The sequence below is a fragment of the Cupressus sempervirens genome, chromosome 8 (genome assembly GCF_028749045.1).
Source record: "Cupressus sempervirens isolate cs-2001-9-10 chromosome 8, ASM2874904v1, whole genome shotgun sequence".
NCBI lineage: Eukaryota > Viridiplantae > Streptophyta > Pinopsida > Cupressales > Cupressaceae > Cupressus > Cupressus sempervirens.
Window position 1 is genome coordinate 796,911,877 of NC_143125.1, and position 144,179 is coordinate 797,056,055.

Sequence of the window (144,179 nt, forward strand, 5' to 3'; positions counted from 1 at the left end):
AATATAAAGACATTGACACCACCAAGTTATTTGCAAATGGAGACTCAAATGAATTCGATGTAGCAATTGCAAACCTAATGGATAAGACATAATAAAAGATGAGGAGATTACAAATCTCAAGATAGAGCAAGAATCCCAAGCCATGATGCTATGTGAGGTAACTGAATAGAAGAAGAAAGCTATAGAAGATAAGGCCAATATTGAAGAAGACAAGAGAACCCTAACAAACAGATTGGAAGAGAAGTCAACTAAGCTTACCAGAATCTCCAACATATAATTGGATACCCTAAGTCAGATGATGAATGCTCATTATGAGTTAAATGTCAAAGACATTGAGATAACTACATTAAAATTGCAAAATGAACAACTGCAAAATGATCTGAGAAGAGAAAGAGAATTTGTTGAAAGTTTCAATAAGCCAAATGAAGCCATGAAGTACTTTGAGCAATTACTAAAATCTCCTAGATCCAATAATGATACATCAGGATTAGGCTACACAAGAACTAAAGAAGGAGAATCATCCAAGACTATTGAAGAAAGGATTAGGCTACACAAGAGTTGAAGAAGGAGAATCATCCAAACCCACTTGTCATTATTGTGGTAAGAAAGGACATACCACTAATATGTGTAGGAACAAGAAAGAAAATTAGCATGAAAAACCTAAGAACATGGGTCACTATCATAAGTGCAATAAGCAAGGTTATCAAGCACATGAATGCAAAACCAAAACCATGCATGCACCAAGATTTGAAGGTTACTGCTACAATTGTCAAAAATATCGACATAGATCTTTTGAATGCAGATCTGATTCCATGAGGTCATCAAATAAGCTAGCAAAGGTAAGAAGCTACAAAAACTCTTATAATTGGGATTAAAATACAAGATATAGCTGTCACTACTGTCAAGAATATGGACATGTCCCTAATAATTGCATTAGAACACATTTCAATAGTAATTACAATGGATGGTTAAGTCAAACCACATGATTTAGCTGTTTAGAGATTGGTAACATTAGTAAACATTTTCCAATAAGGTCAAAGGCACCCAATTCTATATTTGACAAACGTAAAGGCAAGGTAGATGTTGAGCACATCAAGAATGAGATAAATAAGACATGGAAGAAGAAAGATGCTGACAATACATCAAATGGAGAAGGGATCACTTCAATCAATGGGCCAAGTGGTCACACTTCATCAAACTAAGCAAACAAGTGGTATGTGGGACTGATACTTAAAGTTATGGAAAATTCAAGGTTAAATCTTCAAGTTTTCATGGTGTTATCAAGCATGAAAAGTCTTATGTTTATGCTAAGTGAAATACTAGTGAGTTCCAAGCTACTAGCCAAAGTTAGTTGGAGCTTAGTTAGCAATAGCTACTGAGTGAAGGAAATTTCTATAGAAGCTGAGTGGAACAAAAATCACATAGATGTCGAGTTTTACAGTTGTACAAGCACCAAGCAATAAATGCGATGTTTTGAAGGGTATAAGGTTAATTTTCACCTATTTTTCATCATTATGAATTCAAAGTAAGAATGAGTAGAGTGAAGAAGTGATTCACAAACCAGTTCAAAGCACTTGCAAGGATCCTAGCAAAGATCAAAAACCAGTTCATCGAATTTTAAAGGTATTCTTCATACACTGAGTTGTGCAGTTTAAGTTTGTTAAATCCTAGCTTGGAAAAAAAGGCTTCTAGTTCAAAGAGTGTGAAAGAGAAAGAGGCTTTTGATGTTCAATTAGTCAGCAATGAGGTCAAACAACCAAATTTCAAGGCCATCCCAGACGTTGCCTACAAACAAGACTCGTCAAGCACATTATCCATGATCCCGCCTAAAGTCATAATGGTTCAAGATGTGAGAAAATGTTACAACTGCAAAGTAATAGGCATAGGTGACATGGAGATAAGACAATCATATGATAAATTGTGCAAAAATAGAGTCTTGAAAGAAGAATTTAAAATTGTAGAGAGAAAGGGTTTGACCCGTGCCCTAGATTACCCCATGGTGTTTAAAACTGAATGGATCAAGATAGTTTTGAGTAGAATTCACAATGGATATCTGTAGTTAGAGGGTGGACCTATCAAGATTTCAAAAAGAATTATTCATAGGGTAATAGGTTTTCCAACCCTAGATCGGCCAAAGACCCTATGTAGTGACTCCAAAGAGGTAATTGAGAAAAATACAGGTGCTAAATGGAACAAGCATAGAATGACCATTGATACCATAACATATCCACTTCTGGACTTTTCAATTAGAGTTATTTCCCACAAGTTCTATTAGTCAAGCAGGTTAAATAATGTACCCTACATAGCAGTTAATTTTGGTTACAAAATTGTCAAGAAAGAGCATACTTATGATCTTGCAAAGCTTCAACTACAACAAATTATGGAGAATCTTGGAGCAATTAGGAAAACAAAAAGTGTACAATGTAAATTTGGATCAATACTTGTGTGCATATTCTTCTATGTACAAAATTAATTGCCATCTTTTGGCAAAGTTGGATGGAAGACAAATAGATCAGTGGTTGTCCAAATTAATGAGTATATTGAGCAACTGGGAGAGAACTTTGAGTCAATTATGACAAGCTATTTTGAAGACTTTAAGAAGTCTATAAAGTAGAGATTGAGGATACATGTTTCCTTAGTAGAAAAACACTACAATGACATATGTTTTCTTGTTGATATTGATTACACATACATTCAGGTTGTTGTACCTAGGGTTAGATGGTTAAGACCCCTAGGCTATGAGATCAATGTTGATGAAGCCTCAGCTACCATTACTGCACTCCTAGTAGAGGATATTGATAAAGGTGCCAAGATATTTGGTAACTATGATGTAATGAAGTATAAAGGGGAAATAGAGTTGAAGACAACTTCTACATTGAAAAAGAAAGGGAAACTAATAAGGAAATTAAAGGAAAAATTTGGTAAGGGAGCAGTAGATGAGAAAAAAGAAGATGATAAAGAGAATAAAGAGGAGGAAGAGGTAAAAGCTCAAGAACCTCTAGCTTTAACCCAAGTCATGGGTGAGGACCAAGAAGAAGAAGGTGTTGAGGAAGAGGAAATAAAAGAGGCACCAATCCAATCAGCACCTAAGAAGAGAAAAGCCAAGGCACAACCTATGGCCAAACCAAAGGCAAAAAAAAACTATCAAGCCCAACCCAGCAAAGCCAATAGCACCAACAACTAGGGAAAGTACAAGGGCTACTACTAAAAAGGCCAAAGAGCAAGAAAAAGAGAAAACAAAGGCTACTGAACAGAAGGGCCCAATGCAAAAGAAACAAAGGAGGAAATACATTGCACAACCAAAAATAGATGATGAAAAGATAGAATCTGAAGATACAAGTCAATTTAGAGTGGTAAGTCATACACCTAAATCTAATCTTGAAAATATTTGTGATAATGTTAAGAATAATGTAGATATGACAAGCTTAAAGAATATTAATTTTGGAAAACTTGGTAGAATAAAGAAAAATCTGATTGAAGAATCAATTTATGCAATGATGTCTAAGTTCAAGAATACTCCACTTGACCTAGAAATACAATGCCAAAGGAGTTGTATACAATTGTTGAAAATAAGTGGCATTACTACTTAAACCTAGAGAAAAAAATAAGGGAATCATCATTAGCACAAGTAATGCCAGATTTGACAAAAGGTGAAATTGTCAAGGCAAATAAGTATGGTAGTAGCTTTGCACCTAAATATAGGGCATTCAACATACTTCAGAACAATATTGAAGATGTTGTAAAGAAATCCACTCAAATGTGGAAATTAATATATGGTCTGACAATAGTCAAAGAAGGAGAAGAGGATCCCTTTGAGGGAAGAAATAATGGAGATAAAGAGGAAGACAAGGAAGATAACATAGTAAAAGGAAAAGATGATACTATTGTGGAGGAGACACAAAAGAAGACAAATGAGACAGCTACAGTTGAAGAGCAACATGAAGAACAGAGTGTGCAAGATACACAAATACTAAGCATGAGCCCTCCACATAACACAAGCATGCCTACAAAAACTATAAATATTAAAGATGTTCCAGATAATTTAGCTCAGAACATCAACCCCTTAAATGCAGAAGACCTAAAAAAGATTCTTGACCAATCCACGCTACAAGCTAGATTGTGTGAGAACCCAGTATTGGTCAGTGTTGGTGAACTTTAGAAGGTAGGAGCTAACATTACAAGGGATAATGTGAACACGCAAGAATCACCTTCTACTATCCCTTCAACTACCAGTGCTCAACCTTTGGTGCAAACATCAGAAGAAACATCTACAAAGGATGACACTACAATTAGAGTTGAACAAATGCAGACTGCAATAGAGGAAAAAGAAGAAGAAAAACCAATCTTCAACTTGATGCACAAACACAAGATGTTGAGATCTGATTGAAAAAATCACTATTAAAGAAGAGATATTATTTGCAAAGAGGGAGATTGTTGATAATGAATTTTTTCAATCATTATTTTTTCACTGATGTCAAAACTGCTATTTGCTGGAATGACAATTGTTTATAAGATCCAAGTACTATCACTTAGTTGATTGATGAAGAGGATTTAATTAATAAGATGTAACAAACACACCTAAGGGAAAGGTTGAGTTATGGTTTTGTAGTGAAGTGCAAGGATAAGTTAAGACAATGGTAAAATGATGTATTGATAATATCCTTGAAGATATAGAGGTTGGCTACACTTAGAAACTCTAGAAGAATAAGTTGTAACAAAGCTATTTGCAAAGCTTGACTAAGTTCATTAGTGGTTGTCAAGAAAGCTAGTTCATGCCGAGTAGATTATTAGAAAGTGCAGAGCAAGTAATAGGTGTTGAGCATGAGTAAAAACTTAGTTGATGTCGACTGAATCCATAGTAGGTTCTTAGTATCAGTAAAACATATTAGGTGCCAAGTAACACAGTATGTGTCGAGCAACAAGATTTCAATAGTGCCAAGCTACTGCATTATTTGAAAAGTCAAAGATTCGCCACATCTGAGCCAACAAGTTTGTTACCTTAAATTTTATGAACCAAATGGAAGATAAGGATGATGAGCTGGTGGCACAAAATTTTAGGTAAACTATTTTTGGGAAAATTTAGGAGGATTCTTCATGATGTTTCTAGAAGGAACAAGATAAGGGGTAAATTCATTGAATCTTATCTAGTCCATTCGAAGTGAAATTAAAAGTGAGAAGATTCAAGTGGGAAAAGTATTCCAAACTTCTATTTAAGGAGTTACATGTCAAGAAGCAAGAGTTTTTGAGTTGCTAGGTTGATTGAAGTTGTTGGAAGGATGTCACGGTGAAGGCATCGAGAGAGAAGAAGGAATAGAGTGCACAGGCTCTACTTTGATAGGTGACCAAAGAGGAGATTACACTGGTACATCATGCATGGAGACTCAAGGAGAAAAAGCTTGAATGGAGGACTAACTGTCAGAGCTACAGAGACTAAAAGCCAAGAAAATTTGTGAGCTGAATTGAGATCTAAAATCTACAAGTTAAGTTGTGAGTTGTATCAGATCAAAAGCCCTTGTTGTTACTCTCTAACAATTGTATCAGTTAGGGTAAAGATCCTATGGTCTTAGGTTATCTTAATAGACATTTGTAAATCCTTTAACAAGGTGGCATTCCAAGTGAATGTTCTAAAGTCCTCTAAACAGGCCCACTTCTAACAGGGTGGTTAAAATCATTTAACCAAGTCACATTTAACAATGTGTTGTAGCCTTTAATAGGGCAAGCCTTTCACAGGGCATCACTTTAGAAAAGTGAGAATTGAGTAGCATGTTACTAGTGGTTTTTTCCAAATTGGGTTTCCGCGTAAGTCACTGTATTATGTGTTGATTCTTCATGTGTTATTCTTGCATATTGATTTTACAGTAACTTGCTAAGTAGGAAAGTTTAAGCTTGGATTCATGAATAGTTTAATGGGCTCAATTTACTTGGTGAAAAAAAATTATTAGGACATTTGGACCTTGAATAACTAATTCACCCCCCCTCTCAGTTATTCTAAAGCATTTCTAACAACTAGTATCAGAGCCATCTGTTGATTTAGTTTAAAGGTACAAGAAGTAGGAAGATCAAGATGTCCAAGCGAGAAGTTCCAAAGCTCAACAGAGATAACTTCACTGCATGGAAAAGGTTAATGAAGTTACACCTTGGATCAATAAGTGACCATGCACAAACCTCAATTAAAGTGGAACATGTTGATCCAGTTGTACCCATTGTAGAAGATATGAAGAAAAAGAAGGAATACAATCAGGAAATGTTCAAGATTGCATTTGCCCTTAACTATGCTGAATTTGATGACATCAAGGGATGTGTCTCTGCATTCAATATGGGGAAAGCCCTAATAGATATTTATGGAGGAGATTAGAATGTTCAACAAGCAAAATGAGAAAGCCTAAGAGGAAATTTTGATAATATGAAAATGGACGAAGGTGAGAACATTGCTCAATATGCTTCTAGAATGAAAGAAGTAGTAAGTGCAATAAGAATTTTGGGTGGTCATTTAGATCATGACACTATTAATAGAAAATTCTTAAGAACCTTGCTCTCCATATATGCTATTAGAGTTTTAGCTATACAAGAATTAAGATGTGTATCAAGAAACATGCTAACTCTTGAAGGTATATTAGTGGAAAGACTCACTACATTTAGTTATCCAACTTTGATAACTATAGACCTGAGAATCTTGAATCTACTCTCAAGGCCAAGCTATCAATGAAAGATACTAAGGAGGTGAAATCAAAGAAGAAGAAGAAAAAAGTAAAGTATGCATCCAGTAACAGCATCACAGATGAAGAAGATGTGGAACAATTGGAAGCACTACTGGCCAGAAGATTTCACAGAGGCAAAGGTAAATTCAAAGGTAAGCTGCCCATCATATGTTTTAATTGCAATGAAGTAGAACATATTGTTGTAAGCTGCACACAAAAGAAGAAGTATAGAGAAGGCAACAAGAACAAGAACAAAAGAGAAAATGATAGCAAAGATTACAAAGACAGAGGCAAAAAGTACTAAATTGTTGAAGAAGAGGATTCCAATAAAAATGATGATGAGGTAGTCTATGTAGCCATGAAGGATGAATTAGATGAAGATGAGACAACAACATTGGTAACCTGTGTGAACAAGACTGACAAGTGGATCATAGACAGAGGATGCTCACATCACATGATAGGAGACAAAAGTAAGTTTGTTACTCAATAAGATGGAAATAGTGTTAGATTTGGAAATGATGCTCCATGTCTAATTAAAGGAAAAGGTTCTATTAAGATTACATAGAAAATTTCATGTGATAATGCATATTATGTTGAAGGATTAAACTACAATTTGTTGAGCATGTCACAATTAGGCAATGTATGATGCAAAGTAGAATTTGGAAACAAAACTGTCAAAATCTATGACACTAATGGAAATCTGATAGGAAAAGGAGAACAAACTAGGAGTAATCTATTTTACCTAGATGTGGAAGACGCAACCTATTTTATTGTAAAACTTGATGATGTGTGGCTATGGCATAAAAGGCTATGTCATGTCAACTTTGATAATCTGATTAACATCAGTAAAATGAAGAAAGCCAGAGGTTTGCCTAAACTAAACAAGCCTGAAAATATAATGTGCTAATAATGTTAGCTAGGAAAGATGACCAAGTCAAGTTTCAAAAGCAAAACCTGCACTTTTAAAGAAGTACTAGAGTTAGTGCATACTAATTTATGTGGCCCAATAGAAGTGCAAAGCTACAAAGGAGATAGATATATAATGTTGTTTGTTGATGACTACCCTAGGATGATGACTGCCATGTTCTTAAAGAAAAAATTTGATGCATTTCAAATGTTTAAGTGGTATTTGGCCAAGGTTGAGAAGGAAACAGGAAAGAGTCTAAAATGCCTAAGATCATAAAGAGGAGGAGAATTCACATCAAAATAATTTGAGACATTTTGCAATGACAAAGGAATTAAAAGGAAAACATCAATACCAAGAACTCCAAAAAATGACATTGTAGAGAGGAGGAATAGATTAGTGATAGATTGTGCCAGAACATTAATGATGGAGAAAAATGTTGCTCTAAAGTATTGGAGAGAAGTTGTAAGTACAACTGTCTACACCTTGAATCGAGTACAAGTCAAGAAAGGTACAAATGCAACACCTTTTGAATTATGGTATGGTCACTCACCCAAGGTAAAACACTTCAAAGTATTTGATTATAGATGTGATATTCTTAAAGATACTAGAAATGGAAAGTTTGATGCAAAGAGTGATGAAGGCATATTCCTTGGATACTCCACTAGAAGTAAAGCATATAAGTGTTTGAATACTAACACTAACAAGATTGTGGAGAGTGAAAATGTAAATTTTGATGAGCATGCAGAAGTTCAAGCTAATGAAACCAAGAAACCAGAAGATTATGGATCCTTTGTATACTTCTATGAAAGAAAGTATGATGAAGAAGAGGTTGCCAATCAAGTTGGGAATCAGCAACAAGTTTTAGTGTCAATTGAGTCACAACCAGTGAATGTCGAGCTATATTTAGAAGCCGAGTTGTAGAAGAAAGATAATGCACATTTTGATTCTGAAATTAGTACACATGAAAGAGATGATGAGCTACCTAAAAGAGATGTGCACAGTGACTTTGAAACTAAAAGACCAAACTTGGAAATGAGGAAAGAACCAAGGTTATTCAAGTATGTGAGAAGACATCACCCTACAGAATAAATCATTGGTGACAAAGAAGCTAGACCAATGACAAATAATAGACTAAGGAATGAATCATGTCTACTAAGAAATATTGAGCCCAAAATAGTGAAGAATGCACTGCAAGCTGATAATTGGCATAAAGCTATGGAAGAAGAGATAGATCAGATAAAGAAGAACAAAACCTGGACTTTAATTTTAAGATTAGCTGATAAGAATGTGATTGGTACCAAATGGGTATTTAGGAGCAAGCTAGATGAGAATGGTGAGATCACAAGAAATAAGGCCAAACAGAATAGTCTACAAAGGATATGCACAAGAAGAAGGATTGTACTATGGGGAAACGTTCACCCCTATTGCAAGGATGGAAGGAGTAAGAACACTACTTGCATATGTTGCTTACAAAAGTTTTAAAGTCTACCAAATGGATGTAAAGTCTACTTTTCTGAATGGTGTATTGGAAGAGGAAGTCTAAATAGAACAACCAAAGGGATTTGTTGATGACAAACACAAGGATATGGTCTACAAATTGCATAAAGAACTCTATGGTTTGAAGCAAGCACCTAGAGCATGGTATGAGAGACTACACAAATATCTTGTGAAGATAGGATTTGAGAGAACAGATGATAATAGAAACTTGTATATCAAGGTAGAAAAGGTAAAGACATTTTGATATCTGAAATCTTTGTTGATGATATAATATTTGGAGGAAAAGATGCCCTATGCAAAGATTTTTTTGATCAAATGAAACATGAGTTTGAGATGTCAATATTTGGAGAAATAAAATTCTTTTTTGGGTTGCAAGTACATCAATTGAAACATGGCATATTTGTGACCCAATCAAAATATATCAAGGAGATACTCAAGACATTCGGCTTAGAAGATTCAAAACTAGTTAGTACAACAATGGTAACAAGACATAAGTTATCTAAGAATGATGAGTCAACTAAGGTAAACAGACAATGTATAGATCAATGATTGGAAAGTTACAGTATGTTGTGCATAGTAGACTAGACATTGCATTAGCTATTGGAATAGTGGCAAGATTTTTTGCAAACCCAAGAGAAAATCACCTTATGGTAGTAAAAAGAATATTGAGGTACCTAAAAGGAACAAATGAATTTGGCTTATACTACAAGAGGAGTGAAAATTTTGAGGTGAAAGCATAAACTGGTACAGATTGGGGAGGTAATATTGATGAGAGAAAAAGCACCAGTGGAGGAGCACTTTTCTTAGGTAAAAGATTAGTCACTTGGACTAGCAAAAAGCAAATTTGTACCTCACAGTCCATAGCAGAAGTTGAGTATGTTGCTGTTGCTATCAATTGCACCAATATTGTATGGATCAAGCACCTTTTGCAAGGTATGAAAGAAGAGGTAGCTAAACCTATGATACTCTATTGGGATAACACAAGTGCCATCAATATATCAAAGAATCCTGTGATGCATTCCAAAACAAAGCATATTGCAATTAAGTATCACTATGTAAGAGAATTGGTGGAAGATAAGCAAGTGAAGATGGAGTATGTTAGCTCAAAAGAACAAATTGTTGACATCTTCACAAAAGCATTACCTAAAGATGCATTTGAATATCTTAGAGGTAAGTTAGGGGTGATACCCCTATCCAAGGTTGTTTAAGAAACAACAAGACTACCCTGCATCAAATGAGTTGATTGTTGAAATTTTATAAGTTGATGCAAAGGATACTTACTTTAGGTTTTTGCCTGAAGTAATCAAAGTTCCAAACAAGTCACAAGCAAGGTGACAGAGGGAGAAATTCAATACAAATACTACACTTGCATGATAAGATGCTCAAATAGTATGTCTTTGGCATTTTTGTCAAAGAGGGAGAAGTAGCTAAACTGATCAAAAGAAAGAGATGATATCAAAATAGCAGAAATTGATCAATGCATGTAGAGGGAGAAATAATGTGTAGAGGGAAAAATAACAGTTAAGAGGAAGAGAAAAATTGATCAAAGTGGTATAGCAGAGAAAAAAAATAGTAGCTCATAGGGAGAAAATAGTGCAGACAAGAATTAATGAGAGAGAGAGAGAGCGTAACAAAAAGAAGAAGAAAATGTATCAACAAAAGAGATATCCCTAATACTTTGAAAGAGGGAGTTACTTACAAAATTTAGAGGGAGTCACAAGCTAGTTTATGTTGCTGATAGAATGTTCTTTTTGGCATTTGATTTACTGTTCTAACCTAGTTAGCATTTTGGTAACTTGGTTGATCAGTTTGGTTTGCCATCAATGCAAAAGAGGGAGATTGTTGAGATCTGATTGAAAAGATCACTATTAAAGAAGAGAGATTGTTTGCAAAGAGGGAGATTTTTGATAAAGAATGTTTTCAATCATCGTTTTGTCACTGATGTCAAACTTGCTATTTTTTGGAATGACAATTGCTTATAAGATCCAAGTACTGTCACTTAGTTGATTGATGAAGAGGATTTAATCAATAAGATGTAACAAAAGCACCTAAGGGAAAGGTTGAGTTATGGTTTTGTAATGAAGTGTAAGGATCAGTTAAGACAATGGTCAAATGATGTATTGATAATATGCTTGAAGATATAGAGGTTGGCTACACTTAGAAACTCTAGAAGAATAAGTTGTAACAAAACTATCTCCAAAGCTTGACTAAGTTCATTAGTGGGTGTCGAGCAAGCTAGTTCACTCCAAGTAGATTATCAAAAAGTCCTGAGAAAATGCATAACCTATGTGTACCAAGTGAAACAGAAGGAGCTGAGCAACCTCAAGTGCCAAGCAAGCAATAGGTGTTGAGCATCTGTAAAAACTTAGCTGATGCTGAGTGAATCCATAGTAGGTGTCAAGCATCAGTAAAACATAGTAGGTGTCGAGTAACATAGTATGTGACAAGCATCAGGATTTCAATAGTGCCAAGTTGCTGCATTATTTGAAAAGTCAAAAATTCACCATATCTGAGTTGACAAGTTTGTTACCTTGAATTTTGTGAACCAGATGGAAGATAAGGATGATGAGCTAGTGGCAAAGAATTTTAGGTAAACCATTTTTGGGTGAATTTGGGAGGATTCTTCATGATGTTTCTAGAAGGAACAAGATAAGGGGTAGATTCATTGAATCTTATCTAATCCATTTGAAGTGAAATTAAAACAAGAAGATTCGAGCAAGAAAATTATTCCAGAGTTCTATTTAAGGAGTTACATGTCAAGAAGTAAGAGTTGTTGAGTTGCTAGGTTGATTGAAGTGGTTGGAAGGATGTCAAAGTGAAAGCATCAAGAGAGAAAAAGGAACAGAATGCAGAGACTCTACTTCGATAGGTACATTGAGCATGGAGACCAAAGGAGACAGCTTGAGCATGGAGACTCAAGGAGACAAAGCTTGAAAGGAGGACTAGTTGTTAGAGCTATAGAGACTAAAAGGCACTCAAATTTGAGAGCTAAATTGAGATCTAAAATCTACAAGTTAAGTTTTGAGTTATATCAGGTCAAAAGCCCTTGTTGTTACTCTCTAACAATTGTATCAATTAGAGTAAAAATCATATGGACTTAGGTTGGTTTAATAGCCATTTTTAAATCCTTTAACAGGGTGGAATTCCAAGTGAATGTTCTAAAGTCCTCTAACCAAGCCCACTTCTAACAGGGTGGTTGAAATACTTTAACTAGGTCACATTTAAAAGTGTGTTGTAGCCTTTAACAAGGCAGGCCTTGCATAGGGCATCACTTCAGAAGAGTGAGAATTGAGTAGCATGTTACTGGTGGTTTTTCCCAAATTGGGTTTTCGCGTAAATCACTATGTTATGTGTTGATTCTTCATGTGTTATTCTTGCATATTGATTTTACAATAACTTGCTAAGTAGGAAAGTTTAAGCTTGGATGCATGAATAGTTTAATGGGCTCACTTTACTTGGTGAAAAAGTTTTATTAGGACATGTGGACCTTGAATAACTAATTCACCTCCCCTCTCAGTTATTCTAAAGCATTTCTAACACAAGATGCAAATCAGATAATGGTAATTGATTAAGGGAGATTTGAAGAAAAGGACATGCCAAAAGAAAGGAGCAAGTATTCATACAAGCATTGGTAAATCTACCAACATCTAGCTCTCCTACAAAAGTTCTTTAGGAGCTGAGCACTAAAGTTGTACCACTACAAATTTTAGCATGAGGCTCGAGTTAATCCAAGGTTGCAAAGGTAATCCACTATGGAGATGTAACTCTAGATGAAGAGATAGTGATACCTAAATATGATTATGCAACCATTACTTTGGAACAAAGAGGCTTAATGCAACAAGCCTTGGAAAAGAAGAAAAACTAAGAAATACTCAAAAAGGAGTATAAATAGAGGCAAGCATTGTAGGAAATATAAGACATTTTCTTAGATGCTTTCAGTTTGCCTACACTTGAAGAATCAAAGTTAATATTAGAGTAGCTATCAGATATTATGTAATAGGTGAATAATGAAGACCAAGATTCAAATGCTAAACTTATGGAATGGTTTGAAAGGAAATTTCAAGGAAAAGTCAATGAGAAGATATCTAGTGACATAGCACTAGCACAAGTTGAATTGGCTACAAAAATTGAGAAAGTGAAGAAGCTACTTGAGAACATATTCTCATTGTACACAAAATTGTGTGATCCCACACTCTTCACACAAGAAACAAGTCATAGAATTCTGAGTCTAGAAAGAAATCTAAAAGTTTTAGGTATGTAACTACCTCAAAACCTAGCTCAGAGTGAGAAGCATTTTACTCATGCGTCACTCACAAAGTCAGCTAGCTGTACTAACAACAGAAGAGGCTAATATAAGAGCCAAGTTGACTAACATTCAAGCCTTCGTAACACCTCATATGGAGATACTACATAAACAACTAGCATTTTCAAAAACTTTTTTGAAGAAAGATCCTAATCTTTCTACATTAGATGGACTAGTTCACCTTGCAACAGAGATAACCATCCATTTAAAGTCATTAGATGTTGCATGTGACAATTGGGATGTTACTCTGAAAATCATAATGGAAGTCCACAAAATTTTTTTTTGGACAAATACACCATCACTGCATAGACCCTTTGATATAAGTGTCCAAAAGGAGAAGAAAGAACAAGTATGCAAAGGCAAAGGGGTAGCAAAGGGGGAGAAAGAAAAAGGAAAAGGGGGAGATAGAAAGAAGAGGGAGATAAATCAAGAAAAGAGGGAGATATACCAAAGGGGGAGAAAATTGAGAAGAGCAGAAATAGATCATATCAGATAATGAGTATTAGCATATGTAAAGTCAAAGAGTATCAACAAAAGATAGAATTACTCAGAATGGAGAACAAATTTTTGGACATAATACAGGCACATTAACTCAGGGGGAGTTAGAAAATTTTGAGGTATATAGTCTATCACAAAATTTTGAAAAAATTTTAAGTTCTATATATGCTGAGTTGTAAATATTTATACTCGAGAAGAATATATTTGTTATGTATAGTTAAGTGTTTTTGACACTCATGTCAAAGGGGGAGATTGTTGATCTCATATTGGTTTTGACAATTGAGTGTCAAAACACTTAAGACATTCACTAAGTTCATACTGAACTAGTAATGCATGCTGAGTATAATATGTAAATATAGACTATGCCAAGTTGCAATGAGTGTTGAGTCACTCATGTGCCGAGTCACTCGAGTGCTGAGCAGATAGACCATGCTAAGTGATTCAAGTATCGAGTAGATAGTTGATGTCGAGAAATTTAGGTGTTGAGCAAGAAATATAATTACAGTATGTGCCGAGCATTAGTAACATTAAGTGCTGAGTAACACAGATTGGACATAGTTGTTTTTGATGGCACAAAAAATAATGTAAACCATTTTTATGCCACTTTATGGATAGATCTCGAAGCTTTGAAGATAAGGATGAATCTATTTGAATTCCCTATGCAATCACATGCAGCCAATTAGAAAATAGGAAGAGTTAATCGGTAAAAAGGATGAATCATAGCCATAGATTCATACCTAACCCTAAGTCACCAAAGTCTTTTTAAGGAATACAAAGCCCGAAACATTAAAAAATATACAAATGGTCGAGAGAGAGAGAGAAGTGATATCAAGGGGTGAATGAATTGTTTAGAGATCATTTAAGGTGACTTAGCAGATCAAACAAATTGTAGAATCAATTTATAAAACAGAGGATTGAAGACACAATAATGATTATCAAATTAGAGAGGATTAAGAAGGACAAAATTGTGATCAGAAATCAGCAAGTCAAAGTTGTAAGTTGTATCAAATCAAATACTCTATTGTGCTCTCTAACAATTGTATCAATTAGGGTAAAATCCTTTGGACTAAAGTTGATTTAATAATCATTAAAAAATCCTTTAACAGGGTGACATTCCAAGTGAATGTTCTAAAGTGCTTTAAATAGGCACACTTCTAACAAGTTGTTAAAATCCTCTAACAAGGTGGGACTCAACTATCTTTGTAAGCCTTTAACAAGGTAGACATTTCATAGGGTAGATCATGTATCATGATCAAAGTTATTGTAACCATAATTGGTGATACTTTATTGCTGCAGTAGTGAAGAATTGTTGGTGTCATCCCTACCTCAGTTTTACCTTCTCATTTGGAGGGTTTTTAGGTAATCATATCTAGTGTCAAGTGTGTATGTGCTTACATGTTTTGATTCATTTACTTTACAAGTTATTTTTAGTTCATATGTTACATGCATCTAATGAATGGTTAGAAGTTTCAGTAGTTGAAATTTGAAAATCTAATTCACTCCCCCCCCCCCCCACCAAGAAGTGTATGGTTCCCATTTGTAATTCCAACACTTATATCTCCTCTTTACTAGTTAACTCTTGATCCTCCTAATTAGATCTATCTTCTCTAACCTTTCACTACTTGCCTTTGTTCTTCTCAAACTAATTCTGCAATGTATATCTCTATCATTGCTATCTATTCCACCATGAATTCCGTCTATATATTTAGCATTCATCTCCTTCGCACATGGTTATTCTCCTTAGGGTTTACCTTCTTAAATAGGCATAGTGGAGATGGGATAGGTCATGATCAATGACCGTGGTTGATCCTTATTGCCGCCTAATTGCTTCCCTTTTTTGATTAGTTGCATGTAATACATAGGGATGCGTAATATGACTCAATCATTATCTCTTATGTTCAAAAATTAATGTTCATGTTAGCCAAAAACTATTTACATGGAAGTTTGTACCATAACAAATATTTATGTCAAATATTAGTTACTCAACATCAATAGACTCTGATGCTCGACCTTCATTGTGCTCTTTATGCTAATACTCAACTTCTGAATGGCTCGACACTTACTATTTCTTGGCACATGAATCACTCAACATGCACTATTTTCTCAACACCTTATGATTGCTTGGAACCTAAGTGACTTGGTACACACTAACTTCTCAAGACCTACTAGTACTCAACACTAACTATCATATTACTTGAGATGTATTGTTTGGACCCTTATGCTTAGAATATATTATGCACTCGGCTTGCACTGTATCTTTTCTAGATAATAACTAAGTGTTTTTTCATTGCCTTGTCAAAACCAAAATGAGATAAACACATCCATCATTACTACATACATATAATCATCTCATAAATGCATTGAACATTGAAATCCATCATCATAGACATCTCATAACATCATGTAAACACATAAGCATCTCATCATTGAAAGAAATGCATGTACATCCCATAAAATAAAATAAACATATGGGAATCACATAGAGATAAAAATACAATCATGCACATCACATTTTCTATCATATAGAGAAAATCATAGAATAAATATCACATCACATAGGTCTGCATATACATGTCACACACAAATGCATAAAGCACATAATTCAACCACACATTACACCCTGAAGTTATACAACAAAAACATGATACATCTCAAAAAATTTGGTTGTGATGTGGAGCCTAATAAGACTTAGAGGTTTATTCGGCATGGTTTCCCCCGCAGATTATTTCTACGAGGGTTTGGGGGTAGCACCCTAGGTGCGCTCCTTGTCAAAGTTTAGGTTGGGGTCGAGGGGCAACGCCCCCATAGGGATTTTTTGGGGGCAACTTCATCAAAGCCAAAAATGACCTTATAGTGTAGAAGGCATCAGCTACTATTTTTCTATTGGACCACTTAATGTAGCCCTAATTTTGCAAGCAATAAAAGCTTGTATAAAAAGGCTAACGGATAGGGATTTTAAAATATATGGTGATAGTGTATCTTCTTGTGGAGTTATTGAGCTATAAGGGATTGTGAATTGTAGTCACTATATAATAATAATATTGGACTTTTTGTTGGTATACGTAGCCTAGGGATTGGGTGAACCATGTTAAATCTTTGTAACTTGTGTTCTCTTATGTGCGATCTATTATTTTTTGATATTGGTTATATTTGCATGTAATTGTTATTTATTTTTGTGGTTAATTCTAACATATGGTATCAAAGCCAAACTATCATCATTTTTTTTTTGCCAGATCGTCATCATTTTTTTGGCTATCCTTTGTAGGAAGGTCTCACGGTTGAGTGGGAGTCTCCCAGTTGAGTGGGAGTGATGGAAAATGAGGGTAAGTTGAAGGTTAACAAGTTTAATGGACAAAACTTTCAGTAATGGAAAATACAAATGGAGGACTATCTTTATCAGAAGGATTTATGGAAGCCATTGGAAGGAAAGGCCAAGAAATAGGGAACTATGATAGAAGAGGAACGAGAGATTTTACACTAAAAGGAACTTGGAAGTATTTGATTATGCCTGGCACCATCAATGACATTTAACATTATAAAAGTGAAGATGACGGAAGAGTTGATGCAAACCCTAGCAACATTGTATGAAAAGCCCTCCACTTCAAATAAGGTATTTTTCATAAAGCATTTATTCAATATGAAGATGACTAAGGGTGGATCTATTGTAGATCATTTAAATGAGTTTAATATTATTACTAGTTAGTTATCTTTTATGAATATCAATTTTGATGAAGAAATTAGGGCTCTCTTGATTTTGTGTCCTTTTCCTAAAAGCTGGAATGGCTTGGTAATGGTTGTGAGTAATTTTTTTTTGGATCTAATACCCTAAAATATGATGTAATTGGTGCTATTTTGATTAAGGAAACTCATAGGAAAACCTTGGGTGGATCTACATCAGGAAGTGCTTTGAGAACACAAAGAAGAGGCAGAACGACCGAGAGAGGAAGTAATTCTAGAACTTGTGGGAAATCAAGAGAAAAATAAAAGCGAAAGAGATCTCAATCTAAGAAAGATTACTAGACTCGAGAGAAAAATGAAGCAGAAAAACCATAAGAGAAAAATGAGGCAAATGTGATAAGTAACAAATCCAAAGAGGATGCTTTGCTTCTTTCTTTAGAAAGTGTTGATGATTCTTGTGTTTTAGATCCTAGGGCTTCATTTCATGCTACACCCCATAGTGTATATTTTATTGATTATGTCCAAGGGGAGTTTGGGCTTGTTTATTTGGGGGATAATGAACCCTATTAGATTGTTGGTAAGGGAAAAGTTAATATTAAGTTGCAAAATGGGAATCATTGGCTACTACATGAGGTAAGACATGTTCCAAGGCTAAGTAGGAATTTAATTTTAGCAGGAAAACTCAGTTATGAGGGTTTTGTAGTTACTTTTAATGATAAAAATTAGAAAGTTTCAAAAGGTTCCCTTTTAGTAAAAAATGGTGTGAAAGTAGGCACATTATATCTTTGTATAGGTCATAATGTTTCTTCTACTTTAATTGTTTCAGAGAAAAATGAATGTCCAAGAATGGTTGTTGTAGTTGAGCAGGGAGAACAAACAATTGTTGTATATTCTAATACAATGCCAAACAATTGTTGTAGATTACAATTGTTGTAGATTATGGAACAATAAACTTGGGCACATGAATGAGAAAGGTATGGAGTTACTTCATTGGAAGAAAGTTTTACCAAGTCTAAAATGTGTCAATATAGATTTCTATGAAATTTGTGTGTATGAAAAAAAGAGAGTGAGTTTTGTGAAGATTGGGAAGGAAAAGAAAAATGAGAAATTAGAGCTTGTGCATATAGATGTATGGAGACCAACTCAGGTATCTTCCCTTTGTGGCTTTCATTATTATGTTACATTTATTGATGATGCAACTAAAAAAGTATGGGTTTATTTTCTTAGACAAAAATATGATGTACTTCAAACTTTTAAGAAATATAAATGCTTGGTTGAAAATGAGACTAGTAAAAGATTAAAATATCTTAGATTTGATAATGGTGGTGAGTATTACAATCATTTTCAAAGACAATTTTTTTTTTCCAAGGACTCCACAATAAAATGGAGTGGTTGAATGCATGAACAAGACAATAATGGAGCATACAAGGAGCATGAATTTGCATGTTGGGTTTCCCTTAAACAAGTGGGTGGAGGTTGTCAATTCTATTGTATATTTGATTAATAGAGGTCCTTCTACTGATTTGAGCTATGGTATTCCAAAGAAAATATGGATTGGTAAGAAGGTAAGTTATTCTTTTCTCAAAACTTTCGGTTGTGAAGTATTTGCACATATAGATTCTAAAAATAAAACTAAGCTAGAAGCTAAGTCCAAGAAATGTGTATTTTTTGGATATGGCATTGATGAATTTGGTTATAGGCTTTGGAATTTCAAAAATCATAAAATTGTAAGAAGCATGGATGCCATATTCAATGAGAAAGTGTTGTACTAAGATTTGTTGCAATAGTATGAGAAGAAAGAAAATGATTATGTAGTGCTAGATGATACTCCAAAAGATGATGTTTTAGTAGTTCCTCATGATCTACAACAATTGCAACAACAAATACCACACACCCTAGTGAAGGTTAGATGGCCAACAAGGCTAAGTAGACCTCCAAAAATATTTTCTCCTTCTTTGTATTCTATTTCACTTACTGATGTTGGTGAACCTAAATGTTATGATGAAGATGTGCAAGTGGATACAAAGATTTAGTGGGAGTTTGTAATGAAAGAAGAAATGGACTCTTTGCTGAAAAATAAGAAATGAGATTTATGCAAGTTGCCTACAGGTAAAAGAGATTTACAAAATAAATGGGTTTAAAGGTTGAAAGAAGAGGATGGAAGTAATAAAAGATTTAAATCCAAGTTAGTTGTAAAAGGATTTGTACAGAAAAAGGTGACTGATTTTGATGAGATATTCTCTCATGTTGTTAAAATGACTTGTATTCATAATATTTTAAGTATTCTGGCTATTGAAGATTTGATTTGGAGAAACTTGATGTTAAAACAACCTTTCTTCATGTTGATTTGGATGAAGAGATATATATGGAACAACTACAAGGATTTGACGTCAAAGGTAAGGAGAATCTAGTGTGCAGATTGAAGAAAAGTTTATATGCTTTGAAGCAAGCACCTTGGAAATGGTATCTGAAATTTGATAATTTTATGCATAAGCATGGATATAGTAGGTGTCATTCAGATCATTGTGCTTATTATAAGAGGTTAGGTAATGACAACTACATTATTTTATGTTTATACGTTGATGATATGCTTGTAGCTAGGTCTAACATGGATCACATTAAGGGGTTAAAAGAATAGTTAGCGCATTCATTTTCTATGAAGGATTTGGGGGCAAAAAAATAAATCCTTGTATGAAGATTTGCAGAGATAAGAAGAACACAAAATTGACATTATCTTAGGCTGATTATATTGAGAAAGTGTTGCAACGTTTCTCTATGGAGAATGCTAAAGTTTTCAGCACACCTTCACCTGGTCATTTGAAGTTGAATAAAGAAATGTGTCTAAAGACACAAGAAGAGGAAGATAAGATGCCTAAGGTAACTTATGTTTGAGTTGTAGGAAGCTTAATGTATTCTATGGTATGTACTAGGCCAAATATTTCACATGTTGTGGGAGTTGTTAGAAGGTTTATAAGTCATCTAGGGCTTGAGCATTGAAATGCAATTAAATGGATTCTTAGATATTTGAGAGGAACATCTAGTAAGTGTTTATATTTTGGGGGCTCTACTACTGATTTACAGGGCTACGTTGACTCATATTTGCCAAGGGATATCGGTACTAGGAAGAGTACTATAGGTTATGTATTTACTATTGGTGGGACAACAGTGAGTTATATTTCTTAGTTGAAAAAGGCTAATGATTTATCCACTATTGAGGCAAAGTATGTTGTTTCTATAGAAGCAACCAAGGAGATGATATGGCTTCAAGAACATCTAGTAAGTGTTTACATTTTGGGGGCTCTACTACTGATTTACAAGGCTACGTTGACTTAGATTTGGTAGGGGATGTTGATACCAAGCAGAGTACTATAGGTTATGTATTTACTATTGGTGGGACAACAATGAGTTGGATTTCTCAGTTGCAAAAGGCTAATTATTTATCCACTATAGAGGTAGAGTATGTTGTTGCCACAAAAGCAACCAAGGAGATGATATAGCTTCAATTCTTCGTGGAAGAATTGGGACACCCATAAAGGGATAATTATTTGTTTATAGATAACTAGAGTGTCATTTATCTTGCAAAGAGTTCTTCTCTACTTTCAAAGACAAAACACATATAGTTGTGGTACCATTTCATTCGATTAGTTTTGGCTGATGGAAAATTAAAGCTGGAGAAGATACATACAAATGATAATCCAACAGATATGTTTACCAAGGTAGTAACGAGGGAGTGTAGATGCTCAAAAATGGTTCACATCTACTATTTAATCACATTTTTATACTAACACATCTCATTTTCTCATTTTACTAGTTCCAATATTTTGGCCAACTTTATTACAATTCAAGAATATAGCAACAATATCCTTCATCACTTTCATCTCCTTTTAGATCATTTCAGAATCAGCTCCTATTTCATATAAACTTTTTGGAATTGACACTAAATCATTTTAACATAATCAAAATCTCATCCAATCAACTTGAAACTATTTCAATATCATCATAATCCTTTCTAATCATCCCAAAATCATCCCAAATACACTCAAAACCATTCTAGATCAATTGCAACTGACCCAAAATAGGTCAAATATCTCAAATCAATCATCATCTATCCAACCCCAGGAATTGTCATATCCCTCAAGGCCTTATAAATCTATCAAACCTATCAAATCTGACCTTAGCACTATCATATCCCTCAAAACTAGGTCAAACTGTCATTTTCATCACTCAATCTTTTTCATTATTGAGTCCCTTAATTTTGGATTCTGGCATTATACAATCAATTTAATAATATTGACAATGTCCCAGTATGTTATTATGATCAATCTTATCAATCAATTTTGATCCTGTGGCATTTACAATGTCTGTTAAATGTTACATGTTCTCAGTCCATATCATGTGTCCTTGGCATGTTATCAATTCTAACCAATAAATCAATTTGATCATGGCTTTGATCCACCCACCATCATCCTAGTTGATATGCATAATCATCACATTTCATCAGAAGGATAATCCTACATTTACCTAATCAAGTTGACCGATCATTTACTAATTTACCCTATAGGATTAAATAACCCATAATATATTCCTATGTCATTTCAATTATGTTCATTCCGCATCACTAATTATTCTTACTAATCAACATTCTCAATTAATTAATATTTATTAATTAATTGATTCATCTTTCCAAACTATTGGAATTCTCAATTTCCCAAGTCCTTTTTTCCACTTCTATTTTTCTAATTTGCTAATTTCCATTTGTGTGGAATTATGAATTTTTAATTCAAATATTACACCTAGTCTTGACACATGTACATCACAAGTCATAGATTATCTCCCTAAACTTGGCTAATATGTGCCATATTTGATATATATTATTCCTTATGCATGACTATTATAAGCCACCTTCGTCAAAAATTCTTGTCTACAATTGGCTTTGATGTGTCATATGCACATCATAGATTCTCCTCCACTTTTAGCCATGTTGACTTTCATGCATCATAGAATAATACATTTGACATATTGTGTCATGTTTTTCATAGATATTCTAAGGAATATGATGCCAAGTTGCACATTCAAATCAACAAGTGTCCATCCTCTCATTCATGTCTCACCTCTTGCACTTTGGGTATAAATCCTTAGAATCATTTTCAATCCTTAGAATCTCTATTCTCACATCACACCCAAGCCACACATCTAGTACTCTCAATAGAATTCATCTCGTCATAGTCTTTTGCTTTCAATTGTGTGCACTATAGGCAACTGGAGCTACATCAAAATGGAGAAGAAAGAAGGACATGGGAACTACAATTGAAGAGGGGTTTTTTATAATGTTTACTTCCTTTATTTTAATTGGTTTTCATGGTTGATTATAAGGGTTTGGTGTATTTTGATTGATTTTTGTGGTTTCTCATAGTATGCTAGGTTCTAACTCATTTTCTAGTCCTATAGGGAGAAGTTGAACTCCTCTTCAACTTCGGTTGGTCTTCTAAACTGAACAAAATAAAAGAACAATAGAGTCTAGTGTGGTTTGATATTCCAGTGGGAGCTATAGGTTTAGCAGTGTTATGACTAGTCTCTAAGTGGGAGGTTATTGTTTTGTATTTTGAATAGTCTCCAAGTGGGAGATTGTTGTGATGTAGAGTCTATTTAGACATAGAGGTTTATTCGGTAAAGTTCCCCCCTAGATTAATTTCTATGAGGGTTTTGGGGTAGCTCCCCCAAGATTGGGTCAAGGAGTAATGCCCCTGCGGGGTCCTGGGGTAGTAACCCATGTGTGCTCCCTATCGTAGTATAGGGTGGGGTCAAGGGGCAACACCCCTATGGGCGGTTTTCAGGGGTAGCGCCCCTAAAGCTAAAAATGACCTTATATTGTAAAAGGCATTGGCTTCTATTTTTCTATTGGATAACTTATTGTAGCCCTAATTTTGTAAGTGGTAAAATCTTGTATAAAAAGTCTTACAGTTAGGGATCTCAAAATGTATGGTGATATTGTAGCTTCTTGTGGTAGTATTGATCTGCAAGGGATTGCGGATTATAATCACTAGATAATAATAATATTGGACTTGTTGTTGGTGGATGTAGCCTAAGGATTGGGTGAACCACATTAAATCTTTGTGTCTTGTGTTCTCTTCTATGTTATTTGTTATTTTCTGATACTGGTTATATTTGCATGTAACTCTTATTTCGATATGTGGTTAATCCTAACAAAAACATATAGTAATCATCACATCTTGCAATCACACACATTAATATTACCATATAGACATCATATATAAGCATCTCATAAAAATCACAAGGGTGTATGATCTATAACACATACATTTCACCCAAAAAATGCTCATCATATATGTATCATCCATTTCACAATAAATAAAAGAATACATACCCACCCATGAAAAAATAAAAGTCCATTAGTGTCCAAAAGCCTATTATAAGTACAAATATTCATATAGTACATTGAGGTATGTGTCCTAAAAAATAAAGACATCATGACAATACATATTCAATAAAAGGTAGTATATCACTGCTCACCCATCTCCTCATCGGCACGATCATTGCTCAACATTATGAAAGGATCATAACTTGGGGTAATCTATGATGGCCTTGAAGGTTGTGGTGACATCATCTCCACTTTATATCTCACACCCTGACCACTCCCACTTCCCCCCCCCCCCCCCCGCGCTTGAGTTCTCTATACTCTAACACCATCACTCCCTAAGCTTTCCCCCTCACCCCCCTACACTGACCCTGATCTTTTCTTGTGCCTTTGACATGTTTGATGTGATCCACCTATCCTATGGGATCCTCTTGTCCTTTGTAGCTCTCTTTTGCTCCAACTTCTCTCCCCACCTACCTACAACCTAATATTTGTAGCTATTGTACCTAATAGTGTAGGTCATCTACAATGATCAATTTGATCCTACAACATTACAACATGGTACCTCCCTTAATAGAAATCAACTCTCTCTTGTAGATCCTCCAACTCCCCTTGCAATCTATAGAGCTCATCCATGTCTCTACAATCCACCACTTGGACCCTCAGTGTCACAACCTTCACCAACACCTTATTGGGCTCCCCTATAATGCATCCACCCTCCCTTGGAGCCTATCCCTCTCTCCCTATGTCACTTCTGATCTCTGTTGTAGCACAAGTCAATCTATTCGAAGCCCATCCCGCTTAATCTACAACCTTTCATATTGCCCCTATATTGTGTCTCACTCCACCCTGAACAAATCCCTCTCATTTTTAAACTAGCTCCCCTCCCACTGAGTATCTCAAAGTAGCTAACTCATGACATCATGTGACTACTGTAATAAAGTGTATCACTTTTCCAACCTATTATCCTTGCCACACACTAATGAACCTCTACCGTCTGATCCTCTCAAAAGCACCTATGTAGTTGGTGGCACTTGTGGACCCTATTCTCCATTCTTGTCCATCTATTGGGGCCCCTAATCCTCCTACCTCCCACCCTCATCCTAATCTCCCTCCTCTTGTTGTCTCCTTCTAGGTGGAACCTAGACCAACTCCACTTGCTCCCTCAACCCTCAATCCATGTATCTACCCTACCTGGAAACCCACACTACCTCCCTAGCTCTGACTAGTAACCTCAAAATATGAGCTCTCCCAGATGCTCTTGGCCTCCAAAATTAAACCCAATGCACCTAAATAGATCCTACATTCGTTGGCCCTCTATGCCAATCTCAATCAATTGGCTACAACTCCTATCATCTCGCTAACAATCCATCTCACCTCAACGACAACCCAAGTAGAGTGCTTGGCTTCCTAGTCACTAACTTATACCATACAAGATCCATTAATACACCTTGTATCCACCCAAATTGCCTCCACACCTTGTCTGATTAGTATTTCTTGACAATGTAGTTGCATCATTTGAATACAAACCAAGGGGCAATGATGTAAGATAGGTGCTCCCACTCTTGTAACTATGGACCTAGACCCATACAAGTTCTCTAGATCACTGCACTAACCTTGTCTTAATGTACCCTCTAGTAGTCCACATCCTTTGTATGGTAGTATGTCAATGGATCTCCCTAGCTATATACTGCATGTTTATGTGTGTGTCTATCATGATGACCAACTGATCAAAGCACTACAATGTGCTCCCACACCCAAACCCGTAGAAGGATTGCAGACCCTATACTCCTCCCCTACCAATCCCATCTATGGTACATGATTTGGTGAAGATCTTTGTATAGATCTGCTAACATTAGCGACTCCCGTGCTATTGGGACCCTTGTATCTATGATCCACACTATCATTGAAAGAAATGCCAATGTAACCCATGTACCGCTTGTGTTCGGGGCACTATAATCTAATACCAATCTATGCATGTGGAAATAAATGAGCATTTCCTATGTCATGTCATCCAAGTGATCATCTAGTGCAATCTGACCCAACCAGATCTTTAATGGAACTCCAGGACCTGCCAATGCCCACACAGCCTACTCTACAAAATAGCCTTTAGTCACAAACACCTCTACACTCCATACTTGCAATCTTAATATCTAATAGACATTCTCTAAAGTAACAATCATCTCCTCTATTGGGAGATGGAAAGCAACAGTCTCACTGTACCATCACTCACATAAAGATGTCACCATGGCCATGAATGTGTGTGTGTGGCAACCTTGCCCAAGTACTCTTATTCATCACCTTAACTTGGGCCTACTCTACAAGTCCAAACTTGTACCCCACCTATAGTACAATTGTGGGCATCTCCTGTAATACTCGTGCATCCACATACCACTACATACACCAACACTAACTAGCATCAATCCTTGATCCTAGACCACTAATTACCCCTAATAACTACCCCAACCCCTTGAATTTGAGCCTTTTACCCTTTGCTTGTGTCCCCTTATTCAACCCTTGACCTAAAATTCTTGCTTGTATGAATGTTAGAAGGAATTCTCCTTGCCTAATCCTAATCTATGATCAACATTGATCATGTTCCCCCATTGACTTCCCTACCATACCCTTTGAACCTACAGTATTACATTCCCACAGGAGGAAGCATGTCCTTGCATCCAAACCCATGAACCCACATAAAATACATGTAGGATCACTTCCCTGTAGTAGAGCCATCATAACCCCTTTCCACCCCTTCCAACTCACCCTTTTCATAGGCTCGTGATCTAGCTCATCTCGTAAGACCTGTGTATGTGAGAATGTGGTTTTGAATCACAATAAATGTAATAAATAAAAAATAACAAAATGAAAAGGCAAAATTTTAGACTTATCACTCTATCTAGAGCTCATCATACCCACACACACACCTCACCACGTCTGCTTGGTGCTCCATTTGCCCCTATCAAACCATTTGTGCAATCTCACACAAATCCCAAATCTAACAATATATTGACAATGAAATGAGAGAAATTGATCCTTTTTGAGCCCTCTTGACCCTTACATAGGACCCCTTCTACACCTATTTTCTTTGTTCCACCTAGGTGACCCCTTTTCCCTTTCCCCCTATTATTTTTACATCCTAATCACAAGTTTAACACTCTTTTAGCTAGTTTGAGTCTTCCTATTCACCTCAATTTTCTTACTTTTCAAGAAGTTGTCGAGCCTCGATTTCTCTCCCCATCACCTTCTTGAGGGGGTATCACATTGTCTAGTCTCTCCTCTCTCTACTTGATACTAGGGAAAGTTTGTGCTTTAAAAATCTTTTCTTTGTGTCGTCTATCTTCAAACTACTTTGAAATAGTATTGTCCCAATGCCATGTCAAAGAGGGAAACATTTAGATACCTAAATTTGATTTCATCATTAAGTAATCGAAGTTAGTCATCTTCTAGTACATCATTAATTAAGTATTTAATATTTAATAAATTTATGTCATCACCTACTAAGTTAATTCAAGAGATTGACATTAGTCCAATTAATACTCAAATGACAAACCTATAGTCTAATTTATTAATCAATCCCTTTTCCTCTATTAAATTAAATAATTGCACAAGCCTATTTTATTTAATTTTATTTTCCTCCTTTGATTAAATAAATCAATTGATCAAAATCCTCAAACCATGGCCTAAAACCCTAACCCAATTCTAACCCAAAATGTCAAACCAAACCTAACCCACTCACCCCTAATCCATCTCATTGGCTGATTAAATCCAATTACTTAACTCATCCACTTGCATTTCCCTAAAAATCTTACCTACCTCCTAATCCGTCTCCTAACCCAAGCCTAATCATCTCCTAAACATTTGCATGACTTTAAGTATGGATTGAAAAATCCTATCCCCAACCAAAGTCCACCCCCTTGTCACATCACTCACATCCCTAATCAATTGCATTAAAGTCCACCTAAAATTATCTTACACATCCCTTACACACTCCAACCCCCTAATATCTTCTTTTTCCTCCCAATTTCCCTCCAATTTTCTCATCCTCTCTCCTTGTGACACTTGTCAGAAGGCCACGGTTTGAGAAAGTAGAATCTGTATGCTTTCCTCTCCTTACATCCTAGCCCTCCCTCATCTTTCCTCCACTTTGCATCTTGACCCTCCATTCCACTACCCCTTTGCCTATAAATTAGACCCTTCCCGTCTCACAAATCATCCACCTTTTATGCAAAGTTATCTTACTCTTTTGACGAACAAAAACATCTAACATACCCTCATAATGAAAAATCCTTCCACACATCCATAGTTTGAAACCATCTCCATCCACCATTTTTGAATCTTTGGAGCTTGAGCATATTTGAGCACACATATAATCTAATTGGACACATATAAACATCAAGAAGGCATTTGGAGAGCTTACCATCTTGGCTTGCATTCTCTTGCACATTTCCTTTTGTTTTCTCATATATTTTATTTTGTCTTGTTTTGTTGAGTGCTCTTATTAGTTTAGTGTTCCATTGCATTACATTTCATAGCATACACCTACAACAAACTAAAGATGAAGAAGTTTGGTACTTTTAGGCCTATGAAGAAGAATGATTCAAGGAATTCATATAAGGAAAACTTGTTAGATGAAATCAATATTCCCCTTGCACTCAATATTGCATATTTTTAAATACACTGGGAAGGTGGAACTAAGGAGGAGCCAACATTGGAAGGAAGGAGTACTATAAACAAACAATATAAGGAATATATGGTGAAGTGGAAAGGAAGACCCATTGGAGACTCATCATAGTTATCCAAGGTAGAGTTAATGGTTTTATCTTTCCACAAATAGGAGAGACATGATGAGGTCACCTCACATAATACCCTTAGTATTTGATGTAGGAGAATCCAAGCGTGTAAGGGAAATCCTTCATCACCCACTAATATTTCTTTGCTACTAGTTTTATTTTTATTTTTTATTGAGATCTAATTGAAAACATCATTGATGAGAGAGATTGTTGAACTAGATTGAAAGAGGGAGATTGTTGAAGAAGACTATGTATTTCAATCATTGTTTTGTCACTAATGTCAAACCTACTATTTGCTGGTAAGATAACTACTTATAAGATTCAAGTACTATCACTTCGTTGATTGATGAAGAGGATTTGATCAAAAGATGTAATAGTAGCACCTAGAGGAAAGGTTGAGTTATGATTATATAATGAAATACAAGGATCAATTAAGATAGTGATGACATGATGTATTGATAATTTGCTTAAGGTTACAAAGGGTGGTTACACTTAGAAAGTTTAGAAGAACAAGTTACACAAAGTTTGTCTGCCAAGCTTAACCGAGTGGGTAGTAGATGCTGAGAAAATTCAATACAAGGCGAGTAGAAAAATTATTTGGAGCCAAGTAAAAGTTCATTCTAGTGTATGTCGAGTAGAATAGTTGATGCCGAGTAAAGTTTAGTTGACATCGAGCACCAATGGAGAATGAGCGGTAAAATATCTTAATTTCCTATTTATAGGAATGGCTGGTCATGAAGGAAGATTGTCATGTGCAAGAACCTAAGGGAGACAAGGAGTCAAGGGTCTTGCTTCATCAAGTGACCTAAGAGAAGAGTCTGTAATGGTATGCTAAGCAAGAAAGCTTAAGGAGATGAATTCTTAAAGGGTGAATAAGTTATCAGAGTTGCAAAGTATGAAGGCCAAGCAGAATTGAGGACTGAACAAAGATCTCTAATTTGCAAGTGAAGTTGCAAGTTGTATCAAATCAAAGCCTTACTGTTACTCTTAACAATTGTATCATTTTAGGGTAAATCTTTTGGATTAAGGTTGACCTAACAGTCATTTGTAAATCCTTTAAATGGGTGACATTCCAAGTGAATGGTCTAAAGTCCTCTAAAAAGGCTCACTCCTAACAGGGTGATTGAAATCCTTTAATAGGGTCACATTTAACAGTGTGTATTGTAACCTTTAATAGGGTTGGCTTTTCACAAGGCATCACTTCAGAAGAGTGAAAACAGTAGGATGTTACTAGTGTTTTTTCCCAAATTGGGTTTCCACTTAAATCATTGTGTCAAGTGTGTTGATGAATCTGTTATATTTCATGTTTTACATTTTTGCAAGTTGATTTGACCGTAACCTACAAGTTTTAGTAATTGCATAATCTTATGGATGCATGCATGGGTATAAATGTTCACTAAACTATGAAAATTTTTATTTAGACATCTAGACCTTGGATAATTGATTCACACCCCCCCCTCTCAATTATTCTAAAGTATTCCAACAATTGATATCTGAGCCATCTATTTAAGAGAACTAGTTTGAAAGTACTAGAAGCACAAAGATCAAGATGTCAAAAAGAGAAGTACTCAAGCTCAATAGAAATAACTTTCCTGCATGAAAAAGTTTGATGAAGCTACACCTTGGAGGACTTGGAGATCATGCACAATCTACTATTTTTGTGGAGCGTGTTTATCCTGTTAGTGCCCCAACTATTGAAGATATGAAGAAGAAGAAAGAACACAACTAGACAATGTTGGAGATTGCCTCTGCCCTAAGTTATGCCAAATTTGATGATATCAAAGTTATTGATAATTCCAAGAAAATGTGGGATGCCTGAACCACTATTTATGGAGGAGATGCAAATGTTCTTAGAGCCAAAGCTGAAAGTCTCAGAGGTAAGTTTGATAATATGAGAATGGAAGAAGGTGAGAATATTGCTCAATATGTTGAAAGTATAAAAGAAGTTGTCAATGCAATAAGAGGAGCTACTGGTAAGATAGATGATGATACTATACTAAGCAAAGTTTTGAGAACATTGCTACCTATATATGCTATCAAAGTTTCTGTAATTCAAGAACTAGGATGTATTCTAGGGAATAAACTATCACTTGAAGGTTTAGTAGGTAGACTCACTACTTTTGAGCTATCTAACTTTGATAATTACAAACCTAAAAAGATTGAATCTACTTTCAAAGCTAAGGTGTCATTAAAGTAACCTAATGAGAAGAAGAAGAAGAAGAAAAAGATGAAGTATGTGTCTAGTGACAATGATATAGATGAGGGGGATGTCAAATAGCTTGAAGCACTACTAGCAAGAAGATTCTACAAAGGTAAAGTAAAGTTCAAAGGTAAACCCATCATTTGTTTCAATTGCAATGAGGTTGATCATATTATTGCAAGATGTCTAGAAAAGAAGAACTACAAAGGTGGTGAAAAGTACAAGAGTAGAAGAGATGAAGACAAGAAAGATTACAAAGACAAAGGCAAGAAGTCTTGATAAATTGCTAAAGAGGAAAAAAAGGATGATTCTGATGAACATGATGATGAAGTGGTGTATGTTGCAATGAAGGAAAAATCTGATGAAGATGATGCAACTGCACTTATGACTTGTGTGGACAAGAATGATAGACGGATCATTGACAGTGCATGTTCACATCACATGACTAGAGACAAAAGTAAGTTCATTACCCTGAATTATTATGATGGAAATAGTGTAAGATTTGGTAATGATGCACCATGTTTGATAAAAGGAAAAGGTTCTATCAAACTCCCAAACAAGATTCTATGTGATAATGCTTACTATGTTGAAGGACTTAACTATTATTTGTTGAGTGTGTCACAACTAAATAATATGAGATGTAAGGTTGAATTTGAAAACAAGATTGCTAAGATATATGATGTAAGTGGGAAACTAATTGGAAAGGGTGATCAAACTAAAAGTAATATATTCTATCTTTATATAGAGGATGCTACCTACCCTATTGTAAAATTTGATGATGTATGGCTATGGCACGAGAGGCTATGTCATGTTAATTTTGACAAATTGGTTAGTATTAGTAACATGAAGAAAGTTAGAGGTTTACCTAAGTTGAAGAAGCCTAATAATGTAATTTGCAAACAATGTTAGTTAGGTAAAATGACAAAGTCAAGTTTTAAGAGTAAAACGTATACTTCTAAAGGAATACTAGAGATTATTCATACTGACTTGTGTGGACCAATTGATGTGCAAAGCTACAAGGGAGATACGTACATAATGTTATTTGTTTATGATTATTCTAGGATGATGATAGTTGTGTTTCTGAAATAGAAATCTGATGCTTTCTAAATATTTAAGTGGTACTTAGCAAGAGTTGAAAAGGAAATAGGTAAAAGTCTAAAGTTTTTGAGATCTGACAAAGGAGAATTCACATCAAATGATTTTAAGATGTTCTATAATGATAGAGGAATCAAAAGATACACATCTACCCCTAGAACCCCTTCACAAAATGGAATAGGTGAAAGGAGGAACATATCTACAATGGACTGTACTAGAACAATCATGATGGAGAAGAATGTTGCTTTGAAATACTAGAGAGAAGTTGTAAGTACAACTTTCTATACCTTGAAACATGTGCAAATCAAGAAAGGTACTCATTCAACATCTTTTGAACTATGGTATGGATACTCACCCAATGTAAAATGCTTTAAGGTACTTGGAAGCAGGTGTTACATTCTTAAAGATGTTAGGAATGACAAGCTTGATGCAAAAAGTGAAGAAGGTATATTCCTAGGATACTCCACAAGAAGTAAAGCTTATAAGTGTTTGATTACTAACACTAAAAAAATTGTAGAAAGTGCAAATATAAATTTTGATGAATATATAAAAGTGTATAAGGTTGAACCTATGAAAGAACCAAAAGAATACAAATCATTTGTATACTTTTAGGAAGGTATGCCTGTTGAAGAAGATGTTGTAAATCAAGTCACAATTCAACAACAAGTTATAGTGACTATCGAGTCACACCCTATGAATGTCAAGTTGCATTTAGGAACCGATCTACATTCAAATGTTGATTTACAAAGTGAAGTGGATGCACATTCTGATTCTAAGATTAGTATACATGAAAGAGAAGCTGAGATACCTGACAAAGATATGCATAGTTATTCTGAAGTTGAAAGACAAAATGAAGAAACAAGAGCTGAACCAAAATTGTCTAAGTATGTCAAAAGACATCATCCTGCTGATCAAATCATTCGAGATAAAGATGCTAGACCAATGAGAAGAAATAGATTGAGAAGTGAAACATGTTTGCTGAGTATGAAGGAGCCCAAATCAATAAGAGATGCATTAGAATATGTTGACTGGTACAAAGCCATGGAAGAAGAGATTGAAAAAATAAAGAAGAACAAAACATGGAGTTTAGTTCCTAGACCAGAAGACAAAAATGTGATTGGTACCAAGTGGATATTTAGAAATAAGTTAGATGAAAATGGTGAAGTCACAAGGAACAAAGCAAGATTAGTTTGCAAGGATTATGCACAAGAAAAAGGAATTGACTATGGAGAGACATTTGCCCCTATTGCTAGATTGGAAGGAGTAAGAACTCTACTTGCTTATTCTGCATACAAAGGTTTCAAAGTTTATCAGATCGATGTTAAATCTACATTTTTGAATGACATATTAGAAGAAGAAGTTTACATAAAACAACTAGAAGGTTTTGTTGATGTTAACAATAAGAAAATGGTATGTAAACTACACAAAGCTCTATATGGTTTGAAACAAGCACCAAGAGCATGGTATGAGAGACTTCATAATTATCTTGTGAAGATTGGATTTGAAAGGACTAATGATAACAACAATCTGTACATGAAGATAGAGAATGGAAAAGGTATTTTGTTGTCTAAAATATTTGTTGATGATATCATATTTGGAGGTCAAGATGCTTTATGTAAGGATTTTGCAAATTAGATGAAGCAAGACTTTGAAATGTCTATGTTTGGAGAGATCAATTTTTTTGTGGGTTTGCAAGTATATAAGATGAAATATGGTATGTCCATCACTCAGTCAAAGTATGTTAAGGAAATATTGAAAACATTTGGATTATAGGATTCCAAACTAGTAAGTGCACCTATGGTGACAGGACACAAGTTGTCAAAGAATGATGATTCAGCTGCACCTATGGTGACAGGGCAGAAGTTGTCAAAGAATGATGATTCAGCTGAGGTAAATCAAACATTGTACAGGTCTATGCTTGATAAATTGCAATATGTAGTACATAACAGACTTGATATTGCATTATCTATAGGGATAGTTGCAAGATTCTCTGCTAATTCCAAAGAGAATCATTTAATGGCTGTAAAGAGAATAATGAGATATCTAAAAGGAACATAAGAGTTTGGTCTATACTACAAGAAGAATGAAAAATTTGAATTGAGAGCCTATACTAATGCTAATTGGGCTAGAAATGTTGATGACAAAAAGAGCACCAGTAGAGGAGCATTTTTCTTAGGTAAGAGACTAGTTATATGGACTAGTAAGAAACAAAATTGTACTTCACAATTTACTACTGAAGTTGAATAAGTTGCTGCTATTATAAATTGCACAAACATTGTATGGATCAAACAGCTACTCAAAGGTATGAAGGAAGAAATCACATAACTAGTGATATTTTATTGTGATAATACAAGTGTTATCAATATATCAAAGAATCCAGTGATGCACACAAAGACTAAGCACATTCCAATCAAGTATCATTACCTAGGACAGTTAGTTCAAGATAAAGCGGTGAAGATGGAATATGTTAACACAAAGGAACAAATTGATGATATCTTCACAAAAGAATTAACTAAGGATGCTCATGAGTATCTAAGAGGTAATATCTGAGTAACGAGTGGAGTTCCCTACATCAAACAAGTTGATGTTCATATGTTACACATTGATGCAGAGGATCTTACTTTAGGAGCTGCTTAAAATAATCCCAGAGTTGAAACTTCAAATCAATCACAAGTAAGGTGACAGAGGGAGAAATTGAAGAAACTAAAAAAGCCTATATCTGCATATTTAAGAGAACAAGTTTTTGCATTATTGTCAACGAGGGAGATATTCTTCTCATCAAGCTAGTATGTATAATCACAGAGGGAGATATCAAGAGAACGTTGTCAAAAAGATGGAGAGTGTTACTGATCTTAGAAGAAGTTAATTGATGAAATTGTTGATCAGAAGAGAACACAAGTATGATGAGGGAGATAGAGAAGAATATAAGAAAGAGGGAGAAATCCTAATCTACCTAGTCAGAGGGAGATAGAATAAGATGGAGTTATAAGAAAGAATTTTTTAACCTAATTTGAAGATGGAAGTTGTTGATAGAGGGAGAGATATCAATATAAGTTTTCTTTTTGGCATTGTCTTACTATTTTAATCTAGTCTATTTGGTTGAACAAAGGTGTTTGCCATTTGGTTGATTTGGTTGATTAGTTTGGTTTTCCATCAATGCAAAAGAGGGAGATTGTTGAGATCTAATTGAAAAGATCATTGATGAGAGAGATTTTTGAACTAGATTGAAAGAGGAAGATTGTTGAAGAAGAGTATGTGTTTTAATCATTGTTTTGTCACTGATGTCAAACCTGCTATTTGCTAGTAAGACAATTGCTTATAAGATTCAAGTATTATCACTTAGTTGATTGATGAAGAAGATTTCATCAAAAGATGTAACAATAGCACCTAGAGGAAAGGTTGAGTTATGATTATATAATGAAGTACAAGGATCAATTAAGACAATGATGACATGATGCATTGATAATCTACTTAAGGTTACAAAGGCTAGTTACACTTAGAAATTTTAGAAGAACAAGTTACACAAAGTTTGTTTGCCAAGCTTGACCGAGTGGATAGTAGGTGCCGAGAAAAGTCAGTACAAGCCAAGCAAAAAAATTAGTTGGAGCCAAGTAAAAGTTCATTCTAGTGTATGTTGAGTAGAACAATTGATGTTGAGTAAAGTTTAGTTGATGCCAAGCACCAGTGGAGAATGAGTGGTAAAATATCTTAATTTCCTATTTATAGGAATGGCTGGTCATGAAGCAAGATTGTCATGTGTGAGAGCCTAAGGGAGACAAGGAGTCAAGGGTTTTGCTTCATCAAGTGACCTAAGAAAAGAGTTTGTAATTGCATGTTAAGAAAGAAGGCTTAAGGAGATGAATGCTTGAAGAGTGAACAAGCTATCAGAGTTACAAAGTATGAAGGCCAAGCAAAATTGAGGACTAATTAGAGATCTGTAATCTGCAAGTGAAGTTGTAAGTTGTATCAGATCAAAGCCTTACTATTACTCTCTAACAATTGTATCAGTTTAGTGTAAATTCTTTGGATTAAGGTTGACCTAACAGTCATTTGTAAATCATGTAACTAGGTGACATTCCAAGTGAATGGTCTAAAGTCCTCTAACAAGGGCCACTCCTAACAGGGTGATTGAAATCCTTTAACAGGGTCACATTTAATAGTGTGTATTGTAACCTTTAATAGGGATGTAGTGCCTCTCGTGTATGCAGTCTGTACCTTGTCTATTTTGAGTCGAGACATACTTGATACTCTTATTGATATTTGTACTTTGAGATGACCTAAGGATCAAATTTCATACTTTGATTTCCGTACCATAGATGCTTTGTTGCTATGTTGTTCAGTTTATCATATTTGCATGTTGATGCTATTTTGAGATGACAATAGATCTATGATATATGATTATCTGGTTATATGATGTATTGGACACATCTGTGGTTTTTGTGATGTGATGGATCTTATGCTTTGGTTATTTACTTCATTCTCGTCTTTTATGCTTAATGCGAATGTGAGTGGTGTAAATGGATTAATGAGTTATTTAATGCTTTAATTGCTTCGGCTATTATGTTATATGCAATTGCACTTGATCGGGTGTTTTAGTGTGCATGAATTATATCCCTGGCAGTAGCACATGGAGATAGTGATCTAGCTATTCATATTTTGCCAATGTCGCTCTTGTATGGTCAAAGTATCCTTATTTAGTTGTTTTAAATTAAAACCTTTCGGTGATTAGTAAATCTGAACTCATCTACATTATGTGATTAGACCAGTGAGCATGTCTGTGCATTTAGAAGTTCGCATTTGTCACGAAAGTGTTAAGTGATTTTTTGTGATTTTGGGTTTTCGGGTTTTAAATCTTTTCGGATTTAATTTCGAGCAACTTTTCCTTAGGTGAATTTCCATTACGGATAATAACATGTTTTTGTTTGGGTCAATTTGGAGTTTAACTATTCTAGCTAGCTATTTTCCATAATCAACTATTCACTCAAAATGAATAAGTATTGGAAAAGTGAATTCATTATTCACTTCTCACATTTTGGAAATTGAATTTAGAGAGAAAATTTGGGAATCCTCTTCTGAAGGATTATTGTTTTGTTCGTTGTGGGAGCTATGAGCGTGGGATCTATGCAAGGTTGGTCTCATTGGATTTGGCTTGAGGAGTTCTTGCTTTGCCGTGAGTTTTAGCAATTTTGGCGAATTGTTTATTTTATTTTGCGAGTTTTTGTTTCGGCCCCTTTTGCTGTCAAGTAGGGCCTTCCCGTTTTAATTTTTTTGCTTTGTTTCTACTTTCGTTTCTTGTAGAAATATGTTAGGAGGTTAAGAACTAGTGTTCTCCTCTATTTTTGTTTGCTAGTTCGACCAAGTTGGTCGAGTATGAATGTTTTCCCTATTTTTGAAATGGGGTTTTGGGGTTTCGAGCCGTTATGTTGTCATTTTTGCATACAGTGTCCAATTCCTTTTATTTTTGGATTTTTGGGGTTTTTGAACCCAAAGGCCAAATGGGTTTTAATTTTGGAATTTTTCCAAAATTTGGGGTTTTTACCTCATTTTGTGCGTCGCCCTATTTTCTCGACACATTGTGGTTCATGGATCTGGATGATCCGTTTGGATACCAATCGGGACACTTTTGCATCTTTTGTTGCATTGGGATGTGTGTAGCATCCATCATCCCGATTATGTTTCGGTTGATTGACTTCTATTTGCATTCTCATCCTGTCCTTGTGTATGATCTTTGTGATGGTGGTGTGCCACACACATGTACATCTGTCGGGTGACGACAGGGCCCAATCTTCCATGGTACTTCCAAAATTTGTGATCATTGGGGTTGGGTTGGGAGTTTGCATGCCTACGGGCACTCATCGCTAGATGAGCATGGGTAGGGTAGGGTAGCATATGGTGGGGGCTTCTATCTCGCAGCCTGGTGTCATGACACCATAGGGTTGGCAGAGGGAGCTTTATATAAGTGATAACTAAAATAAACATTGGGTGGTAATAACATTAAAGATAATAAAATGGTACTTTTGTGTATTGGCCTTTCGTTGAGGGAGTTGAGCTACACAGTGTATTGGCCTTTTGTTGAGGGAGTTGAGCTACACAGATCCGAGTTTGGGCTTTTAATGCCAAGCGACTCTCCATGATGTCAATCCCTACTTAGTAGCCCATTGAGATGTCTGACCAAGACCTGTAGTTTTGCATTGTCTATGTCTTGGGTTCAGTCATCATACTGCCTGGCGTGAGTGTTAGCCAGGGATGTTTGTTTTGTGTGTGTTTGTGGTTGGATCATTATCTCCATCAGCATGGCAGGTGTGGACCTACACGTGCCATGTGGTTGGAAGGCATAGCTACCTTCACCACTGCTAGGAATTGGTGTACAAAGACGGTCTTGAGCTTAGTATGACTGTTGCTGGATGTTTTCGCTTGGTACTTTAGTCTTCAGAGTATGATTCCTTATGATTTATGCTTTCATTGGGATGCTTGTTTATTATGTATAGATGATGTTAGTTTGATGCATTTCCTTATGATGACGATTAGCGTATGTTAGATGATGTTATCTCATGCTTTACTAATAGCATGTTATATTTCCTTATGATTGTTGTAGCATGTTTAGTAGTCACGTTCTTGTTATGATAGCATTGATGATTCGATCAATGGCTTGGGACGTTATGTGTGGGGGATGGCTGGGACCCACAATGGTCTTATGATGCCATTGATGGTTGGGAGGAACTACGTACTTAGTTGTTTCTTCAGTACTTTGTGATGTTATTTTTGTATATTGTGATGTTGCTTTCAGTACACTGTGATGTTCCTTTTGTTCTTTCCCTTTGATGTATGATTTAGATGGTTAGATTTTGGCTTTTTGTCTTTCAGTTTGTCGAGTGTTTTTGCCTCAAGATGTGGATCTGGTACTCCCCAATGTGGAGGTTTTTATCTATGTTTTAGCTGCTTGTTTGTCCTTAGAGTTTTTTTTTTCCTGGGCGACTATGTGTCAGCATGGTGTGATACAATATAGTGTCACATGCCCATTTGAGAAATGTCGTACGATACTTTAAAGTATCACACACCCTCAGAAGAAATGTCATATGATACACTTCCAATATCGCACACCCTTTGGAGAAGTATCGCTCAACCCCTGATTGTGTCGCCCTCCTGGAGAAATGTCGCGCGATACTAGTAAAGTATCGCACAGTGCTGATAAAGTGTCACACAATTTTTATGAAACCTGTGCGGGTGGGCAGCGGGCACTTTTCAGTCCGATTCAAACTTTTCAAGGATGGTTTGGGGTACCCTCTTAGGTGTTCTTCAATCCCTTGGTGGTGCAATTTGAAATTTAGTTGTGTCTTTTTCGTAGTTCGTTCTTCGAGGTTTAAAATATATCTTTTAAGTATAAGTTATTTTAATATATGCGACGATTCATTTGAGATGGGTTTCAGACCTCTTCGGGCTAAGATAAAGATTCTAGGAAATTTCAGGGCTTCAGAATTTAGACTTAGCCAATTTTTAGGAGTTTGTTTTGATCTTTAGCTTGTTTGATCTCTTATGTTTTCTTGTTTGTGTTTTGGTTAGTGGTGACGTTTAGAGATCTGTTGGGTGCCAGGATGGTCGTTAAGTCTTCTGTTGCGATTTGTGTGATCCGTGTATGTTGTTGTCATGTGCACTTACACTTGTTTTAAAAAAATAAAAAAAATTTGGCTTGTTTTTCATCCTTGTTCCAATGATCTCCGAGTGGGGCATTACATGGCTTTTCATAGGGCATCACTTCAGAAGAGTGAAAAGAGTAGCATGTTAGTGTGGTTTTTCCCAAATTGGGTTTTGATGTAAATCATTGTGTTAAGTGTGTTGATGAATCTATCATGTTTCATGCTTTACATTTCTGCAAGTTGATTTAACAATAACCTACAAGTTTTAGTGATTGCATAATCTTATGGATGCATGCATGGGTATAAATGTTTTATGGGTTCACTAAGCTGTGAAAAGTTTTATTTATACATTTTGACCTTGGATAACTGATTCACCCCCGCCCCCCCACTTCTTAGTTATTCTAAAGTATTCCAAAAAATTTAGATACCCCTTTATGAAAATAAGAAAATTTCAACTTGCAGAATTACCCTGCAACATTTTTTAGGTCAACCTATTATTCTCAATAAGTTTCAATTTGAAGGTAGATGAGGACAAAGATTTATAAGAAGCTTCCAAATGGAAAATTAAGCACTCTAGCAAAATAATATGGCAACAATTATTCACCATTTGAAATTTATAATTATTTTAGTTTCCCAAAAATCTTTTAAAATCTTTGAGCCAAGTTCAAGGTACTAAATGGCGAATGGGTGGAGCACATTTTAGGGGCACAACTCACTCAAAGATCTTTGCTTTCCTTTAAATTGGATAACTTTTCAAAAATGTCCCTATTTTTAGATTTGTCTCAATTTTAATTTCAAAATTTAATTTTTGGCACCCAAATGCCAAAATTTGAAAATTGTAATTGTAATTTTGGTTGTAAACCAAACTTATCTTCAAGTTTTGGAGCAGCGAGTTTTGGAGAAGAAAATTTGGATTGGGGAGAGTGTTGTTTGCATAACTCATGTAAGCTATAAACTATTACAACCTATGAGGAATGTATTTTATTTCTTGTTTATAATCTCATTGTAATATAATTTTCTTTTAGTTAGATAATAGACAACGTGGTTTTTGTCCCTTTACTATGTCCTTCCCAGTCTCAGTTTCCTTCCCTCATCAAGAGATGTGTCTCTCCAACATGGTTTCAACTTTTCCACCTCATCTATTTGGCGAAACACACATATTGTATATATAATGGATAAATTTTGCTTTGAATTTATCCAAGTTTTTATATTTTTATGTTTGTTGGTCAAAAAAGGCATCAACAAAGTGGGAGATCTATGAGGTTTCAAAACTCTTGATTGGCTACCATAGTATGATGTTAGACTCTAGTTTAATTTGAACAACAAGTACATGTATTTTTTGGTCTTTGGAATATCTTTAGTACCTTTGGAATTATCTATAAAGAGACCTAATTTAATGCAACTTCTTCGAAGAGTGGCTATGGTTTTCAACATATGCTTTCTTGTTTTCTCCATTGAAAAAGAGATACATGTATAGTATAGAAACTTGTTTAAACAATAAATGAAGTTATAAATCTAGTGATTTTTTTGGGACCAAACTCCTTTTTCAAATGTAGAAGTCAAGAATTAATCTAGAAGCCCAATTAATGGCTTGGAAGATACTAAATTACAAATTGTTGGTTGGTGGCAAGTTGAAGTGTATTATGATTCAACCCATCAATTGTCCTTTTTGCCAAAAAAATCTAAAGACATAGAACACAATTTTGGGGATGCCAATTTGAAAATAAATTCTACAACTCCATCTTTCACTTTTTTCCTAATATTTTTTTTATCATAACCTTAACTGGAAAGAGGTGTTTATTGGAATTGGGATTCAAAACAATGTTACTATAGGAGAAACTATTTTATTGCTCTTATGGTGAATACGATTTCAAGGATTCTACCAATTTCTATGATCATCAACAATTTGCATTTCTATTAAAATTTAACTGTGAACATATTTTATCGTCTTACTTGTCTCTTCTCTCATGTCCACATAGACTCAAGGAAGATCTTAAAGAAAAAATATCAAATTCAATATATCCAACATCATATTGATCCACTAATGAAAAATTAAAGGATTGGTGTGCCTCATAAACTTCGACCTTTTATCTAAAATTTGAATAAATTTTGTTCTTGATCATGCTTATATTTTCATCTTTATGTACAACTATTCTATGCATTTGAATAATTATTTTTTTATACTGATGGTTTTATTTCAATCAGTTATTTGTATTGCTAGAATAATTGTTTGTGCTTGTCTATTTTTTGTTATACCAATATATTTATAGCTTTATGCAACTTTGATATGTACAACTTATTATTTCTTGGAGGTATCCATGCTAGCATAACCTTTTGCACATGAATCTTCTTAACACACTATGTAGCTACATTACCTATATTATAACATCAATGACATTATATTGGTATATCTTCATAATCTATAATTTGATTCTAACATCCATATTTGATGTCTAGGGAGATCTCAACATAGAGATTCTTATATATGCATGTTGGAAATATGGAAGGAGTAATTGAGGGGGGGTGAATTAGTTACCACTAAAATAAATCCCAAATCCCTTGGATGTCAACAATAAAATTTAGAGTGAGAAAACTGATTGTTGTTGTTACTCGATAAACACACAAAAAATGTTGTAACTCGGTAAACACACAAAAAATGTTGTAACTCGGTAAACACACATAAAATGTTGTAACTCAGTATATGCAGAGTGTGAATTACTTTTAGTAGATCTCAAAACATTAACAGTAATTAATTTACAAGCATAAGAGAAATGACATGAACACATGAGACGCCAGGATTTAACGTGGAAACCCAAATTGGGAAAAACCACCAATATAATTAGTTACTATTTTTCACTCTTCTAGAAGTGAGCCCTGTTAGGAGTCAACCCTATTAAAGGTTACAAAACACATTGTTAGGTGTGACCTTGTTAGAGGATTTAATCACCCTACTAGAAGTGGCCTTGCAAGAGGTCTTAAAATAATTCAATGGAATTGCCACCTTGTTAGAGGATTTATAATTGGCTGTTAAACCAACTTTGTTAAGAGATTTTAGATCACTACTATAATGGTTAGAAAGTAACAATGAAATGACCTGATTGTGATGCAATTGAATCGTTGAATCTAGATCTCTTTTCTGCTTATACTTTGATCCTTCCTGATTGAATATTACTTTTCTACTCCATAAGGATACTTGCTTATCCTTCAAGTTTGCTCCCTCTCTTTCCTTTTTCAATTCAATCAACACACTTGCACACACACTTGAAAATCACAACTTGACCTTATATGTATATCATCCAGATTGTCAAGTCGGCTCATTACAAATTAGAGTGACCAATAATCATTACCATAGTTGGCTATAACCAATACTTGAAATAGTTAAGCTTCATATGCCAAATTAAAAAAATCCTTCATTAGCTAACTCTACATGGTAAACACTAGTTCTAAGACGATTTCTTGTGTTAACCAACATAAGCTCGATTAACATTGCAAACTTGCAAAAATTCTTTGGTAACCAAGTGAACTCGGTTAGCACTAACTTTCTCCAACTTTCCTTTGTTAACCATGTGAACTCGGTTAACATTATTTTTGTCATAGTTTCCTTTGATGTCTGAGTGAGTTCTGTAGACACTATCTTCGTAGAGTAAACTTCAAGAATGTTCAGTAGACAAGAAAAACTGTCTTACTAACCAAGTGAGCTCGGTAAGCACTAATTGAAAACGGATACGGTATTTGTGTGACATCAAAGACAACACACAATTAAACAATTGTATCCAACAATCTCCCTCTTTGGCATTGATGGCAACACAACATGTCATAGCACAATGAAATTTGACAACAAAATTCATTTGATAGAACATTTCTCCCTCTTTGATTTTACACAAGAACTTATTCTTTTATGCAATAATCTCCCTCTATGAAGGAATGACATAACTTATCCCTCTTGAAATGACAAAAACAAATTTAGAAAGATATGATAGTAATCTTCTCCCTCTTTGACAACACATGCCAAAGACAACACATACCAAATTAATATCAATGTACCTTGAGTACTGATTCATATGCAATATTCTCTTGACTATGATGCATCAATTGATTGATCTTCAACTTGATTCATGTTGATGCATCACTAAAACTTCACTTAATGAGCTTTAGATAGGGGAATGACCCCTAACTCACCTCTTAGATACATGAATGCATCCTTAGGTAATGGCTTGGTAAATATGTCTGCAATCTGTTCTTTTGTATGGACATATTCCAATCTGATTTCTTTATCCTACACCAATTCTTTGACAAAATGATATTTTATAGCAATGTTCTTAGTTTTGGAGTGCATCACTAGGTTCTTTGATATGCTAATTGCACTGGTATTATCACAAAACATGACTACTGGCTCTTTGATTTCAACCTTCATTCATTCTAGCAATTGTTTGAACCAAACAATGTTAGAACAATTTATTGCTTGCTGCTACATACTCTGCTTCTGCCTTGGATTGAGATGTGTAGTTTTGCTTCTTGCTTGTCCAAGATACCAACCTTTTTCCAAGAAAGAAAGCTCCACCACTTGTGCTTTTTCTATCATCAAGATTTCCTGCCCAATCAACATCAGTGAATACCTTTAGGTCTAGGTTTCCTCCAAGTTTGTACCATAAGTCATAGTCCTCAGTACCTTTTAGATATCTCAAAATTATTTTGATTGCCATCATATGATTTTCTTGGGGTTTAGCTGAGAATCTTGCCACTATCCCAACTGCTAAGGCTATATTAGGCCTTGTGTGAACTACATAATGTAATTTTCCAATCATTGATCTGTATAAGGTCTGATCTACTTCTTTGGAGTCATCATCTTTGGTAAGCTTGAGTCCAGTACACATAGGGGTACCAACTGGTTTATAATCTTCCATACCAAACTTCTTGAGTATTGCTTTTATATACTTGGATTGGGTGATATAGATACCATTCTTGTTTTGTTGTATCTACAATCCAACAAAGAATTTTATTTCACCAAACATAGACATCTCAAACTCTTTGTTCATTTGTTTTGAAAATGCTTTGCATAGATCATCATTTCCTGTAAATAGAGTATCTTCCACAAATATCTCTGCCAATAGAATTTTGTTATTTGGTCCTGCCTTGATGTACAGACTACTGTTATCATTTGTTCTCTGAAAACCAATCTGTATCAAGTAGTTATGTATTCTTTCATACCATGCTCCAAGAGCTTGTTTGAGACCATATAGTGCTTTGTGTAATTTACAGACCATGTCCCTTTCGTTAGGATCAACAAAACCTTCTGGTCGTTCAATGCAGACTTCATCAAGAATTCCATTCAGAAATGCAAATTTAACATCTATTTGATATACTTTGAATCCTATTTGACCACTTGTGCTTTTTCTATCATCAAGATTTCCTGCCCAATCAACATCAGTGAATACCTTTAGGTCTAGGTTTCCTCCAAGTTTGTACCATAAGTCATAGTCCTCAGTACCTTTTAGATATCTCAAAATTATTTTGATTGCCATCATATGATTTTCTTGGGGTTTAGCTGAGAATCTTGCCACTATCCCAACTGCTAAGGCTATATTAGGCCTTGTGTGAACTACATAATGTAATTTTCCAATCATTGATCTGTATAAGGTCTGATCTACTTCTTTGGAGTCATCATCTTTGGTAAGCTTGAGTCCAGTACACATAGGGGTACCAACTGGTTTAGAATCTTCCATACCAAACTTCTTGAGTATTGCTTTTATATACTTGGATTGGGTGATATAGATACCATTCTTGTTTTGTTGTATCTACAATCCAACAAAGAATTTTATTTCACCAAACATAGACATCTCAAACTCTTTGTTCATTTGTTTTGAAAATGCTTTGCATAGATCATCATTTCCTATAAATAGAGTATCTTCCACAAATATCTCTGCCAATAGAATTTTGTTATTTGGTCCTACCTTGATGTACAAACTACTGTTATCATTTGTTCTCTGAAAACCAATCTGTATCAAGTAGTTATGTATTCTTTCATACCATGCTCCAAGAGCTTGTTTGAGACCATATAGTGCTTTGTGTAATTTACAGACCATGTCCCTTTCGTTAGGATCAACAAAACCTTCTGGTCGTTCAATGTAGACTTCTTCATCAAGAATTCCATTCAGAAATGCAAATTTAACATCTATTTGATATACTTTGAATCCTATTTGACCACTTGTGCTTTTTCTATCATCAAGATTTCCTGCCCAATCAACATCAGTGAATACCTTTAGGTCTAGGTTTCCTCCAAGTTTGTACCATAAGTCATAGTCCTCAGTACCTTTTAGATATCTCAAAATTATTTTGATTGCCATCATATGATTTTCTTGGAGTTTAGCTGAGAATCTTGCCACTATCCCAACTGCTAAGGCTATATTAGGCCTTGTGTGAACTACATAATGTAATTTTCCAATCATTGATCTGTATAAGGTCTGATCTACTTCTTTGGAGTCATCATCTTTGGTAAGCTTGAGTCCAGTACACATAGGGGTACCAACTGGTTTAGAATCTTCCATACCAAACTTCTTGAGTATTGCTTTTATATACTTGGATTGGGTGATATAGATACCATTCTTGTTTTGTTGTATCTACAATCCAACAAAGAATTTTATTTCACCAAACATAGACATCTCAAACTCTTTGTTCATTTGTTTTGAAAATGCTTTGCATAGATCATCATTTCCTGTAAATAGAGTATCTTCCACAAATATCTCTGCCAATAGAATTTTGTTATTTGGTCCTGCCTTGATGTATAGACTACTGTTATCATTTGTTCTCTGAAAACCAATCTGTATCAAGTAGTTATGTATTCTTTCATACCATGCTCCAAGAGCTTGTTTGAGACCATATAGTGCTTTGTGTAATTTACAGACCATGTCCCTTTCGTTAGGATCAACAAAACCTTCTAGTCGTTCAATGTAGACTTCTTCATCAAGAATTCCATTCAAAAATGCAAATTTAACATCTATTTGATATACTTTGAATCCTCTATGATCTGCATATGCAAGTAGGGTCCTAACACCTTCTAATCTTGCAACAGGAGCAAAAGTCTCATCATAATCAATTCCTTCTTCTTGAGAATACCCTTTACACACTAATCTAGCTTTGTTTCTTGATACTTGTCCATCTTCATTCAGCTTATTTTTGAATACCCATTTTGTTCCAATCACATTTTTATCTTTAGGCCTCGAAACAAGAGTCCAAGTTTTGTTCTTTTCTATTTGTTCATTGCTTCAATCCAACTTTCATTTTCTATAGCATCCTTACCACTTCTAGGTTCAAAATCAGCAAGTAAACATGTACCTTTCAATATGCTTCGTGTCATAGTACCTTCTGATTTATCTCTAATAATCTAATCGGGTGCATGATGCCTTCTGACATATTTGGCCAATACAGGTTCTTTTCCTTTTGAATGAATTGTACAGTCTTCATTTTGAATTTCAACTTTAGGCTCAGGTCGTTTAGACTCGATAGGCATTGGCTCAGTAGCTTCAGAATGTGACTCAAGTTCTTGTGACTTGGTTTGTACTTCTTGCAACTTGGTAGCTATGGAGGACTCGGGAGGTGAAGTCACCTTATTGTTAGATGCGCCTGGCAATGTATCAGGTTTGAAGTAAACAAATATTTTGTAATCTTTTGGTTCCCTTTTGCTTTGTTCTTCAGTCTTTTCTGCAAACTCATCAATTCTCACATGTGCACTTTCTATGATTTTATGAGTAGACAAATTCAAGCATCTGTATGCCTTACTTCTGCAAGAATATCCTAAGAATATACAGGTTCATCACCTTTGACATCAAACTTGCCTTTTCTAGATTGTTTCAATATATAACATTTACTGCCAAACACTTTTAGGTAACTTACATTGGATTTGTAACCATACCATAACTCATAGGGAGTTTTATGTGAGTCCTTCTTCGACTGAACTTGGTTCAAAGTATGAATTGTAGTGTTGATGGCTTCCTTCCAGTATTTGATAGCAACATTCTTTTCAATCATTAGAGTTCTTGCACAATCCATGATGGATCTATTTCTTCTTTCAGCTATTCCATTTTGCTCAGGAATACTAGGGGTTGATACTTGCCTTTTGATTCCTCTTTCAATGCAAAAATTATTGAATTCATTAGAGATGAATTCACCACCTCGTGTCTAACCTTAAGCTTTTCAATCTTTTTCATGTTTATTTTTCTACTCTTGCTAGATACCATTTGAATTTCTCAAATGCTTCTGACTTTTCTCTAAGATACATAACAGTCATCATTCTAGAGTAGTCATCAACAAAAATAATAAAGAATTTTTCTCCACTATAACTTTCTATTCCAATGGGTCCACATAGGTTAGTATGCACAATTTCTAGGACATCTTCAAATTGATAGTTTTTCCTCTTAGAACTAGTCATTCCCATTTTGCCAATTTGAGAATTTTTGCATAGTCCGACATCTGGTTTCGTCAAACTAGGGATACCTCTTACTTTTCTAAATTTTCTTATCTTGACCATATTATCAAAGTTTACATGATACAGTCTTCTATGCCATAACCAAATTTCTTCCATTTGAGCAATAAAACATGAGCAATCACCAAGATCAAGATAAAATAGGTTACCTCTTGTTTGTTTGCCTAATCCAATCAGATTCCCTTTTTCATCCAACAGTCTTGCCTTGCCATGCATTAATTCTACCTTAAATCCAATGTTGATTAGTTGTGCTACACTTAGTAGGTTATGTTTTAGTCCTTCGACCCAATAGGCATTGTCACATACAAGTTCATTGGTTAATGATATGCGACCTTTCCCTTTTATGCAACAAGGTTCATTGTTTCCAAACCTTACACTACCTCCATCATAGTGTTCAAAGTGTTCAAATTTTGTTTTGTCCCCAGTCATATGATGTGAACATCCACTATCTATGATCCATGTGTCATTTTTACTAACATGAGAGATAAGTGTCATCTTATCTCCTTCATCATCAGATTCATCTTTTACAACAATGTATACTATCTCATCTTCACTGTTATCAGAATCTTTAGCCATAAAATAAGTCTTCTTACCTTTGTCTTTGAAGGATTTGTGACTTTTGGATTCCTTCTTGCCTTTGTACTTGTGGCTCTTCTTCTCATCCTTTCTTTCTCTGTTTGGGCATCTCACAACAATATGACCAATCTCTTTACATGAAAAGCAGATTAAAGGAACCTTACCTTTGTACTTTCCTCTTCCTCTAGAATATTTCTTTGCAAGTAAAACTTCAACAACTTCAAGATCACTATCTAAACTTTCCTCTGTTTCTTCTTCACTTTCTGATTGAATGTCCCTTGTTTTCTTGCCTTTTTCTTTGAGTGAAAGTTTAGCTTCAAATGCAGACTCAACATTTTTGGAAGCTGGAATATAATTGTCAAAGTTGTCTAACTCAAAAGCTGTCAATCTTCCTACTAAGGCATCCAAACTTAATTTTTTATTTGGGTCACATCTCTTTTCTTGAATAGTAGATACTTTAATTGCATAGATAGGAAACAATTATCTAAGAACTTTAGTTACAACAGTTTCTTCCTTGATTTCTCCTCCAGAAGCTCTGATTGCACTGCCACTAGCTTTGATTCTTTCCACATATTTGGCAACATTTTCAACTTCTCTCATTCTTATTTGATCAAACTATCCTCTAAGACTTTTTGCTTTGGCTCTCCTTACATTGTCATCACCACCATAGATGTCCTTTAGCTTGTTCCACATATCAAAAGCAGTTTTACAGTCTTTGATCTCATCAAATTCATCATAGCTAAGAGCAGATGTAATATCAATCATCATAATGTTATGGTTCTTTTTCTTAGCAAGATCTCCAACAAATAATGTACCAGTAGGAGTTTTGTATTCCTCAGCAAGATATTTGCAACCTGAATCAATAATGGTGGCTAGATGAAGTCTCATGAGTCCTTGCCGTGCTGAAAAGTTATCTCTATTAAGCTTTGGAATTTGTCTCTTGTAAGACATCTTGATCTTTAGCTTAGGTCCTTGAAACCTTCCTGCAAGCACCAAAAACTCTGATACCAATTGTTGGAAATATGGAAGGAGTAATTGAGAGGGGGCAGGGGGTTGAATTAGTTACCACTAAAATAAATCCTAGATCCCTTAGATGTCAACAATAAAATTTAGACTGAGAAAACTGATTGCTGCTGTTACTCAGTAAACACAGAAAATGCTGTAACTTGGTAAACACACAGAAAATGCTATAACTCGGTACATGCAGAGTGTGAATTACTTTTAGTAGATCTTAAAACATTAACAATAATTAATTTGCAAGCATAAGAGAAATAACATGAACGCATGAGACACCAGGATTTAACGTGGAAGCCTAATTTGGGAAAAACCACCAATGTAACTAGTTACTGTTTTTCACTCTTTTGAAGTGAGCCCTATTAGGAGCCAACCCTATTAAAGGTTACAAAACACACTGTTAGGTGTGACCTTGTTAGAGGATTTAATCACCCTGCTAGGAGTGGCCTTGCAAGAGGTCTTAAAACAATTCAATCGAATTGCCACCTTGTTAGAGGATTTGCAACTGGCTGTTAAACCAACTCTGTTAAGAGATTTTAGATCACTACTACAATGGTTAGAAAGTAACAATGAAATGACTTGATTGTGATGCAACTGAATTACAGAATCCAAATCTCTTTTTCGCTTATACTTTGATCCTTCCTGATCAAATATTACTTTTCTGCTCCACAAGGATACTTTCTTATCCTTCAAGTTCACTCCCTCTCTTTCCTTTTTCAATTCAATCAACACACTTGCACACACACTTGAAAAACACAACTTGACCTTATATTTATATCATTCAGATTGTCAAGTCGGCTCATTACAAATTAGAGTGACCAATAATCATTACCATAATCGACTATAACCAATACTTGAAATAGTTAAGCTTCATATGCCAAATTAACAAAATCCTTCATTAGCCGACCCTACTTGGTAAACACTAGTTTTGAGATGATTTCCTGTGTTAACCAATAGAAACTTGGTTAACACTACGAACTTGCAAAAATATTTTGGTAACCGAGTGAACTCAATTAGTACTAACTTTGTCCAACTTTCCTTTGTTAACTATGTGAACTCGATTAACACTCTTTTTTGCCATAATTTCCTTTGATGCCCGAGTGAGCTCGGTAGACACTGTCTTCGCAGAGTAAACTTCAGGAACATCCGGTAGATAGGGAAAACTGTCTTGCTGACCAAGTGAGCTCAGTAAGCACTAAGTAACAAGTGATATGACATTTGTGTGACATTAAAGACAACGCAGAATTAGACAATTGTATCCAACAATGTCATTGTTGACAAAAACCCAGACATAAGTAGTATGACAATACTCTCTAGGCACTTCATCAACCCCCATAATTAATTCCAGAAAAATCATCAATGGTTTCAAAACAAGAATCAAGCTAGAAAGGTGAGGGAGCAAAGAAAGACTCACTAGTCACCTCAAGGAAGCATGCCATGGTTTCAACATTAGCTCATTTTTGCTATAATCCCATTGATAGTATCATAGAACCTTGGAACAATGGACTTGAATTTATCGAAAAATTGAAAAAAAAAAAAAAAAAAAAACAACAACAACAACACCACAGACATGGGTAGATTTGAACACCATTGGTGCAAATTTTCCAAGATTGACTAATCATCTTTGAATCTCTCAGTCAATCCACATTTGGCAAAAAGAGTCACATTTTCATTTTCATTCACCTTTTGTAAAACGTCCACTCCCAACTCCACCTTCATGACATGTTTAGTAGGAAGGGTCATAAGATTGTGAATAGTGATTGTAGGAGATGTTTTCCTATGTTATTTATAAATAGTTTCTTTTTGTTTTGCAATATAGAAAGCCCATAAATATTATCATAATAGTCGGCTACACACTCTTGGATGAGAGCCCTTGTTCAAGTTCCTTGTTCAAGATTAGAGCTACACAAGGATCTACTACCTTCTTCAAAAGATTATTTGATCTTTGCCTCATCAAAAATTGTACATACACAAAGGCAAGTAGACCCCCTAGAATCGTCATCATATTTAGAGAACCCAACTTGGGCCATTGCCATACACCATCTAAGCTAGCATCCATAGCCAAGATATTATGCTTGGTGACTTCAATAGAAACTCTAGGGCATACTGCAGGGAGGAGACAAGAGCCTTATATAAATGAAGGTGGAGCAAGCTATGTAATTCACAAATTAGAGCCATTTGCACGTCTTGAAGTAGTGATCGTCGTTGCAACAAAGATCAATCGGTTAATGTCTAAAATAACCACTTTGATATAACCACTAGACTTGTAAAAGAAATGTGAGGTTGGTAAACTACTATGTCATGAATTCTACAAGAGATGTTAAGGCACTGCCCATAGCACTCATTCAAAGTGCACAATGTATTCAATCTCATTCAATTTTAAAAAATATTGAAAATTGAAATTTATAGTATACTACCATTTCGAAATAGGAACAAAAGAGTAATCTTCTAAATTATTCTTTTTAAAATAATTTGCATCTTCACTTTATAGGGAATGAATGTTCCATCTTTCCCAAAAAACACTTGCTTTCTCACTAGAATTGTTAATCTCCCTGAAATGTGATGCTAATAAATGAACAATACAGCTTCCACTTCGTCACCTTCTTTGAGCGTACACTGGAATCAATCCAAAACAAAATCTACTACACAGCCATACACATTGAATGCAGATTGTGACCGCATTCAATGGAGAAAAGAAGACCATTTCAGTAGTCAGTATCAGAGCAGTAGGTGCAGTCACTGTAATTGCCAGTAGATACTTTCCTTTGTACGATCAGATCTCCAGCACCTTGATTTGACTTGATATTTTCTGCACTGGATCGCATTCCATTTGTTTTTAACACCCTTCCTATATTTGGACTATTACAGAAGAAAGCTAATCTACTCTGATCAGGCATCTGAAAATTCTTTTGGATTTAGCTCGTTGGATGGTTTTTGATTTTGTTTTTAAATGTGTTTGTCATGAGGTTCAGCCTGATTACATTAGCCTGCATTCTGAGCTTTTCGGGGATTCCATTTATCTGTTCGCAAATCAATGGCGCAGTCCTGCTGGAGGTATGAACTTAAACATTTATAACATTACATTCTCGAAGATTCCCGGAAGATAGCGCTTATGTCGTAGATGATGCAACAGTAAATGAATGAAAAATGAACTTCAGATGGGTGTAAACAAAATGTAAATAAAATAATAACCCGCCTTTTTTTCCCTAAATTTGAAAATTAAGCTTTTGGTTTTATCGAGTAGTGATCACTGAACCAGATTAGAATGCTTGAAGAATGTCATATGGTTGTAACTTATCAGAAGCTATCGCTTTTGATCTTTGTATTTCTTATGGGGATCTATGACATTACATCTTTAATGATTTGCATCAGTTGCTTATAATTGCCATCGTGGTTCAACTTGTCTGTGAACATGATTAGTCCTGTTCGAGTAATTTTTGCACGAATATATTGTGCATTGTATAATCTTAGGCAGGACCAAGCTAGATAATCAATCACGTGTCAGGAATAAGCCATGATTTGGTCTGATAGGGTTAAGTGCAGATTAGCGATCTGCCTGGAAATTCCAAAATCGATATCAATGTCGGACCACTAAATTGAAACCCTTTAGAAAAAACAATTCTCGCAAAATAATTCAAATTCTCTTTTACTTCCCAGGGGAATGCGCCTTCCAGGCTAAATTGCACTTCTGGATGTAAATATGGAAAAGCAAAAGGAAACGTACAAAACAGAAAATAAACACAATAACAGAGTACACAGAATTTATGGTGGTCCGGCTTCAGCCTAAGTCCACTTTTGGAGCAGAGGAATTCTTTTATTAATCAGAGATACAAGATGTTTTGAATACACAACAGATTGATCACAAATACATTTCCAAAAGACTATTTGAATATCCAACAAAGAAGTTGAGTAGGCAGCGACAATTGGAGGAAACCATGTCTGACTGTTGGCCTTCACACCCCCCAACAATCTCCCTTGAAGACCAACTACTGCTGTAACAAAGCCATTCCCCTACTCTGATTCTTGTTATCACATTCTGAAAATGTCGAGAGAAGCTCAACAAAACTCGAACTTCTGTTGTGTAACAATCTTTGTTAGTGCATCAGTTGGATTCTCCTTGGTGTCAATCTTCAGCACGTGAAGCTTGCCTTTTTCAACTACATGTCAAATGCAGTGATAACATCAGTCAATAGCCTTGAACGGTGCTGAGATGTATGATGCTTACTCATAAATATAGAACTGTTGCTGTTACAAAATAAATTAAAATCTGATTGCTTCAAGCCCAATTCTTTAAACAAAAGCTGCAACCATACCGTTTCCTTTGCTCTCTTATAGAGAGCCCTATACTCAGCCTTTGCAGATGATTGTGCAACTATACGTTGCAATCTAGAACCCCAACTGATGGCTGCCCCAACAAATGTGAAATCATAACTTGAAGTAGACCTTCGTTTGTCTAAATCCCCACCAAGATTCGAATCTACTAATCCCTGCAATTGTGGCTTATCCTTTTCAAAACACAAAGCAAAATCAAAGGTACCTTTTAGGTACCTGAGGATCCATTGGACAGTTGAGGTTTACCGTGATTACTCATAAATCTGCTTACTACTCCCACTGCTTGAGCAATATCTGGGTGAGTAGATCATAGCATACATAATACTCCCAACTGCAGTTGTATAAGGACTCTTGTGTTTTATGACACATTTTGGCTGACAAACAGAAACGAGAAGCTAGAGGAGTGCTTACCGACTTAGCTTCTAACATACCAAATCTGCTCAATACCTTTTCAATTTATTGTTTTTGTGATAACTAGATTTCTCTTATGTTCCTATTCCAAAAAATGGTCATCCCAAGCATTCTTTTGGCTGCCCCAAAATCTTTCATGGCAAATCTGGTAGCTAACTGTCTCTTAAGCTCATCAACAATTCACAAGCTAGTGCCAGTTACTAACATGTCATCCACATAAAGTAGAAGAATAACAAATTCACCATTGGACAACCATTGAAAATAAACACATGGATCAACATCTGAGTGGACAAAGTTATGCTCTGTAACATACTAAAATTTCATAATAAATAATCATTTGGAAATACTTCAAATAACGTACATTTCAATTTAACATGAAATTTAGTTATAACTAACTACATGCTTCTACTCCATAATAAATAAACATCTGAAAAAAAAGCTTCAAATAACATTCTTTTCAACATAACACGAAAGGCAATTATAACTAACTATGCAGTTATTTGTTTTCCTTTTATGACATAGCAAGTAAATGATTAAGGAGTCTAACTGCTTTAGTCTACGCACGTGGAAATAACCATTTCATCTAACTAAAATTCTTAACTGGAATAAAATGAAATAAAGTACCTGATTTATAGATGATTTCAAGAGATGTTGACTTTGAGTTGTACAAGCCTTGGCTATCGGAGGAGGAGAAGCATTGCCATTGGGCTTAACCTCCCAACCATGGACCCTTAAGTATCCCCACACAATCTTTACCGAGAAAGGCCCTCCCTACCTTGGGAATTAGGCTTGGGACACCACTGTCCAGTCATTGAGCATTGTGGTGTTAGAGTGTCGACTAGTCAGCTGATGTTGTTGTGGACATCTTCCATCAAGCTATCTTTTAACTACTAGCACTCTAACCTCTAGTGATCACAGCAGCAAGCATACCACTAATCTACCTTGGCCAAGGATTTGTGAGGGCATTGTGTACCCAATCACCCACTGCTCAACTTGACAACAAGACTACATTAAGGACTATCATGAGCTAACATGGTTTCTTTCATTAGTATCACTTTCTTGTTTGAGTTACTGTTAATTTCTTCTTTTACCATGCAGAAGTATTCTTTGTTCCACACCCTTCATCTTGACCTTAATGGTCTTTGTGGATGATTCATTGGATGATTATATGGATGATAGTAATCACAGCCAAGAAATCTACCAATCCAGCCTTGGCTTATTAAAGAAAATGTGAATTCATAATTTATTAAGCATGGCCAATTCTTCTGCCTTTCTGGCTTTGGCACAGTTAAAAAACATCTGAAAATGTTTATGTATACATATACAAAAGTCAGTATATTCACCAACCTGGTGTTGATAACACAAAATGATGGTTCCTTTAACTTATTCAATGATCAGCCATTCTGGCTTGCTAAACACAGTGGTATAGAAGTACATTCTTACAATATCAATTTCTCCAGTACACAGAATGCTCATCGTGATGAACATATGGCATGATGCTCCTGTATGAGTCTTCTCTGTACTGACTTATATTTCAGTATTGCTTTCACAAAAATAAATCATGCATTTTGGCTCAATCTTGCCGTATATAAAATAAAGAGATCATTGATTCATTTTCAATCAATAATAGAAAGATAGGAAAATCTTAATTGCTTCTGTCAAGCATTGTGATCTATGTGCATAATATATACAGATACACATGCAAAAGTTAATAAGATGCCCTAGTATTGGTTAGTTTTGCAATTTATGTGTGGCTCCAACTACGTGTGCGGATGGCTTCGAGCTTCAATGAATTGCTACACACTATTATAAGAACTTTAAAAGAAGTTGTGCCGAGTATGATGAATTAACTACAGAAAAATTATGGAGCGTAGAGCAGAATTTGGGAATAAGACAATAATAATGTTCCCGGTTTGCAAGGATGAGAATGATGTAAACAACCAAGAGCCATTACGTGAAACATAGTTCAATTACGAGGAAGATACAAGGTGACATGAGTTACAAGAATCTTTGGTCATCGGCTCATCTAGTAATAGCAAAATTGATTATATGGCCGACCCAAAAATAATTAAGTAATTAAAGGCCAATGAGAGCAATATAGAATTTGTGGCCACTCAAAGAGAAAATAAATTATTGCCAAGAAATATCACTTAGTACATTAGTGTCATTCGCCGCCTATCAATACTTGTGTACGTATGTACACATATGTATGCATACATGGTATTTTTAACTACGTATTTATCATATGTGTCATATATAATGTGGATGCATACATACATCTAATCCACACATATATACATATATGTGTGTGTGTGTGTATAAGCATAGGTAAGTGATATAATGCTCATGTACTAAGCATGGCAATCATTACAAGAAGTTTTGAGATCATCACATAACAGAAAGGTATTACAATTTAAATAAATGTTTAGTCCTTAACATACTCTTGATTGCCTAGTTGTTTATCCCTTAGCCTTGGTGGTTAGGTTTCATACCCATTGACTCCTACAGGAACTAGTGCCCCTCGCCCAACTTCTTTCTTGGCAATGCTTCCCCCCTTTGACCTACTCCTGCAACAAGAAAATCCTCCACAATAATATCATATTCTTCAAAATATTCAAAATTATTATGACAAGCTTTTAATCATAAATCATAACGGCTAACTACCATTCCACTTTTCATGAAAGGATAACTAACTTTTCAATATTTTAAAATACCAATAGAACAATATCTTAACTGATAACTAACACGTCATCTTCACATGAATCCTAATGATTAACCATCTTACTATTTCACATGATTCATAACCAATTTAACTGTCAACTGACTTCACATGAAAGGCACAACAGCTATATGAGTAGTTTAAAAATTGAGCAAAAATTGGGATGTAACATGTTCAATCATAAATTGATCAAACTTGAGATACCATTGTCTTGGGGCTTGCTTAAGCCCATACAAACTCCGCTTCAACCTGCAACAACGATGCTCCTGACCCTTTTTGACAAACCCCTCTGACTCCATCATGTACAATTCCTCATCAACATCACCATGCAGAACGGTGGTCTTCACTTCCAACTGTTCAAGCTCAAGATCCCATGCAACTTGAATGGTAGTCATTTTCACCACTAGCAATATTTTTTTATCAAAATCAATGCGTTGCTGCTGACCCCTTGACAATATTTGACATAAAATTGTTTCTGCCTCCATCTTCCTCCAATTTATAAGCTCACTTATTTCTTAATGCCTTTTTGTTAGGTGGAATGGTCGCTAAATCCCATGTTTTGTTTTTAGTAACAAGTCCATCTCTTCATGCTTGCAGCCTGCTATTGATCACAGTTTGCATCCTTCATAGTAGCTTTAAAATTCACTGGCTTGGGTTGATCAGAGATCAATAATGTGGGTTCTGCCTCTTCTGCAAATAATAACTCATAATCTAAGAATTTGGATGGAAGTCTTCTTTGCCAGGTAGACCTTAATTCAGGAATGTGACATGAATCCTCAGTGTCACCGTTTCTGACAGTATTTACTTCAATACCTCTCAGTCCCTACAAGTTTCCATCTCCATATTGATCCAAATGGAGTTGATTTGTGGCTTCCCAAAGGAAAAACATTTGGGTTTTGCAGAGTCCATGTCTTAGAAACAAAGTCACTGCTCTGTGTTTGCAAAAGTGGAAATTCTGCCTGAGAAATTTTATTTTGACAACATGAATTGGAATCTATTAGTACATCCCTTGACTGCCTAATGTCCATGGAGGAAGATGCTACCTACATAGCATCTAAGCTGCCATAGAAATGATCATCACAGGCAGAGGACCGAATGTCATCCGCTACTGTGGGAGTGCATGTTGTCATTCCTTGCATTTTGTCCTACTTGGTTCCCTTCCTTCTCTTGGGCATTGCAAATAACAAGGTGATTCTGTGTTTTCTTTACAGAATTTTTTATTAGCTCATCCATTATTGGAAGGAGATAGCAGTACTTCATGTGATTTTCTTGATGGCTCAAGAGTCCACACACATCCTCTCCATTTGCCTCATATTTGGGGTAATAGTAAAATTACTCTGGCACAAAGGTTCATGCTGTCCCTTATGAACCCTTTATCTCACAATTTGCTAATTCTCATTTCTTCCTTTTCTTTCAGAGATAATTGGTATGCAGCTTTGATCCTAGTACCGAGTAATCTAGTGTGTAATAACTTGTGATGGAGGTAAAGCAGCTGGAAGTTATGCTGGGTTACATGAAAATGTTCTGTCATCAACTTTTGCACCTCTAATGGAGGTTGTATCTTACTTGGCTCCCTGATCTCATGGGTGTAGCAAATAAAAAGACGATTCCATGTTCTTTGTGGGAAATTTTTATTAGCTCATCCATTATAGGAAGTAGGTAGTGGTACTTAACCTGATCTTTTTTGTGGCAACAAAGTACACACATATCCTCCATTTGCCTCATTTTTTGTTTGAGAGTAAAATTAGTGTGGCACAAAGGTTCATGCACCTCCTTATGAAATATTTATCTCACAATTTGCTAATATGCCTTCTCATTTCTTCTTCTTTTTTCAGAGATAATCAGTATGCAGTCTTTTACAAAGCTTTGATTCTAGTACAAAGTCAATATGGTGTATAATAACTTGTGATGTGTTACATCCCAATTTAAAATGTTTATATAGCTGTTGAGGTTCACATGAAGTTAGTTGATAGTTAAATTTGTTATAATCCTGTGAAATGGTAAGATGGTTAGTCATTATAATTTCATATGAAAATAACATGCTAGTTGATTATTTATCATGAATTCATAGAATTGAAAAGGTGGTTAGCTGTTATGATTATTTATGATTAATAACTTGTTATGGTAATATGATTTAACTGCGGAGAATTTCCTTGTAGGGAGCACGTCAAAGGGGTGGAAGCATTGTCAGAAAAGAATTGGGCACAAGAGCATCACCATCACCGGGCAAATGGGTATGAATCGTGAATCACCATGGTTGAGGATCTAGCGACTGCATAACATGATACACACATTAGATACGCATGAGCTATTAAATAAACATTAAAAATATTAATCAATTTAACTTAATTAATGCATACCTCAAATGGCTTTCGGATGACTTTTCCACCACATCATTATAATACATATTTATGTACGCACACATAGATATAAATTAAAGGTGACATTATAATATTATTCTTATACAAGATTTTATCTATTTAATATGTACATTTAAATGCATGTACAAAAAGATAAAATAAATCTTCCAAGATGAAACATATATTTAGATATACATATTTAAAAGGTACGACCTTGAATAAACATTTGATATGTGCCATCTTAATAAAATATATCTACATGCAAGTAAATAAATATGTTTATATATTTTTTTGATTTGTAACCTTTCAAGTTCATTTGCATATTTATTTATTTATTTTCTTTATTAGAAACCGAAATGCACACTTGGCATATTATGTCGCCATCCAAGAAGGGGAAACATTTCTTTATGAGTTATGGCTTTTTGGAAGCCATAAAGTTTATCGAATACCTCTTTAAATATGGGGAAGCTGTGAGAAACTAGAGGGATGTCTTTTACGAACTGTACTCTTCTTCACGTTTTTATTTTTATGAACTCTTGGCCATGTTTTTCCCTCTCTTTACCTCTGTTGGAAGTCGAGATTGTTATTCACTCCGAGATTGTGCTCAGGATATCTCACGAGTAAGTGCTGGTTAATAGCATCCAGCAAAAGCTCATCCTTCTAAAAAGATAATTAGGTTATGTGGCCGGCATACCATTTCTGATTGAAACATTGTATTCTTTTCTTCATCGCTGTGTGTGTATTTACAGTAGTAAGGATTCTTTCCATAGGATGCCATACATCATCATTGTTATCTGTTATTGAATAGTTCCTTAGAGAGTTTGAACTTTTCAAACCAAGTCAAGAACATTGATCATGATATATTTTACATCTTTATTTTACTATTAGTAGAATCAAATGATATTCTTTTGCAAGCCTTAAAGTTTATTTTCCTCAAGTGATATAAGCTGTGATGTATTGAAATATGAAACATTATTACACCAACTGTTGAATCAACAGAATGAGTTGGTTAAACTTTGAGAATTAAACTCCTGGGACTCACTCGGCTGAATGGCCATGGAAGAGGTGAAGAGGTGAGAAAGAAATCTGCAAGTAACATGGAAGCAAAATCAGATGTGACATAACAATTTATATATATTATTCTTAAAAGAAACATTTAATAGCTCATGCATGTCCAATTCATTCTTAGTTATCAAGTCGAGTGGTGTGTTTAAGCACCAGGAAGGTGGTCCATGTCTATTTTGGGTAGGGAGGGCCTTTCTAATTAGAGAGAGTGTGGGGATAAGTTTGAGGTCCATAGTTGGGAGGTTAAGCCCCTGACAATGTTTCCCTTCTCCACGAGATGTCATAACATGCATCGGATAAAGATAAGTTGAGCATTCAAAAATTTATTGGTAATAGGTATTTTTACTTTGATGATATTTATACAAGTAGAAGATATGATGGATTAATTTCTATCGTTGAATTTGGTTATTTCCTTTGATGAAAGCAACCTTTTTCATCAATGTAATTGGTAACCATTTAGATCGGTTGACCTTCCAATTGAATATGGAATATATCTATAAGATTGTTATTTGAGTCTTTCATTTATAAGAATAATGATTATAAGCATATTTTCTAATCTTATGTTATTGCCACAGTTAGCAATAGGAAGAAAAGGAATGAAACAGAGGTATTTGACATCCCAAATGATATAGTGGTATCTGATGTCTTAAATGATATAGTGGTATTTGATACCCCAAAAGATACAGTGGTATCTGATGCCCTAAATGATCCAATGATAATAGATGCCCTAATTGATACAGTGGTATGCGATGCCCTAAATGATCCCATGGTAATAGATGCCCTAATTGATATAGTGGTATTTGATGGTAATAGTCATTTGATATTGATATAGTGGTATTTGATGGTAATTGTCATTTGATTTTGATATAGAGGTATTGGGTGGTAATCGTCATTTGATCTTAAGTGGTATTTGTAGACTAACTTGGGTGTTTGCAGAAGCATCCTTACATTGATTTCGGTTTTGAATTCCATAGTATGTAGATTTTAATTCTCATAGTAAATTCATTGATGGTGTTTTCAATTGTTAGTTATGAAATTTCCGTTTAACTGATTTTAACTGTTAATCTCATTCACTTGAACGTAACTGATATAATTGTCCGTCTTCCTATGAGAATGAAGTAATAATTGTATTTCTTTAACATGTTAGTTGTTAGTGAAGACCCGGGAAAAGTGGTTGTTACATGATGGAGGTAAAGTAGTTGGAATCTATGATAGAGTTATATCAAAATATTCTTTACTCAACTTTTCTACTGCTAGCAAAGTTTGGATCCTACTTGGCTCCCTTGCTTCTCTTGGCATAGCAAATAACAAGCTGATTCCGTGTTCTCTTTGTAGAATTTTTTCTAGCTCATTGATACAAGTGACAAGGCTGACATTTTGTATGCCTCCTTTGTTGGAGTATTACATTAGTTTAGGTTTAAATTTCGTTCAGACTAATAAATAAATAATTAGTTACTTGTTAGTTGGGAAGTTACATTCCCCAAGATAGTTTTTATAAGGGAAATAATGGCTTTAAATAGCTGATCTGCTACATTTTACAAACATCAAATTATATCGAATGCAAATCCGATTGAATCCAGTTATGTTTATCCTTTCTTCTAATTCTCACATTTGGTATCAGAGCGGACATAAATCCTCAGCCTGTGAGATGTAAGGTCAGTCTAGGACACATTGAAGACGCTGAGGTATATCAGAAGATTTAACCCATAACAGGTTTAAGGAGTGTAAAAAAATCAAAATATATGAGGAACGTCTCACCTCTTTGGTTGTTATTGCCAACCCCGTTTGTTAATTTGTCTGTTGGAGTTATGATTGTCTGATTTGTTTTAGATTTGAATTTTTCAATAATATAATTAGCATACAGTTTCTCTTAGATTGAGAGATAATTTATCCAAGACTACTTTCCTACAGCATTTGTGAATGGTTTGATTAAGCAATAATAGTGTTGTTCTTGGTTGCCACCCAAATTGGAGAGTTTGAAGATGTGCAAAATCTGTTGTAATGTTTTATGAGTTCAGATTACAGTATACCTCTTCTTGCATCATTTAGCTTTAACTAAAGAAGGCAACTGGCTTGCTGTCTTGACCCAACACACTCCCAACAGCTCCACTAAAGCATCACACTCAATGGTAAAAAATTTCTCAATGCCCGATAAGGCAGGCATATAGTTTCTTTAACTTCTTTTTAAGCTGTTGAAAATTTCTCTCAGCTTCTTGAGTCTAGGAAATGAACTTCCCTTAGTGCAAACTATTAATAGAGCATTTATTTTTCTAAAAATTCTAATGAACTTCTTATATATGTCTACAAAAGCACGGAAACCCCTTATTTTGGTAATGCTTCAAGGGTCAGGCTATTCAAGCCTAGCCATAATCATTTTGGAACCCATATTTACTCTCATTGAATCAAATTCCAAGGAAAGCCAACTTTTGTCTACATAATTCACTTTTAAATAAATTGATATATTTCTGGATTCGATTGTGTAGAGATTTTTACCACCAACGTTTTGAATCACACTACGTGATCCATCATCAGGATGAAAAGAGCAGGAGATGTCAAAATTTGTTTTGACATCTCCTGCTCTCTTCATCCTGATGATGGATCACGTAGTGTGATTCGAAACGTTGGTGGTAAAAATCTCTACACAATCAAATCCAGAAATATATCAATTTATTTATGCTATGGATTGTGGAAATTTGATCTCTCTAAATAATTCACTTTTGTGAAGATTTATGAACAATCTTTCACTTCTAAGTGTATCAAATGCAATTTGTAAGTGCTTCAAATGTTCTTCCATGTTCCTCTTGAAGATTAAAATGGTAAAGGAAAAGATTATTACATATTTTCCAATGTAGATCCAAACACTTAGTTCATGTTGTGCATGAAAGGGGCAGAAACATTAGACATTTCAAAAGGCATCACCAACCATTTTATAAGCCACTGTTGATCTTGAATGCCATTTTCCATTCATTCTCTTCACAGACTTAGATTTGATGGTAACCACTTCTCAAATCAGCTTTGGAGAAAATCTAACACTTTTTCAAGAAGTCTATTATGTAGTCCATTGTAGGAAAGAGGTAGTGCTACTTTCTCACGATCTTGTTGATGGCTCTAGAATCCATACAAAAATTCCATTTTCGTTTAGTTTTAGGTCAAAGTTAAGCTGGTGTGGCACAAGGGCTCATACTCTTTGTTATGAACTCTTTTTCTCAAATCAGCAAATTTGCCTTGTCATTGGTTCATTTTCTTTCAGAAATAATTATTATGCAACTCTGTTGGGAAATTTTGATCCAGGCACCAATTCAGTAAGGTGTTTCATAACTCCTGATGGAGGCAAAGCAGCTGGTAATTGTGTTGGAGTCATGACAGAATTTTTGTTCTTAAAACTTTGCACATCTAGTGGTGGTTGGATCCTACTTGTCTCCCTTGATTCTCTACTAATAAGTGAATTCTGTATTCTCTTCACATAATTTTTTACAGCTCATTGATTTAAGTGACAAAGCTTATATTTTAAATGACTTCTCCACTTTCCTCAATTTTAAGAGTTCTTTTCCTTAATGTTGAACCACATACCTATTCTCTCTAACTTGATAAATTATTTTTTGGTCATAACTAAGGTCTGCCAAACAAAAATGACATGAACAGATCATCCACATGAGGGCTAATTTTGAATACAAGGAGACAAGATTAATGCAAAAGCACACTACCATCCTCCTTTATCCTAAAATGCTTGTAGGGGTTAGATTTTTGATGTTATCAAGTTGTAATTTATCAGCCATTTCCATACCAAACTATCAATAGATCTACCATCTATGATTAACTTAAACACCTTGTCCTTACATCTGCATTTTGTTTGGAAGACACCCTTCCTCTTCCAATCCACTTTGAGGGTATGCCATTCAAGTATAGTCTTAATCTTTGTGGAAGCCATACATTTATTCCAGCGGAAATCATATTTCTAAGGAAAACCAACTTGTCTCTACAAAATTCACTTTTCTCAAGTTTACAAACAATACGTCCTTTTAAGTATATCAAATGCAGTTTGTGGGTGCTTCAAGTGTTCTTCCATGATCCTATTGATAATTGGAACATCAATAAAATAGATTATTACCTAAGTTATTGAATCAAGTAAGGGTATGGATATGAGATACAGGTATGTGAGTACATGTTTTTTTTCCTTGGGTGCGGGTATGTTTTACATGCACAAACATATACATACACATTTGCATATGCATATACATATACATGTACATATACATACACAGACACGTATACATACATAACGTATTTTCAAACATCAATGTTATAAATATAAAAGAAGAGTGATACTCATAAATTGATAATTGGTAGTAAAATTATAAATAAAATACCTCATATATGATTATATCATTGTTATATTCTCTTCATCAAAAGCACCATACACAGTCATGGGTACTTAATATTTTGCTTCTCAATATTTAAAGGCTTAATACATGGATTTACTTGGTATATGCATAGAGAGATTTGATGAGAATCTAAAAGTAATGCATATTTTATTTTACATATTTACTTGGGTAAGGCCCTTGTGTACTTCTTGGGTGCCCAAGTCCCTTGTAGGTTATTTACCTAGGTTCTCTCAAGCACCCAGAATGTACCCAAGCCATACCTGTACTGGAATCATACTTCTACTAGGACTCAGGCTTTACCAGCAGTACCCAATAACTTAGATTATTGCAAATTTTCCTACATAGTATCTTAATGCTTAGTTCATGGTGCACATGAAAGTAGTAAGTGCATTAGACCATCCTTGACCTTGAATGCCATCTTCCATTCATCCTTTTCATGGATTTGGATCTGATGTTAACCACTTCTCAAATCAACTTTACAGAAAATCTTAGCACTCGCTAAATAATCTAATCTGTCACCCATTCTAGTAAAGGGCAGTGGTACTTTTCTGTGATCTTGTTGATGGCTTTAGGGTCTACATACATATTTTATTTGGCTCCTCTTTTAGGTTAAGACAAAGTTGGTGTGGCACAAGATGTCATGCTCTTCATTATCAATCCTTTTCCAATTATTTGCAAGTTCACCTCATCATTTCTTCATTTTCTTGTAGAAATAATTAGTATGTGTCTTTGCCAGGAAGCTTTGTTTTGGCAACAAGTCAATATGGTGTGTAATAAGTTGTGATGAAGGTGAAGCAACTTGCAGATGTGTTGGAGTTATATCCAAATATTTGTTCTTCAACTTTTGCACCTCTAGTGGAGGTTGGATTCTACTTGTCTCCCTTGCTTTTCTGAGGCTTACCAAATGAGAAGCTGATTCCTTGTTCTCTTTGTAGAATTTTCTATAGTTCATTGATATAAGTGATGAGAATGATATTTCAAATGCTTCTTACTTCCACAATTTTAAGAGTATTCTCATTCCTTCATGTTGACCCTCGTATGCATTCTCTCTACCTCAATAATTTGATAATATTACATTTTGTTTATTTTGCCAAGGCTTACTAAGCAACCGAAGACATGCGCTTATTGGCACCACATCATGGAACACTTCATCCACATAAGGGCTAATTTTGAATGCAATGAGAAGGGCTATCCACAAGCACACCATGATCCTTCTTCAACCAAAGACTTTTGTAGGGGCTACATTTTGAAGTGCATGCAAATTGTAATTTAATAACCATTTTTGTGGTCACCAAATTATCATTAGTCATTCCATCTGTGATCACCCTAGACACATTGTCCTTGCATTTGAATTTGGTTTGGAAGACACTCCTTTATCTTCTAATCAACTTCAAGGGTTTCTTTGTCCTTAGATATTAAGGTTTTTCTCAACATCTTTTTCTCTTCTAACTCTACTTCAACATCTTCTATCTAGTATTTTTTTTCATGGGCAACCATCACCCTTTTCAGGTTTTGAGGATAATCTATAGTCCTATGGGCTTCACTAATAAAACACTTTAGCGGTTTCCTCTCTCCAGAAGATGTTCATCCTTCACTTCATCGGAAGTTTGGCCACACATTATCCTTTGCCTCCTTTTGAAGGTTCCAAGGAACTTCCTCTCCCTCTATTTTGGTGGCTATCACTTCTCTTACTCACCAATTTGCTTTTTCCGCACAACACATGACATACATTTATTGATACCACATCATAAAGCACTTCATCAACATAAGGGCTAGCTACAAATGCAACAAGACAAGATTTATCCAAAAGCACACTATCTTCTTTGACTAGACGATCTTATATGGTGTTGTGTCCTCTTCTTGAAATAGGATTAAATAATAAACGATAATTATTAAATTGAAAATATAATAGAATAAAACTCAAAAAATTAAAATTTAGTTAAGTTATACAAATTGTCGAAAGGCATGGATGGAAATATTGTCTCCCTCAAACATGAGGTATAAAAGAGAGAGGAGTACTTCATTTGAGGGAAAAAGAAAGGGAAGAGGCATAAAAAATAAGGAAGGATTAACGAAAGAAAGTAAGGAAGTGACTCTTTTAAAAGATGAAGGTTTGTAACTCTTTCAAAAGGTGGTAATTGTGAAAAGGGTGTGACCATTGTAAAGGGCAGACATGGTGAAAACGTGCGACCCTTCCTCACAAAAGATATAAGGGGGAAGGACTAAATGGAATGGAGAAAATGGAGTAGAGGAGATCTAGAGAAAACATAGAGCAGAAGTATAAGGAAAGATTTGAAATAAGAATTGAGAAGGAAAGAAGAAAACAAGATATGTAGATCTTGAAGAAGGGTATATGTGGATCTGAAATGGGATATGTGCAGATTTCAAAAGCTGGAAATACAGATTTGAGAAGTGAGAGATAGATGAAGATAAATAAGAAATGAACGGGGAAGCAATTTTTGTCAAATAGATGGAGCTTTTCATAACCAAAGGGTGTGACCCTTTCATAAGGGCATTAACAAGTGAAAGGGTGAGACTTCTTACACTCAAAAGAATATATAGAACAGAAGAAATTCATTTGAGAAGGGTATCCAAGGGAAATCAAGGTGGTAAAAAATTTATTATTCTCAAAAGCAATAGTGGAAAGTGGTGACTCAAATCTGATGAAAGGTGATGACCCTTTCACCAAGAAAGTATAAAGGAGTATTCTCTCACCAATGAAGTATAAAGGAGAACTCATTCTAAGCATTTAAGGATCACCTATCAATCATCACAAATGGATCCATCAAGTCAAATCCTTGATTCATCTAGCAATCATTAATCCCTCATATATCATTCAATCAGCAAGATGAAGCAAACAAACATCAAATCCATATCTATCATCACTTCACCTTTGGAGCAAGGAAGCAAACAAACATCAAATCCGTATCAATCATCACTTCACCTTTGGGTCAAGGAAGCAAACATTTCAGCAATCAAGCATCAATCTATTAAATCAGCAATCACCTAATCATTTCTCACCAATACCTCAAATCGTCAAGTCAAAATAATTCATTCATTCAACAAATAATAATAATACTCAGATCTGCAATCCTTGGTATGGGTATCGCATGCCACATATATTGCATAATAAATATATTTTGATGACTGTTCTTTATTTAAATTATGTATGCATTTGAGGAATATAATATTAGTATGTGACAGCTTATATGTAGACACACATACAGAAATATACTTCTGCATACCTGTGATCTAATATCCATTACATTGCTGGCTAATGAATGTTGTAATATACATTTTATGTATGGAATATCATGATGTTTTCCTTCTGCTGCAATTAACCAAGATAGGGGAAATGAGGAGATCATATGTGGGAAAATGGTAACAAGGTCACCTTCTAAGCATGTCACCTCATGTTATGTGCAATTAGGAGATTCCATGGGGCCAAAGAGGACTGCCTTCGGGCTTAGGAAGGATGGATTTTCAAGGCACCTTATTTTGAGTGTTCCTTATAATCCCTATCATGGTAAATGGATGTTCAATCATTTTAAGCAAGATAGAGGTGGCAAGATGGAGTAAAATGGGGATAGGATACCACATTAGGTATATCACCTCATATGATGGTATGGGCCATATGAGGCCAAGAGGGATTGAATATCTGCGCTTGGGCCTAGGGTAGGGTGTCTTTAAGGCACCTCACCAAGTCATCCTACCTCATCACTTCTACGGTTGAGTCATCTTAAAGTTAATTCTAGCATTTTATCGACTCGATCTACATTCTGTTGTCGGTAAAATGTATAGTGTAGCCAATGGGTAGAGTAGTATCCGAACAAGCACGTGACACTTGAGTCACCCTTTCGGAAGGGTATATGAACACGTCCGAGATGGACTTTGGAATCATCATTGTGATCATTGTATTTAGATTGTAATTAGTAAGCGCATATATGAATAAAGTATCTGTTCTACGTTGCATCGTGTTATACTACATGTGTTAAGTTTCTTACCCTGTACGGTAAACATTTGGCGCCGTTGCCAGACGTACTTGGAATGAAGGAATGATATGAAGTTTAATGCCAAATTTGCTTAACAAGGATAGGAACAAGGTGAAAGATAAGGATGAACTACGTACAACACAATATTTTAATTTTAGCGCAGCAGGCATAGCGCAGGCAGAGACTCTAGCAGATTGTCGAGGGGCACTAAAGGGGTGAAGAGGCATAGACGGAGGGAGTGCACTCACCTAGTAGGTTGAGGAGTGTCAAGGAATTGCTGGAGGAGACTTGACAACGCTTAAATTTGGTGGAAGAAACAAAGGAGGAGTTCCTTAACTTGTATACGTTGAGGGGAGAGTGTCCGAACGGAAGGGAAGCAACTTGCACGACTCGGAGTGCCGAGGGAGCACGAGCATGGAGTGATCTCTTTGTTCTCAATACACTGGACGAACAGATACAGGCGAAGAATAGAACATCACTTGAAGACCTTGCACTCGACAATGCGGTTGTTGGAAAAAAGACTATTATACAAAACAACGCGGGAGTACAGAACAACGCGGGAGTCCAGAACAGTGCAGGATCTCAAAACAATGTGAGAGCTCAGAACAACACAAGTACAAAAGTACCTCAGAATCAAAGGAAAGTAATGATGGCAGGTCCTAAAGAAAAATTACCCAAGTTTCATGGTGATGGTACAACAGACCCTATCCAACATTGGAAAACGTGTGAAACCATATGGACGGCAAATGGTGTATGGATGAAGACGATTGGGTCAGACAGTTCTTAGCGACCCTGCGGAGTGTGACAATAGATTGGTTTTCCGATACCAGTCCTCAGAAATTCAGTACATGGGAGAACGTTAAAGAAGAATTTATAGCAGAATTCAGATTGCTTCGGACGATAATGAAATAGTAGCAGAGATATATAGTACTAAACAAGGAAAGAATGGAACAGTCCGGGCCTATGCCAAATGATTGAAAGAACTGGTTGGAAAGATGGAAAGTCAACCAGTGGACGGGTTGAAAAAGTGGTGGTTTGTGGAGGGGCTACGGCCGGCTTTGAAAAAGAAGATGAAGATTGTACCACCAGTGTCGTACACCGACGAGTATACTCGTGCAATGGATTTAGAAAGTGAACAAAAGACAAGTAAGAAGAAAAAGCATAAATCCTTCGATTTAGATGATTCATCCTCGAAAAGTAGTAGTGATGAGGAGTTGAACAAGAAGGTGCGAGCATTACAAAAAGACATGTTTCGAATGATGAAAGAATTCAACAATTTGAAAAAGAATCCGGACACAGTAAAAGGAGAATTGTGGTGCACAGATTGCAAAGAGGGTGGCCATACGAAGGGTTCATGCCCGAAGAAGCAGTTTTGTGACATATGCCAAGTAGCGGGACATTCCCTGAGGGAGTGCCTGTTTAACATGAAAGCAAAAGGACACCAACAGGTGTTACTAACGCAGGACACATCCAACAACAGCAATAACATGAGCAATGATGCAACTTCGGGTGGATATCGTAATAATAATAGACGCGGAAGGGGTGGAAATAATAACAATAACAACGAAGGCCAGAGTAGAATACAGTATGATGCGAGTGGACGGCAGATGATACAGTGCCGAGCATGCAATCTTTGGGGTCACTTCGCGAGGGACTGTACTATGAAGGAGACGCCATAGCTACTGTGCAGATGATGTGGTCCAGGGGACCATGAAGATTCAAAATGTCCAAAGCAAGGCGCAAATCTATTAAGTATTGAAATGTGTGATGAGAAGCTATTGGCGATCACACGGGAACAGGCGAAGAAAGTGAAATATCTGAATGCAGAAGAAGAGAAGGAGAGGTTACAAAAAGCTTGAACAGAGATAGAAAAGCAGATGAGAGCAGAGAAGTCACAAGTACAGGACACTACCAAAACATCAAAAAGAAACTTGGTGGAACAAAACATGGTGAAACAGATAATGCAAACGGAAGTGCAAATTAAACTAAATGACCTTCTGCTCACGATGCTACGGTTGCGTTCGGCTATTATAAATATGACGCCGTCTTGAGAGTGGTGGAGGAAGCAAAGGATAGTAAGGAAAAAATGACGGCAACAATAGACCCGATGCTACTGGTGCTTACGACAGGAAGATACTCGGCAGTAGTGGAGATGGGCATTTTGGGTATTGTGCTGACGGATACAATTGTAGACGGAGAATCGGGGGTGAATGTGCTACTGGAAAATATTTGGAAAAAACTTGGACAACCAACGCTATGGCCACCTATTATCCAGTTACTTACAACAGATCAGCATGGGATAAAGCGGTTGGGAACTTTGATGGCACAGTCGGTAACAATTGGGACACAACCATTTTTACTAGATTTCATGGTCATCCCACTGAAGAGAAGAGGGTATGACGCCATCTTGGGAGGGGGGTGGCTGGTGCAAGCGAACGTAAAACATGATTGGAAATGGAACACCTTGTCCATGGAGAAAGGAGGCAAGAGATTCATAATTGATTTGCATACACGAATGGTAGGAGAAGAAGCGACGTCGTCGGACTCAGAAGGCGAAGGTGAGAGTGATGACGAAGGGAAAAAATTCAAAAAAGGATGGAACCAAATGAAGAAGGGGTTTTAGGATTAGGAGGGTTCACTAATGATGACCTAGATTCGGTAAACAGTTGCTACATTGGCAAATGGAAGATTACGAGGTCTTTTCGAGCTGCAACATTTTGAGTGTCAAGGAAGAAAGAGCAGGAAATGAGTTCTCGAAGGAGTACAGTGAACTAAAGGAGGGAGAAGCGCAGGTGGATGAAATGACGGCCCATACGTTCAGTAAAGATAAACCGATGAAGTATGAAGAGCCAACGGTGAAAACAATGAACTTGGGTGATGAGGAAAATCCGAAGAACATTCTTGTAAGAGATGATTGGAACCTAGTGTTGAAGGCGACAACATTCAAAATATTCATGGAGTACAAAGATGTTTTTGCTTGGACGTATAAGGACTTAAAAGGAGTACCACCAGAGCTATGTGTCCATCGGATACCATTAGTCGAAGGTGCGGTACTCGTGCAAAAGTGGCCGTACCGAATGAATAAGAATTATGCAGCGTGGGCCACGAAAGTTGCACAAAACAAGTGGAAGATATGGCATCACAAGCGTTTAAAATTAAATAACTTTCAACCCGGCCAGTTAGTATTGAAGTATAATGGATGGAATGAAATCAGACCTTGGAAGTTCAAAGTTAAATGGGTCGGACCATACAAAATACGGGAAGTGGGATATAACGAGGCAATTAAGCTAGGGACATTGGACGAAAAAGAAATACCAGATGTAGTAAATGGATCGAAGTTAAAAATATACCACGAAAGAAATGGTCCCCCGCCGACAAACAACTGAGGAAGAAAAAATGACTGAATAATGTATAATAAGTAATAAAATATTGAAGTTGAACATAGTTTTAAAAGTAGGAAATAATAAACTATAGTTTTAAAGTGTGAAGTAACAAAGCGATAAAACATGAAGGAACGTAGCCTATCGTGTGGCCTTAAAAGGAGGTAATATGCAAACAAATTCATAATTGGAAGAAGTTAAAGACTGTATGGCCTTGTGGCTTAGAAGACATAAGAGGAAGCCGTACGGCTAGAGGCACAACATAGAAGGTGATAATGTGAAGCTCGTATGGCCAATAGCAGGAAGAGGAATTAAGACCGTATGGCCAGGCAAATCACTAGTCATAAAAGATCCTGTACGCCAGAGAAGATAGGAGGAAAGAACGAATTGAGGACTGTATTGAAGACCAATACATTTTGAGAAGAAACCTTACGGCTAAGTACAGAGACAGTGTGAAGGAGACCGTGCGGTTAGCAGTGAACAAGTTGTGTAAGTTGCCGTACGGCCAGTGGATAGACAAGTAATTCCCAGAGATAGTGAAACCTCCGTACGGCTAGAGGAAGGCATAAGGAAGTGGAATCAAAGACCGTATGGACAAAGAACAACAGATACTATAGACTATATGGTGACACCGTACGGCTAGTAGAGCAGCGTACGAAAAATACAATTCATAAGTGTTGGAACCTGTATAAAATTGTACGGATGGAGGTATTTAAAACGTGTGGAAAGACAGCCGTACGGAGAAGATAAAAGACCATACATTAGCAGCTAAGTAGAAAGCAGAAGCCAAACGGTGATTAAGGAACCAAGGAGGGTCGTACTACGTACAACAGGAGAGTGGAAAACTGCTATAAGTTAAGATCTATAGGGAAGGAGAAGAATTTTTGTGTGTCGAGGGATAACTGACCCGACCTAGCAGAGGAACAAATGAAGTCTGTAGGAAAGAGGAAGTGGAAGAGCAAGAAAAAAAAAACGACGATAGATTGAAACAATTGAGAATGAGTAACGCATGATGCCCAAGGGAAGGCAAAGACATAAGCAGGTAGTAAAACATCAGCGGTTGCTAGAAAGAGTGTGGGATCAGAAGAAATCACAAAAATGGTGTGTTCCATGGAGTTTTGTGTGCGTTTTAGGGTGCTGATTTGGTCTTGGTAGTGGGTGTGTTGCCCCTCAACCCCGCTGGGAGTGATGCCCCCTAGACCTCTAGTCGGTGCGATTATCAGTTGTGGGAAGTGTGACCAGTTGATAAGACTTGGAGCTGCTGTAGGCATGGAGTGTTTGTGTGTTAGAGGTGGCACTCGGAGTAGGTGTTTGGACATGAGGCTGTCTTGGTGGATGCATAGAGAGCTCGGGAGGAGTTGATCATCTAGTTGAAGGCAGTACAGCGACACTTGACTCAGTGTACCTAGGAGTTGGAAGCAGAGAAAGCGGCACGGGTGGCTATCAAGGTTAGCTCAAGAGACAATATTGTGTTAGCAGAGGCTATAGATGCAACGTGGTTTGGAGACCAGTTTGGTGCAGGCACGGGACGAATGTGGAAGTGGTGTGATAGAAACAGATTAATCTTGTTATAGTTAGTCAGTTAATGTATTCCATTTTGTTAATCTCTCTCGGATATTTTGTTGTATTGTCGTCCGGAGACGACTTTTCTTTTGGGGAGGATGATGTTGTCGATAAAATGTATAGTGTAGCCGAAGGGTAGAGTAGTATCTGAACGGGCGCATGACACTTGAGTCACCCCTTCGGAAGGGTACATGTACACGTCTAAGATGGACTTTGGAATCATCATTGTGATCATTGTAGTCATTGTATTCAGATTGTAATCAATAAGTGCATATATGAATAAAGTATTTGTTTTGCATTGAATCGTGTTATAGTACATGTGTTAAGTTTCTTACCCTGTACGGTAAACACATTCCCCATATATGTTTAATTCTAATTAAAGAAATCTAACTATGAATTATGATTATACGCAATCCCTAATTGTGTTGCAAGGTCTCGATCAAAGTGAAAGGTATCTCCAAAGCCTACTTGTTTTGATTAAAAAATGTAATCTAGGGAAAATTTGGATACTCATAATAAGCGAGACATTAAATAGGGGTTAGATTTTGGAATGCAAGCAAGTTGTACTCTATCAACCATTTATATACTTACCAAATTATTAGTAGATCTACCATCTACAATTACCTTATAGACCTTGTCCCTACATTTGCCATTTGTTCAGAAGACACTTGTCCTCATCCAATCAATTTTCGAGGTTTGTTTGTTCTCAGTTATTAAAGTTCTTCTCAACATTAGGCTCTCTCCTAACTTTGCTTCGGCTTTTGTCTGGGGTTCTTCTTGGGTCACCATCACCTTTTTGGGTTTTGAAGGCAATCTACAGTCTCATTGTCTATATATTTTTTTTTGTTTTTAATGTCTTCCACTCTCTAGGAGGTGTTCATCCTTGCCCCCTACCTGTGAAGCCTCCCCTTCCTTGGATGTCTAGCCACACATTCTTCTTGGCCTTTTCTTCTTTGGCAAGTCTTAAGGAACTTCATCTTCCCCTGTTTTGATAATAACCATAGGCACACACCTTATCAATATTCCTTTTCAGTTCAGTTTGTACTCTACCCTTGAATCATATTCATAAGTTTCATCCACCTTAGGTACTCTTAGCAATTCAAACTTGTCTTGAAGTTGAAACTTTAGTTCATATACATACCGGGCTACTTGATGCCCTTCACTCTCTTGTATATCTGCCTAATTTTGAAGCCCCATAAACTATTCAGTATAAGCTCGCACCAACTCATCCCTGTGTCAAATTCTAAAATTTATCGAACAACTTGGCAAGAATTGAGTTGTTAGATGTTTCAGCATCTTAGGCTAGATTCTGTTTTTATCTTTTCATTGTCTTCTCAAATTATGCACATTCATCCACCGTAGGGGTGCATGCAACTTCAACTTGGACACATCAATTTTCTTTCTTTTAAACTTTTTGGACCATCCTTGTTAATCTCTTCCATTTCAAAGTATTTCTTGTTGAGCTTACATTTAAAAATGGAAATATTAACCTTTACCTTGGAATTTTGGCTTATCTAACCTTTCAATAAGCCTCTCCATAGGGTTTAATGCTCCAGCGGTTTTTCTTTGAGGGCCTGCATTCCTTCCGTCCCTTCATCCCTCGTTCATGTGGGCTTCGCTTGTAAACCATTGCTGACTTCTCTGAGACCAAACTGATACAGATACTTCTGTTCCCTATAACTGAGGCTCAAAGCTGTTGTTCAGTCCCTGTTAACAAGCTCTCATAGCAAGCCTACTTCTAGCCAGTTATACATTTTCATGAAAGTATGTAGGCCTATAAACATAGATCCTATATTTTAGAATTCAATTCATAAACAAACAGATAAAAGAAAATGACAGACATAAAAAAATAAGCTTTTTCATTTCGCATGCAAACTGAAATACAGTTTGGGGAATCTCCTCCAGAAACAATTGAAACAGAAAATTAGTTAAATTCCAGAAGAATCAACACCAAATAAAATCTAAAAGTCACAAAAGCCCATAAGATAGGAACCACCAGATTTGATAGTTGGCCCTGAAAACCAGAAACAGTGCCAAAGAGCATAACTGACAGGTACTGGGGACCCATCAATTAAGTGGTGGTTAAATTACTAATCAAATACATATACAGAGTGCCAAAGGATTAAACCATGATGAAAAGCGCCTAACTAGGACTACTAAAGGGACATGCTCTGGTTTCCCATATATCATGAGATAGTGTTATTTTCTGTCTAAGAAACAGTGTGTCTTCTGCTTGAGGGAATGAGTAAGATGCTGATGTCTATTGCTTAATCAGGTTAATAGTAGTTCGACATCTTCATACCTAAGCCACCATTATTCAATAATCAAATTACATCATAAACAGTAGAGTCATGCTTCATTACGCATCAGTTCACAGAAAGAGCATGTTCAGAATAGCGTCAAAGGCACAAAAGTTGGCAAGAATATATAATGATGCTGCTATAAAAATAAAAATCACAGTTTCTCAATCTTCTTACATTATATTTGTAGTGGATTATTACTATCTGGCTGTCTTAAATATGTATGTGTTTTATCTTCTACATTATTTCTCTGGTCTCACATAGTTGTATGTTATCAAGATCCATATCGTGAACTCTCAATTGATGACATATGTTACAAAAATATTTCGACATTAACTTAACATTTGAAATTAACTTTAATCAGTTGCTCTTTTCCAATTTTATTCACATCTGGTATTTTCATCTGCCAAGTTCACCAGACTGTTAAACTAGTTTCATTATTGAACTCTAAAAAATATTGATAACACTTCTTGTTTGAGTTATGTGTTCAATGAAGGACATTCATGTCTCAATTTTAAGAATTGATCAACATTGTGGCTTGTAACTAAACCCACCTGGAAGTAGCAGCTTCTTGTGATGTCGGATAAAAGTAGGCCTCACGCAAAGGAGAATGGCATGTCTAGCCTAGTAAATGCATAAATTATAATTCTTCTGTGAGTTTGTTCTACATTGTTTCACTTTCTTACAACATGATTGACAGTTTCATATTTGGATCAATATCTACCTTCGTCATTCATATCATTTTGCATTGAGCCTTCACCCTCACTGTTATGACAAAAGTTGAATGGGTTCAAACTTAATGATCAGGACATGAGTGCATTCCTGGCTTCTGATTTAAGATATCTGCAGCGAATTCAGATCTTTAAGTAATATAATTGTCAATGTGGAATAGATTAGAATATTTCTCATTCATGTGTTGTCAATGTCTGGCTCTCTGTGACTGCATTTTTTGTAAATCAGGCCTCTTGCTTTGCATGCATTTGTTCCAGGATCTGGGATTTATTGTGAAATACTATAGTGTGTCATTAGAACAGAGACTTCTTCAGCATTTTATGCTTTATCTTTACTGATAGTTCTTTATTTTTGAATGGAAACTATGACTCTTGGCCGTGTTTTACATATTGGGGATATGATTAGCCTATGTAACGTGCTCTCAGAAATAACTATCCATTTGATGTAACATTCTTTTGTCAAAAAAATAGAGCACAAGAAACAATAATCTTAGCAAAATGGATAACTGATCTTCTGAGAAATACCCAGAAAATTCTTTCAAAAAATAAATCTTGTTTCAATATTTAGTAACGTGGCATTGTTTCCACTTGTCCCAGATTTTGAGACAACCATGAGCTTAACGTTGGAAATTAGATATCTTATTCTCAATCATTCTCTGCTTGTATATTTTTTAAGTTTGTTCTTAGGACACCAGTGACAGTGTATTGGCTTGCTGCGTCCACGTCCCAAAATATCATTGTAGTGAAGAGATAATTTTTAGACACATGAAACTTAATCTACAATCCAAGTTCAACTGCTTTGCAAGATCTTGTAGTTCTGGAATATGAATCGTGGGTAATTGGTTCAGGTTGAGATTGTAGTTTTTGAAGACAACTCCTGGATGTTAGATTAAGAACGAGATTTTTTTAATTATTTGAAGGAGTTCATTTGACATGACATATTATAAAGAGAGGCAACAAGTTTTCTTTGTGCAAAAACCTGTAGTGATTTCTTATGTGGTATGATTGTTTTGTTAGCCACAGGTTAATTGTTGTTTAGGCTCAAGTTACAGTGCTGAATTGGCTGGTGTTTCAGTGAGTGAGGGTGCAATAATAAATGGCTATGATTATCCTGATCCTGATCCTTCACCCAGCGGTACCCATGTTCATGGAGCACCTATACAGAATGATGCATGGACCCCTTCTCCAGCGCCTACAACATCATCCCAAATTCAGGAATCAAGAGGGCCTCCTCTTTTGACCTCTCCTTCTCCACGCTAAATTTAAAGCAGTTATTTTTTCTATCATCATCAAAAGAAGCTTTCCCTTTTCCTCAAAGGATAATAAGAGGATATGTAGTTTCATTAAGACAATCATTAATGCCACTGATTTTTAGTAGGCATTCGGCCCATAGAATATTGCAGTTGTGCAGCATGCTTACAGAGAAAATGTTTCAATGTATCATGTTTGTATAATGGAGATGATTGTAAATAATACCAAAAAAAAAAAGTGCCAAAAATATGAATTTGGTTAGCAGTACAGATGAATGCAAACATAAAGGTAGTGGATGTTTATAATCAGGTTTTACATTGTCAAATAACTACAAAATATTATTAGCTAGAACAAGAACTAATAGTGAAATTTTAAGTGTGTATATTAGAACGGATAGCTTGTAATTGGATATTTAACTAACAATCAATCCAAAATTTATCCGGCTATGGAAGGCGGCGAAGTAACTGACAGAGAATGCTGGGAATTTGAAGTTTTCTCATGCCTTTTGCATTTAATTATCATTCTTTTGTTATAATCACATAAATTTGAAAGAATTATGATGGAATTCAAAATAAATGTAAGCATATATATGTCATATGTAACAAAATATTCGTTTACATATGCATATATGTCTAGATGCATACATATATGTTTTACGTTTTGCAAGTCAAGTCATTGCAAAGAAATAGAACAGATGACACGAAATGGAGCAGCTCCCTTATGACTTGTGCAATTTATTAATTACTTCATCTCTTGAATATGTTTTGTACGTTTGGCCAATATGTTTCCTTTTAGTTACTAAGTCCTTTAGATTTTTCACTAAGATTGTCTATGTGACTTAAAAATCTGGAATAATGTGGAAAGTATCTTGGCCATATCATATCATTTTGCATTGTGAAGCTTCCCAAGAAAGTTGATTTTTAATTATGAGCCTTCTTATAAAAAGAAGGAAAGAAATAAATCTGCAACAAAGGTATTGAAGAGTTGTAAGAAGTTTAAAAAGAATACAAGAATAAATGCTCAACTTGGGAAAAAGAGCTATTTTTAGCGAAGAGGTAGTCAAGGAGTGGAATTGCTAAAACATGGGAAAATAAAATCTCTCAATGGATTGGCAAAATTATTAGCGGATAGAAAACTTAAATATGGCTTTCAAGAAATTATAGAGTAGATATTAATGAATGGGATGAAGATAAATCAAATGATTGAGCAGTTGAATTGTGTTACCACAAAGAAGGGTAAGGCATTGCAGGTTACAATCCAAAACGAGAAGAGTTGGATAACTACAATGAAGAGGAATACAGTCCAACACAAGATGAGGGCCAAGATTTTGTAGTGGTGGAAGCAGACCGCATTAGACATGAATTTGCAACAGAGGAGATCTTTGGGAGCCCCATATGCGACGATGATTGAATGTCTAAAGGAGTGTCTACGGAGTCCCATCAACAATAAAAAGGAGTAGAAGATCATCACTTTCCCGAGGGAACAAGGATGATTGAGGGGAGAGAAAAGCAACATGTTCGTTTATGATTTGAAGGACAATGTTAAAAATGGTTTGTCTTGTGAACACCATCACTCTGAGCTAAAAAGCAAAGGCTGCCTCACAAAATATGAAATCAATAGCATGCCTAAGTGGCATTATGCAAAGAAGGAGAAAGTGCGTATCGAAATTTTTTATTGCCTAAACTTTATTTCTATTTTAAAATGATTTAAATGCAAGTGTTATAGAAGCTGGTAAGAGTTATGCAAGGAGCAATGGTGATTTTCAGTGGAGGACTACTAAGTCTTCAAGGAGCTGGGAAAAGTGAAAGAGAACCGATCGACAAAGGAGGGGAGTCCCTATTCCAGCAAGAGGCTAGTAAAGAGAAGGAGAAATGACGATTCACAAAAATATCTAATTTGGTGGAAAGGAACATCAAGGCTTGGTTCTTCAAATCAAAGGACAGTTCGACCATCTATAGGAAACTATTATGTTTGATATAATAGCATCCTGGAAAAATTCAGTCCTGCATCACAAAAAACAAAATTTTATGTTTAGGTTAAGATCCTCGGTGTTTTAATTTGTTGAAGTTTCATTTCGTGTAAATAAGCTTTGTACCAAGAGGTTCAAATTTTCAAATGGAGACCTCACAAAATCTGGAAGTTGACTAGCAACTGCTGAGATTTTTTGGAAGTTTTATAAGGAAGTGGTCTCATGAATTTTATATTGAATCCTCTTTTTAAAAAAATTAGCTCCTAAAATAAAAGAATCTAGTTGTCTCATAAATTTTAAAAATAAAGAAATTATTTCATTTTTATGGGAAGTTGAAGAGCTTGTTGACAAATCGCAAAAACCTTCCTAAGCTGGGGAGGCTATTTCCAGCCCCACCCCATTTCCACCCCCTTAAATTGAGAGGGCGAGGCTCCTATTTTATTGGAAAAGATTCCAAACAAACTTTTAGCCCCTCTTAAAAAATTGCCATGGGTCACCCCCTCCACAAAAAATAGAGCCCAAGCCCTCTTATAGAACCCCTTGCCTTACTATATTTTTAATGTCTAGACATAGCTTTAGTTAGTCTTTGAATGACTACTGTAACCTGATTACCAAACGTAGAGAAATAGAGATCGAATAGGGGAGTGTTTCCTACGCAAAGAAGGAATTTAAGTAACTTAGATATAGAGAGGGAAATTTTGATAAAGAGCTGACAAAGCCGTATAATTTTCTTATGTGTAAATATAAGGTTGCTGTGTATTTTCTTGTATCCTGGACACAATGGATGGTTACTCTGCGAGTCTGCAGTAAAGGTTTATTGAATATATATTTTACTACCTGTTTGTAGAAGCTCATAAATGTTTGTCTATTTGGGTTTATGTGAAGACTGAGAGTATTCTCAGTCTTTTACCGAGTGCCCCCCTGCATGATTCACAAATATATGATAAAACGTGAGTTTATTTGTTAGATTCTATCACACGTGAATATGCAGTTATCAGACTAACTGTGACTGCAAAGAAAGAGACTTACCGAGGATGATGATGTTATTCAAACATTTTAAAGCTGAACATACTTTGGGTAGAACACCATAACTTATATTTTTCCTTAATTATTTCCTTAATTACAGTGTTAGCTAATAAACATAAAACAAAAAAAACTCATTTCTATAAACATGATTTGAACTGTATGACTATCTAATTCTCATTATCTGCATGATAATAACACAATGGTAAATATGAAATGGAGGAAAGACTAGTAGAGTTACTATTCTCCCTAAACACATCATTCAATAACTTTCAACGCATCCACCAGTGTTCATTGTTCAAATGTTCCATTAGGTCTCCAAAGAGACAGTGTAAATTGCATCTGGAGCATGACATAAGATAAATTCAGGTCACATAGACCTATGCCCGGTCGCTCTACTTTCTTCATTAGTTTAAACACAACATGGTATGCCTTTTAAAAAACATGGTGAAAGATTGTAATCATCAAAACCAAGTTTCTCTCAAGAATATATGTGAATAGCAGGGGGCGTAAGGAAGGATGGTAGTATTCCTATAGATGATCATATATTTCTTGGCATCTTACATTGAGGCTTTAAGATAGAAGAGTTCCAGGTAACCAATTAGAGTTAGAATGGTGGGGTTGAGATGCAGCTCCTAGATTTTGTTCGATTACAAATGTCTCAGATATAGTTGCCTGAATACAAATGTGTCTATCATATTAGATTACAAATGTTCTATATGTGTCTAAGATATAGTTGTCTAGTTGTCTAGATTTTGTTTGTTAACAAATGTTCTTGATTAACAATTGTTTGATTCATAGAATAAAGTAATTGTTAAAAGAGGATAAGTTGAATGCGCATTAGAGGGGTTGCATAGTAGACAACAAGAACGTTTTTGCTTAACAATTGTTGGATTCATAGAAGAGAGTACTCGCTAGAGAACGCTCTGTTGAATTCTCATTTGAGTTGCTTCTATGACATTCAGTTAAAATTAATAAGGTCCCACACGTCACAATTCCTCCTTCAAAAACTGCTTTTCCCTTGAGTCTTTTACTGTTGCTTCTTTGTCTTGAATCTTATATTCTCGCGTGTGTGTGTATAGATAGGTAATTGGCCGATGCCTTATCATTTATTTACTATTATTTGTGAAGATTAATTATTATTGTGTGTTAAGCTTGAGTAGTTTTGAACTCAAGATCTCTCCAATGGGAGACTCACAAGTTACCATTGTGTTGCAGGCTCTTGCCTATATTCTCATGTATATTAGTATTAAATATAGTTATTCTGAAAAAATGTTAAGAAGATGTCAAGATGTATATTAGTATTAAATATAGTTGTTTTGAAAATTTGTTAAGAAGATGTCAAGATGTATATTAGTATTAAATATAGTTGTTTTCGGTCTTGAGCAATGGATCTTGTTCTAGGGATTCATTTGGAAATATATAGGAAATGATTTGTCTTTGGCATATTCTCCTTGTTGTGGGAATGGTTGGGCTATTTGATATGCCTTTAATATAAAAGATTTATGTATCTATTCCTACTATGCTTCATTTTATTTGAATGAGAGCCATTGATATCATTTCAATTTGGGAATGGTGAAGGAGATCTTAAATAACACCACTTGGTACAAGTTGGTATGAAACAAGAACATGATTTGATTTGTTGATTCTCTCTTTCTTCTTCTTCTTCTTCTTCTTGAATGTTTGTATTCACATGGCTGAGTTTAAAGGACATGGGGGATCTATGGAGACTAGTAGTGAGAGATGTATTGCAGTATATTTATTTATAGGATGTACAAATCACTATATATTTCCTTGACACTGTAGTAGAGGATATATCCGCATCCACTATATGAATTATAGAGATAAATTTGGTATGCCTTGATCTATTTTCTAATTTAACATTACTTGTATAGTGGGCTTTTCTCGATATATGTATAGCTATCCTCTTTGATATGTTGGTTTGCCAATTATTGATGTTTTGATGAATTTGCATGTTTCATTTTTTGGGATCAAGGAGTAAAGTGGTTTGTAGGAATATACAACCTATTGATTCTTGAGGGATGACGTGTAAGTGGATATGTAGTGTCCATTCATAAATTACCTAGGTAAAAGAAATTGCTAAAACTTTTCTAGTGACAAAAAATCACATTTAGATAGGTGTTTTGGGGGGAGGGGTTGACCGCTCTAAGAATGATGGTGAGGTCAAATTCATGCGGTGGACCTTGCCTGAAACGTGTGCTCTTAGAAAAATCATCCAAAGCCTAGCTTGCATGGATTTTGACAAAATGATAGAACTAATTTGTAGGTTTTTGGGACATTACAAATGTGATAACAACCTCTTTTTTACCCTCAAGTACACATAAAATTCTCTCAAGATTGTATCCCTTAAAGGTTTGAACTAGAACTTAGCAAATTTGCTTGATACCATGTTGAGATTAGTAATTCAATTTGACAAGCCCCTAAATCATTTGCAAACATAAAATGAAGATTGAGTGAAAATAATTTTCTCAAAAATATGTGAATTTATCTATTGATGCACGAAATAATATAATATTTAAATATATGAGTGAATCCTTAAGAAAGTATGAATGAAACCCTAGGCTAAATCCTAGCTCCCTCCATATGAGGCAAACTAAAGAACAAACTTTTTTATGGAAAGTGTCAAAGTGATGAAAGATATGTATCGAGTAATAGTTGTGAATCTAATTTGCTAATGTTCTTTACTTTGAAGATAAATATCGTGTGTTATGCTAAAAAAAAAATTGACGGGTTTATTGATTTGAAATTTAAGTCACATCCATATGAAATAAATAATTGTAAATATGAGGAAGCAAGAAGCAATGATTACCAAATCCTTGAATCATATAATCTATCTAATTCCAAGCCTTATAATTCTATTTCACAATTAAGAAGAATTATCTCTTAGAGATGGATATATATTTCTCTAGCAAATGAATTCAAAAGATAAAAACAAGTAATTGCATCCTAAAATTATAGAAGTTTATCAATATCTTTCTACAAAGGTGTGTAATTAGATGTATTTATAAGTGTGAAAATCAGATAAATTTTACATTTGATGATGAAAAAAGTACCTTATTTAATGGAAAGATTAAGAGAGAGATTTTAATTATCATTCATAAAATTGATTAAAAAAATAGGTAGGCTATGTAGCTATGGTTTGATTTGAGATGATTGTGGATGATGTTTAAGGATTTTATAACTTATCCATGATCAAGGATTTGAGTTGATAATTATGATGAAAAATGTATCTATACGAAGCTTAGTTTGAAAATATAGTGTATTTATAACTGTAAAATGGAATGAACTTTTTGTAATAAATTGTTTGATGATAGAAAGTTCCAAAATAAATATGTAAATTAAAAATTATTAAAAACATGAGCAATATATGTGCTAGGTATAAACTCATCCTATACCCAAATGCTCCTATTGTTGCCCTTAGTTAGTCCTCAATTATTGGCCTTGATGTCAAAAACCCAAAAAGGCTCTTGATTACATGTAGTTCAATTCAAGATTTTAGTTGCTATGGTATTACTTGGTATTTATACACATTTTTAGTTGGTATGGCATGGTTAGTTAGTATGGTTATATGGTATGGTATGATCACACATTAATGGTGTGGTTTGGTCACACTTGCCTTTAATATGCTTTGACATACTTTGAAAAAATTGATTTGTTTGGGCATACACCTTCAACACTTGACATGAATTGGTTTTAGTACATACTTGTATATGACAAGATAAGTTGGTCTCAACATTCTATTATGGTATATGATATTGACACAACAACATGGTATGTTGCTTGGTATAAAGAATGTACAATAATTTTTGAGGTATAAAAATGATAACCTTACATGGTTATATGATAGCTCATTGATAGTAATTCCATAACAAACTGTCCTTGATCAAAATCGTAAGAAGAATAAGTTTTTTTATTAATATGCATAGAGAGTTGTATTGATATATTTGTTTAAGAGGTTCCCTTGATTGGTATTTGGTCAACAATTCCTCCTCACTTATATAGTTTACATGGCACTTGATTTCTTTATTTGAATCCTTGCTATTTGATAATCTATATATCTTATTTGCATAGTTGTTAATGACTTATCTATTCCTATCTTGAATGCTTACTAAATATCTTATCAACTTTCATTGAGAAGCCATTAAATTCTGATTTTATCTTAGAACACAATAGTCACTAATAACCTATTGCATATAAGGTATGAATCTATCAAATCAAAGTGTAAATATGAGAAGTTGCAATTCTCATATTAAGGACGACAGAAATAGGTATTACATTTGGTTATGATCAATGACATGATAATAACATTTGAGAATTGGCACCTATTGATCATGGGCATGGTAACATTATGAATGATCCTTGTATTGATCAACATCTCAACATATAAAATATGCTTCATTATTGAAATTTTTCAAAGGTGATCAAAATTGTTTTATTTGACATTCATTATAATGCTCAATGATTTCAAAGGTATTTATATTGGTTCTTGGTCAAAGGGCAAGCTTTGTCATTTGTATATTTTTGATGTGGGATATAAATCCCACAAAAAGTCATCCTACTCTTGATTTGGGATTACAAATTCATTAGGGTTTTGAATGAATTATTTTCTTTTATAAAACAATTGTGCAATTCCTCAACTCTTGTTAACGTTGTTATGGCTAAACATGAACCTATCATTTTTGGAGTCTATCCTTGAGCTAGAAATAGTGAGAGTGATATTAGTGGTGGATTCATTCAAGATGAAAACAAAGATATTACTAAGATTGTGGTAGTTATTTGGAATAGGAGATAAATGTCTTTGATTTTCCTTTTTGAACAATGATTAGGTAATCTTGTTTTGTTTGCTCCTTTAGGAAAATGATCACAATACAATTTGTTTAAAGACTCAATTGGTTTTAGAATTGAATATCGATTATAGTTGATAGTTTTCTTCAATTGGGCTGGTAGTTTTTAAAGCAATTTTTTTATTATAGCTTTGCATTGAGTAAAATGGAAAAAATCCTGTAACAACGTGGGGTAACATAGTTTCATGATGAGTATATACATGCAAGATTTTCCATTTTTGATAATGCAATATGCAATAAAAAGAGAAAAACTAGATGAAGTTATTTACATAAAAGAGTAAAGGAGTTCATTCTTCGAATTGTCTTTTCTAAGATAGAAGGGAGCATCTCAAGGTTTTAAGCAAAGAATATCTTTGTTAAAGGGTTTCATCATGTTTTTTGATTTGTGCATATTTTTTATAATACAACTTGATTATATTGTTGTGTAGCTATAAATGTGTGCACAATATGGCCATGTTGTGTGAATGGAGTTGTGTGTGTGTCATGATTTTATTGTGATCATTCTCTTTTGCATTTGATGTTCTATTTGATTTCATTATTCTCCAAGTTAAAATATTCACTGATATTTTTGAAAAAGTTGAATTGAGAATATAAAATTGATTTGAATAACTAATTCAACATCCCCAATGATTCTTGTACTCCAACACCTACCTATAAAATCACATGAAGAATCTTAAGGAAATATATGTTGTGTTTTTTGTCAAATATATACTAATCATATTAAAGATATGATGGTAAAAGTTTTAAGAAGAAAAGAATTCATTCAATTAAAATATTTTTTAAAATTTAATTTCACCTAATATGTTCAAATGGTGAACCACAAAATAACATTAATATCATATATCAACTTCTAAATCTAGAATATTCTAATTAGCTTCCCCTAAATATGAAAAATATATAATCCATGTTAAAATGGATGTACAACAAACAAAATAGTCTCTTTTAGATGCACACCAACATTTATGTTATTTATTGTAATGAAACAATGCCCAACCATGAGCTAAGTAGCACGTATTATTTAAGTGAAAAATACAAAAGGAAATAGATAGGGATATAACTAGAACATGTAGGCATCAAAGATACTCAAGCTCAAGTTCTAGATAACCCACCATTATGGACCAAACAATTGTGGAGAGAAGATCTTATGAATGAAGTCAAGTTGTATAAAATAGACCTTAGTAGGTCACAAACAACTCTTAAGACTTATATATATTACAAAGGAATCAAGAGAGAGTGGATTGTTCCTTACAATCCGTAGGAGAGTGGAGTTGTTTAGAGGAAGAATCATTCAATATCAGAGGCAACAAGGGCTATGCTACATGACAAGGACATGCCTCACTACAAAAGGTACTAGGAAAGATGACACTAGAGGAAGCTTTTACAGGGAAGAAGCTAGATGTTGGTTATTTTAGGGTACTTGGAAATTTGATATATTGTCATATTCTAAGTGATACATGTACCAAGTTAGATTAGACTACAGAGAGGGGGTACTTTGACGAGTACAATGAAACCTCAAATGCATATATAGGATTTTTATTCCAAGGGATAGAAGAATCATAGTCATACATGATGTCAAGTTTATGGAGGACAAGGCATTTAGAAGGTCCAAAGATTTATTAGCAGATGATCATAGTGAGAAACCAACAGAAGCTTCAAGGTGAAGTCAAGGGAAAAAAAGATCAAGTAGTGTTACTATTAAAAGCATAGGTTCAGGTGGTGAATATTCATAGAATATGGAGCAACAAGAAATTCATCAAGAAGGCATAGAGGTTGATATTTCATCCTCTACAATTAGTAGTAGAAACTATGAGGTTCAAGATACACAAAGGGATACTTCAGAGTTTGTGGGAGATCCTAAGATGAGTATGAGACAATAGAGTCAACCAACCAAGTTCAATGAATATGTGGCATTAATTAGTCAATTGGTAGGTTGGGAACCTTCCAGCTATCAAGAGCATGCATTGTATTAGGTATGGCAAGATGCTATGGTTGAGAAATATACCTCAATAATGTAGAGTGATGTGTGGGAGGTAGTGCTTGTACCAATAAATAGGGAAATAGTTGGATCATACTAGATCTATAAGATAAAGCATGATGCAAATGGTAGCATCGAGAAATAGAAGGCAAGGCTCATGGAAAAGGGGTTCTCTCAGAAGGAGGGAATAGACTATTAGGAGATATTTTATCTAGTCACCAGGTATGCTTCTATACAAGATGTGATATCATTTGCAACATAGATGGGATGGAAGATCCATTAAATGGATGTCAAGACATCATTCCTTAATGGTGAATTGGAGGAGGAGGTATACATAGAACAACCATAAGGCTTTGTAGCAAACAACAAAGAGAACTACATGTCCAAATTGAAGAGACTTGTATGAACTCAAGTAGGCTCCTAGAGCATGGTATGAACACACTGATACATACTTGCAGAAAATGAGCTTTGTGAAGAGTGAGGTAGATGCTAACCTCTACTACTTGGTAGTTGGGGATAAGATTCACAATCTTGTTATATATGTGGATGACCTATTTCTTAGAGGTTCACTATGGCTTATTGAGGATTGCAAGAGGGACCTCACCTAAGAGTTTGAGATGAAGGACTTGGGAATTATGCACTACTTTCTACACATGGAGGTGTGGAAGATAGATGGAGATATTTTCCTTGAGAAAGGGAAATATTATGTCAAAATCTTGAAGAGATTCAAGATGGAGGATTGCAAAGCCATGTCTATACCTATGATCACAATTTGGAGGAAGGTAGATACATCCAGGGAGAAGGATGTCGATCCCACCTTATATATGCAATTGATTGGTTCACACATGTATTTGGTCAACACCAGGCTAGATATAGCATTTGTAGTAAATTGTCTTAGTCAGTTCATGGTTAAGCCAAAGAGAGTGCATTGGGCAATGACTAAGTAGGGATAACTTTAGTGAAAAATATTCACCAAATGACAAATTTCATTCTTTGAGGACCTTAAATTTGGCAAAAAAAATTGTACTTTCAAGGTGGCCATGTCGCCCACACTTATGAAAATTGGGCAAAAAAAATTGTACTTTTAGGGTGGCCATGTTGCCCACACTTTATGAAAATTGGGTCCCATGCTTAGGCCAATCACGGATAATGATACATAATTATTTTATTTTTGTGATGACTTCACCAATGTAATCTAATCTTTCCACATGGTAAATTAATTATTTTTGCCTGCAATTTCTGAGGTATGTCTTATTCAATGGTCACATTCGCCAATTTATGGTAAAAATTTAAGTAATATTATATGTAAAGTGTAATGGACACCCAAGAATGCCCAAAAGGCTAAAATTATATTAATTCTAAAAATGCTGCAATCAAGTACAAACAGAAGTATTTCAAAGGCCAAACCCTAAGGGAATGACGTCTAGAATGTTACAACAGAGAATGAACGTCCCCTATTGCCAAAAAAGAGTCTGATTCACACATCCAAGCTCTTATGCAAGTCATAATCATCCGATACAATAATCCGATGATCAACAATGAGACTTTCACCCCTATTTATCCTTTTCTTTATCCTTCTGGAAGGAACTAAAACATTAATTAATTGCAAGAGCTAGAAGCTTCCTCCTTCCAATAATTAATGCGTTCTCTAGAAACTCCTCCTTGGCAATAATTAATTAAATCGAGAGGCTTCCGTCCTTCCAATAATTAATACATACCCTAGAAGCTACTCCCTTGTAAATAGCTAAATTAATTAAATACAAAGTCACCTTTAATTTAATGACTTTATAAGAAATTAATTTAATTTCTTCTTATCCTCCACTTAGACTTTGGAGAACGTAAAGGCCAAAAGATGGGATCATTACAAATCCGCCCTCCTTGAAATTGCTTGTCCTCAAGCAATTAAGTAACATAATGAACTCCAACCTCCACCTGGATCCCAATTGAAGTAATATGTGATATCCATACTAAACAAACTGCAAACCCGCATCATTAAAACCAACCACATGTCCTGCAAGTTAGCTCCCAAAACTTGTGCTAATGAAGTATAAGTCTGAATGTCACCAGAAGGCAACTCCATAGAAGATCTATGAAACCTCTTCCTCCCAACTGCTGCAACACAAAACTGAATCTTTGTAGATGGTGAAAACTGAGCCCAACTCCACTCAGGCAAATGATCAGCCTCAAACATCAGATTGTCATAAGACAATGTTGTATCCATGTTGAACATAGTACTATCCCAAGAGTGAACATTAACACTTTGTTGATCGATAGTATAATATGACTCTGTCACTATATTGCTCACCTCATTAGCAATAACAAGTGTACTATCATTAGAGCACAAATCTACAACCGCATGCTTACTGCCAAACTCCTCATTGGATGGTTCAACTGACATAGAAGAGGTTGTTGATATGACAGTTCCCTTGCATTCTCCTAATTCCACTATTGCTACATCATCATCCCCTGACAAGGCTTCATATGTGGTCTCTTGACTTTGCATGCATGTCTCTACCGATTTTGATGAAATGCCCACATCACCAACATCATAGCTGGTTGGCTCTATACGTGTCTCAATCCCACCTGAGGAATCAACTGCCTTCTACTCTGGAGCAACATACAAATCGTCAATGTTGATGCCCATATTTCTAGCCATAAGTTGCAACATCATATCCATTCACCTATTCTGCTCCTGTTGCATACGTTGCCCCTTCTCCAATGTACCCAATAACTGTCTAAACATCACATCTTGATCTGGACTAATATACATTTTTTCAAACACTTTTCCCTTTATTCGGCTATCTATATGATCTCTACAGGATGGCAGGACTTATAGCTCTGATACGACTGTAATGGACACCCAGGAATGCCCAAAAGGATAAAATTATATTAATTCTAAAAATGCTGCAATCAAGTACAAAGAGATGTATTCCAAAGGCGAAACCCTAAGGGAATGACGTCTAGAATGTTACAACAGAGAATGAACGTCCCCTATTGCCAAAAAAGAGTGTGATTCACACATCCAAGCTCTTATGCAAGTCATAATCATCCGATACAATAATATGATGATCAACAATGAGACTTTCACCCCTATTTATCCTTTTCTTCATCCTTCTGGAAGGAACTAAAACATTAATTAATTGCAAGAGCTAGAAGCTTCCTCCTTCCAATAATTAATGCGTTCTCTAGAAATTCCTCCCTGGCAATAATTAATGAAATCACGAGAGGCTTCCGTCCTTCCAATAATTAATACATACCCTAGAAGCTACTCCCTTGTAAATAGCTAAATTAATTAAATACAAAGTTACCTTTAATTTAATGACTTTATAAGAAATTAATTTAATTTCTTCTTATCCTCCACTTAGACTTTACTGTTCTTAATGGTCTTCATGTTTAATGCCCTATAATCAATGCACATGCGCATTATCCCATCCTTCTTCTTTACCAACACTACTGCTGAAGCAAAGCGACTCTTACTAGGCCTGATATGTCCTATTTCCAACAACTCCTTAATTGCCTTCTCTATCTCATCCTTATGTTTCTTAGGATGACGATAGGGAGTAATCATGACTGGTTTGGCTCACTCTTCAAGCTCAATAACATGTTCTATCCCTCTGTTAGGAGGAACCCCGTGCGGAATCTTGCCAAATACCTTAGTGTGCCTGTCAAGTATCTCTTGAATCTCTGGTGGATGACTCTTCACCTGTGGCTCTTGTGAAGTTGGCACAGTGAAGCATTCTGCTGCCCACTCTATGTTACTATGCCAAAAATGTTTTTGCATTCTCCTCAAGGAAACTACTCTGCAACTCCCATTTGAAAGTCCTCTAAGTACCACAGTTCTTCCCTCATGCTAAAACTTCATCTCCAATTTTGCTAGGTTAAGTGTGAACTCTACTAGCGAGGCCATCCATACCATGCCAAGGAATCAACTACCTTCTGCTCTGGAGCAACATACAAATCATCAATGTTGATGCCCATGTTTCTAGCCATAAGTTGTAACATCATATCCATTCGCCTATTCTGCTCCTGTAGCATCCTATTTTGCTCCTGTTGCATATGTTTCCCCTTCTCCCAATAACTGTCTGAACATCACATCTTGATCTGGACTAATATACATTTTTTCAAACACTTTTCCCTTTATCCGGCTATCTATATGATCTCCACAGGATGGCAGGACTTATAGCTCTGATACCACTATAATGGACACCTAGGAATGCCCAAAAGGATAAAATTATAGTAATTCTAAAAATGCTGCAATCAAGTACAAAGATATGTATTCCAAAGGCGAAACCCTAAGGGAATGACGTCTAGAATGTTACAATAGAGAATGAACGTCCCCTATTGCCAAAAAAGAGTGTGATTCACACATCCAAGCTCTTATGCAAGTCATAATCATCCGATACAATAATCCGATGATCAACAATGAGACTTTCACCCCTATTTATCCTTTTCTTCATCCTTCTGGAAGGAACTAAAACATTAATTAATTCCAAGAGCTAGAAGCTTCCTCCTTCCAATAATTAATGCGTTCTCTAGAAATTCCTCCTTGGCAATAATTAATTAAATCACGAGAGTCTTCCGTCCTTCCAATAATTAATACACACCCTAGAAGCTACTCCCTTGTAAATAGCTAAATTAATTAAATACAAAGTCACCTTTAATTTAATGACTTTATAAGAAATTAATTTAATTGCTAAAGTGGGAACATTACAATTCGCCCTCCTTGAAATTGCTTGTCCTCAAGCAATCTGGCAATACAATGAACTCCAACCTCCACCTGGATCCCAATGGAAGTAGTATGCGACATCCTTGTGGACATTAAACCAACTACAAATTAGCATCATCAAGACCAACCACATGTCGTGCAACCTAGCACCCAATACTTGTGGTGATGGTGAAGAAGTCAGAATGTCACCAAAAGGTAACTCCATATAAGATCTATGAAATCTCTTCTTCCCAACTACTACAACACAAAACTGAATCTTTGTAGATGGTGAAAACTCATAATCATCAACATGTGTGGCTTCATTAGAAAATACATCAACCACTGCATTTATACCATTAAACTCCTCATTGGATGGTTCGACTGACACAAAAGTGGTTGCTGATATGGTAGTATCCTCATGTTCGCCTAATCCCACTATTACTGTAGCACAATCTCCTGACAAAGCTTCATATGTGGTCTCCTGACTTTGCGCACATGTTTCTACTGATTTCACTGAAACACCCATATCACCAACATCATAACTGGCTGGCTCTATACGTGTCTCAATCCCACTTGAGGAATCAACTACCTTCTGCTCTGGCGCAACATACAAATCATCAATGTTGATGCCCATCTGTCTAGCCATAAGCTGCAACATCATACCATTCGCCTATTCTGCTCCTGTAGCATCCTATTCTGCTCTTGTTGCATACGTTGCCCCTTCTCCAATGTACCCAATAACTGTCTGAACATCACATCTTGATCTGGACTAATATACATTTTTATCCGGCTATCAATATGATCTCCACAAGATGGCAGGACTTATAGCTCTGATACCACTGTAATGGACACCTAGGAATGCCCAAAAGGCTAAAATTATATTAACTCTAAAAATGCTGCAATCAAGTAAAAAGAGATGTATTCCAAAGGCCAAACCCTAAGGGAATGGTGTCTAGAATGTTACAATAGAGAATGAACGTCCCCTATTGCCAAAAAAGAGTGTGATTCACACATCCAAGCTCTTATGCAAGTCATAATCATCCGATACAATAATCCGATGATCAACAATGAGACTTTCACCCCTATTTATCCTTTTCTTCATCCTTCTGGAAGGAACTAGAACATTAATTAATTGCAAGAGCTAGAAGCTTCCTCCTTCCAATAATTAATGCGTTCTCTAGAAATTCCTCCCTGACAATAATTAATTAAATCACGAGAGGCTTCCGTCCTTCCAATAATTAATACATACCCTAGAAGCTACTCCCTTGTAAATAGCTAAATTAATTAAATATAAAGCCACCTTTTAATTTTAATTTATTTAATGACTTTATAAGAAATTAATTTAATTGCTAAAGTGGGAACATTACAATCCGCCCTCCTTGAAATTGCTTGTCCTCAAGCATTCTGGTAATACAATAAACTCCAACCTCCACCTAGATCCCAATTGAAGTAGTATGCGACATCCTTGTGGACATTAAACCAGCTACAAATTAGCATCATCAGGACCAACCACATGTCGTGCAACCTAGCACCCAATACTTGTGGTGATGGTAAAGAAGTCAGAATGTCACCAAAAGGTAACTCCATATAAGATCTATGAAATCTCTTCTTCCCAACTGCTACAACACAAAACTGAATCTTTGTAGATGGTGAAAACTCATAATCATCAACATGTGTGGCTTCATTAGAAAATACATCAACCACTGCATTTATACCATTAAACTCCTCATTGGATGGTTCAACTGACACAAAAGTGGCTGCTGATATGGTAGTATCCTCATGTTTGCCTAATTCCACTATTACTGTAGCACAATCTCCTGACAAAGCTTCATATGTGGTCTCCTGACTTTGCGCACATGTTTCTACTGATTTCACTGAAACACCCATATCACCAACATCGTAACTGGCTGGCTCTATACGTGTCTCGATCCCACTTGAGGAATCAACTACCTTCTGCTCTGGAGCAACATACAAATCATCAATGTTGATGCCCATTTGTCTAGCCATAAGCTGCAACATCATATCCATTCACCTATTTTGCTCTTGTAGCATCCTATTCTGCTTCTGTTGCATACGTTGCCCCTTTTCCAATGTACCCAATAACTGTCTAAACATCACATCTTGATCTGGACTAATATACATTTTTATCCGGCTATCAATATGATCTCCACAGGATGGCAGGACTTATAGCTCTGATACCATTGTAATGGACATCCAGAAATGCCCAAAAGGCTAAAATTATATTAATTCTAAAAATGATGCAATCAAGTACAAAGAGATGTATTCCAAAGGCCAAACCCTAAGGGAATGATGTCTAGAATGTTACAACAGAGAATGAACGTCCCCTATTGCCAAAAAAGAGTGTGATTCACACATCCAAGCTCTTATGCAAGTCATAATCATCCGATACAATAATCCGATGATCAACAATGAGACTTTCACCCCTATTTATCCTTTTCTTCATCCTTCTGGAAGGAACTAAAACATTAATTAATTGCAAGAGCTAGAAGCTTCCTCCTTCTAATAATTAATGTGTTCTCTAAAAACTCCTCCTTGGCAATAATTAATTAAATCGAGAGGCTTCCGTCCTTCCAATAATTAATACATACCCTAGAAGCTACTCCCTTGTAATTAATAATTAAATTAATTAAATATAAAGCCACCTTTTAATTTTAATTTATTTAATGACTTTATAAGAAATTAATTTAATTGCTAAAGTGGGAACATTACATAAAGTACATAGACTTGACAAGTGTATCTATTCTAGAGACTTTTTAAGGAACTTTTTATCCTTCTCATCTTTTGCCCAAAATAGATTTTATCGTGGACAAGTGTCATTATTTCAGGAACTTATTGTTCTTTTACATTTTAGCCCAAAATAGGATTTATATCATTGATTTAGGATCATCTAACGATTATTAAAAAAGGTTATTGTATTTGGATGATATAAAATTATGGTTTTTAGGTATTTGTACTTTTGGTCATGATTTACAAAATTTTCATATGACAGAAAAAAATAGCCAATAAAATTAATTTTTTTCCCATTTGGAAAAAACAAATCATCAATACTTTTGCCCCTAAAATAATGTTGAATTCACTACAATTTTATACATCTCTCCAAAGAGGGGTTTCTTAAAGTTATCCTTGTGACAGAGCATATGTTGTGTTACTTGCATGGTGCAATTGAGTATGGGATCATATATGTTCAAGGTGAAGGAATCAAGTTTATAGACTACATTGATGCAAATTGGGCAAGTAATACAATAGACAAGAGGAGCACTTCAGGGTGTTGTTTTAGTATTGTATCATAAGTTGTCTCTTGGTTTAGTACAAAGTAAAAGTTTGTGGCTCTAAGTTTAGTAGAAGCATAATTCGTAGCACCTACCATGGTGACATGTGAAGCTATATGGCTTTGAAAGTTTCCAGTAGCCTCTTTTGGTCTGAGGATTAAGGCTATTGTGATAATCAGAGTTTCATCAAGTTGTTTGAGAATCTAATATACTATGATGGGTCTAAATATATAGACATTAAATATCACTTCATCAAGGATTGTATACAACAAAGGAATGGTAAATTAGAGTACATACCTATAGAGGAATACATAGAAAACATTGACTAAGGCATTGGGGAAGGAAAAATTCATCCTCTTCAGAGTTAAGTTGTTTGTCATGCAGAATAGCTTCCTCGCTAAGAGGGAGTGTTAGTGTAGCTTGGATAGTTATTTGTCCATTTGTAATTATTTAGCAAATAATAGTTTCACTAACAAATTTGTAAGAGTAGGGACAATTACTTGTTAAATAGTTGACCTCTTTTAGAAGAAACTAGAAACTAATTTTGTTATTGGTTGCTAAGTTATTTTTAATCTCACCCATTGATTGAGAATCAATCTCGACCATTGTATTTCCAATTGTAGTATAGAAGGGGGTCAGGGGGCATTTGTAGAACACAAGTTTGAGAAGTACTTCTAGTGTTAGCAAATGCATTTGAAGTGATAGAAAATAATCTTTTAGTGTGAGCAAGGGCATAGTGATAAAGTTGGAGATAACAATGGAGGAATATCAACATGAGGAATTGGGAGATTGCCGAAGTTCTGCTAGTAAGAGGCAAGGAATTATGCATCTCTTGATTTGGTGAAGTTTAATATAATCCCTCATCTATAGAATTGGTTTTGCCTTAGGGTTTTCCCAAAGATGATTTGTCCAAAAATATTGTATCAGTATGTTACTATTTTCTTTCCATATTTTTGGATGAAGTTGTAGTTGTGTTATTTTTCAAGATTAACTGTGAATTAATTTTTGACAGTTAAATAATCTTTATAAGATATAAGAGATTAATAATCAATGACTGCAATAGAAATTTTTACATATCATATACATCATAGTTATGTAATCCTCTAGCCATAGGCAAGTTTTACTTTTTTTATTTATAGGGCCATGTGGTTGAAATTGAATACAGTTGTGGTTTGACAAAGTACTCATAACACCGAGTGGTAAAATTTCTCCTTATTACACCAAGGGCGTACCTATACTAAGGTTGTTCAACCTCAAAATTCAATCTACGGTGGAAATTATTGGAGACACGATGCAAGATGATAAAATTAATCCTAATGTGGATTTCCATTTTCTCTTCATTCGTTGGTTTTCTACAAAGTTTTCTTTATATCATAAGCTTCAAAAAGTTTCATGAGTGCTTGATTGAGGGTAGTTGTATAGCTTCGGCCGCGTGGCTGCTATATTTGCTGCACAACAGTCACTAGGACCCACCACAAATACAACACACAACTTTTGCCTAGAAAGTAAGAATCCTTCAACACCTGCTTCTCTCTATCTGATCCAAATGGAATCATTCTTGAATCTTTTTGATTGCTATTCATTTTTTATAATATTATATCTGAAAGTATAATGCTTGTAAGGGAAACATGGTTTTTAGCATGATTTATTTTAAATTTGTTTATCTCAATGTCTCTAAAAATGAATACCAAATTTTCTTAATTTCTGTTTCAAAATTTTTAATAGTAGGGGTTACATTTGCAACATTTTTTTACTATGTTCAACTATTTCAATTTGGTATGTTATATGAAAACACCATTTCATGACTAACATTTCAAATTCTAGATGTATAATATATAACACCCATCCCTATCTTGTTATCCCCCCACATCTATCCATAGACCATAGCCCTACTATCTTGAAATTAAGGTTCTTTTGTCTCCCTATCCTGGAAACTCATCCCATCATAATGCCATCCTAACATACCCTAGTGCTAGTTTTACAACAGTGACAAGGAAACTTATCCCAACATAATGCCATCCTAGCATACCCTAGTGTTGGTGTTACATTGGTTATATATTAATAATAACACAAAATTGTGTTGTATTATTGGATTTATAAGCCTTTTTTTTCTTCATATAGACATGGTTCAAGCATAGGCTCTCTTTGTATAAAAGTTTTGTGCTCAATCTCTAAAAATAATATAGTGAAATTTCATGACTTAACAATCCTTCTTCGAGTTTCTTATGCGACCTCATTTAGTAGGGGTTTTTTGCATTTTTAATGCTTTCTTCCTATAAGACAATTTCAGTTTGTGTTTGATTTGTTCAAAGAGTAGGGTTTGTTTCACCTTATTGGAGACTTACTGTGGTATCCAACATATTTTAAACTAGTTGGTTTTTGTATCATATATCACTTGAGGTGTAATTTCTATAATTTTGGGCATTTGTAGGGTTGCTATAGCATTTTTTTCTTTTAATGGATATATTATGAATGGTTCTAATTTGATGCAGGAGCATCTTGGCCATTACGTTATCCTGCTAATTTTGTTAGTTGTTGTCGAGTTACAACAATTGCCAAGTGCCAATAAATTTTTAGTATCAACCGAGTGAAATTTTTCCAATGTCATGTTAACATACTGGTTAGCATGTTATCCTATTTATTCTTCTAGTATTGATCGACTGATCTTTTAAGTGTCGATTTGGTCAGTTGCAGTGTTAGCCAAGCATGCAGTGTTTGCCATGTTGTAGTGTTTTCCAAGTTACAATGTTGGTTGAGTTATCCTGTATTGGCTGAGTGTTCCTGTTGGTGCTGAGTGATCCTGTATGTGCTGAGTGTCAGTATTTGTCTTGGTCCTTTTTTGACCAAGTTTTCTGTGTCTGGTTCTAGTTTGGGCCAAACTTGTACGTATTTAATTTTGTGATGGGTATTTAATATTTGTGGAGAGCCAACTTGTGGCTTGGTTATGCATTTAATGTAAGGGTTTATTTAGTTGGTAATTTGTAGCAAGCCAACTTGTGGCTGTGCAAGTATTTAAGGGGATCTTGGGTAGAGTCTTAATCATAATTTGGTAGAGGAGTAGCTTGGAGATAGAAGTTTGCATTTGAATTTGGAGATCTTTTATTCTTTGAAAGATGTATTCTTCTTTGTAATGGTCGTAACCCAAAAGGCCGTATTGCCATGCAATTTGAACGTAAACTTCTTGATTCAAATATATAAAATATTATCTCTTTGGATCTAAATCTCTTTCCTCTTGTTCTTTTTCTACTGTGTGTTTGTTTGCTAGTTTTTGGATCACCTCATTTTGGGGTACATCCAAATTCGCGTTGCACCAATTAGCATCATAGCTTAATTATTCTTGAGTGTGCAAGCATATTGTCGAAGTGTGAGGTAGTTTGTACTAGGACCCTGGTTGGATGAATTTTATTTGAGAAGATTTTGATTTTGGAAGTCTTAGCTTGTTGGTGAATTTGGTGTAGGGTGGCAAATATGTGGATTCAATCTGCACTTGCAAAGGACTCGTCGCTCATTCCTTGTTTATATGAGTAAAGATAGTTCGTGGAAGGAGAGATGCAGATCTAGACTTATTTGACATGTTGATGAAACTTGCAGTCGGAGTAGAAGCTATTGAGTTAGTGTAAGACCGTGGAAGACATATCGATGATGTTGAGAGCAACGAGTATGATTTTTTTTGGGATGATTTACATGAAAGGATTGATAACCTGGAAGAGTCTGATTTGAATTGGCATCTAAGGATTAGAAAGAAGGTTATTTGACCAGTTAAATAGATTATGAAGAGAAGAAGACAAATCATGGAAATACATGATGATTTTGTTGAAGTTGATGAAGTATCTTTTGGTTTTCATGAGCAGATGGATAGATTTGACATGGAAATTGCAAGGTACTTTGTTGTGCATAAAGAGATTGTTAAAGAGGAGAGTTTCACTTATGTTGGTAAGGAATTAGATGTTGTTATTATTTAAAATGATGTTAATGTTGAAATGGATGTGATTGAGGACTTATCTGTTGGGTGAACCCACAATAATGGGTTCCACTTTAGTGGACGAACAAAAATGAAAAAAATTGCAAAATGGGAAATTGAGTTTACCATATGTTCACGTGAACATACAAAATATGTTCGCGTGAACTTTTCTTTTAATCATGTTCGTGCAAACATATTTCGTATGTTCGCGCGAACATATGTGATAAATATGTTCGCGCAAACATGATAAGCATGTTAGCGCGAACATACGTTCACGTGAACATGGTAAACATGTTCGTGCGAACGCCATGTTCGCACGAACATGCAAAATCACAAAAAGTTTAACCTTTTTTTCATTTTTTTTTGTTGCTCTTTTGACTTCCATAATTGCAAGAGAATGATCTCCTACTGTAAAATAAAAAATTTCAAAATGTGCTACTCGGAGCAAGCTTTCCAACAACTATAATTTTAATACATAATTTAATCAATTAAGACTTTCAAATATGAGTTTAACTCATTATAGGTTCATTACCGATTAAACATCAACCGACTTTGACACCTCGGAAAAATTAGTAAATTAGGTCAATTTTTTTTTGAAAAATATGGAGGAATTGGCTTATTGAGATACCTTTCTATTAAAAAAAAAATGGTTTATGATAAATTGACTTCAAATTATCTATGTCAAACGAAACGTATGTCTGAATTGCGGTTCATGTCACTTCAAAACTTCATAAACTATACAATATTCAACCAAAATAAATCAAACCAAATGCATCCTCTAGATATTGATGTTAAAAATCTAACGTTGAAAGAATTACTTCATTATCATTTCTAGAAAAAAGTTATGTGTGTCAAACAGACTGTCACTTTTTAAAATATTGAATTTTATTATGTACCACTTTTTAGAGGAGATAAAAAAAATTAACATAAATAATTTTTTTTTAAAGATTAAAAAATATGGTTACAAAGTAGGAACAAAGAACTCAAAATCACTAGTTTATGTCATCTTGAAATTATTTATAGTTTTGGAGATATAGTCACTTGAACGTGACGTTTGTTGCAAAAATATTGATTTCAGTGTCAAAATTGGTCAAAAAGTGGAACCCATTATTTGGGATCACCCTGTTGCTATCGTTGTTGATCCAGAGTTATATGTTCATTCTATTATGGATGTGATTGATATGGATGTTGCTTATGATAAGAAGATGAATTCACTTACTGGTGATGTGGTTGAGGGTTTCAAAGATATTATTGATGTTGATTTACATGATACTATTTTTGTTGATATGGATTTGAACTTATATGTTATTGTTGAGATGCTGAAGGATATAGGTGTTGTTATTAATGTGCATTTTGATGATGTTGTTGAACTACATGTTGCTAGAAGAATGAGTATATATATTGTTATGAGTATGGATGACATAGGGTTATTGTTCCATGTTCTTGATATGGATTCATTTCCTATTGATTTGGTGGAGGATTTCTATATTTTGGATTTATATGATTTTACTATTATGGATCTGAGTTCATATGTTGTTGCTGATCATGTTTGTGATTTGGATAATTGTTACTGATATGATTTTCATGTATGAGGATGATGTTATGGATGATGGTGATGATAAGTTGTAGATGGAGCATTGTGATCTTCAGTTGAGTTCGTATGTTGATTGGTTGGATGAGATTCTGATTTTTGAATGGATGAAGCATAAATGGTTGATTTTCATATTTGATTTTTTATCCATGATGGAGTGGAGACCTTTTGTGAAGATGAAGCTGAGTGCCTAATTTTCTTTTGGACACAAAATATGGGACACATTTTTCTATTTACCTAGGGAGTCTAATGTAGGAGCATCTAAGGTCTTTTCTATTTACCCCAGTAGTCTAATGTAGGAGCATCTTGGCTGTCACGTTATCTCATTGATTTTGTTGGTTGCTGCCAAGTTATAACAATTGCCGAGTGCCAATAAATTTTCACTATCAGCTGAGTTGAATTTTTCTGACTCTGTGTTGACATACTGGTTAGCGCGTTATCCCATTTATTATGGCAGTATTGATCGAGCGATCTTTCAAGTGCCGAGTCGGTCGATTGCAGTGTTAATCGAGCATGCAGTGTTTGCCGAGTTGCAATATTGGCCGAGTTATCCTGTATTGGCCGAGTGTTCCTTCATGTGTCAAGTGTTCCTATTGGTGCTGAGTGATCCTATATGTACCGAGTGCTAGTATTTGTCTTGGTCCTTCTTTGACTAAGTTTTTTGTGTTTGGTTCTAGTTTAAGCCAACCTTGTGTGTATTTAATTTTGTGATGGGTATTCAATATTTATTGAGAGTCGACTTGTGGCTTGGTTATACATTTAATGTAAGAGTTTATTTATTTGGTAATTTGTAACAGGCCAACTTGTGGTTGTGCAAGTATTTAAGGGGATCTTGGGTAGAGTCTTAATCATAATTTGGTAGAGGAGTCTTAGTTGGAGTAGCTTGGAGATTGGTTCTTCTTTGAAAGATGTATTCTTCTTTGTAATAGTCATAACTCAAAAGGTTGTACTGTCGGGCACGTTGAATGTAAACTTCTTGATTGAATATATGAAATATTGTCTCTTTGGATCTGAATCTTGTTCCTCTTGTTCTTTTTTCGTTGTGTGTTTGTTTGCTAGTTTCTGGATCACCTTGTTTTGGGGTACATCCATATTCGCACTGCATCATAATTGCTATCATGTTTCCATTAATGAAAAGGACTGCCTTCTTCCACAAAAACTATTATTAGTTTTTATTGCACAAGAATCTATGGTAAAAGTTAATCTTGGGATCGATTTTCCTTTGATGCATTTTAGGTCACTTTTTTTCTTGTTCTCTTCATACTGAGAAAGGATACTATGAGACATTATCTAGAGTTAAGAATCAATTTTTTAATTCTTATCCAAATAAAAGACCATTTACATAATTATTAATGATTTTAGAATACTAAGTTGGATTAAAAAGAAAGATTTTAAAATTAAACTACATGCCCAATACTACTTTAAACTTGAAGAAAAAAGTCACATGTCATCATATTACCAAAAAAAATAGCTGAAAAAAAACCTCTAAGGAAAAACTTATATCATCTAAGGCAATGCTTTGTGCAAGAAGAATTTTTCCTCGAGGAAGTTTTAAGAATTGTGTTGCTTAATCTTACATAGTAAATTGGACATCCAAATGTACTCAACATAATATTGTCTGATTCTTCAAAGGATGACTATATCAATAGGCTAACTCCAAATTGGACTTGGAGTTATTGCTTAAAATAATGACACCAACATTTAGATAGGCATCTTCCTTTGGATATAACATTCCCATTAAATTTCAAAAGTCACTCTAGAGATGAGCTTCCTTTGGATTTAAGAACAAAAAAGGGGGCTCGTATAAGCATACAAATCATAGCTTGAACAAAGATTGTATAGGGTTGAAGGTGGAATTGCTCTAATGAATGAACACACTAAAAAAAGCATCAACCTTTCAAATATATTACCAAGCTATTAAATAAGTATCATTTTTTCTTTTCTTTTCCAATGAATTAAAGGACTTGGTAGCTTGTTTGAATTTCTATCCAATTTTACATGTAACCTTGAAGTATGTAACACTTTCTATTTAATATTAGTTTGTTATTTTTGTATCTGTTCCTTGTATATGATTTCTATTTTATGAAAATAAATCAATAATTTGATTTTATGTTCAATTTTCTTGGTAGGTTTTTAAATTTTAAGCAAAATCTTAATTCTATAGACTAAGAAAGTCTTGAATTCAAACATTCGTAGTACATATATATTTTTCATTTTATTAAAGTAAAACTAACACTATTTGAAAAACTTGAAAATATTTATAAATACATACAAACTATGTAGACAATCTAATAAATATGTAAAACATGTCAGTGTATTAAACCATGTGTGTAGAATTTAATAAAGAACATGTAAATACAGATAGTCCATCCAGTCAAACATGTAAATAAATCATGTAAATATGTCGGTAAACAAATGATAAGTGTAACAAACATAAAGTGTCCATAAAATACACAACCCAAATGACAAAGAGTACATGTGACAAATGCCTATAAAATCATGTCTCTAAAGTCATTAGTCCTCTAAAACATGCGCGAACCAAGATGATCTAAGTGTCTTTGTAGAATAAAACATCATAACTATAATCATAATCTAAAATGTAAATTCATATGTATAGCTATTTAAAATTACCTAAGACATTTTAATAAAGTTTGTATAACCTTTTTACCTTGGATTTAGATTTAGCCAATAAAATAATAATCATTATGCCACATAAGATGACTTGTGGAGTCATTGTCCCTATGTAATTGCTTCATTTCTCCATGGTCTTTGTTTGTCAAACCTCTAAAATTTAATCTTATTAGTAAAAAAAAGTAATTAAGTGTCAAGATTTTGTGTTTTCAAGGAATTTATTTGTCTTCCATCTTACTACTGCATTTCAAAATTCATAAAATTCTAGTTAAAAATCATAAAAGATTAAGTGGAACTTTAGAATCACACATTTCTAATTGATTAACTCCAAAAGTAAATGAGGTTAATGGGCTACCCAAAAATAAGTATTTTCCATTGATCTAAAAATAGCTCATCCTTAAACATCACAAACTAAGAAAAAATTGAAGGGAAAAATACACATTTGTTATAGATTCATTAATCATCAAATGATATAACTACCCTTGGAGTTCAAAGTTGAAATAAAGAAAGATAACATCTTGAAAGAAAAATTAATGGTGACATGAAACTCAACATGACAAGAGGTCTTAAGGGGATCATTTTTAATAAATAAAATAATAATGTTTCATTTTTTTGTGTATAATGATTTAGTTGAGAAAGTCATCCGCACAATGGGAAAGCACACAAAATACACATAAATGTATGACAACACGCCTCAATTTGGTCTCTATAAGAGTTCGATGTGAAAAATTTCATCTTCTTGAGTCAAAACAAGTTCAAGTGTGCGAAACTTCAAGTTTTAAAATGCCCTACAATTTATTGTCTTTTAAATGATTTTGTGATGTGATCTTAATGCTTCTCGCTTGTCTCTAGCGAGCTCTCAAAATGTCTGTTTTGAATCAAAACACCAACCTTTAAATTTCAAGTGGTTAAGGAATAGGGTTCCTATCCGAAATCTTAACCTCATTCGAAAAAAAGAGTTAAGAAAAGAATTCCAAACAGGCTCCAAACCTTAACCTCCATCCCAAAGAAAGTTGAGTAGGAAATCATAACAACGTGTTTTGGAGCAAAATATTAACCTCTTAAAAAAGGGAAGGTTAGGCGGGATTGCCTCATTGCCAAATTCAAGATTAAAAATGAAGAGGTGAATTAACCTCTATAAAGTTGGTTATTGGGTGTTCGTACCAAAAAGCACATAGAAAAATATATATATTCTCTCCATTTGGATGGAATCGAAAATGTTACTCTCAAATGTTTGATTGATGATGAATTCATAACATTGCAGATATCGGCTTGGAAAGTACGAAATGATTGCAAAGTATTTGGGTTCGACAGCCTTGAGATGATTCCAAGGGCAGATCATATGAAAGTTTCTTGAACCTTATATCAATTCCTGTTAGATCAATCTAATGTTGTAAAGGTCTTGCTAATTCATCTGCACGGAGACCAACAAATGTGAACTGTCTCATGGTTCGATGGAGTAGTTTCAAATATGAAGGGCTTCAATGCCTCCATCCGATTCAGACTTGAGTTAAGATGTGGATTGCTGAATTAAGATTCTCAAGCTCTTGTTTAATTGATAAGAGAGATCTCCAAATACAAAGTCAAATGACTAACTCCACTGACTAGCATCCCAATTGCGCCTGTAGTTCTTCCTATCATTGTACGAAAGCAAAGCTATTGCAATTGATGATAATGCCACTGTCAGGCTGATGGAAGTATTATTAGTTGTCATCTTTGAAACTCTTAAGGTTGGAGTTTAAAGCCATGGAGAGTTCTCATGAAGAAGCATATCAAAAATCTTTGATGAGTTATTGCTCAAAAGCTCATAATAATAAGCTCCTTGCTAAGAGTAATTGCAAGATACATACAAAATGGAAGGAACTATTAAATGAAGTATTTAGAGACTTCCAAGCAAATGTAAATGGTGGGTGTAGTAGAATTCAATAAGCTTCTATACCATCTTTTCCGTGGGTCAAAATACAAGCATTGATTAAATATGAAAAAAAAATGGTCCCTTTTAAATATCACACATTAAGGGAAAAATTAAGCTTTGAAAACAAAAGTCAACTAAATAACTATATAACATTTTTAGTTAAGAATGAAGCTTAATGTGTGATATTTAAGTCGTCCTGAAAAATACAAAGATCACACATATAAGTCAATGAATTGTTCAACAAAGTAGATGAAACTTGAAATTCTCCACTTTGTTCAAACCAAATCTCTCAAAAAGACACAACCTCAAGGAATGATAATGGTGAATATGTGATTGCTAGTAAACTAGGGATCTATGAATTGGAATAAATCTACACTCTCATGTCAGTGGGGTTAGTTATTTGATAGATCTATCCTCAAAGTTCATATCTTTCAAGTATGATTTTGTAAACAATGATTTCTCTCATTATGAGTTGATTTTATAGAGGTTAATTAACCTCTCCCAAAACATGTGTTTGAGAGGTAGTTATAACCACAGAATGGGTAGTTTTTGACCTCAAGTCTATATGAGGGGTCATTTTTCTTTGTAAAAGAGAGGACTTTTTGGACTTTGGAATTTGGGAACACTTATCTTAGAATTTTAGTGATAAGAAAATTTTGGAAAGTGTGCATAGATTTTGTCTTTGTAATTGAAAATTTCTTTTATGTTCTTGGTGCAAGAAAATAAAGGAAAGTGCATTTTGATTTCTCTTTCTAAAAATCTGAATTGTTCAAGCATGAAAGTTTGAATCTTTTTGTAGTAAATGCTTTCATGGTAGTATACAAATGTTTATGGATATTGAATCAATGTTGTGCTAAGATGATTATCTTCAAGCGTAGGTCTTGACTGTCCTTATTAGCAATTTACATTAATCCAAGAAAGCTTTGAATTCGTTTGGTGCATTCGTCGTCAATAGCTTTCTCACTTCAAGTTCGAATACATCTTTATTCCAAAAAATCTGAAAAAAATTACATCTTATAAGGGAGTTGCCCCTCTAAACGCAGAGGAAGGCTGCATATCTGGGGTCTATCCAACTCTTGGAGAAATTGATTTGCCACACATTCCATTGGGCAAAATCACACATTTTTCAAGTGACAAATCTATTTACTAACATGAAGTAATAAGGATAGACCTTATAACTACCAACGCTAGCATGAGAAGTACAACAGTAAAGTAATAAATCCTCTTTCAATTGCTATCAACTATTTGACCAAAATAAGCTTGAAAAAATAAGTCAATTTTGACTATTTCATGGTGTTCTTGTCATTTCATGAGATGTGGAAATGCTTTATGCTTAACTAATTTTTAATTTTAATTTTTTCATTGAACAGAGAAATTCTTGAGATCCCACAAAACTGCAGGCATTGGCCTTTCTATTTCCAAACTCTAATTTCATGAATCAGAAAATTAACAATTTTTTTGTTCTAATAAATGATAGCCAAGCAAGCCCATATTACATAAATTTCTCGTTATAACAAAATCAATCCAAATTAGTTGAAGTGTGTGATAGTAGTTGCTGATTTGGCATCTTTCGTGGTTGTTGCCATGGTTCTTGTGTCCACCAATTTGTGAAAAATCCATCTCTATTTTGAGTCAAAATAAGTTTGAATATATCAAATGTTAAGCTTTGAAAGGGCCAATTATCCATTGTATTTTTAATGATTTTCTCATCCTGATGCACCCATTTTATCTCTAGCTCCATCTAGCACTTCAAATTTTTAGAATCTAGTTTGCTCAGGCTATTTTATATGTTGTGAAACAGTGTTGCTTGCAGGGATGGAGTAAAATTATATGTGAGTCTGATTCCCAGGTAGTGGTGAACATGCTTTCTTCGCAAGAGCTTGAGGATGTTTGTTGGCAGCTGGCCACTGTTGTTAAGCAGATTCTTTTCTTCTCTTCCTCTTTTCAGTTCACTAGGTTCACGTTTATTCCTCGTTAATGGAATAGAACTGCTGATTGTTTAGCCAAATGGGCTTCTAGTCATGATCCGGGTTGGAATATTAGAGATAGGAGGCAACTGTCCTTTGAGATGGTGCAAGAATTTGATGATCTTGTTGCTCAGGATCGAGCTCCTTGTTGAGCTCTCCTTGTTATATTCCTTTTTGTCTTAATAAATTTTTACCCCTCTATTTGCAAAAGTTGTTGCAGATTAATGGAAGGAACCAAAATATGTGTTTTCCACTTAATCATTAACCATAAACCTTTAAAAATGTTAAGATTTGAGGTCAAAACATGTGTTTCACTTTGAAATCTTAACCTCTCCATCAAAAAAAAAATTAAGATAAATTTCCAAAACACATATTCTGAACCATTAACCTTAACCTCCCATCCAAAAAGATCAAGATACACGAATTTCTAAAACAATTATTAACCTTTCTATGATAGAAAATGCGTCTTCGTCATGAATGAACTGAAAGAACGAAGATATTTCTTCAAGGTATTCAATGGAGGCTTTGAAATTCTAAAACCAAGATAATGAACAGAGGAATCACTCGGGAATCGAGAGTCTTGAAAAGAAAATGCGAAGCAGCCCGTACCTTAATTCCAACCCGCTCATCTTTGATACTTCCAAAGCACTCAATGGAGAAGATCTAGAGCCTTGATAAAAAGTACCACTGTTACAAAACTATGCAATAAGCATGAGAGAATAACTATGAATGGACAGCTACCAGGCCCAACCATACATGTTCACAATGGACATTATGAAGAAGCTCTGCAGCTTTTTCAACAAATACAGAATGAAGGTGTATCACCCAATAAGTTTACTTTCACCAGCGTTTTAAAAACCTGTGCGGGGTTGACGGATTTGGAACGGGGTATAGAGATTCAGGATCAGATTAGGAAGACAGAGATCGATATTGATGTTGTTGTGGAGAATGCGCTTCTTGATTTGCATTCAAAATGTGGAAGGTTGTACAATGCACGACATCTGTTTGACAAAATGGTTAACCAAAATTTAGTTTCATGGAGTTCTATTATTACAAGATATGCCCGAGCCGGGTTATATGAAGAAGCTCTAGAACTCTTTGGGTATATATATATATATATATATATATAAATCTGGATTGGGATTGTACCACTCTGGCTACAGTTGTGGGAGTATGTGCAAATCTTGAAGACATGGAACTGGGTAAGCAACTCCACTGCCACTCTCTAAAATCTCAATTTAATTCCAACGTTGCTGTGGGAACTGCCCTTGTTGATATGTATGTCAAGTGTGGGAGTATAGAGGGTGGACATACAGTGTTTGATAGAATGTCAGAGCGGAATGTTGTGTTGTGGACAATGAGGATTGCAGGGTATGCTCAACACGGCAATGCTGAGAACACTCTGAAACTCTTCCCAAAATGCTTTCAGCAGGGACGAAAGCTGATGAATACGCCTTTTCCATTGTTCTTAGTATATATGGAACATTTGCAACTCTCAAGAATGTGAAACAACTCCATAGCCACAGCTTGAAAACTGGATTTCTGTCTCACATTCTGGATATGCCCACCATGGCTATGGCAAAGAAGCTATCCAACTCTTTGAGAAAATGCAACAAGAAAATGTGGTACCCAATCACGTAACCTTCGTTGCTGTCCTATCTGCTTGCTGCCGTGAAGGCCTTGTCAGTGAAGGACACTTCTACTTCAATCACATGATTAATCATGGTATTGCACCTCATATGGAGCACTACACTTGTATGATTGGGCTACTTGGACATATTGGGCATCTGGATAAGGTAGAAGAGCTTATTAACCACATGCCATTTGAACCCGATTTTGTGGCTTGGTGGACATTGCTCGGTGCCCGCAGAAACCATGGTAATATTCGGCTAGGAAAGCATGTTGCAGATTGTATTTGGAAGATAAAACCACAGGACCCTGGAACTTATGCATTGCTGTCAAACATTGCCACTATATTTAGTGTCTCTTAGAAGTCTCAACACACCAAGACAACCAATTGACGTTCCTTAAGAAATAGATGATAATGTGGAAGACCGCAATCACTACTGAAGTAATTAAGCCGATAGGCTTCTCCTATGGAGCTAAGGCTCCAAAATAAATGCATTTAGTGTCTCACACACAGTCAGCTGTCTCACGCAATTAATAAGCAACCTAGGCACTACATATTGTTGAATGGTTCTTCACAACATCATGTGTTGTTAATTAATTCAACCTAAATAGGTTGTTTGTTTGTTACCTATTCCTTTTTATTATATTAAATTTCTCTTGACTTCCATATCTTTGGGAGCTATATGGTCTACAAAAGCTAGTTGACATTGATATGATCGCATTGTGCTACACCTGAATTCCTCGTTCAAGTAAGGAGGCGTGCCAGGTGATCGTATTCATAATAATGACTCAACTGAAACATTTATCTTTTGTCAATTTAAACCATACTCCAATCATGTAATAATCAGTTTTTGTGAAAATTAGAAATAAATTTAAAATAATAAAATATGCACTTTCCAGGTTGAGTAGAATATACCCACATATCCGCATAATGTGATGTTAAGGTGAACAAAAGTAAAAGTTTATGGACATTCGAAGGAAGAAAACGTGCAGATTTCGAAATAATGAATACAACGATATTGTCCTCACATATGCAATATTTAAAATGACCGATTGACAAATAGGTGCCGATTAAGATTCCTCAAATTTGTTAATTATTTTTGGTGTTTTGTATAGTTCATCAAGCTTAAGGCACCTCCCATGCGTTATACTTTATTTAAATCCTCAGAAGAGAGATTTTCAATATATTCTCCAATGATTATTCCATCCATGGCAGAACCATCACAAGTAAAGACAACAGCCTTAGCAACAGATCCAGCCACAGACCTCACCATACTATAAAGAATTGTATGGATCTGAGTCTCGATCTCTCCCATTTCATCACGTAAATTGAGCAGCCCACCATTGTAGACATCTGTGGCATTTCGACTGAGCAGCCCACCATTGCAGCTGACTGTTTCTAAACATTTACGATGTATTTGGTTATAAACTTAGCCTTGTGGAGAGAAGATACGTGTGAGCACAATATTTAAAGAGGCAATTTCTGAAGTAAACAGAGGGACATTTTAGGCCTTGAGTGAAGGAGAAAGGTATATTGCCCTTATGTGCATCCTTTTTTATTAGTTATTGTTTAATACTTTACTGTGTAGGTATTTTTGACTGCATGTTTGACACCATTTATTTTTAATATTTTGGTTTAAAGCTCACTTCCCTACCTGTTCATTTGGTTTTAGAAGTATGCAATTTAAATTTGTTAATCCTAGGATGTGCTTTTAGGCAAAATGTGACAGATTCTCTAACATGTAACATTTAAGAAGGTTCAAAATTTTCGGGAAATTGTCCCCAACTCAAATATAACTACAATTCCACAGTATATTACCTTCTCCAATTTTCTGACAATCAATGTACATGTTGGTTCAATACATAGAAAGAGCTTAAAGAGTAATCATTTATGGATTCATTACCAACTATATAGTTTGTATAGATACCAAAAGATTACTAAATTAAATCCATAAACCAGAATTTGAATTTTTTGTATTGCTTTGTGGAGTTTTGGAATGTTAGTTGGAGGAGAGGTTTGGAGATGATGGCTGACAGTTCAAATACATGCATAAAACATGCACACATTACTCCAAAACAAGTTTTATTCTTCACCGTTTAAAACCAGTTTAGATCCAAGGGTTGAGATTAGTTTGCTAAAGTATTGAGTTATCATCGTGGTGACCTTAGTTAAAATTACATAGAAAATTTAATGTAAAGGGGTTTTCATTTGAAGATGGTTTCTAAATAAGTTTATTTATAAGTTACGGGTCCTAGCCTTAGATAGGTTGTTTCAAGTGCAATTGTTCAAAATAAATGTAGTCTTACAAATATAGAAGATTAGGCAAAATTTTTTATAGCTCTAAAGAGATTGACTTCAACAATATTTTGGTATATATTTTTCTTTTTTGGTTTGTCGTTGTTGTTGTTAAGAAGGAGATTTTGATTTTTTTCAAAATTTTATAGAACTTATACTATTTTCAAAAACAATTGAAATGTAAAATTTATAACTTAGTCCATCTATATAGACATTACAATTGTTAAAGATTGAAAATTGTTAAAAATATATATAATATTTTGAAGACTTATTAATATGCTAATTAAATAATTTAGTTTTATAATCATTATTATACTTCTTTAAAATCATAATTAATAAATTTAAATTTATTATTTAAAGGAACCTAAAAAAATTAGAAATGAGAAGAAATTATAGTTCATATTTCAAATTAGAAATTAGAATAAATTATTCTTCATAATTTTATATCGTTCCACCTGAAGACTTTGACAATTTTGAACTATTTTGTTAGAGTGAGCTTCTTTTGTACAAACATTTTCGTTCACTCACAATAGATATAGGTCTTTCGAAAGAAGAAATCATTTCTCACTGGTAGGCCATGTCATTGTAAAAATACAATGTTTGGCATATTGATCACAAAAGAACAAATTGAAAATGACTTGGGAGAAGATAATGAAAGTGAGGATGAGCCATCTCTACAAGACCCACCCCAATTGCATGAGTGGGAACTTATTTCAAATATGTCTCATTCCAATAATTTCAACTTTAATGAACTTGACTTGTTGGGTAAACGTGATTTTGACAAAAACCACAACTAGGAAGGTCGCATTGTATGCAAACCAATTTGATCATAGAACTGAGATATCTCAACAAGCTATTCACCCACCAACACATGAGTTCAATTGCCACTACGAGTTGTCACCTAAACAACAATTGGCCCTTCAATTAATTTTAGAACATTCCATTGCGAATAATAATATTGAACCTTTGTACATGCTTTTGCAAGGAACAACAGGAATGGAAAGTCATATCTAATCAATTGCATATGCATGTCTCTTCAAAATAAATCCCCACATGGCTTAACTCCTATCCTTGTTCTTGCACCAACTGAAATTGTCGCATTTAATATACATGCAACAACTGTACATATAGCCCTTAAGATACCAATTAGAGAAATGAAACCTTTACAAGGACAAACCTTAACAACTTACCAAGAAGAAATGAAAAATATCAAATATATTTTGATCGATGAAATGAGTTTCATAGGCCCAAAATTGTTACTTAAAATTGATTTGAGGTTACGTTAGGCATTTCCCCACCGACAACACATTCCTTTTGGGGGTCTATCTATAATTCTAATTGGTGATTTTGTACAGCTTCCTCCTATTATGGACAAACCTATTTATGTAGCACAGACAATAGCTCAAAATCTTTGGCACAAGTTTAATATCATTGTAACATTACAAACAATATTTAGACAAGACGGTGGTGACCCATCACAAATAATGTTTCGCCATGCACTAAAAAACATGCACAATGTTGAACCATCTGAGGATGAATGGAAATTACTAATAACGCACACAAACAAACACCTTCCACCAACTGAGCAAGCAAACTTCAACCAAGCAATACATTTGTTTGCCACAAATGAACTAGTTGCTATACATAATAAACAAAAGCTCAAACAACTAAATGCACCTATTGCACTCTGTGTAGCTGTAAATACTCAACATGATAATGCTGAAACATATATATAGATGACCAACTCTCACAAGAAGTTCACATATGTAAATTCCAATGTGTCATGCTTACCACAAACCTATGGATAAAAGGTGGCCTTGTTAATGTATCACTTGGTGAAGTTAAGGAAATTGTATATGCCCCATCCTCTAGGCCTCCTCAGTTGCCAACATATGTTACTATCACATTTGATAGCTACAATGGGCCTCCATGGGATGTCAACAATCCAAAAACCATACCAATCCATCCAATTACCTGAGGCAATTGCACCCAACTACCACTAACCACTGCCTGGGCTATCAATATACACAAATCACAAGGCCTAACTTTAGAACAGGCCACAATTGATATAGGTAAAATTGAAATACAAGGCCTCACCTTTACAATCATATCAAGGGTCAAATCTCTACAAGGCCTTCAAATTGAACCTACCTTCTCATTTGAGTGCTTTTTGCAAAATGAAAAAAAAAACTCCCGCAATATTATTAGAAAGAAAGAACAAGCTCGACTATCCTTGCTCTCACTTTAACAAGGTATTATTTTGTATTCACTTCCTCCCTTCTATACACTTTTCCTTTTTTTTCAATTACCTTATATAAGAATTTCATTTGTTTGATGACAATTTTGTCTACTTCTCTTTTACAAGTTCACTATATGCAGCAAAGAGACAAAAAAACTTAGTTTGACTTGTCAAATAGATTATATATAAATGTAATCCAAATAAATGAACTTCTCAAATTTTATGGGATATCCTGAAAGTAATACCCATACAAATACATTGTACTGTCAAATTTGGTACACATACTTGTACTTACAAACATTGCTTCTATCAAATATCATGCATGTTTCAAATGACAGTTTACAATTATATTATTAACTACTATTTAGGTCCAAACATACATTTCTTGGTAAACATTTGTATCAAACATTATGCATGCTTCAAAAAACAATTTTCAATTTTATTGCATACTATTCTTGTGCTTCTAAAATGCCATTGTTGTTATGCACTATTGGACCACACTAAACATCATATTTTCTTGATAAAATAATATTATATATCATCAAAAAAATTATGTTTAACCCTTTACTATACTATGCAATTTCATATGATGATAATTTTCTAAAATTACGCTATCAGCTTTTCCCTTGAACCTCTCACAGGTACAAGTGCTAGTTGTATGTGTTTCCATGCATGGACCGACCTTTCAACAAATGTTATCACGGAAGGAAAGCACATTTGGTAGATATAGACACAAATTGGAGACATGATGAATATATACTCACTATTTGATAGATAGGTGTAAGGTCTATGTTTCAGGCTATACTGGGTTAATTTTGTAGAGGTTAATTAATCTCACCCAAATCACATATTCGGGAAGTAGTTATTAACCACAAAAAAGTAGTTTTCAACCTCCATGTCTATATAAGGAGTCATTTTTGGCTTTGTAAGGGACTTTTCAAACTTTAGAAAAAGGGAAGACTATGCTAAAATTTTGATTATAAGATAATATTTGGAAAGTGTGTACAAATTTTGTCTTTGTAATCAAAAAATTCCTCTTAGGTTCTTGGTGCAAGAAAATAAAGGAATGTGCAATTTGAGTTCTCTTCTTCCAAATCTAAATTGTTAGAAATGTTGATTCTCTTTGCAGCAAGCATTCTTACAGTATTGTGCTGATGTTTATGAATCTTTAGATCAGCATTGTACTAGTAATAGTTCTCAAGTGTAGATCTTGATTGTTGTTATTAGCGATTTTAAGTTAGTCCAGGAAAGCTTTGAAGTCGTGTGGTGCATTTGTCATCAATGGCTTTCTATTTATCTTTTAAAGTTTGATTTCATTTTTATTTGAAAACTTCAAAATTATATCATATGAGGGAGTTGCCCCTCTAAATGCAGAGGAAGGCTGCATATCAAGGGCCTATCCAACTGTTGTGAACAATTTGCCACATACACTCCGTTGGGCCATTTTTACAATGACAAATCTGTTTACCAACAGTGGCACATGATATGAAGTTCTTGGGGTTGTACAGAGCAGTCATCCATGTTTCTATTTTATTGCAATGGCCTCAAGTTTAGCATGTTGATGGATCAGTTTGTGGATCGGATACATATTACTTTTATTCACTAGTGCATTCATGTTATTGGTAAAATGTAATTAATTTTATGCTTACTATTTATTTGAGGACCTTCTTCATTTTTATAAGGCTTGATAATTTTATATGGTTGCTAGATTTTTAATTTTTTTTTTGTTATGCAGTAGGTGAGCTTAATATAAATAATAATAATAATATGACCAATTTTAAATAAGATATAATTTGAACTTCTTATTTTCAAATCATTATAACTTATAACTTTAACTAAATCATTGTTAATTAAAATTATTATGATTAATATGACTAATTATAACCTTAATTCTATATAATGACTTTATTAATTATTATATTTTTTAAATTAAAATTGTCACTAAAATTTAAATTTAAATTCAATAATCATCTTAATTTTAACTATTCAATCAATTATAAATTTATATAATATACATATTAATATATTAGTAATATGTTATATATTTATTACTACTCTATAATTTATTTATTGGTTAAGTACTATAGTTAAATAATGTTAAAAATTGATGTTAAATTGTAATATAATTAAGATTAACAATATGGTTTTGTTAATACAATTTTAACAAGAAAATCAAGTTTAATTTTAGTTTAATTGAAATTTAAAAATTAAGATTAAGACTATTATTGTACTGGCATAGACTAGTACTATTGAGTTATATATTTTATAGAAATTATATGATTGGTTGAAGCTTTTTGGATAAATATTTTCATCTAAAATTTATGGAAAAATATGATTAATACAAATTGTGTGAAGTTATTTTGCACAAAATCAAATAGGATATTGAATTAATGTGATTATTAGTTTCTCGCCACATTTAACCTCTATTTACTATTTTTTTTACTAGATTTAAGCCTTTACCAAACACTAACACTATTTAAATTTGGCTCTTTACTCTTTTTTTAACACACTCATCCTAAATTCTAAAATACCTTTTACTAAATTCTAATTAGAAACTCTAATCATATTTAAAAATTTATTCAAGCAAGAAAATCAAATACAAAACCTCATTTTGCCTATGATTATATATGGGTAGGACACACATTAATAAAAACACTCATTTATTTTATTATTTTATAATTATAATTAATATAGTATTATAAAATAAAATAAAAATTATATCATAAATATTTTTTTTTACTATAATCAATGTAATATTATAAAATAAAATTATAATGACAAGTACTTACCACTACGTTGGCACTTATTTGAATACTAGTACTTACATAGTACTTGTTAATTGATATCATTTAAATTGCTTATTATATATTCATATAGAGTGAGGCTGCTTGAATCTCTCAAACAATATTACATATGTAAAACTAAACTAAATTAGATCTGTGAATCATGGGATGTTCATTTAAGGAAGTGTCTACCGAGCTGACATAATGAGTATTAAATTATTATTTTTAAATATTTAATTAAAATTATAAATTTACCATTTTGTAAATTTCAAAGAATTAATAAATTTTAATATTCAACCATTCTGTCGATTGCATAACCAATTCATTCATTTAATCTGCATTATATCCACTCAATTATAGATAAGTTAGAGTGACTAATAGAATATGGATAAGTGAGAGTGTTTTGCTATTTCAGTAGTTTGAAGTAATTATTTTAAGGTAATGCATTGGTGTTTCTAATAATCTTGTATGTTGTGTTATATTACATGTAATCTTGTATGTTGTGTTATATTACATGTGTTTGGAGTGTGTATGGAATGCTAATTGTTTTGGGAAGGTATTTGGTTTAACAAAATGAAATGAATGCACCCGGTCTTTCTTTTAGAGAAGTTCTTTCTGACACTAAGCTTATCTATAAAATTAAATCATTTTGCATTCTACCTTCTACCTATGTTTAATTGGTCTTTTTCTCCTAAGTACTATAAGTGATGCTTTTGATATCACAACCTATAAAGTGTGAGATCAATAATATTCAATGTACGTTTTTACAAAATGTATGTTTAATCATTTTGCATTCGACCTTCTACTTGTGTTTAATTGGTCTTTTTCTCCTATGCACTATAAGTGGTGCTTTTGATATCACAACCTATAAAGTGTAAGATCAATAATATTCAATGTAAGTTTTTACAAAATGCACATTCGTAAATTGGAGAGTTATGGGGCAAGTGTGGAATTTGACGACCACCCTTAAACATGACACACTAAGGAAGAAATTAAGTTTGCAAAAATAAGTCAACTTTGACTATTTAACACTTTTAGCCTAAGAATCAAACCTTAGTGTATGATGTTTAAGACGTCCTTATTTAACAGTCACTCTTATCTGTTATATCAATTTTTATGATGGTGTCATTATTTTTATGTCTTCTAAAAATATATTAATTGTGAATTTCTTTTTAAATAAATTATTCTCATTTAAATTATTTTATCCATACTAATATTAAAAATTAGTAAAAATAAATTATATATATATATATATATATATATATATATATATATATATATATATATATATATATATATATATATATATATATATATATATATATATATATATATATATATATAGTTTGTAATAAATATTTACAGTTTCTTAATAAATTCACATTCATATTTATGATTTTATAAAAAACTTTAATTGTCAATCCATATATATATATATATATATAGCTTATAATAAATATTTACAATTTCTTAATAAATTCACATTCATAAATTTATGATTTTATAAAAACTTTAAGTTGTCAATCTATACGATTCAATAACTTTAGAATCTATCATATATCACTTAAAAGTGAAAAAAACTAGAAAAAAAAAAGCTAATACGACCATATATTCCAAGCCCATGTAGTCTTCTCAAGATAGGTTTTGCCAATATTCCATAACCTAAGAATTTAGCATTGTTTTCCAATATGTAGTCAATATCAATTTGATGTGATTATGTCGTATCTTTTGCTTTTCTTTAGTTTATGTTACATATGCATTATGTATTGTTGTCTTATAAGGAATAAGATTTAAGATTTTAACAACTTGTATCTATACATAGCTTAATGTAATAAAACTTTAAAATATATATCTAATATTAAATTTTAATAAATTGACTATTAAAATGGAAAACTATCATAAACAAAAGCAAATACATGCAAGTTTACACAAAACAATGAGAAATTGGAATCAGGTCTGGAATTTGATGGCTATATTGGTTGTTTTTGCAGTATATGACAAGCTAAAAAATTGTAAGACCATATGACTTGATAGGCTAAAATTTTAGAAAAAAATGTCAATATGACAAATAAATTTATTAGTAAACCGTAAATACTTGTTATAGACAACTTAGTATTATATTTAATCATATACAAAAATATGATTTCATAACATATATATGCATGATAAATATGCATTATTTTATTTTCTATATGTTTCTATTTTTTTGTTTGTTTATATTTTGATAATTGTATATTTATATTAGTTTAGAATCTTTGTTGAAATAAAAATATAATGAATTTTAAAAACTTATTTTTATGTATTTTTACATTACGTATTATCTAATTTTATTAATTTAATTTTTTTTTTAATATATTACTAATTTATAGTTTTAAGTTCTTAATTAAGAATTTTGCACATATTATTAATTAATATTTTCTATTCTCATTTATAAAAAAATAAATTTAAAATGATCTCTTAAATTATCTTAAAAGTTAAAAAAATAACAATCAATTTTTTTCTTAAAACGTAAAGCCAAAGACCCGTAAATCATATGACAGGCAGGGGCGACCCCACACCTAATTGGAATCCACACAAATGGTAATGAAAAATTAATATTATTTATAAATTTTAATAAATTAACTATTAAAATGAAAAACCATCATAGACAAAATAAAATATATGCAATGACAGAACAATGGGAATTTTCTTTAGACAATATAGTATTTTAGTTTATAATATAAATTTATAAATTTTTATTTTTTTAATAAATTTTAAAATGATAGAGGTGAATGTATTTAAAGTTTAAAATATTTTAATGTGAACTTTTTTTTTATTAATAATAATTAAGTGTTCATTATTTAATATTAGCATTTAATATATGTATTTCTATTTTTAACATATTGTAGTATACAATTTAATATTTAGAAGTTTATTTAATTAATTAAAAATTTTAATTTACTAATTTATAAAAAAAATCCAAATTTTCTTTTTGTGTACAGTTTATTATATATTATGTTTAATTTAAAATATTTTTATTTTGAAATAATTTAATATAAATTATTTACAAAGGAAAAATTAATAGTCAATAATTTTTATAAAATGTAAATCGTCATAGATTAGCTGTTAAGGGGTTGTTTACCCAGACGTAAAATAGAAAGGGAAGATTGAGTGAGACACGATGCACGTGAATGGTGGCAAAAGTCAACGTAAATAAAAGTAGCTTTGCCTTAAAAAGTCCTTGTAAAGGGATTTGTGTTTCATCACCACGAGAAAAAAGCAGCTGATGTATTGGCACCCACTAGGCCTAATCAATTAATCTTCACTTTAGCTTTGATGAGATTGACAAATTTTATTAAACTGTTTTTAACACTTTTCTTATGTTCATAGATAATTCCATACAATTTCTCCTTTTATTAAAGACTAAAATTTGGGGTGTACTTTTATGATTTGATAGCTTCATATTATTATAATAGGAATGTAATCACTTTTTATTTCTAATTCATATGGTCACTATATAGATATGTTTTGATTGAAATGGTCATTGCATATATTTGTTCTCAAATTTGTGTATTTTAGGTTTGTTTTTATAATATAAAAAGATTATATCGTAAAAATTAAAAAATTAACAGTTTAGAGATTACATATAACAAAATGTTTTTGTGTCAAAATGTTATGATACTCAACATATTTAAAATAAAGTAGGTCTTTAGATTAAGACAAAATAAACAATATCTTTGAATAGGAGAAACTATTTCATGTCATATCTCTACTTTTAGAATCTAACCAAATATAACTATTATATACTTAACTTCACTCACAATAATCTTCAACCTCTATGTATATATCACTTTCACCTATAACACTAAAAGTGGAATTTCAACATTAAACTACTACATTGTATAACTAATTCCATAGACTACCCTATATATATAGTCCACTATAACAAAATAACAAGAATGTGTGTCGCATATGAGACTCTCTATCAATATACTATAAAATAAGCACAAGTACATAACATGTACTACCCCTTGAACACATTTCATCCTAAAACATGAAAGCATCCAAATAGTGAAACTTCATTAAATTATTTAAATATGATGGTGGTGAATTTTCTAACTACCCCATGTGATTTTATTGGTTAGTGGTGCTTTTTGTACTTGTCTCTAAACCTTATTCCATATTAGATTTCCTCATTTCAATTTCTTTCATATTTTTATATATTTCTCCTTTGAGTACATGTGTGGAGATGAATAATACACTCACCCTCCAAAACAAATCCAACAATATCACAAGAACAACACAGGAAATACAAGAGAAAATGCTAAATATTAATTAATCCAATAGAATATAATATGCCAAAATAAAAAATTCACAAATATTAATGGAATTGGATTTTAAATAAGCAAGCTAGAGCTATAGGCTTTTCTACTTGAGCTATGAAATTCAAAACTCATTGTTCGTTTTATTAACCCATTCCCAAGCCTTTCTTTATGTTTCTTAAGCATCCTTTTGGTAGCCCTACATATATTCTAGAAGATGGACAAATATTATTCACACATACCATAGCCTATAGAACTTCCAATATCTTTCTAAGAAAGGTCCCTAAAGAAGCATCATTTGAAACTCCCAAAATGGGTCTCTAGAAGGGTGTATTTAAATTCTCCCTTTGCATAACTCTTCACCTCCCATAAGCATTAGTAAATTAGAAGAGGGCTTTATAGTTTTTTCCTTACGTTTACCAAAAAAATTGTCCCAAAAAATATTTTCTTTTATGTATAGATGATAGATATTAAATTATTTTAGCTTCTTATGCCCCTTTAGACACATTGCAAGGTATATGGATCCCAATAGTAGTTTGCTCTTATTTCTATGCTTATAACCTTAGCTAAAGAATAGATTAAGAAAATTGAGTGGTGTAATATTTCTCTAAACTCGTACGTGTTCCTACATCATATAGTTATAATAATTACTTTTTCAAGGTTCTATATTTATATACATGTTACTCCTTTGGTTTTATACAATGTCATAATAATTTCTCCTTTTATTTTATATATGTTTGTGTCTGTGAAAAATGTGGACAAATAGCAAACACACTTCTATGAATCCTTACACTCAAAACCCTTCAAAATAACACCATGAAAATGCAAGATCTCAAGAATCGACTCATAGCTTCGTATTATCAATGTGCAAAGACCTTCAAAGGTTTGAAGTGGTGGCTCTCATATGAACATCGGTCTTGGTCTTCGCAAGTACATCCAATGAACAAAAGATTCAAAATTATCATAATCATGCCAGATATCTCCAAGTCTCTAAGAAAGCTTCAAAAATGTCTATAATAACCATAGCATAAGAAATCATCATGATTGTAGCATAAGAAATCATCCTAATCATAGCATAAGAAATCATCCCAATCATAGCAAAAAAATCATCATGATCATAGCAAAAGAAATCATCCTCATGTCAAAATGAAGGAGGAGGTTTCCTTTATATATCAATCCAAAGAGACATTTCCAAATTGGAGGGAAAATGAAAATTAAATGAAAGGGTATGACCCACATAAGAGAATGTGCAATTAACATTTAATTAAAAGATGTGGAGTGTAACACTCCATAAAAATTATAAGATGAGGGGTGATTTTATTTAATTTAAATGTAAAATAATCTATTTTCTTATAAAAATAAGTGTGTGACAGTTATTTAATTATTTCTTTTAAAATAATAATTGCTGCACATAAAATTAAGTGAGGGGTTTTATTTAATTAAAAGGGAGCAAACTCCTTTAATTAAATAATACAAAAATCAAGATGATCAAACCATTTATTTAAAACAATTAAATAATTCAAATAATTTAATTTGATCAAAGGAAATTATGATGCAAATATTGATTCAAGCTTGAGATAAATTATGAAACTGGGGCACATAGTCAAGGTGACCATTTTTGTGTGCTTTCATTTGCCCCTCTTTGACTAATGTGTGTCCACATACATGACAAGTGCATTAAGTCAAAGAATCATAAGATAAAGTGTGTATAAATATTGATTTATGAATTTTTTTTTTATAAAGATTAAGCATCCAACTCTTGTTCCCTCAACATGCCATCAGGGGTCTTATAGTGCCTGGAACAATATATGCCCCTACAGGTCTTGTAATTGTAGGTCTACCAAAAGAGTTTTCAACAAATATAAAATTCATGAATTATATATAAAGGAAAAAGACAAATATCAACACTTGGAAAATGACAAATCACACATTAACTTGCCCCAAGTACAATAATCATTTGCCCCAAGCTAGGTAGAAAAAGGTGGGTAGATTTTGAATCAGGTTTGTAAAAAATGAAGCTCAATAGAGTGTTCATGCCCCCTTGGGATCGAAATTGAAATGACAGAGAGGCTAAGTAAGAACAAAAGATTGATATGATAAAAAAGGTATGAAAGATAAGCAAGATTAGATGAAGAAACCAAGGTTAAATCAGCAAGCATGAAAAGCATGCCCCAAATCAGAAGAAAGAAGGAGGGTGAAATCAAAGACAAGAAGATAGAAAGAAAAAGAGGGGAAAATGCCTCAAAACCCATCAACTATTCAAGATATGAAATTTTGATTGAGATCACAAACAAGTGATGTGTACTGAAAAAAGCACAATCATGATCACAACTGATAGTAAAGAAAAGATGAAGGAGACCTCCAAAAGGTAAACAAACAAATCAAAAACCTCCAAAAAAAGACAAGAGGATAAGATGCATGTTCATATCCATATGATGCTTTTGTCCATTCTATGTACTTACTCATTTTGGCCAAGATTAAGATCCTAGTTTTAGTCATTGAGTCGAGCTATATAGCCTTCACTAGTCAGAACCATTAAGATATGAATGTAACTCTATCAGAAAGATCACATAATCATCACTAATCACCGAAGTAATATGAAGATATGAATATGATTAGAAGCCTTCCACAATCACCACTAGTCACCAAGGCAACTATAATGATATGAATGGGATTCGGTAGTGTTGAAAAACACTACGAGACTTGAGATCAAAACCACACAAGCAAGAAATCAACCAAAAATGTGTCTCATGGTCCATAGTTCTCTCGATACAAATCCAAAGAGAACCATAGAGACACTCATCAAAAATCAATACTAATCAAATTTATTTATAAAAATAAATAAAAAATAAACCACATGCCCCTAGTGCAAAAATGACTAGGGAGGGAATAAAAAAACATCTAGATATAGTGTAGTAAACATGTATATACAGAAATGAATAATTAGCATACAAAGAGAGATCAAAGCATAGCTCAACATTAAATATAAACTAAAGTGTGATACTCAACACTGAGTTCCAAGGAAAAGGTCAAGATCTCACAAGTAGGCAAGGATCACAAGACAAGACTCTCGAGGTAGTGTTGAAAAACACCGTTTTGGTGTTTAAGATATTTAAGGAACACCGTTGTTGATATTGAAAAATACTATTTTCTTTTCTTTTTTCTTTTATATTTTTTTTGTATTTTTGGAAAATATCACTTTTTTTATTTTATTATTTTAGGACCCATAAATATGTACAAATGCCCCCAGCAAGAATGAACATTAGGGATAGAAGTTTTTCAAATGAAGCACATTGATAAGATCAGGGAGTTGATCTACTTCAAGTGTAGACAACAAATAGCCACCCGATCCAAAAATAGTTGTAATAATAAAAGGACCCAGCCAGTTAGGCTCATGTTTTCCTTTTTGAGCTCCATTTCGCTAATTCTTAGGATTCTCATGCAAAACAAGATCTCCCATTGAAAAACTCTCTAGGGCAAACTTTCTTGTTATAAGTCTTAGACACCAATATAATCCATCCTATATTCTCCCTTTCTTGTGTCAAGATATTTTGTTTCATCTTTACAAAGTTTGAAATCAGTAAATATCTCATTTGAAAATTTTGAAGAAACAACCTCACATCCCTTTGTTTCACTGTTAAGTGTCTTAGATTCTATCACACATGCTATAGACTCTTCAACTATCTCATCTGAAACTCTATCCAAAGGTATATGTGATTTTGTTGGAATATTACTGATAGCGAAAGTATTAACTCTTGAAATACACATCTTAATCCCATTATATGGAAATGTAACACATTGATGATATGTGGAAGGAACGAATTTCATTTCATGTATCCAAGGTCTACCCAATAAAATGTTATAAGCAAGGGTACTAGTATCAACCACATGAAACAAAATATCTCTCACAAATGACTCAATCTAAACAGGTAAAACAACCAATCCTTTAGAATGTATTTCACTGCCATCATAAGCTTGGATAGTAACCTTTTGTCTAGTATTAATATCTTGTTCTGAATATCCCAAATTTTCAAGTATGTTGAAAGGACAAATATTCAACTTGACACCCCCATCTATCAACACATGTCTAATAAGAGTTTTGTGAATCATGACTTCAATATGTAAGTCAAGATTATGTGGATGATCACCATGTTGATAACATTGTCTGCATTAGAATATCCATAATTTTGATTGGAATAAGTATAATTCACTTGAGCTTTCCCATTCTTAGATGATTCACCCTTTTCATACTTAGACAATGGATCCTTATAAGCTTGATGATCATTATTAGTAGCATGACTAACACCATTAGTTGTTAATTTTCCATTATCAATCAAATTCTGAATATCATGTTTTAACCTTTGACAATTTTTCGTAGTATGACCAATTTTTCTCTGATGATATTTACAATAAGCATTATCATCCCAACGTTGACCCTTTATAGGAGGTGGTGGCCAATCCTCAATCAAATTTAATATCTTGCTATCAACAAACTCTTTCAAAAAATTCTCATAAGGTCTACTAATGTTTGTAAAAGTTCTTCTCTCTTGAGGGTTTCTGTAATTGTATCTAGAATTTTCTCTGGAATGTTCTCTATTATTTTGCTGAGAAGGTGCTTGAAGTTTCATAGCATGAACACTATCTGATAAATTGTAAATTGCTTCATCATTAGACTTAGGTGCATCGACTACACCATCATAAACTACATGTTGATTTCCTTTATAAGAAGTACTCCTATTCTTATTTCCATTTTTGTGGTTACTCTTGTTGCCATTATGCTTGATAATTCCTTGATTCTTCAAAACATCCTCAATACGAAAAGTTGTTTCTACCATATTATGAAAAGTCTTAAACACCTAGTTGACAATTTCATTTCTCAATTTAGGAACCAAATTACTCACAAGTATATCAATTTTCTCTTTTTCTAGAATTTCTCTAGAGTAATGAGAACATAACTTTATCCATATTTGTCAAAAGGTAACAATTGATCTTGTTTGAGGTTGCATGAATCCAACACAAAAACTAGTTTTTGAACATTGTGAGAGAAGTGTTGGATAAATTTTTGAACAAGTTTCTCAGAATTCTTAAGTGGGGGAGTAATCTTAGTGAACCATTCCATAGCTTGGACCTTTAAACTCCTAGGGAACAATCTCATAAGATGAGCATATTTATGTGTAAATTCTAAGCTTAAAACATTAAACTATCTCACATGATCACTAGGGTCTCTATTCCCATCATACTTATCATAATGTGGAAATTCTATTTTCTTAGGGAATTCAACCTCTAGAATACTCCTCTCAAAAGGTAGAGGACACACACTCTGTAGAGAAAATGGATTCTCAGGTGTAAGTTTATACATTAACATCTTCATATTTTTCTCAGTTTGTTCTTGAAATGAAGGATCTTGTCTCTTGATATTCTCATCCACATCAAAATTATAAGGTGCTTAAACACCTTTGTTGATTAAATACATGAAGTATTTATCCTTATTAATTTGAATATATTGATCCATGTACTTGTGAAATTTTGGGTCTTGCTCTAATAAATCATAATCCCCACCAAAACCATGTGTAGTAAATTGAGGATGTTGCTGTGAATTCCTTGGAGGAGACATTTTCCTTTGTTGATATCTAGGAGGAGGAGATGGTTGTCTCCTATTTTCCTTAGGAGATTGTGAAGGTGACATATGTCTAGTAACTCTTGGCAGAGGAGAAGGAGGTGGAGAACCACTACCACCAACAAGAAAAAGTATATCATTAAGTTTTTGACCGGCTATTTCATGAGCTTTCTTTTCTACCTTATGTTGTATGAATGCATCCATGTAAGCTTGTTTTTCTTGCAAAAGACATCTCTCTTCATCACCTCTAGGAGATCTAGGAGGTGGAGAAACATTACCCCTCTAAGAAAGAATATCATTAACCACTTGTTGAGCCATGTCTTTAGCCATATTTTTAGTCATTTCTCTAGCTTGTTCTTCCATATATATCTTACTCACTTTACTAAACTGACCATTAGGGGTTCATGGAGTTTTGTTGAGAAATTCTTGAAATTTAGTCTAGCTTTTATTGATTTTTTTGTGCTACTTGTTTCTCTTGTCTCTCCAAGTATGTTATCTTTTCCAATTCATCTTGTTTTATTTTATCATCCATTGGGTAAAAAGATTTAGGTGACAATCTAGGAGGAGTAAGAAATGGAGAGTAGTGTTGATTTCCTCCATGTAAATCTCTATCAAAATCATTTGCTGAGGTAGTTCCATAGATATCTTCATGAGTGCTATGAGATCCTAAAGGTTCAACTCCACGTTGCCTCAATAATCTATCATTCATCATGTCATCCATGCTTTTATCTTTGTTTCCAATGAATATCATGTCTTACTCAAAAAGTGAAGAGGCCCTAAGTATGTTCAATTCACTAAGATGACTAGGAGGAGTAAACTCAATTTATATTTCTCCCTTAGGTGAATGATCAAAGATAGGTTCTTTTTCTTTATGTTTTTGATGAGTTGCAACTAAGGGTAATTGATCAAAGTTAACTTGAGGTTGTTTACTGTGACTCACTTGAAACCTAGTCATAACTGACATGAGAGGGAAAAAACTAGTAAATAGGAAGGCTCCAAGAAGCATTGGTATCACTCTCGGGTACTAAAGTAATCACTTGTCAAATTAATAAGGTGTAATAACGTAACTGTCTATCACTCTTGTTAACTCAATCAACCAATAGAGGTCTCACGATTGGTTAACACAATATGCCACTGTTGGTCTTACAAATGTGGAATTACCCAAGAGTTATAATGTTCTATAATAAAAATGTAATAATATGAGACAGATTGATATGTTTAGACAAGTGAATACCCACAATCCAAGGATGAGATCAAAGAATCCCAAAGAAAACCTTCTCCACTAGGGAAATCTCTAACTTAGCAAGTTTTGATGTTGGCAACAAGATAAGACAAGATTTACTAACTAGAAGATAGCTATGATGCAAGGATACAAAGTGACAAGAAGTTTAGACGCTCAAGATTAGGTCTACAATGGTCAAATCAACTGAAGAATGACAAAAATAGGGTTACCCTAAAGTCATATTAATGAATTGAACTCTCCAAATGATGAATTATAACTAGGAAATAGGTTCATAATAAGCAAGGTGACAACTAGATAGTAAATTGGAAAGTTGGATTTGGGGAACTCAATTTTGATTATTCTTTTTAACCAACTAAGATCAATCTCAGATTTATAAATAATAATCAGGCACATAGAACAATAACAAGGGATTCCAAGAAAATGTCTATGTTCTTTCTTTCCTTTAGAGTAAAAATTGAAATGTGATCTATTAAAGCAACAAATCACTTAAGTAAACACGCGAGAGGTTCATTTTAATGAAAGGAAACCAAATGTTATAGAGATTTAAGAAAAATACCCAGTAATCCACGCAATGTGCTTAGTAGATTTTACCTTATTTTTATTTTTGTTGAGCTTTTTGCGCAAGCAAGCCACAAACTCTCCAACAAGCAAGACAAGCAAACAAGATATGCAAACCCTAGGGTTAAATCTGAAAATAAATTGTTAGGATCAATAATAACTAGAAAATAATCCAAATGAAAACTCATATCATGCATTGAACTATGTGAAAAATAAGTGCAAGCTAATCATTACATGCTCATTTTTTTAATTTTGATTTTTGACCTAGCCAAGAAGATTGGACCTATATGACATGAATTAAGATCCAAAACTCTAAATATAGAAAAAAGGCCCCTATTAAAAAATAGAGATCTTTCCAAAAATGTCATAATTTTAGAAAAATATTTTTATTTGTGCCCTAGAAACCCATTTTGTCAAAACAGACCAGATTTTGTAAATTGAGTGTTTCAGCCCTCATATGATCCCTAAACTCAAAACAAAAAGAAACACCCCATTTAGAATTTAGTGATCTTTCCAAAAATGTAAACTTTTCCAAAAAGAATTCTAATTTGCATCCAAAAATGATTTTTCATTAAAAATAAAGAAAAAATTATTAAAAATATGAATTATCTTGAAAAACTCTAAAATTTTAACTAAAGCTTCTTTAATAAGTCAAAAACCTAAAAAAATAATTTCAGACCAAAACACCCCAAGTCGTTTGGGAGATATGATCAAATCTTTGAAAATCTAGGGTTTTCTTCTCCAAGAACATATGCACAAGGGGTTAGCTCCAAAAAAATCCAAACCCAACATGTAAAGGTGGATTACCCCAGGGTGGATGCAAAAAATGTGCATAAAAAATGTGGATGAATAGTAAACACACTTCTATGAATCCTTAAACTCAAAATCCTTCAAAATAACACCATGAAAATGTAAGATCTCAAGAATCGACTCATAGCTTCCTCTCATCATGTGCAAAGACCTTCAAAGGTTTGAAGTGGTGGTTCTCATATGAGCATCGGTCTTGGTATTCACAAGTACATCCAATGAACAAAATATTCAAAATTATCATAAACATGCCAAATATCTCCAAGTCTCCAAGAAAGCATAAAAAATGTCTATAATAACCGTAGCATAAGAAATCATCATGATCGTAGCATAAGAAATCATCCTGATCATAGCATAAGATATCATCCTGATCGTAGTTGTAGGACCAAAAAAATGGGTTAAATGCATAACATACTATGAGCAAATCACAAAACTCAATAATCATACGTTAGCACCCACTAGTCTACCATGAAAGCCAAACTAATAAAGAAAGCAATAGAAACCCCCTTTTTCGTTTGTAGCTCCCATGTCCTTCTTTCTTCTCCAAATGATTGTAGCTCCAAAGTTTCCTATAGTGCACACAAAATTGAATCAAAAGTCTATGATGTGGATAATGCCATGAGAATACTTGAAGTTGTGATTTAATGTGAGACCAAGAATGCAAAATGCAAAGGATTAGAGACTCAAAGACTCAAGGATTTGGATTTTCAAAACTTAAGCATTCCGATTCAAGGACCAAAAATGAGAGAAAGAGTGTCCATTTATAATTGTCTTGGAGGGTGAGAGCATTGGATTTGTCACCCATAGATATGCGATGTGGCAAGAGATTCCTATGACGCATATGAAAGAATATGCCAATTGTGAGATTCTATGACACATGCAAGTCAAACTTGGCTAAATGTGGAAGAGAATCTATGACGCGTCATAAGACACCTCAACCCACTTAAAGCCAAGAATCTATGACAAAGAAGCCAAATCAAGACATGCATAAGAGAATAAGAATATTTGATTATGACAAGTCTTAGCCAAATGTTGAAGGAGAATCCACGAGGTGTCATATGATGATGCAATATTTTATGGAATATTTGAATTAAAAATCCTCTTATTCCACAAAATAAGAATTAGTAGAAAATGGAATTAATGATGGAAAATGGAACTTAGGAAATTAAGAATCTCCATGGTTTGCAGATAATGAATCAATTAATTAATAAAATTAATTAATTGAGGATGATAATTAGGAAGAATAATTAGTGAGAATAATAGAATTAAATTATGGGTTATTTAGTCCTATAGAGAAAATTACTAGATAATTGGCCAAATTGATTAAATGAATGCGACCGTATCCTTTGATAAAAATGTAACGATGATGGATATGGAATAAGATGATGATAGATAGACCAAAGCCATGGTCAAATTGATTGATAGATCAAAATTGATAACATGCCAAGGACATATGACATGAATTGGTTGATATGTAACATTTAACTGACATTGTAAATGCTACAATATTGAAATTGATTGATAAGGTTTGATCATAATAACATCAACGAACATTATCAATGTTATTAAAATGGTTGATGATGCCATGATCTGACATTGAAAGCCTCAAAAATGTCAAAGATTGGATGACATGAATGATAGTTTGACCTAGCACTGAGAGCCACGACAGTACTAAGGTCAGATTGATAAGATTGATAGGTTGATAGATTTCCGAGGCACTGAAAGCCACAACAATACCTAGGAGTCGGACAAATGATGATTGATTTGGGATGTTTGATATGTTTTGGGTCGATTAGGACTGATTTCAAATGATTTCAAGTTGATTTGGGGTGATTTCGAGTTGATTTGAACTGGTTTTGAGTTGATCTGATACAATTTCGAGTTGACATGAAATTGATGTGGAAGGGGATACAAATGACGAAATATGGTCAATCTGGCCAAAAGATCAGAGTTAGTAAAATGATAAAATGGGAAAAATTAGTATGAAGAAGTGATGAAACCATAGATGTGAACCATTTTTGAGCGTCTACATTTTGCCCCTCTTTGATACAATGTGATTTAGAGCGTTGTATCAAAGGATAACTGATTAGAAAGCTACAACATGCCCCAGTAGGGATGATATATATGGGTGCCCCCTTGAGAAATTGACTAAGATAAGCATATGATAAGTAAATTTATTGACAACAAGAAGACAAAACCATAGCAACTGATGGAATGAAAATCAGAGCTAAAATGTGAAAGTTATGAGGTCTAGAGTGCAAAACAGGGTCACTCCGGAGCCTGAGAATGATTGCATGGGTTACCACTCAAGAAAAAATAAAAATGATGAAAATGATATTTCATGTTTTCCACAATGAAGATATGAATCCAACGCAATTGGCGCATTGCAAATCCGAGTTAAAATGCAAAAGTTATGGGCTCTGGAGTGCAACATAGGGGCTCCGGGAGCAATTCTGGGATCTTAGGTCCCCAACTGCGCCCAAAACTCAACCAAGTACGTAATTGACACACTTGGTAATCCCAAGTGCGCCATGACAGTACCAAGTGTGTCAATGACACACTTGGGAAGCCCAAGTGGTCTCTCAAAGTGCCAAATGTGCCCGAGAAGGCCCTGGGGGCCAAAATCAACATGACGGGGGGCAACTAGGAGCCCAAGAGTAATTGCAAGGATTAACACTCCATACAGTGATCAAGTAATGAAAATGATTGCTCATTTTTTTCACAAGAAAGATATGACTCCAATGCAACTGACGGTTCATAAATCGGAGTTGAAACGCAAAAGTTATGGGCTCCGGAGTGCAACATAGGGGCTCCAGGAGTAGTTCTGGGTATCCTAGGTCCCCAACTGTGCCCAAAACTCAACCAAGTGCATCATTGACGCACTTGGTAAGCCCAAGTGCACCATTACAGTACCAAGTGCGTCAATGATGCACTTAGGAAGCCCAACTATGCCCTAAAAGGCTCTGGGGCCCAGAAATAGCCCGATTGGCCTCAGAATGCCCCGAAACTGTGCATGCATGCCCAAAATGATGGAAAGATGTTAGAGCATGAGTAGAATTATCAAAAATGGTCATATTTGGTCAAATATGGTGAGAAAAATGTCAGGCTAAGGTTGATTGATAGTGCAGGATGATGCAGGAATGCATGAATGTGAGATGAAGATGATTTGGTGAATTGAAAGACATGATCATGGTGATGGAGAATGAGATGAAAAAGAAAGATGAGATGAGGATATGTTAGTATTATGGAAAGAATTTTGCTTGTAGAAAGTTCACTATATGTCAAATGGAGCTTTATTTTGATATGTCAAAGGGAATGCAACACATCATGGCATAAAGGGCCAGAGCGCAAATGCAAGCCTTTTGCGTAAACAAGCACAATGCAAACATAGAATGATCTTGTCCTTCCTGAGGCATATGTACATGCCCCAGACTCTCAAAGGTACATTATAACAGACAAAAATGGAAAAAGATGACCATGAACTATCCCAGCCAGTCTCATAGATTAGTTTTATATCATCGAGTGGCATAGGAACATGATCAAAGAAAAATAAAGCAAAAAATAAATCACTCACTAAATAGCATGAGCCAACAACTATCCTTGTCCATTATTACTTGCTTTTTAGTGTGTTAGGTGTTTAGATGGTGTTCGATAGGTTGATAATGTGATAGCACTATTTGTGGATTCAGTTGATAGGTTCATAGTGATATGTTGGGTTGAATGTTGGTTCATGTTGTTCAAATATTGTGATTGGCATTGAAGTGTAATGCCTTGAGTTTCAGTCTACAAAGTGCAAGTGTTTACGCAAAAGGGATGGTTATCCACAGTGAATATGTACAAGGTTTATTGCAAATTTTTGATGAGTTTTGTGATTTTTAGGGTTTTTGGGGATATTTGATGTTTTTGCATGACTAGTTTCTTCAGGACATTTTATGATTTTTAGGGTTTTTTTCACAACATTTTATGATTTTTAGTATTTTTTAGGACATGTTATGATTTTTAGTGATTTTTTCAAGATCGAATTTGAATTTTTAAGGATTTTTTCAAGACATTATATGATTGTTTAGGATTTTCTTAGGACATTTTATGATTTTTAGGGATTTTTTCAGGATCGTATAAGCATAAACAAGTGTTAGCTCCAATCCGTTATGTGATAGGTATAATGGATAAAAAGCACTTAGGGATATGCCCGTAGTTCAAATTCAAATTCATGCACCATGTAGGTAATATGCCCCCAGACAAGACACAAACTATGTACAAAGGCCAATGACAGAGTGTGTGTGCAAACTGGTGATGCTTAGGCAAGGTAACAAAGGACATTAACCAGTCCGTGAGCCATGATAAGGGACCAAGGATGTCTTGCAATATGAAGGGTATGATCAAGGAATGATAGAGGGGCAAAAGTTTAGATGGAATCCTGATAGGTGGAGGAGCAACACTGATTACATATGGCGCCTGTTTGCCAGGTTTTCACCATGGTACTTGCCCAAAGCACCTGTTTGCCAGGTTTTCACTTTTGGATGAAATTTTTCTCTTGACTCAAATTTTTGTGCCAAGATGCCTGTTTGCCAAGTTTTCATCAAGACATCCATTTTTTCATGACTTTTTTCACTTTTTTTTTCCTTTTTTCTCATGACTTTTTTCAATTTTTTTTTTGATATTTTTTTCAGGACTTTTAGATATAATCAAGTGTGTCACTGAAAAATGCTGAGAAGATAACTGTTGTTGGTGCTGCTAGCTGATGAGCTCTGGATCCATGACTGACCATAACTACGCAGGATTTGTTCCAAGTTTGTAGCTAGAATCAAAGCACTAGAAAGGCCTCGAGAGATACCATCGTGTACCGTATGTAAGACAATGTCTATCTCTTGCAAATCAAGGCATCTAAGGATAATTGGGTCAATAGAAATGTCATGTGGGATGTCACTGATGATGACATATGCAAAGGCTTGTTGGATAGAGGATTGATTTTGGTTATAGGACAAATTAGGTAGCTGGATTGGGGGATAAACAAAGGGATATAAGGGAGGGTTGGGAGGTTTGAGACCACTGACCTTCTGCATGAATGCTAATTGAGTGAGCTCCAAAAGTCTTTGTGGCATGTTGAACACTGGAACACTGATATTCATGGCATCATATTTTACATTTTGTATCCTTGGGAGCTACTTAGCTTTTGACTTTTTATAGTCTAATGGCGCCTTTTGATTTTCACCAAGAGACCTATGCTTACTATCTTTTTCTCTTTTTGCTTTGTAGCTAGAAAGTGGAGTTGGCTCCCCAAAATATGCTAATGTGTTCTCTTTAGGAGAAACTGCTTCTTTATGATCTTCAGTCATACTGCCTTCAAATTCTATTATAAGAGTGCCATCATTGTCGAATTGATAAAAAATTGGTGGTCCACGTTGGTCCCAATCCAAAGGTTCAGGATAACTTGAGGAGATGTCATCATCAGTGTTGACTGGGCTTTGGTTGAAGGTACATATATGGGTAACTGATTCAACTGGGTCATTGGGGTTATGCTCAAAGGCTAGGGGATTGTTGGTTTCAAGTGGGATATCCTCAGATGCCTTTTCATCATTCGAAACATCCATAGTCTTACATGTAGGTACCGTGGTACTAGGAGGACCTATTCGTAATGGTTTAAATCCAAGCCCCAAACTAGGAGGTTGTCCTTCTGTAGTGATAGGTTCAATGATTCCTTGTTTCTGAGATCCAAGACCACTATAGCCATCATAGCCTTGTTTCTGCATGATGGTAAACCCAAGTCCATACTTACTAGGAGATATAAAAGTGGGTTCTCGTTCTGCTTTTGCTTTCTCAATACATATAGATGTATTCTCATTGATAGAAGTATAATTCTTTGTACTAATGGGAGAAAGTGGTGACTCCTTAATGTGAGAGACTTGAGACATAAAGTACTCTCCACACCCATTGTCTTCAATCTTCATCTTTTCCTTGGCTTTACTGAGCAGTATATTGGCATCCACAAACTTAGAGGGATTTGTGGGTTGTGCTTCATTGTTTGTTGGGATTTGGAATGCAGTAGCATCTCTTAGATTAGCACAAAACTAGAAAGGATCTGGATCACCGAGGATGGTAACCTCTATGTTGTGATAGGAAAACTTTAAACATTGATGATATGTAGAAGGGACTACTTTCATAGCATGAAACCAAGGGCGTCCTAGTATCATGTTGCAATTCATCTCTATATCTAGGACATGGAACAATGTATCTTCAATAGCTGGACCAACTCTGATAGGTAATGTGATGATGCCCTTGGAGAAGTGTTCACCATCATCATAAGATTTTATTGTGATTCTTCGAGAGGGATCTACATCATCTTCAGAATAACCCAAATTGTTGACAACCTTAAGAGTACAAATATTCAGTCCCACTCCTCCATCTATTAAGACACGTCTGACTTTGGCATTATGGATGAAGACTTCGAGATAAAGGGGGTCATTATGGTTAGGTTTGTCCTTAGGAATATCTCGGGGTGAAAAAGTGATATGTTGTGACACGAATAGGTTCCCAACCATGGCTTGGAACTGGGCACCATCAATGTTATCTGGGACTACTAACTCTTTAAGGGCTTGATCCAAGATCTTCTAATGTTGGGAAGATGCACACAGTAGGTCCAAAATGGATATTTGTGCAAGGGTTTTCCTGAGTTGTTCAACAAGGCTATAATCAGATGAAGTAGGAGCAATAGGTCTACTTGGAGGTGCAGGTCTAGTATAAGCAGTAGGTCTAGATGGGGCTCGAGGTAGGGTGATCTTGCTACGACGTGTAGTGATAGCACAATGATGGTCTTCAGCCTTCAACATGAATGTGGATATGCGGAAGTCAGACTCATTAAAGAAATTGATGGTGTAGTCATAGCCAGTGCGTGTGTAATTCACATTACCTTGTGAGTTTGAGTTTGAACTTGAGGGTTTCTCTTTGTCATGATTACCCAAAGGATCTGTGAAAATAGTATGATAAGAGTTGGATGCTAATAGTGATGGATCAACTATGATGACACCATCATCAATAAGGTCTTGTATTGCATGTTTCAGTTGGAAGCATGATGAAGTCTTGTGTCCTTTGGTGCGATAGTAATCACAATACTTTTTATCATCCCACCAATCTGCTTTAGTTAATGGTTCATCTTTGATTGGGGGTAGCTGCAAGAAGTTATTACTCAATAACTATTGTAATGCAGTCTCAAGTGGTATTCCCAATGGTGTGAATTTCCTATCTTTGGTTCTAGGATGTCTTTTGTCTTGCGTGGAAGTCTCAGTTTTCTATTGTTGAGGTGTTGTTTGATTAGGAGTTTGTGAATTTGTAGGGTTTACACCTTTCAAAGTCAATTGAGGTTGTGCTGTGCTAATTGTGCAAGCATCCACAATGCCATCATTAGTCACATTCTTGTTTTTGGAGAAATTTTTTGCCTTGTCATTAGATGAGTTGGTATTTGTGTTTTCTTTGTTTATCTTGAGGACTCCCTTACGGATAAGAGCATCTTTAATACTAGCCCCTTTTTTCATTAGTTTAGAAATGGTGCTTGGACTCTTGATTTTGAGTTCATACATTAAGTTCAGGACTAAGTTTTCAATGCACAAGTGTACTTTTTGTTCTTCAGGGATGTCTACTAAGCATTGACTAACTAAGCTTCTCCAACGCAGTAAGAATGTGATGAATGATTCTCCTGTCTTTTTTTTAGTTGAGCACAAATCAGAAAGTGTCACCTCATTTGTGATGTTAAAGGAAAAGTGGGAGATAAATTTGTTTGCTAGCTCTGACCAAGATTTGATATTACCGGGAAGTTTGGAGTACCACTCAAGTGCAGGCCCACCTAAAGAACGAGGGAACAACCTCATAAGGTAAGTGGGTTCATCACTGAGTTCAGTACATGAAGCACATAATTCTCAGATGTGATCAATAGGGTTGCCTTTTCCTCGGTATTTTTCAAACCTTGGAGCTTCAAAGTGTTTTGGGAATGGAGGCATATACAGACTTTTATCAAATGGGTTAGGACGTAGGTCCCTTTCCATATATAGAGCCTATTTCTTTTGGACTCCCAATGCCTTGACTTGTTTGGAAAGTTGTTTGAATTGTTGTAATAGTTCTTCATTGGGGTTTTGCATGATGGTCTTGCCTTCAAGTCTTTTGTGTCTATGAGTAGACCGTTTGCTATGGCAAGAACTATGTCTACTTGGTTTTGAAATTTCTGTGTCTGATGAGTCTGATGAAGTGTCATTAGGTGGTGGAGGTAAGTTGGCACCTCGAAGATAGAAAGGTCCCTATTTTTGGGGAACTTGTTGTGGTATTTGATGTGGCACTTGTTGTGGGATTGAATGCAATTGTTGTACCATGTGTTTTTGTTGTGCCGTGTGCTATGGTTGTTGCTGGGATACCTCTGTTGGTTGTATGTGAGACCATGTGCATGCTTGTTGTTCTAGAGGTATCTGTTGAGGTTGTTGTGGCACATGTTGTTGTTGTAACAAATGTTGCTGGTATGCGATTTGTTGCTCAAGGCATTTTTGGTATTCCAACTGTTGCTTGAGTTGCTCTTGTTGTTTAGCAAACATCATTTGTTGTTGTTGGAATTGCTGCTGAAATTGTTGTTGATAAATTGTGTGTAAGTCAAGTGGGTCCATATGGTATTGCGTGTTACGAATGTTGGATGTTTGCCCCACTTGTGGTTGTTGTCATTGTGTTTGATGTTGTTGTTGATATGTGGGATGTGTGTCAAGTGGATGTAGACTTGGTTGTGCCTTGGAAGTGTTGAGTCCTTGTACCATTGTAGGTTGTTGTTGTCGTGGGGGTTGACTAAGTCCTTGAGAATTGAACGTCATGTTTGTATTGTTGTTTTGGTACCTTTGTGTTTTAGATGTTCTTGCTTGTGACATCATATTGACTTGACTATGAGATGTGTCCCTGTTAGGAATGGGCATAATTTCAATAAGACTTTTCCTTTGTGCATCTATAGGGATGGTTGCACTTGATGTTTTACATGTTGTACTTATGAGAGGTTCTATAGTATTTGATGTCGTAGCACGGGGTAAAGTTAGAAGCAAAGGTGTACTTTGTTGATTTTCCTCCAAAGAAGGTATGTTTGGCATCCCTAGAGCACAGGTCCCTTTAGGTGCATCTTGTTGTCGCATCATGTGACTAAAATCAAGCCTTAATGTCCTTTTGGGGTGTTTAGGAATTGGTGGTATGTCATCAAACAAGGGGTTAACATTGATGTGTTCAAATGTACTTTGGAGGATTTCAATTGTTAGTTCTTGATGGGACCTTATAGGTGCCATTATTGTGTTTGAAAACTCCAAAGGTCATTTTCCCTTGTCTAAGTCCAAATTTATCATGGGTTGGACGTTTTCAATTGTTGTGTTGGTTTGATTTTTGGACTTAGGACCTTCCAAGTTTGGGTTAAATTTGACAATTTCTTGTGCTTCCAAACGTTTGAAGTTCTTGCGAAAACTTTTGTCTTGACATGCCCTAGCCATTTCTTCATTAGTGATGCCATAATTAGTGTCAGATTCATCACTTAGGTGTACAATACCTTGTTGTATGTTTGATATGTTAGGTTGGCTGAATTCAAATGCATGTGATTTTTCATCTTCAAGTGAGGTTGGTACACTTCCTCCTCCTGGTGGCATTGGCACGAATATAGGTTCAAAGTCAGGACTCCATTGAACCATCCCATGTGTGGGGGAATTGTTTGGAGGAAATCTCATGGTAGGTGTATTTTTCAAGGTTTGTTTTGCCATAGCTTGAGGATCTTGCAGATACATGTTCAAGGGGTCTGCTAGTAATGGTTGTGATGCCTCAATTTGGTCTTCGTCAAAGGTTTGTTGGATTTTCTTGCTCGTTCTTTGTCTTGGAAAAGGTTTTGGTTGTGCTTGTGCCTCAAAAAAAAAAAGGTTGATAGAGTTCCTCGAGTCTCTAAGCTAATTGTCTCCTAGTAAGTGCAAATGCAATGGAATTTTTGAGTGTTTCGGGTGATTTAGAGTAGTGGGTACGCAAGATATGAGTGTTTTTTTGGGATTTTTAAATGTTTAAGAATGTTATGAAATGTGATAAAATGCTAGATGAATTATGGTTTTGATGTGCAAAGTGTAAATGTCCTAGGGATGTTATGCAAATGCAAATGCAAGGTGATGTTTTGAAGTTTGACTAGAGGGGATGAAAATGACTCTAAGGTATGCAAAATGACAATTAGGGTTATGTTTTGGACTTGGTAATGATACTAAAAGTAGGTGTATGCAAGGTATACTATGAAAAGGATGGTGTTCTAGGGTTCGTAATGACGTTTGGGACATGAAAAATGAGGGTAAATGCTCAAGAAGATAATTTGGTTGATGGACAATTTGATAGGGTTTGGTAGTGAAAATGATGCTAAGGATTTTGATCAATGCAATATGAAGGGTATATACCACTAGGGTAGGTCAAAATAATGTTTGGAGATGCTAGGGATATGATTATGTTATGACAAGGGTATATGGAAAGTTTTGAACTTAGATAAAACCTTTTGAAAGTATTTTGCCTAAGAGTTTAACCTTGTGATAAAGGACTTTGGATCTTGACCAAAAACTGATAAAAGATGAAAAGATCAAATTGATAAAAGATGAAAAGGTCAAATATATCAATACATAGATAGATTTTGACCAAAGAAAATGATAAGCAAAGAGGTAAAAAGACTAGTCAAGATCCATTATCCGTCAACACTAGGAGATACTCTAAGACTTATACTTTGTCTAGATTTTTGACTAAATTCAAAGGTTTTGGGGGTTCAAAATGATATTTTGAGGACTCAAAATGGTGGTGATGATGAGAAGATATGTGATATGGACAATTCCTATGATTACAAAGGGGATTTTGGGTGCAAGATATGGTTTTGGGTCAAGTGCAGAATGGGTAGGTCTAGAGGCTCCTAGATGCAGTTTTGGGGTCCTAAAGTGCAGTTTGAAGGCCCAAAATGGTCATGCAGGTCCCCAAGTGTGCCCTAACAGTGCCAAGTGCACCCTAATAGTACCAACTACATCATTGATGCACTTGGAGCCAGTTTGGGCGCAGTTGGTAGTTTCTAGGCGCAGTTGGTAAGCTAGGAAGAATGTTTGCTGATTCTGAGGGATATGGTTACCAAGCTGACATGCCAGGAAGCCAGGATGCTAGGGTTGATGTTAGGATGGGTTTGGAGATGAAAAATGAAGGTTATGATGTATATAATGATGTCCTAAGTGAAGGTACTAAAGACTAGGTGATGCAGAATGTAAAGCTAGGCAAGCTGGTGCAAGGGGAGCTAACCAGGTACCTAAGGACACTATTGAAGCCCCAAAATGTTATCTGGAACCCAAAACTAGATCTCAAGACCACCAAGTGCACCCAAATAGTAAAAAATACATCAATGATGCAGTTGGGACCCAGTTGGGCGCAGTTGGTAGTTTCTGGGCGCAGTTGGTAAGCTATGTTGAAATTGAGGCAATTTTGGAAGCTATGGTTTCAGGATTGATGTCATAGAGAGGTAAATGGTAGAGGATAGTGTTAGGGCCAGTTTAGATGCTCAAAATGATGATTAGGACACCCAAAATGATGGATAAAGTGGTCAAGATGATGAAGAGGTATGCAAGGATGCAAGGTGGTGAATGCAAAGTGCTGATTTTGAGATGGGAATGCAAAAACTAAGGAAAGTAAATTGAACCTAAATGGATGCAATATGAAAAGTAATAGATACTAAATGAGGACTAAAAGGTGCAATATGAAGTCTATATGATGTAAGAATGAAGCCTGGACTAGGGTGAATGCAAGTGAAATCTATGCAAGTGTGAGATCTACATTTTGCCAAGCACATTTAGGAGCACAAGTCAACATGTTTTCCAAGGTTTGAGTGTGTTGAACCAATGTTTGCAAAGTTTGATAAGGGTTGAAATGTTTTGGCCATGTGTGATGTTTTGAAAAGTTCAAATGATATCCAAGGTGTAAATTTAAAATTTTGGCTTTTATCTTGATTATGTTTTACACACACGCAAGAAACCTTAAGACAAGAATAGTTGTTGCAAAAATTTAACAAACACACCACAACCTAGTCTTTTAGGACTGTATCCACTGAATTCCTACTTGAATCGAAGTTTAGCCGTGCTTATCCAGAGTAGAAAACCTAGGATCTTGGCACCACGGGCTCCCCCTTACAGTGCACTCACTTCTTAGGGCTACCAAGATCCACTTCCCAAGGGGCATGACTTCCCAAGGGATTGTTGCCTCTACTAAGGACCACGAGAATGTAGGATGTCTTCACGGGCATGGGCGACCCCTTGAGCTAGTGAATAGAAAGGATTTTGGCCACTAAAACAAGGTTTTTAGTAAGGGAATTCTGTTCGGCAAGTGAATGATAAACTTTCGCAAAAAATTTCCCAGCCCCGAGAACCAAGGTTTGACGCACCACAAGGGTATTGGAGGAGAGCTATCACACAATATTACCGCCAACACAGCTTTCATCGTAATCAAATTTTATATAGTGGCTAGAACATTGACCTAGCTTTATCTCATTAACGCTCTGAGGTTGTCCCCTGACATACCCAATATCGAGTATCTTGGTCCAAGGCAGGCCTCCTATAGAAGTTAAACGGATTTCTCTTACACCCAAGATCCACGAATGGCGAGGGGAGAGGATATGTCCAATGCAACTCTTAGGGATTTAACACTGTAGACATGCCAGGTAGAAAAGAAAAAGGTTCTTTTTAAGCACCAAACGAAATGTTATCTAATCTAGGAAATCCACACACATAGTTTTGAAAGACACACAAAGTCTTCGACAATGTCTTGCAGACAAAGCATTAGTAGTTTATGATCATGTCTTCATCCAACGATCACCACATGCTGCAAATAGACCATTAGTAACACAAAATCATGTAATCTATGTGCTAGAGAGTGATAGGAACTTGAAATGCAGATTTTGATTGGTGCATGTGCTTACTGTGAACCCAGGTGTGCTCTGACAAAGCAGATTGCACCCCAGAAGGCTAAAATGGCTCTGAACACCCCCAAGTGTGCCTAGACAGTGCCAACTACATTAATGACATAGTTGGGGCCCAGTTGGGTGTAGTTGGTAGTTTTAGGGCACAGTTGGGAAGTTAGGTGTAGGGTGTGGGGAAATGGTGCCTAGACAAGACCCAAAAATTGAAAATTTGAAGACTACACTCCCAAGTGCGCCGAAACAGTGAAAACTATGTCAATGATGTAGTTGGGGCCCAGTTGGGCATAGTTGGTAAGTTAGAGACATCAGAAAGAGGTTTTGGTGGCTTCTGGGCTCCTAAAACTGCTCCTAGGGTCCCAAGTGCACCCTAGGACAACAAGCTAATAGAATGCATGAAACAACAACATATAAGCATTTTACTAGATCCCCTAATTAATCTAGGTGTGAAAAGGAAGAACAGATAGTCATTATACCCTTCCAAGTGAGCTCCTTCCTTGTACCTACAAGCACAAAACAAGAAAACCCTAGTTAGATATGCATGTTCACGTCGGGTTCACCAAATGTAGGACCAAAAAAATGGGTTAAATGCATAACATACTATGAGAAAATCACAAAACTCAATAATCATATGTCAGCGTCCACTAGTCTACCATGAAAGCCAAACTAATAAAGAAAGCAATAGAAACCCCATTTTCTGTTTGTAGCTCCCATGTCCTTCTTTCTTCTCCAAATGATTGTAGCTCCAAAGTTGTCTATACTGCACACAAAATTGAAGAAAAAGTCTATGATGTGGATAATGCCATGAGAATACTTGAAGTTGTTATTTAATGTGAGAGAAAGAATGCAAAATGCAAAGGAGTAGAGACTCAAAGACTCAAGGATTTGAATTTTCAGAACTTAAGCATTCCGATTCCAAGACCAAAAATGAGAGAAAGAGTGTCCATTTATAATTGTCATGGAGGGTGAGAGCATTGGATTTGTCACCCATAGATATTCAATGTGGTAAGAGATTCCTATGACGCATATGATAGAATATGCCAATTGTGAGATTCTATGACACATGCAAGTCAAACTTGGCTAAATGTGGAAGAGAATCTATGATGCGTCATAAGACACCTCAACCCACTTAAAGCCAAGAATCTATGACAAAGAAGCCAATTAGAGACATGCGTAAGAGAATAATAATATTTGATTATGACAAGTCTTAGCCAAATGTTGAAGGAGAATCCACGAGGTTTCATATGATGATGCAATATTTTATGGAATATTTGAATTAAAAATCCTCTTATTCCACAAAATAAGAATTAGTAGAAAATGGAATTAATGATGGAAAATGGAACTTAGGAAATTAAGAATTTCCATGGTTTGCAGATAATGAATCAATTAATTAATAAAATTAACTAATTGAAGATGATAATTAGGAAGAATAATTAGTGAGAATAATAGAATTAAATTATGGGTTATTTAATCCTATAGAGAAAATTAGTAGATAATTGGCCAAATTGATTAAATGAATGCGATCGTATCCTTTGATAAAAATGTAACGATGATGGATATGGAATAAGATGATGATAGATAGACCAAAGCCATGGTCAAATTGATTGATAGATCGAAATTGATAA

General features: G+C 34.7%; 2 protein-coding genes across 5 annotated transcripts; both read left to right on the forward strand.

Annotated features, from left to right (window-relative positions):
* The first annotated feature begins 52,248 nt into the window (after positions 1 to 52,248).
* Positions 52,249 to 78,539, forward strand: LOC149544802 (uncharacterized). 4 transcript variants are annotated; one of them, XM_089796441.1, is made up of 4 exons: positions 52,252 to 52,475; positions 52,718 to 52,799; positions 59,367 to 59,441; positions 77,998 to 78,539. In XM_089796441.1, the coding sequence occupies exons 1-4, from the start codon at positions 52,318 to 52,320 to the stop codon at positions 78,238 to 78,240; spliced, it is 558 nt and encodes a 185-aa protein (XP_089652567.1). In that variant the 5' UTR covers positions 52,252 to 52,317; the 3' UTR covers positions 78,241 to 78,539. The 4 variants fall into 4 exon arrangements, with proteins under 4 accessions (XP_089652571.1, XP_089652567.1, XP_089652569.1 ...); XM_089796443.1 differs by having other exon boundaries at positions 52,254 to 52,475; positions 78,004 to 78,539; XM_089796444.1 differs by having other exon boundaries at positions 52,267 to 52,512.
* Positions 78,540 to 108,848: 30,309 nt separating this feature from the next.
* On the forward strand, positions 108,849 to 110,114 carry LOC149544803 (putative pentatricopeptide repeat-containing protein At3g15130). The gene is made up of 3 exons (XM_089796009.1): positions 108,849 to 109,164; positions 109,287 to 109,594; positions 109,644 to 110,114. The coding sequence occupies exons 1-3, from the start codon at positions 108,849 to 108,851 to the stop codon at positions 110,112 to 110,114; spliced, it is 1,095 nt and encodes a 364-aa protein (XP_089652135.1).
* The last annotated feature ends 34,065 nt before the right edge of the window (positions 110,115 to 144,179 follow it).

What these genes read in the sequence shown, in the direction of transcription:
- LOC149544802 (XM_089796441.1), top strand. Translation starts at nt 52,318, where the DNA reads ATGAACAATACAGCTTCCACTTCGTCACCTTCTTTGAGCGTACACTGG. An exon ending in AGTCAGTATCAGAGCAGTAG is followed by an intron (nt 52,476 to 52,717) that starts GTGCAGTCACTG and finishes CATGAGGTTCAG; the next exon opens with CCTGATTACATTAGCCTGCA. An exon ending in CACCATCACCGGGCAAATGG is followed by an intron (nt 59,442 to 77,997) that starts GTATGAATCGTG and finishes TTGTTTTGTTAG; the next exon opens with CCACAGGTTAATTGTTGTTT.
- LOC149544803 (XM_089796009.1), top strand. Translation starts at nt 108,849, where the DNA reads ATGAATGGACAGCTACCAGGCCCAACCATACATGTTCACAATGGACAT. An exon ending in CCAAAATTTAGTTTCATGGA is followed by an intron (nt 109,165 to 109,286) that starts GTTCTATTATTA and finishes CTCTGGCTACAG; the next exon opens with TTGTGGGAGTATGTGCAAAT. An exon ending in CGCCTTTTCCATTGTTCTTA is followed by an intron (nt 109,595 to 109,643) that starts GTATATATGGAA and finishes ACAACTCCATAG; the next exon opens with CCACAGCTTGAAAACTGGAT.